Source organism: Pecten maximus, chromosome 14, assembly GCF_902652985.1.
Source record: "Pecten maximus chromosome 14, xPecMax1.1, whole genome shotgun sequence".
NCBI classification, from domain to species: Eukaryota; Metazoa; Mollusca; class Bivalvia; order Pectinida; family Pectinidae; genus Pecten; species Pecten maximus.
Genome location: NC_047028.1, coordinates 20,901,513 through 21,035,144, shown reverse-complemented (window position 1 = coordinate 21,035,144; position 133,632 = coordinate 20,901,513). Strand labels below are relative to the sequence as shown.

General features: G+C 36.7%; 1 protein-coding gene and 1 non-coding gene across 3 annotated transcripts; one reads left to right on the top strand and one right to left on the bottom strand.

The window, feature by feature from the left end:
• Nucleotides 1–6,700: 6,700 nt before the first annotated feature.
• On the bottom strand, nt 6,701–6,772 carry Trnaa-ugc. Its single transcript has one exon. It is a non-coding gene; the product is annotated as a tRNA-Ala (tRNA).
• A 47,173-nt stretch (nt 6,773–53,945) lies between these two features.
• On the top strand, nt 53,946–114,008 carry LOC117342339 (protein Wnt-11b-2-like). Of its 2 annotated transcripts, XM_033904480.1 has the most exons (8): nt 53,946–54,182; nt 57,103–57,180; nt 61,708–61,873; nt 70,088–70,369; nt 106,402–106,634; nt 108,742–109,022; nt 112,090–112,382; nt 112,868–114,008. In XM_033904480.1, exons 4-8 carry the CDS (start codon nt 70,287–70,289, stop codon nt 113,040–113,042), a joined length of 1,065 nt encoding a protein of 354 aa, XP_033760371.1. In that variant the 5' UTR covers nt 53,946–54,182; nt 57,103–57,180; nt 61,708–61,873; nt 70,088–70,286; the 3' UTR covers nt 113,043–114,008. The 2 variants fall into 2 exon arrangements, with proteins under 2 accessions (XP_033760371.1, XP_033760370.1); XM_033904479.1 differs by lacking the exons at nt 53,946–54,182; nt 57,103–57,180; nt 61,708–61,873 and adding an exon at nt 100,644–100,767 and having other exon boundaries at nt 70,281–70,369.
• The last annotated feature ends 19,624 nt before the right edge of the window (nt 114,009–133,632 follow it).

The window sequence follows — 133,632 nt, the reverse complement described above, 5'->3', positions numbered from 1 at the left end:
TACAGTAGGCCTTATCGATCACTTGTATGTATCGTGATAGACTGTTTGTTTAAAGGTAAATTTTAACACATTTGACCCACGTGACATTGAAGGAAGGTCAAGGGCGTTCACTTGAACACACCGTCTAGTCCATCATCCCAACATGCTACTGGCTCAATATCACGACCTTTGACACTTGTTATTGTTAAACTTTGTAGTCCTTCAATCCTAACATGCTTTTGGCCCAATATCATGACCCTGGGCCTGTTGAGAAGGATTCGTTTAAAGATCTTAACACATTTGACCCCTGCGACCTTCAAAATAGGTCAAGGTCATTTATTTGAATAAACTTTGTAAATCTTAACTGTAACTCAAGCAGTTAATTACTGACCCAATATCACGAGCATATGCAAATATGATTAAGCATTGAACTGCTTTCAGTTTGAAGTTATTGGCTGATGAATGCCAACTGGACAAAGGCAAATTGAATGAAGCGCGCTAGCAATATGTTATTTGAGATTCCGGGCTTTACTACTGAAACCCCAGGCCTAGCCATGAAAGTAATCATCAATTCCGGGTCTGACCATTTGAGGTAAGGTTACCAATGGAACCCGAGCCCAGCTGTGACAGTTATCTATTGGGCGGGATGATTACCAGTGACACTTTGGGCCCAGCAATAACAGTAATTTATTTGATGAGATGGTTACCACCGATCTATTGGAGGTGATGTTTACCACTGACCTCAGCCAAGCCATGGAAGTGAGCTGAACGACGTGATGGTTACCAAGGAAACCTCTGGCCCAGCCATGACAGAGGTTATTTGGCGACGATGTTTACCACTGAAACCCCAGGCCCAGCCATGGCAGTAATTTATTGGAGTTGTTGAATAGCAATGAAACCCCGGGCCCAGCCATTATTGAAGATGATGGTGACCACGGAAATCCTTGCTTCAGACTTGACGGTGATGTATCGAGCGAGACGTGTTTGACATTATTGTTATCACAGAAACCTGGCCCCAGACTTGATAGTGATATCTCGGGTGTTATGGTCACCACTGAAACCCTGCGCCAAGCCATGACATGGACGGCAATGAAATCTCGGGCTCAATTATTACTAGTGGTGATGGTTACCACTGAGACCCAGGCTCAAGCCATGAAAGTAATCAATTCAGGCCTAAGCCATGAAAGTGATAAATTCTGGTTTCCAGTGAAATTCCAAGTCCAGCCACAACAGTGATGAACTCGATGAGATGGTAAAACTGATCTATTGGACTTGATGGTTACCACTGAAACCCTGGGACCAGCCATGACAGTAATCTATTAGAGGTGTGGGATGCCAATGAAACCGTGAGTCCAGTCATTATTTGAGGTGATGGTTACCATAGAAACCCAGACCAAGCATTGATGGTGATATCTCGAGTGTTATGGTCACCATTAAAACCCCCTGGCCAGCCATGACAATAATCTGTTGGAGGTGACGGTTACCACTGAAACCCAGGACCAAATCATGATGGTGATTTATCGAAGATGAAAGTAACCATTGACGACGGTTCTAGCCATGATATTGGTTTATTTTACGTGATGGTTACCATAGAAACCCCTGACCCAGTCATGACAGTGATTTATTGGAGGTGAGGGTTACCACTGAAACCAAGGGGTCAGTCACTATTGGAGGTGATGGTTATGCCACTGTTACACCGGGCCAAGCCTTAACACTGATATATCGGACGAGGTTTATTAGACATGATGGTTACCACTGAAACCCGGGCCCAGTCTTGACGACAGTGATATCGCGGGTGTCATGGTCACTATTGAAACCCCTTGGCCAACCAGTGATCTGTTGGAGACGAAAGTTACCACTGACCACGGGCCCCGTGATACCAAGGATCTATTGGACGTAATGGTCACCACGCAAACCTCTGACCCAGTGATGACAGGTATCTATTGGATGTAATGGTTACCACGGAAACCCTTGGTTCAACCATCACAAGGATATATCGGACATGGTTGGTACCACGGAAACCCCTGGCCCAGTCATGACAGGGATCTATTGGACACGATGGTTACCACGGAAACCTCTGAACCAGACATGACAGGGATCTATTGGAGGTAATGGTTACCGCGGAAATCCTTGGTTCAACCATCACAAGGATATATCGGATATGGTTGTTACCACGGAAACCCCTGACCCAGACACGATTTTGATCTGTTGGAGATTATGATTACCACGGTAACCCCTGATATGAGTGCATTGGACATAGCGGTTACCAATGAAACATCTGACCCAGCCATGAAAGCAATTTATCGGAAGTGAGAGTTACCACTGAAATTCCGGGCCCAGCCATGACTGTGATTTATTGAAGGCGATGAACTGATCGCCACGGAAACCTCTTTCTCAGTCATGACTGCAATCTATTGAAGGTGATGTTTACCACCTAATCCGCTGGACCACCCATGACAGAGATATGTTGAAGGTGATCGTTACCACGGAAACCTCTTTCTGAGCCATGACACTAATTTATTATAAGGACGTGATGGTTACCACGAAAACCCTGACCCAACCATGACATTTATCTATTGGACATAATGCTTACCACGGAAACCTCTGACCCATCCATCACAGTGATATATTGAAGGTGACGGTTACCACGGAAACCTCTTTCCCGGTCATTTCATTGATCTTTTGAACGTGATAGTTATTACGGAAAACCTGAACCAGTAATGACTGTGACCTGTCGGATGTGATTGTTTCCATGGAAACCCTGATGCTGCCATTACATCAATCTGCTGGACCTGATGGTTACCCAGAAACCCCTGACTCAGTCATTACTGTGATCTATTGGACGTGGTTGTTACGACTTAAATTCCGGCCCAAGTCAGAACATTGATATTTTCCATTGAAACTCTGATCCCAGCTCTGCTCTACTATAAATGCTAACTAGATACAGACGTCTGTGCCAGACGTTATAGAATATGACAATTTTGATAAGGATACTAACTTTAGACTGATATAACTATACTTTCCACCGTTTGACGGGTAGGAATTAGGGTGAAATGATTTTTTTCCCATTTTATGCAGCGCCAATAGGTGGCGTGATGATCTATGATTTGCACGTGCAAATCCGAACCGCGTGTTACGTGTACGCGTCATTCGACGACACGAGTAGCAGCAGGCAGACGTGACATTTTAATTTTACAATTACATTAATAAAATTGTGAGTGAGATTTGGCGAAAGTAGAGTTTAAATGACTAGATTAATTTCATATTTTGATAAACATATATTGGTAATCAGTTTTATGGGGAGTAGTCTGGAAGTGTATTCGCACGCTTATGATAAATCTATAATCATATGCAATATTTTGTTTGTAGGTGTGTTTTTATGTCAATGACACATATTGTTGTTAATAAAAATTATTTGTTTGAAATAATCAGTGGAAGTGAAATACATTTGTGTATTTTTTGTTGTTAATCCTAATGTATAATTGAATAGAGACCGTAAACCATTGATATACAATTGATTATTTTTATTTTTGTGATTAAAACATTTTATTAGTACTCTACAACCATAAATTCACCAAAATACAACAACTAGAGCTCCGTACGTATTCATTAGTCGAAACATATATAACCTTCTAGACCCCAATACCTATATCATTATCTTTACCATTGTTGTAATGTATTGTACAGATATGTACATTCACAGGGATTTGGCACGAATTCACAACCAACAGTCCATATTTATGACAGTCCATAAGTGGGCTGAAAATTCGTGTCAAGTCCCTGTGTGTAAACTTAGTGTGTTTAGTGACCTTACCTACTAAATCAGTGTTCGTGTGTAGATCATATCCATACTATAAAATGATATATTTACTGTTTGTAAAATGCTGGGTATGTTAACACACAGGCTCAGCATTTAATAACTCCACAATTCGCCTAATCTCGCATCTATATTATTGTATATATGAATACAATCTAACAGAAGTGGGAAGGGTTCATATAGTCGACCCCTGCTGCCCAGTCCTTATTAAGCATCATTCAAATTTGTTGAATGAGTGTTTGTAAACTGTAACATTAAACTGATTTGGTATGAACAAACATATTAGCCAATGGAGGAGGTCTCGTCATGCTCGTCCCAACGCCAACCGCGTACACACTCCTTGTGCTGAAGGTAAAAGGACCCCCACATGCCCCACATTGCTACATAGACAAAATTCAAGTCCTAATCACGAAACTATTTCTTTGAGGTCATACTTGGATATTAGGAGTAAAAAATAGGATTCTTTTATATAAGTTATAAACTCTTAGCATACAAAAGATCTCCATCATCTACACGTTTCTCAGATGCTTTTGGTTGCCGTTAGGTTCAAACATTTATCAAGTGCAGATCTAAGTATGTGATGGACGACTGGTGCGCCACCTGTGTTTACGACATGTGGACCATTGATCCGTTCCCCTCAAAGGACTGGGGTGTTACACACTGATGTCGATGGCTTTGTGTTGCCCACTACCCTCCCAGGATCTGAGGGCCGCTAAGAGCTGAGCAGAAAGGCGGGTAATGAGATGCAGAGCTTGCGCCATTGCCGAAACCTTTGTGGTACTGCATAAGCCGCTAATCTCCAAATAACCTGATGAAATTAGATTGCAGTAATGATAAATGCTTCAAATTTGTACTTCTTTTGTAATTATTTATTACCCACAGACGGTACGAGTTCGCCTCTCAAAGCCAGCAGAGGCAATCCCGGTAACGATAGCGCAAGATTGACGTCACGACAGACGAACGCAGCTGATGCATGCTGGGATAGCCACGTGCTCCTCGCGCACTGGCAGGTGATGGTAGCTAGCCTTTAGCACCCGTTATAATTATTTAGAAGAGTTGTCATTTTGAACTTGAAATCCGGTTACATTCGATTATGAAATCTTGACATTGCATGTTTCAAAGGGGCATGGAGACCCAGAAGGCAGAGGAATGGTCCGATATGATGCAATACCACGGGAGAGATTTATGACGAAAGATGCAATACATGGCTTTCATGCACAAGAGAAATTAGACAAGTTAATTCTGTAAAGTTTTAACATTAATACCCAGACACGCTGTTTGATGAATCCCACAAAAAAACACGGACACTGAAAAGACATCGGTCAAACCATGAGAACGGATGAAAGCATTCCAGACACAATTATTAACGGTATCGCGAAACATTCTTCTGTTCTTTTATGTAACGTGTTATACAATAATCAGTCACGTGCATTCACTGTGTTATGTAATAACCAGCCACGTGTTATCGTACTGTATTATGTAATAATCAGTTACGTGTTTCGTTCTATGTGATGTAATAAATCAGTTACATGTATATATAATGATCAGTCACGTGCTATCTTTCTGTAGTATATGATTATTAGTCACGTGTTTCATTCTATACAATGTAATAATCAGTCACGTGTTATCGTTCTGCATTATGTTATAATCAGTCACGTGTAATCGTTCTATGTTATTTTATAATAAAACCACGCACAATCGTCGGTGTTATGTAATAATAAGTCACATGTAATCGTTAGGTGTAGTGTTATGATTAGTCACGTGCAATCATTTTTGTCTTTCTGTATTGTGCAATGTTAAACCACGTGTAATCGTTATGTGTTAACTGTACTGATCAGTCATGTGTAATCGATTTATGTTACGTAACAATCGGTCACGTGTTATCGTTCTATGTTGTTTTATTATAATTTTTCACGCGCAATCATTTTTGCTTTGTTATAATAAGTCACATGCAATTATAGTGCTGTGTTATACAAAATGCGAAATCTTTATAGGGGTGAACGCAATGCGCTCTGCAGGGCACTGAAATGTACATTGGTTGCTCCGATGACAGAGACCGGTGTCCAATTTGTGAACCTACATTTTTTTTTATCCAAATCGGACAATATCTAAATTTCGACTAATCAGACGTCATCACAATGGCAGCCATCTTATTTTAATTTCAACTTAAAAAAAACCCAACTACATATTGTAAATTCAAGTACATCTTGTAACCATCATTTCCACGAAGTTTTATTGAATCCCATTTGATAGTAAAAGAGTAATTGCGAATTAGATTTTTACCCAATCAGAGGCTGTAGCGGCCATCTTGGTTGACCGATCAGAAAAAAAGGGTCACACGCCCCTGACCATGATGAGCACTTGTGTGAAGTTTGATAAATTTCCATCGATTGATTTGTATGAGATTGCTTCTTGATGTCGCATACATTGTGATGTCACCAAAGAAAGAGGAATGGAATGAGAACATTGCCATCAGAATGCATAGCCACTCTGATAAATATCTGTTTAACGAATGTTTGTAAAAATATCTTAATTATAAGAAAAATACACGAAAACCCGAATCTTATATTCGTTTTAATTTCCTGTTAGCTTTATAAAACAACTACGAGAATTTTACACCGAGCCTGTGTTAAAATAAAAAAAAAAAGTGATCTTTGATTATTTTCGTATGAAGACGAAAATCGTGTGAGATTATCCGTCCAACCAAACACTTATCTTATCTAGACTATTCATAAAAGAATCAACAGTTGGTAATTAAATTATCTCTTTTTCTTCTGTGGACTGGATCATGTTCAAGAAAATTATCAAGATCACAATCTTCATGAAAACAAATTTGCTGTGATTTCTTTTTTTCTTTGTTTCAAAAATCAAGGCTGCCATAAAAAAGTAGACAGTATAGAATTGTGGAGATGCAGGGGATCGAACCCCGGGCCTTTCACATGCAAAGCGAACACTCTACCACTGAGCTACATCCCCTACACAACACCTCTCAAAATATAAATATTTGTATAGCTAATATATCGTAACCTCAGTTTTACATTTTAACAAAATGGCGGCCATTTTCTAAGCTATGATTGGTCGAAATTTAGATATCATTCGAATTCTATGAAAATTGTTTTATAAGGATATTAGAGGACTGCGAATTAAACTGCATTGGTTTCGTTGTCAAAGCAACCACACAGAGGCTTCTGATTGGTCCAAATATTGTCCGATTTTGATGTGCATAGAGGGGTTTTACGGGACTGCGAATTCAACACTAATTGTTCAATATGTGTTCCTAAAAATAGGTAATGGCGTTATAAAAAATATATAAATCTACATGTACATGTAAGAAATTCTTTGAAATTCAAAACAAAATATTTCCATAACCTTTTATTTTTGTCTTAAAAGGGATTTAATGAAACGAATCTAAGAAGTTGCTCTTTTGGTCGCAGACTCGCAAAAATAGAATTTCGAGTACGTCCCTGATATATCATATAAAATGACAACAGAAAACTAGAATACTCTATCATTTTGTTCAAGTTTAAAGTCAAATTGTGGAGGACAACATCAAACGGAGGGAGACATTTTGTTGCGCCATTTTCAATTCATGACGGAACGTCATTGTCCATAAAATTTACATGACCGATTAATTTGGATCTGATGCCCCTAATGCAATGGATGGGCTATTTATTCTCTGTTTTCTCTGTCTGTATATTTTATATCGTGGTTTGTTCTGTTGATGTTTACGTAGAAACCCGGCCTCATATTACCCCGTCTATTTAATATCTTAATATATTTAATGTCTCCTTAATGATTCTTCTTCTCATATGTGAGGACCATTATACCAAGTCGCCATATATCCCTCTTACGGAGGATTTGTATTACCAGTATCTTCACTAGCTAATTATATATAAGGGTTCATTTCACGAAACGAACCCTTGGCTAGCGGATATTATTTTTTTTTTTTTTTTTTTTTCACTTTCTTTATTTTTCCAAGTTCACATATATAAACACATTGCTACAAGAAACAAAACATGGCTATTTGATTAATTCTTGCTTCTGCTTACATATATACTTTTATTGTCTAGTACAAAATATATTTTCAATCTTACTTAATATTATTAGTTATTAACTAGATCCAGTGCTGTGCTGATAGAAATCCATCTTTCTCTTATTCGGTTTGCCTTTGTTCGGGGATAAAATATCACACTTTGTTTTTCAATTTGTTTATAGTACATAAAAATTGACCGTTTTACTGTTAACGTTGTTGATGGTGGTGGTAGAGGACAGTTAACAAAAACGTGTAGATCATTCGCTATGGAAATATGTTTTTCTCTGGCGTTTCCCCGGTGTTATGAGGAAAGTATGATGTTAATTAACGATGATAAGGCAATGGTCAGACACATAGCACGTGGCGTCATAAACTATCAATGACGGTTTTACAGTTCAAGAGCACTTGTATCTTTTTTAATGTCTCTGTCAACAAGTTTTGTTCATAGAAAGGTACATTTGTTGTTGATATTTGAGAGGAAAAGCGAAACGTTTCACGGGTCTAAATGTACACAAAATATATTAACTAGCGGCCGAATTTATTTGACATGAAACATCGCTTCAAAGAAAGGATAGCTAAAGCGAATTTCCTTGTGAGATGTCCTGGCAGGATACAGTACAGGGGCTACTTGTCTCGAATGATCAAACTGGATAGAATATGAAAAAAATATAAAATACCTCGAGATGCCAAAACATTTAAGATATTTTTTACCAACTATATAAGTTTCGTTTAACAAAATTTGGCGCCTTATACCGGTAACCCTGGCAAATCTATACCTCACAAATTTTGTGCCAAATTTTATGTGATCTAAGATTAAATACATTACTTTCTCAATGTAGAGAAAACGAACGTTGTTATAATTTAAAGCAAATGCACGACACATATTTTATATTGTAAAAATGAATGATATTTTAATCAATTTCACTGTTAAATGTTTTTGCAGGTGTTAAATTAACTAAACGGCACTATTCTATTCAATGATAAATGTGTTCATGAAAATGCTTTAAATGCTGAAAATGATATATATATATATATATGTGTGTGTGTATATTATGACCACAGGGTTGGATTTTAAATTGTTGGTGTATGTTGCGAAATGTGAAATGCCGTTTTGTAATAACATCGTTCCATCATATTTCGATACATGGCCTAATGGCTGAGTCTATACCATACTTACTGTGATATATACCTTTTAAATCATACGATGAAAAAAGTATTCAATGACATATTGGAAAAAATGTTATCATAATTGAATTGACAGTTTATTTCGATAAAATATGTATATTACCTATCTGGCGGCTGATCTACATTATATATTATTTCCTTTAAAAGAAGTCCTATTTTATTACCACCACAAACATAACCACACGGAAAGTCTATTAGATTTATGTACATCGCCGATATGAAATATATTTCTATATTGCACGGCCATTACCCACGCTGATTGGTTGAATGTCGAGGTCATGGGTCATCAGATTGTGACCCGAGATTTCCGCTTTTTGAAACTGAGACTGTTATGAAAAGGTCACGCGCCATTTAAACTGACAAGAAAGAAATCAAGCGACATTCTACAAATAACTGGGTAAAAAGTGGATTGACGTATAAACTGCTTTAATTTGTATCATGCACTTTATTTTATTGTGCAAGATGTGGTAGATCACAATTATAACACATTACAGGGCCACGCCATATACTTTATACATTTCGCAACCACAAGACGTCAGAGTTATTAGTTTTAAATGAAATGAAATGCGGCGTACCTAACTATTAGATGTGGTTATAAATTACACGATCGTTATATAGCAATGTATATATAAAACTCGATAAAACCTGATTTAATTGAAGACGTGGCAATAGTTCATATTTCATAATTTCCCACGTAACAGGTCGTTTACTTGAAAAAGAATTTTGAAGAAAACGATCGTGTCAATTTCACAAATGTGAATATATTTGAAATTGAAATGTAATGCATTTATAGGATAATATACGAGGTGTGTGAAAGGTACGTAAAACACTATATCGTTGGCTAACCAGAACACACAAGTTTAGATATGTGCCATGTACCAGAAAGGTACGTTTTCACATCCTTCGTGTGACGTCAAATGATGCCCCAAACAAACACCAGACGTCAGAAAGACAAATAAAACAAATATAGCGGACGAATAAATGCGTTTAATAGCTTTGTTTGGGGAAGCGGTAAATGGCCGTAACAGATTGGTTAACATGAGAATATCCTAAAGAGGTGTTCTGTAGGAAAGCTGTTGTACAACTGTAACACATTTGGAATTTGAAGTTGGTGTAATGTCAGCGATACAAATTTATCTTTCAGGGCAACCTCTTTGTATGCTAAGCGTCAAATAGTGACACTGCTGGTGGAGACGTCCTCAAACAGTCTCCTTGATAGGTGTAAGCTTAGCGTCAAATGGTGACACTACTGGTGCAGACGTCCTCAAACAGTCTCCTTGATAGGTGTAAGCTTAGCGACAAATAGTGACACTGCTGGAAGAGACGTCCTCAGAAAGTCTTTTTGATAAGTGTATGCCAAGCGTCAAATGGTGACACTACTGGTGCAGACGTCCTCAGACAGTCTCCTTGATAGGTGTATGCGAAGCGTCAAATTGTGACACTACGGGTACATACTTTTTCAGAAAATCTCTGTTATAGGTGTAGGCTAAGCGTCAAATTGTGACACCATCGGTACAGACGTTCTCAGAAAGTCTATTTGGTAAACGGTGAAGATGACCCACCAACCTGTTTTTATAGAGTAGGTCAAACGTCACATGCAGGTGACAAGACCGATGTGAACCTTTTTTATAGACGTAGGATGAGCGTCACAAGCTGGCAACCCCGGTGATACGTTAAAACACTACACAAGATACGTCCCCTGTTGGTCGATTATTGTATGGAGTACTTTATTCACGCACTTTTGTTACAAGCGTCGGAAGTGTCCAGCACTTTTCCTCCATAGGTATAAGCGTCCGATAAGACAGATTTAAGTGTCATCGCAGGATATTTCTGATCTACGTAGTCGCCCACGTTGTCATCCCGGGGTCTCTACTTACGACTAATTTATTGATAAAGGCAGCTCATAAAACAGGAAGCGGTCGCCATTGTGTAGCGAGTCCTCGATAGCCCGCCAAAGAGCCACCGGCGGCCGAACGGGACTAAATTAAATTCAACAGACCGGAACCATCCGCTTTTATATGGATTTATGTTGCAAAAATACCGTATCACTGTTTTTTTGTTTGATACAATTGCCATGTTATGTAGAATAGGTAATAGTATTATCTGTCACTTAAACGGTTAACGTATCAGGTAGAATGATCCTACTTTCGGCAACAAGAGTCCCTACACGCTGACATCTTAACTCGGCCTTATACGTACGTAACACCTAACTCATTAGCCATTGTTACACGGAGAACGACACCAACTTGCCACATTCCGTAGGTAATTGGTAGATCTGACGTTCACATTCAGTTCAAGTTTTCCTACGCGACACAAGTAATACCGATATCCAAGCTGGGTATGATGACCAGACCCGTTTAACCACCGGAAGCCAAATCAACAGTTCGTCAAGCTTCTACAATCGCTATTTGTTTTTAGTAATTTGAATACATATATCCCAACAGGGACTCTGTGACGTAATCATACTGATTACTGGTTGGGGGGTGGGGGCATTGAACTAGTACGTTTTGACTATCAATCGAAATATATCGTGTCCATTTATGTACTTTCCCCCCAAAATCAGCTATCATGATGCTTACCGAGCAAATTGAAAAGGATACGTAATGGTAAAGACTCAGCCGGAAAACCACTCGGGCATTTCCGTCATATCTTCGGAAATATGACGGAATGGCCCGAGTGGTTTTTTGCGGTTGGGTACAGACCATTTTGGCTGCACAAGTCACTTTGATTTTTATATACATTGTATATGTGTGTACCACTGTAAAGGTACCCTGTCAACATAAACAACATACTCACGTAATAAGGACCCCGCTGTTACCATATCAAAATTCCGCCATTTTTTTCTCGCAATAAATTTGTTACATTAAATCTTCACGGGTATCAATTTTTCAATTATATCTTAATACAAAATGTACATGTTGGAATTTTCTGTTTCATTGCACTTTCCGGCCGTAAATTACGGGTGCCGCCTGGGTTTTATATACATTTATATATTCAAAGTTCGTCTGAAGCCTGTACCAGGCCGTCACAGAGCCGTCACGTCCTATAGCAATTAAGGTTCATGGCAGTTTTACGACAGTTTCACGATTTACGACAATTGTACAGGGGCGGGAGTCAAATGCTGAATCATGCATAATCGGAGATAAACAAGGAAATAATCGGATAAGTATACAAAGGGTGAACATGGCGACAAATTCAGTTTGGAAAGGCAGAAAATAGTTTGATACGTAAGCCAACTTCCGGCAAGTATGATTTCTTTAATTGGGACAGATGTCAAGATTCCCCGTTTTTCAATGTCATCCCTTCACGGGAAATCACAATATTGTAAAGTTTAACAGGAGCGTTGATGGAAACACTGATACGGAATGACATTAACGGTGTCGTAAATTGAGTTAATATGATTTTATTTGATTCTGCAGACAATCTACAACTTACCAGAGGATGAAGAAAAGCTCGTCCGATTTCATGAAACTATTTTCATGTTCAGATACTAGTCGGAGCCAGCTCAAAGACAAACCATTACCTCTATATGTAGTAACAGTTTCAGAGTCCTGACACCAGAGCAAGATGTTCCTTGTACAAAGACATTATTCTATGTTTGTCTATTTGTAAACTCGCCTGTCTGTTTGTCCATTTTTTCGTTTAAGTAACCATATGCCTTCTTTGGTGATGGGACCATGAAACAAATCGGAACATGTAACGACGATGTTCATTGGCTATGGGCTATTCAATAGATAGGGATATATAACGGCAATTTTCATTGGTGATGGGACCATTTAGCATATAGGGATATATAACGGCAATTTTTATTGGTTAGGGGGCCATTCAACAGATAGATATATACTGTAACGGCAATTTCCATTGGTGGTCAGGTCATTCAACAGATAGAGATATATAACGCAAGGCCGTAATGGCGGACGTAATCACCGTTAAATAAAGAGATAGATAAATGAATAAATATACAAATAAACAAATAAATAAATGAATATATACATACAAATAAGATAGATAAGTAAATAAATAGATAAGCATATAGGTAAATCAATCAATCTATCAATCAAAATACAAATAAAAACATACATTGTAAATGAAAAAATAAGATAAATTGATAAATCTTTCAATTAAAATATAAGTGAATAGATAAAAAGATGACCGAATTTGTAAATAACTAAGCATATAAAAGCTGTAGACGATCGGATACAATATCCTAATGGCGGAGGTGTGGTACAGGCTGCACCTGGTGATGATATATTAGTACATCAACTCTATGTATAACTTATATTAAGGAATGTGTCGTTAATGTCGAGTGACATCTTTGATCATTATTATTGTAATATTTCAATTCGAGGTGACTTACGTTACGTTCGGTGTTGAATGAGGCCTATCTACAACAATTAGCGTCGTGTCGCCATCAAAGGGGGCCACCATCCCACACATCACACTGCAGTGCATGCCCTCACATCGACGCCTTTTGTTGGCTAGGTCATGAATTATTACGAGTTTTATTTTTTTCTAAGATGCTGTCACATATCAAAAAGTTGTTTATTGATACGGGTTAAAGGTTTCACGAAGAAATAAACACGAGAAAATAAATATCGTTTATGCTGGTATATATATGGTAATTAAGAGAAATGTGCATCGTCATCACTGTGACTGACATGAATTATGGGTAATGCCTCCGGTCCCGTGAATTATGTGGTACGATCCGGCTGTTGCTATCCATCCAAACTCAATTTTAAAATACTTTTAAAGAAATAAAAACATAAAACAAAATATTTCTCTTAACGCCAGCACAATATTTTGGTAGTTCCGTTGCTTTGAATTTTAAGCACGTGCTGTATGGTCATTGTATGTTTTACTCTTTTAAGAAAGAGCACGTGCACTTCCATATTGACGTGTCACTGCGTGTATATGTTAATAAATATCACATAACTTCCTAAATACTCTATTATATTCACGTCTGAGGTGCAAACTTTGTCACCCGGATACCAATCCTTATCATAGGATGAAGGTCTTGATCAAAGAAGAGTGTGACCATAGTTTCCCATTTATAATGGCGTAAATATGTTATAGACAATGGTACAAGGGTGTGTATCACGTGGGTGTAGATCCCGAGATGTACCTACATCATCACTTAATTTTAATAAATGCAAGAAAAATGATGTACATGAAGATATCTAGTGAGTGAAATGATGCAATCTTTCTAAAAGAAAAAAAACCTATGACATATATAAACCGATTCCGTAGAACAGGGGTCTCAATCTGGCGGCCGAAACAGAACCAGTGAATGTCGGACTAATATACAGAGTTTGTATATCGCAATTTTAATTCCTAATTTCGTTCTTATTGTTACAAGTGATGTCATCTAGTTCCTGTTTTCTTTTCTTTTTAAGTGTCATCTCATTTTTTTGCGTTTTAGATGTCTACTCCGATCCCGATGCTGTTTTCCAAATCCTTGTTGTTTCTAGTCCTTTCTTTTGTTGTTTCATTTCAATTCTGTTGTTTTTCCTGTTGTCTCCTCTGTTCATGTTGTTGCTGCTATACGTTTTGGCAGCTCCTGAAGTTCCTGGTGTTACCTCTGTACCTGTTGTCGTTTCTCCTCATTTATTGTCTCCTCATTTTCTGTTGTCTTTTCACTCTGTTTGATGTCTCCTCCTTTTCGATTATTTTCTCTTCGGGCGGGGTCTCCTCATTTTCTGTTGTCTTTTCTTTTCGGTTGGGGTCTCCTCATTTTCTGTTGTCTTTTCTCTTCGGGTTGGGTCTCCTCATTTTCTGTTGTCTTTTCTCTTTTTTCGATGTCTTCTACTTTTCAATTATTTTCGCTATTGTTGGGGTCTCCCAATGTTCTGTTGTCTTCCTTTGGTTGGCGTCTTCTCATTTTCTGTTGTCTTTTCTTTCCGGTTGGGGTATCCTCATTTTCTGTTGTCTTTTCTCATCGGTTGGGGTCTTCTCATTTTCTGTTGTCTTTTCTCTTTGCTTGATGTCTCCTCATTTTCAATCTATTTCTCTTTGTGCGAGTTCTGCTCATAGCTGTTGTATTTTTTCTTTAGTTGATGTCTCCTAACTTTCTATGATGTTTTCTGTTTGGCTAATGTCTCCTCATTTTCTGTTGTATTTTTCTTAAGCTGAAGACTCCTCATGTTCTGTTGTCTTTTCTCATTGATTGATGACAGTTCACTACTGATTTTTAGGTTGATGTCTCCTCACTTTCTGCTGAATTTTCTCTTAGGCTGATATGTCTCCTCATTTTAAGGAGTCTTTCCTCTTTAAGTTGGTGTCTCCTTCTTTTCTCCTCGGTCATTCTTGTTACATTTTCCCATCTAGTACCTCCTTGATTTCTGTTGTCTTCCAAATCGTGCAATCCCATTGGCTTACGGAAGTCACTTTTGAGTTTAAGAATACACAGACAGTAATGCCTAAATATCTCCCCTTCAAGCAAAACCATTTTATTGCTTATAGCAATAACTATTTGAGAGATCCTCTCGTCTGCCTTTGCTTACATTGGACGGATTCTGGTCATTTTAAAGAAAAGTTATGATTTCATTCTTCGGTAAAATCCTAACCTCTAACCCATAACTGAGACCAGTATATTCAAAACAAAGGTTTCGTGTTCGTAAACGTAAAACCTCGATATTCTTTAATTTTGAACGTTACTGTTAACTTTACGTAAGTAAGTATCCTTACAACTACAGATAGAGTTAACATAGATCTGACAAGGTGTTTTGTTACTATAAATACGTAACCTAGACGTTGACTTCAGACGGTGTGTGTTCTGAAAACTACAAATTTGGTTACTGAATAAGTATGCTTTTTACTTTACATAAATTACAGGTGATGCGATTTACATAAATTACAGGTGATGCGATTTGCATTTTTTCACAGATAGCGTCATGCCACCTAGCTTTACACACAAACCTGTACACGACACCGCTAATTGCAGGGTGGTGTGCCGAGACATGGTTTGACCCAGATAACATTAAAAACTCTCCAGTTACATGCTACGGTGCTGATGCCAATCAAAGCTCCACGGTAGCAACATCATAATTAACATATTGATAAAAATCTCACAGAATTAATAAATCAAATAAAACTTTATAATCTGTAACCTATTACAAATGTGAACTGATTTATTGATGAGCGTACGTGTTGGGTGTCACCTACCGCATGTGCGACTCTGGTGATGACGACAGCGCCTTTGTGAAGGTATCGTCGGGTACCTACGGTAATATATATATGTAGTAGGTATATACGTATACGTAAGTATGTTTTATGTACTTTAGCCTCACACAAGGAATGTACACGATATGTATTTCTATCCCCAGTAAATCCCGGGATACACACCGAAAACAGAAACAGGATTATTTCATAAGATAGCTGATCTTGTCTATCTCAATAAGACATAAAGTTATATAAGAATATCCGATACTAATACAAGATTGTACAGTGTACAAAAGTAGCCCTAAAATTCTGTGATAGCAGAGCCGACAGTGGTATTACATGAGAAATTAGCGGACACTACAAAACAGTACACAATTCGGTCGTCCGCTGATCAGTAACTCCGAAATCAAATTTACTTTAAATGTGTTTCGGTAATAAAATCAAGGCAGAAATAGAAATACAGTATATCGTTTAATTCAATCAATTATATCAAACATAGCGTTTAATATAGTACGATTTAAAAACCACAGGTCCTTAGATCAGTTTCTACATCTAAATTAAAGTCCAAAAGTAAGTACATTGTAACTTGATTCATTCTCTTCGAAGGAGTGATACAGTGTACAGAAAAATATGAAGCATGCGCAACGACTTCCCATACAACAGTGGGTGCCGAACAACGCCAGCCTGTTGTCCGTGCCTTTAATTGGTTGCGGATCTGTGCAATCTCGTATTATCGCGTTCACGTGGACGTCAGCGCAACTACGCAACAAAATCGACGCGACAACGCGACATAAAAGTTGTGTCGTGTTGTCACATTGATTTCTGTCGTGTTTTCTCATTGCAGCGCGGCCCTGACACCCCTTGCTTAAACAGAAATCCAAACACCTTCAACTTCGTCGTCTCTTTCGTTAGTAAGCCGAAAATAAAAATTATCTAAATAGTTTATCCTTTCAGTACAGAATATTCCACGCTACCTGGTACTGGTACAATAAGGCTACACGCTAGTGAGTAATATCGATATACCCTGTCATACTAGTGAAATGTAGTATCCAGTATAGACACCATTAATTATGCTTTAAACCCCCTCTCTATAATTACCATACTGTGTAATAATTTCACATACTTAATGTACACATACTTATATACTTAATGACATTGAAAAATCGAAACAGAAAAGTATGCAGAAAGATTGGTTAATATGTGGCTTCTCGGTGTCGGGTTGTTCTAGACATGCGACGGAAGGCAACATATTGGTGTTTCATTCAGTAAACGAATATAGGACTAATTCTTTACTTCAAATAGGCACAAGTATGTTAATGACTGTAGCAAGGCCGACCTTCTACAAAGGAAGTGTTGGCCCTATAACATTACCTGTTAATTCTACACCCTAGAAGTATGATAACAAGCGAGGCCTTCCGCACGACTGCCTGATGAGAAGGGACATTCGGGTGTTGGGTGTTGGTAAAGGGCGTGGCCTGAGGTATGACTTGACATTTTTGACATGCTATAGCATTATAGAAGCACGACACTTCTTTGTTTACAAAAACTCGTTCTTTTTTGTTCCAGTTTTGTTCTACTTGATTGTGGGTATTCTAAAAGTACAGAGCTATGGCCTGCATCAGGATCCGGGTAGCATGGTCAACTTGATATAAGTAAAAGGAGTTCTTTTATTAGAAATTTCTTATCCATGAATTTAAAATCTCATTTTGATTATCTGTATTTTGATGAGAACAGTTAAGTCATTAAACATGTATGCTTTGATAAATCTACATTTTTAGAACATGTTATATATATGACAAATTATGCTAAGGTGCTGTATTGTAGCTTACTTTTGAAGAAAGTTCGTAAGAGTAACACAGTATTTACGAGTTCTATACTTAGCCGTGTGTGTCAACTGAATGTAGACAATATGTATTGTTGTAGACGTGTTAGGTACAGGTAGCCATGAGGTACATGTAGATGGTTCAGGGTCTATAGTCTGTCGTGATTCAAAGGTAGTAACGAATGTACTACATAACTTAACAGGCCAGAAACAGCGTATTTTCGTCATGTGTAGGGATCTTAAATAGACGACATCGTAAAGGTCATAAAAAATAATACCACATAGGTAGCATCTTACTGTTCACCAAACGTGACTCTACATATGTTGCCTCTTTTTCTCACCTACAAGGATTCAATCTAAGTCGTTTCTTACGGTTCATCTACAGGGATTCCACATAGGTTGCCTCTTACGGTTCGTCCAGTGAAATTCCATATAGGTCGCCTCTTACGGTTCATATACAGAGCCTCCACATAGGTCGCCTCTTACGATTCATATACAGGGCCTCCACATAGGTCGCCTCTTATGGTTTCACGTAGGTGGCCTCGTACTGATCATTAAGAAGGATTTCACGTAAGTCGCGTCCTATGATTCGGGATAAAACTTTCACATAGGTCGCCTCTTACGATTCGACATTAACGGTATGAATCATGCTACATTTTCTGTCCCCTTCCCTGAGCCTCAACAACACCTCATGACAATTATACTGATACAAGGTAATATTATTTACAACATAATTATGCAGGTGTTTGTGGTATAAAATTTTACAATACTAATTTCAAAGTAGACCATGGTTATACCATAATGCACTGTGTTTTAACCTTGTACATAGAACAATGATATAGCAGGTGTTTAATTGGCATATAATTATGTGAAATTCAAATCTGTTAGTGACATAGGTGGACTTGGCGTTCTCTGTCCGCGTAGCTAGAGACATTGTTTCAGATGACTAACATTTGTATCATTGATCGGAATGAGTTTGAGGGATAATGATGTTTCGACCACATTTACACATTTACACCATAAACATACTACTTCGTGCTAAAGTTACGTGACCTTTGAACTTTCTAGAACATTTCACGTAGCTTTGTTTAGTTATCTAAATTTTACAACCTCGCACATCAACTATTTCCTTAGTACGTGCAAATCTTGTTAAGCGTGTATGTGTGATTGACCATCATAATGGGCTGGACACTGGTCAACATTTTTCACCCTGGTTCCATATGCAGGGGAAATGATGTATAATGCTATTATCATATAGAGTCCCGTTGCATATATTTGATACAATAAAATTATCAATTGAATTAGACGATATACTATATTTCTATTTCTGCTTTGATTTCATTACCGAAACACCTTTAAAGTAAAGTTACTGATCAGCGGACGACTTTATTTGAGCGAATTTTGTACTGTTTTGTAGTGTCCGCTAATTTCTCATGTAATACCGCTGTCGGTTCTGCTATCACAGAATGTTAGCACACAGGGATGAGGTCACACCAGGAGCCCCAGTGATATAAGCCGGAAACGCCTTGTGGGATTTATATAAATTTGTATATCATTCAAACTCAACTTTTAAAATTACAAACCAAAACACGTGCAATTTAAAGTAAGATCGAATATTAATACGTGTGTATAAAGAATTTTGTCGCGGAAAGATTATCAACAAAACCTCGTGAGGTACAAAATTAAGATTTCAATTTTCTAGATGTTTTCAATTTCCGTTTAAATGGTATTTTGTCGTGTTTTTATTTATATCGCGAAAACAGGTTACATTAACCTCCAGCGGAGTGACACGGATATGCATAATACACTTGAAGATGTCCCCTGGGTAGTTTAGGTCCGTCACTGTGACAGCGCACCAGACGGTACTATCGTTCGCCTATCACGTCACACTCTGCTTTTTTGTTGTGTTTTTCTTTTTACAATCAGAAAGGTACAAATGTAAAGTTACAAGCCTCATGTCGAATAGATTTCTAAATTACGGAAGGTAATCGTTCACTGCATCTTTAAGTGAATATTGCTGATGTAAATTTGCTAAGCTTTATCAATTTCCTGCATCACGAGCTTTTTATTTCATAAAGCTATTGGTGAAATCCATTTTCGCTTCCCAAATGTACTTCTGAGGAGCAGTAATGCTTCAAAGTATTCAAAATATTAGGAATTTGTTCCTCGCTGTTTTAAAACATTTTTGGAAAATGACGTTCTGATTAAATCATTATTACACCAAATTAATCAATTTGACAGCCTACATTTCATGTTTGATCCGAACAGATACTTCCTCTATACCATAACAGAGTTATGAAGTTGTTATACAATACACAATAAATAGTTCTGCGGATCCGGCTAATCCTCAATTCATGTGAAGAGTACACGATATAGAGCAATGCGTGTAGGAAACAATATGGAGCAATGTGGCGGCCACACACTCATACAGCGGTTAGTCTATCTTCTACATACTCATCTAATCGTTAGTTTACTATTTAAAAATAAAACACTGATTTATGAGGATCTGAAGGCATTTTATCAAAGCCACATAATTGTTGCTGTTAAGAAAATTGATATTGCGCGTCCCACAGAGAAAGTGAGCACGTGAGCTTATGACGTGGTTAGCGCCTTAGGGGGCCACTTCACTCAGAGTGACGGAGTGCGCCAAAGCTTCCGGCTAATCACATATCGCGGAGGGGTTTGAAGGCAGGACTGAGTAAATCAGGGGCTTGTTTTCCATCATCTTCGTTAATGAAAACCTCTCCACATTATCAGCGATTTCGGTAATAAAACATTATCTCCAATGATCTCGAAAAAAACCGAGACTTGTAACCTATACTTTTGAGTCACGCCAGAGAAATTAATTTCTAATCCTGCACCACCCGACAGACCTTGTATCCGCTGGACCTGTAGGCTGTTTCAGGTCAGTAAAGTGTTTCTAAGGGTCTTCCTGTGCGTTCAAGGTCGCAACACATCTGTTAAACGGTTATTTTTAAACAATGATTTTTTTGTGTTCTATCTTTAATCTTCCCTCGAATAAAGCATTTAAGATGGCACGGTAGTAAAGTGCTTGATATAGGAGTTTGTCATATACAGAGCCGACACCAAGGAGTTCGATACCGCCCTCTAAAAGATAAAACATGGCCTATCTTAATTGCTGAGATTTCCTTAAATTGGAAAAGAGTCGAGCACTCTATTTATCTTTTTTTTTAAGAAGTCGCCAATAAAATTGTGGTATCAAGTTTAAGGAAAAAAGTAAAACTTACGAAGACTCTGGATGTAAACAGTTTAAAATCTCATCAACAGGGTGTTTCACTCGATCTAATGAAATTTATATAAAAAAAATGAACAATTTCTAATATGTTAACATATTCAATTCATATAATTGAATTCAAATAGATCATTTATGTACAAAAATATATTTCTTAGACACCCGTTTAGGTGAACTATGAGTGATCAAAGCGACCGCCATTCATCACCTGTAATTAACGGGGATGGGAGCACAGGTAGGTCGGGACCTATCACGCCTCTATTACACAGGAAACTCAAATACATTTCTTTCATGTTCGTTTTAACTCACTCTCTTCAGATGTATGCACGCATAGTTCGGTAATTTAGTCTACTTCCAAGTTTTAAATTAAATTTATAAATTTTTAAATCAGACTTCCGCAGTAATGAGTCTGTATTAAAGCGACGTAAATCAGCAAAAAAAAATGTGCAAGTTTTGTGATAGTTAGCCTTTCACTCCATATATCACTCACTATATTTAAGTAATATTGACAAAACTTAAATGTTTATTGCTTTGCTTCGTTAACTATGGAATGACTCGTTTTGAACATTTGCGCCCTGTTACTTCATGCTTGGTCTTTCGGATATTCTTCCGCGATACAATAAGAGTATAGTTCCTCATTGGCCGAAGGCGTAAGAGCGATGCTCATTACCGATAACATGCTTGAATAATTGTTGTCATTGTAATGTCATATCCAAGACCTTAAATTTCCTTCGTCATGGAAGTGGCGAGAAAAGTTGCTGTAAACCAGAAATTAAACCAACTACCAAACCAGATTGAAATCCATCTTGTCGTGATAGATATGTGAAATCTAATATCAAGAATCAACTTGATTTTTGATACATTGTACTATAGTTTTATTTTCATTTGATACAGTAAACAAAAACAAAACAAAAAACCATGGAGTTCCTTTGCTGGACCACAGACAGGGGGAATTCAACGACCAAAAGAATAAGTATCTCTCCTATGTTTTATTGTTTTGAAATAGTGATTGCTTTATAAATTTTGTACTTTGTAAAATGAATGATATAGAAAATGTTTTAAATAATGTTATTTAGAAAATTAAATAAAATCCTCTGCTCGTTTCAGGCGTTGCCTGTTTTCATATTATACATACACATGTTGTATACGGATTTGCCCGAGTAAGTCTGCACTGTTCGTTTTGCTGGTTAAAAGATGGACAACTGTCCGAAGCGTTCGCAAAACGCGAACAATGAATTTGGTTCCTTGTAGTTCGATGGCTTGCAGTTGTCTCTGCCAGATGGAAGTCGCTTTGTATTTTCTAGAAGAAGAACCAGTATCGGGAATGATTCTGCACGACATGTTAGCGGAAATGAGATGATAAATCCTAACAAAACCGAGTTTTCCGGAAGTGTAGGCATCTAGGCATCTTCTTCATCGACGACATCCGCTATGTAAAATCTAGATAAAATTCACGTAACGTTCTCAAAAGGCTAACTGAGATGGTTATGATGGAACTACCAGTCATATCGACGAACCACAGCCATGTCAAACTGCATGTTATACAGACAATAGAATGCCTAGACAATAGGACTGGGTAAACCAACATCAAAATAAGAATCGTCGCAAGAAGCGGGTCGGGGATGTATTCTCCTATGTATTCCGAGAGTTTGGAGGAGCTCGCAAATAATGTCCCGCTTCATCCCACTGCATTTTGATCGTGGAAGGTGATTTAAATTGCACCCCTACTCGGAATCAGAGATTATCTTCTTTCATGTTCAGCGGATATTGATAAAAGGAGATTTTCATCTGCTGCTCCAATTGCCTCACATGGAGTATTTCCTCACTACTCATTATTTTGTGGTTTCTTTTACTTTTGTATCCATCTTAATATGAATGACCCTGGTTGTTGGCGTCTCCTTGACAACGTCCACTTATTACCCTGGTTGTTGGTGTCTCATTGACACCATGCAGTCCTCTTATTTCCCTGGTTGTTGGTGTCCCCTTGACACCGTCCACTTATGACCCTGGTTGTTGGTGTCTCATTGACACCCGTCCTCTTATGACCCTGGTTGTTGGTGTCTCCTCGACACCCGTCCTCTTATGACCCTGGTTGTTGGTGTCTCCTCGACACCCGTCCTCTTATGACCCTGGTTGTTGGTGTCTCCTCGACATCCCCTGGTTGTTGGTGTCTCCTCGACACCCGTCCTCACATGACCCTGGTTGTTGGCGTCTCCTTGACAACGTCCACTTATTTCCCTGGTTGTTGGTGTCTCCTTGACACCGTCCACTTATGACCCTGGTTATTGGTGTCTCCACGACACCCGTCCTCTTATGACCCTGGTTGTTGGTGTCTCCTCGACACCCGTCCTCTTATGACCCTGGTTGTTGGTGTCTCTCGTACAATCGTCCTCTTATGACCCCTGGCTGTTGGTGTCGCCTTAACACCCATCCTCTTATGACCATGGTTGTTGGTGTCTCCTCGACACCCGTCTCTTATGACCCTGGTCGTTGGTGTCTCCTCGACACCCGTCCTCTTATTTCCCTGGTTGTTGGTGTCTCCTTGACACCCGTCCTCTTATTACCCTGGTTATTGGTGTCTCCTTGACACCCGTCCTCTTATTTCCCTGGTTGTTGATGTCTCCACGACACCCGTCCTCTTATGACCCTGGTTGTTGGTGTCTCATTGACACCTGTCCTCTTATGACCCTGGCTGTTGATGTCTCCTCGACACCCGTCCTCTTATGACCCTGGCTGTTGGTGTCTCCTCGACACCCGTCCTCTTATGACACAGGATGTTGGTATTGAATTTAGTAATACTGAATTGAGTCAAAGTAGTATTGACTTGAGTTAAAGAAGTATTTAATTGAGCCAAGGTAGTATGAAATTGAGTCAAAATATTATTGAATCGAGTCTTAGTAGTATAGAATATCGAGTCAAAGTTGTATTGAATTGTTTGTTTTTAAAAGCATGTTTAATCACCAAGACAACGCTTCTGAAACTCTATCCATAACAAACAACACACATGTTTTGAATACCGGCCAATCATAATACCAGTTAAGGATTATGATAAGGGTACACACTGTTTATATTGTAATCCTTGGCTTTACAATATTGTTTTTTGAAAAGCGATTTATTGCTGTATGACTCTGTGTGGATTTATTTGCTCTTAAAACCACACCCTGTGGCAGTCTACATTATCGTTGTGATAAACTTCATTCCAGAATGCACTTCAATTAAAATCAAGTCCATAAAATTCTCCGTATTCACTGGTGTTCCATCGAGATTATAAAACATTGGTTGATAATAGACCAAATTGTGTTCCAGGAATTGGCGCTCGCGTTTCTTACAATTTGGAAAATACCCAAATTAATGTCGACACAATTCAATCCTTTGGAAAAATTGAAATTCCTCCCATAGCTTTTAAGTTTAACTCAGACTGGTCTTTTGTTTCATGTACATCTCTCGTTTATAATCCTCCAAACTACAGTGAAAAACTAAGATTTTCAATCTTTCTACACTGATTGCTCTCACGATGAGCACAAGGTAGCTGCAATCACAGGCTGTAAAAGATGCAGCGTTGGAATACCAGGTTCTGAAATTATACTTAAGGTTCTTTACACGGTCCGACTGTACGATGTATTTACCCAACCACTGAACACATACAAACTAAGAATTATAAAATCTCGACCATTTTTCGATTTGTAAATTATCTATATCACTATATTACTTTACACTGTCATATTGTATTTTGCTTGGTTGATGGACTTCGGGCCGAGATGTCTTATTTAGGATATAATTAACATTTCAATGGCATACCCACGAAAATAGACCTTTCGGTCGAATTATTTCAGCTGTATCGAAGATTTTTCTTGTTATATTGCACTAGTTTATTTATCAGGTCGTTCGTAGGACGGTATCTGCCTCTATCTTTATTTACAGCGTGACCATCAGTTGGTTTGGTTTACCATTGTTTAACGTCCTATTAACAGCCAGGGTCATTTAAGGACGTGCCAGGTTTTGGAGGTGGAGGAAAGCCGGAGTACCCGGAGAAAAACTACCGGCCTACGGTCAGTACCTGGCAACTGGCCCACGTATGTTTCGAACTCGCAACCCAGAGGTGGAGGGCTAGTGATAAAGTGTCGGGACACCTTAACCAATCGGCCACCGCGGCCCCAAAATGACCATCAGACACAGTTTACTACTAAGCATTGTGTCAAGTGTGATGACCTCAAATCCATCATTGTGATTTTGCCATTTCTTAATTTCGTATCCCCTCAGTCTGACTCATGCTATTTACATATTATAATTAAAAGCATTTGCTTCTTACAGCACAGTTTCCTTGAGAGATAATGACTGCTGACGGGAAAACACTTTCTAGAGATGTTGGCTGAGGAAAACCTTTGGGAAGGTGCGTGCTCGTCATCATGAACTTATTGTTAACGAAATATATTCTACAAGATGAAGTTCCTTATGTGATGTTGACTGTTATGATTTTCCACAGGTCGGTATTCACCAGTTGTTTCTACTTTGAGTCACCGAATCCCTACAGACAAATGATCTCCTGCAGTCCACGCCAGTTCTTGCAATCTTCGTATTCCCATTGTATTCTAGCCCGTACCTTTTCGTCGACATTCCTACTGGCTTAAAGTAGTTATTAGAGGCGCATCTTGACACTGAAGTACCCTATAACATCAATGTTGACGAACGAAAGTGGTACGTAGGTACAATAATGTGTGTCATATTCATTTCCCAAAGTCGTAAAAAAATAAAAACAAACAAACAAAGAAACAAAAGAGGAAATCTTATTTGGATGGGGATTTGAGTTTGGGATGGGGGACTGGGGTTTGTGATGGGGACTGGAGTTTTAGATGGGGATTTGAGTTTGGAATGGGGGACTGGAGTTTGTGATGGGGACTGGAGTTTGGGATAGGGACTGGGGTTTGGGATGGGGACTGGAGTTTGGGATGGGGATTGGGGTTTGGGATGGGGACTGGGGTTTGGGATGTGGTTGGAGTTTGAGATGTGGACTGGGGTTTGAGATGGGGACTGGGGTTTGGGATGGGGACTGGGGTTTGAGATGGGGATTTGAGTTTGGGATGGGGGACTGGGGTTTGGGATGGGGACTGGGGTTTGGGATGGGAACCTGGGTTTAGGATGGGGATTGGAGTTTGGGATGGGAACCTGGGTTTGGGATGGGGATTGGGGTTTGGGATGGGGACTGGGGTTTGGGATGTGGACTGGGGTTTGGGATGGGAACCTGGGTTTAGGATGGGGATTGGGGTTTGGAATTGGGACTGGAGTTTGGGATGGGAACCTGGGTTTAAGATGGGGATTCTGTGTTTGCAGGGTTGTTAACAGGTTATGTTTAAAAGTGCTAAGACATAAGAGCGTACTATTGAGTAGGACCACCTACATATTTAGGTGAAGGGTACTTTACGCCTGGTAATGATACTAGTATCAGTGGTATCAATATTCACGTGGCGTCCCCGTAAATAAATAAAACTACACGTGCGATCTTTGTTGTACGTAAAGTACGTGTGATTCTAGGTGTTAATGGTAAATGTAATTTGATCAAATTTACTGCAAATTCGGACGGAAAGTTTACACCAGAATGTATTATGAGTCAGTATTAAGTTACATATTAAAAGTAAATCCATCATCCTTGTTGACTATGCTAAGAATGATTTAAATAACCCGACAGTTTACTGTCCTGCAATGTTTGACTCAATCTGAAATTCACAGAAGTAACCGTAGAGTTATATTCATGTTAAAGGTGTTTAGGGACCACAGAACCAAATAAAAAATAGATTGTGGGTTTCCCCGTTTGGGCAGAAGATTTAATAGGAAGGTGATCATGAGTGCATTGGGGCCTACCGATTGGATAGTTAGGTGAGAGAAGTTTCCAAAGTTTTATGTGTGGGCTGGGCAATACATGTAGGTGTAAAATATATAAAAAAAGTTAACTTTTTTCTAGCCTGTTTTTGTCAGGTGGAGTTAATTAAGTGTGTATTTTGTTGTAAATTTAAAGAATTTTTGGTGCTGAATTCAATACAAGATGGTGCCCCCATATAAAAAAAGTTCAAATTGGTAGAATTTTTTATCACTCTATTTAGAGGTTTCCGAGATGACATACTTCAAATGTATGGCTACTGGACCAGTGTTGAAAACTCCATTTAAGCAGTACAGTGGTAAATCATTTGGTTCCGTGGTCCCTTTAGCGCCGGCAATGAGTAATCATGATCGATTTCAAACAGTATATACTTAACGGTAGGTTGATACCCCTCAGAGTTTAAGCTTCTTTTATCTATTTTTTCAAATTTTAAAATGAATGAATAATGCACCCGGAAGACATTCTACCGTACTCCACTACTTTACGTGTTGTGTAACTTTCGTCATATAAGCGATAAGTTTACCAAGTATGTTGTCATTTTTGTTTTCGTAAGATATATTTCTATACCTAGTCTGTCATTTTAAGCATATGTGTCATGTCGGTGAGGTTGCTTGCATCTTTAAGAAATATACATCAGGTGTATGTTCCACGACGTCATTGGTTTAAGTGCCCCTATGATCCTGCCATTTAATGTATAGTTCATGCATTTAATGTTCTGTGAACACATTCCCTTGTTTATCCAGGATATCGCCCTCACGTGGACACTGAGATAGTCCGCTACAAGCCGTACTAACATAGAGGTGTTTAATGATCGAAACGATTCCGGTTAACGCATTAAATCCGGAATATAAAAAGTTGGAGTCTTTGTTCGAAGTAAATACAATCATTGCTTCTCAGCCTGTGAATGGTCAGTTTGACCCCTATCGAGATGGTAATATCATTGGCAGAAGATATGATAGCTTTATAGCACGTGTTCCGTGTCGTAAATAAGACTTTTGTGGCGAGTTTTATAGGGACGTTTCGGAGTTTATGTCCGGATAGAGCCGCCATCCGGGAACTACGGGATAGCTTATCTGACCACCGGGCCGACGATAGACGGCAACCTGTCGGCGTGACGAACTCTACCCAGGCACTGACCAGTCCGTACCTATTGACCCCTTATCACAAAAAACAATCAGCAGAATAATTTGTTTTAATACCATGAATCATACAGAACAGCGATTTAAATCAGTGCCTTATGCCGCAGGAGTCATTCCGATGACTGCTTTATTCGACACTAACACCGAGCCTCTATGTGTTTGCCAGGATACGTCATAAAAAAACTTACAGAAAGCATCAGGGTGTCGGTCAGTCAGTAGCCTTGCAGAGAAATACTAGTAATTTATCGGCGATTTCTACAAAATATGCTTTAAACAGTATGTTAAACTCTTCTTAAATGTTTCTTTAAATCAATTATGATGATTTATTTGGACAAGGAACCCATGTAGGAGCGCGGAAAGAACATGCCTGCTGTATCTCACTTAATTGTCATTATTTGCAGCTCATCGTGGGGTCCCTACAGTATCGTGGAAGGTTTCTGATATCTTCATCTCAAGGGATTACCTGAGAATAACGCTCTATGTATCTCACTGCATGTTAATCAAATTTGGGGATTTTCCTCTGTCTTCTACTTACGGGACATTTATGGACCAGAATTGCTATCTGACGTCACTATAGCGTGAGATATTTGTACTTTGCTTTCTTTCATGCCTGCTCCAAATCCCCGTACTTTGTTTTCTCTTGGTGTTGACACCTCCATGCAAACAAATGATTTCCTTTGTTGCAGTTGCCATGCGATCTTTGCTTGGTTACCAGTGTCCATTGTTCTATGACTTTTTCTTTATGACCGTTATGATAAGCCAGTAGCCAGATCGCCTCTGCTTTATAACCTCCATTTTATCCCTTTAGTGTACGACCTTTGGTGTCGTTCATATATGTTAGGACAAATAACATTGCCGTATGTCCTTTGCCGTTTTAGGAGAATCTCCGATGCTGCATGTCCTTTATTAATTTATGAGAATCACCATTGCAGTATGTCCTTTGTTATTTTAGGAGAATCCCCGTTGCCGTATGTCCTTTGCTATTTTAGGAGAATCACATTTACTATTTACCTTTTGCCATTTCATCTTTGCCTTGTAGCATAAAGTTCCAGTACAAACAAGCGAAGAATGAAGGGAATTGACACGAAAACTAACACGTGTTTTAAGGAATGATGACTTAAAAAACACAATGATTACGGAAAAACGAGGTGTTAAAATGACAACATAGCTCGAAGAGTGGGTTGAAATTAAGAATAAGTTTTTGATTTAAGTAGGTCAAAGATCATTATACTTTATCAGAGGGAAAATTAGGTAAAATATTGCGGTCAAGGTCATCAGGTCTTCAAATGTATAATTCCAATGGAAAGTTCTTGTGACAAGGAACACAGACTCAAATATGAAAGCCCTGCAACACGTGGTTAAGATACTGTGGCCATGGCTACAGTATTTGACAAGTAAGTCAAAGATCAAGGCCAAGGTCATCAAGTGTAAATGTAGTACCAATGGTAAAGTCTTGTCACATGGAACACACGTGTTAAATAATAAGCTGTATCCTCATTAGCATTGACACAACACTATTACATGTATATATATATATATATATATAAACACAACTTTAAACTAGCTGTCTATGGATGCTGACGCCAACGCCGACGCCGACACCGACAGCGACGCCGTCGATGGCGGAGGTATAGGAATAGTTCACTGGGACTTCGTCCCGACGAGCTTAAATGAATAGATAACCGAAATCACGCAGTTTAATTATGTGGTTTCCACATTTAGACAAAGCTGATCTTGGGTGAAAACTTAGGTGTGGTGACACGGAAATCGTAGTATAAGACTTTAGCTTATCATAGAAAAAGAAAAAAAAAACAATTTTTCGATGCCATCATCTGGATCTTCATTCAGAAGTGTCCTACGAATGTGAAGAGTTTTTATTCTGTACGAGAGCGAGAGATGACGACTCGACGTCATCTAATATATTCTTGTGCTTCACAATTCGCATAGACTATTGATATATATTGTATTAATATTGTGATATATAAATTATTCAGGAAAACCAATAAACTATAATTATACAATTTCATTATATATACACTTGTATGTCCTTTTATAAGGAACTTTAAAACGAAGGGAAATACCAATATGCATGCAGTATTTTGTCTGTCTCGTCTTTATGCTTTTAAAGCAGATCTTGTTTACATGCATATTGTTTAAACACAGAGATCGATGGCGGGTCACCTCGGGTGGTGGCCTAGTGGCCGACTGATAAAACCCTTTAATCTGTTGTAGAAAATCTCATCCTGTCACAGCCAAGTCGTCAGTCCTAATATTTCTACCGTGTATTGACAGCTCGATAAAATTGAGTATATGTCATAAAGCTTTAATACTGACGAGGGTGACTCGAGAAGTTGTCAGGGCGCCAGGGCAGGAATGTTAAACCCACTCTGATTGGCCGATTTAATTGCAGGTCAAATCGTGAGGGAGACATAGGAGATAAATGAGAAAATAGTTGTTGGCGGTAGCAACATTACATATGCTGCACTTTGTATGTTTTACAAAGTAAACACGGTCCTGATCTGTACGTAGCCCCGCGAGTACAGCCTAGACTAGTATCGTCCCGACAACGCCTATGTCAATGTTGTGTTTTTAAATGACGACAAGACATTTATCAGGACGTCATCCTCTTCTGCTAAAGTGCTGCCAGACATCTCTCAAATGGTGCTTTCTTTATAGTCCAGTTCCAACTTACAATTGGCATGCACTTCCGGTTTCTTTTAAGTCGACTTCCGGTGGGATGTTACTGTTCATGTTTATTTTTTAGCAATGTACAACAAGCGCACAAGACAGTTATAGTAGACAACTGATGGACATTCCTCAAACAATGTCAAGTATCACGTGCGATATGTGAGTTATGCAAGCTGGGGTGAAACAGTGCTTCGTTGGAGGTAGGTCAAATAGTATATTAGTCAATAGTGTACATTGTGTAAGTTGTTTGTTTTCACATGTACACTTAAAGATTATTTGATTATTTCGGTCAATATAATTACATTGTATTAGGGTTTCATTAAAACAGAAGCCAAGCTCTCAAGAAAAAAATATCTAAGTTCCTTATAGTACATCTAATTAAACTTGAGACCTGTTTCTGCCTTAAACATTTTTACTTAAATAGGACGGGTATATTGATGGTACGATGACGGAATAATTTACCTTATCGCTAATGGAATTTGGTCGTTTCGGAGTTGTTTCCATATTGACAGAGGGTGACCGATATTTGTGTATATTTAGAAGTAATTCGGCTGTGAATGTTATAGATTCTGAGTACATGTACATCTATACGTATCAGTCAATTCCGGTCTTCATTTGCATACTAACAATACTCGGTGTAATGCTAATTTTACGTTAATAATTCAATAAGTTACGGATATTTCCCAAATACGTTACTAGATTTTTAAAAAGATCACATATATCACTTTTGATTGGATGTTATTTCCGGATGTTGGTATTCCTGTTTTACGGTCTGTCAGCAGGCCACCAAATTTGGTGCAGTACAGTCAGAAAAGTTTGGACGATGTGTGAATAATTAATCGTCGCTTGTCCTGCTTAATTTTGATTGATCGGTGCTTGCCAGACGAATCAATATGTTCCCGATAACTAATTAATTATTTACTATATTTTTTAACATTGTGTTATGAAGATGATGTTCAGTGAGTGTCCATGTCCTTAAACACTTATTAACGTCCAGTATATTCAATACGATATGGGCACCCGTGGACAATCGTATTTATCACTTGTAAGAAAATAAATGGAAATTTCATGTTTCGTCATATGAGTCTTTAAACTTTAACAGTATTTCTGCCATAATTGGGACAATCATATGATGTCGTTTGTTTACGATGACACGATCGAGTTTCACGCACGTGCGACAAAAACATATATATTATTGATTTTATGGATGTATTGTATGATATAACAGGACAGTAACGATATCAATACAGGTATGTATTACCTGGAATATTTATCATGTGAATCGTGTCGAACATGTAAATCTGATCAAATTTGTCTCCTAATATTGGTATGTTTGTCAGTTTAACTTCTAATATTGGTATGTTTGTCAGTTTAACCCTAATATTGGTGTGTTTGTCAGTTTAACCCTAATATTGGTATGTTTGTCAGTTTAACCCTAATATTGGTATGTTTGTCAGTTTAACCCTAATATTGGTATGTTTGTCAGTTTAACCCTAATATTGGTGTGTTTGTCAGTTTAACCCCTAATATTGGTATGTTTGTCAGTTTAACCCTAATATTGGTATGTTTGTCAGTTTAACCCTAATATTGGTGTGTTTGTCAGTTTAACACCTAATATTGGTATGTTTGTCAGTTTAACCCTAATATTGGTATGTTTGTCAGTTTAACCCTAATATTGGTGTGTTTGTCAGTTTAACCCTAATATTGGTATGTTTGTCAGTTTAACCCCTAATATTGGTATGTTTGTCAGTTTAACCCCTAATATTGGTATGTTTGTCAGTTTAACCCTAATATTGGTATGTCTGTCAGTTTAACCCTAATATAGGTATGTTTGTCAGTTTAACCCCTAATATTGGTATGTCTGTCAGTTTAACCCTAATATAGGTATGTTTGTCAGTTTAACCCCTAATATTGGTATGTTTGTCAGTTTAACCCCTAATATTGGTATGTTTGTCAGTTTAACCCTAATATTGGTATGTTTGTCAGTTTAACCCCTAATATTGGTATGTTTGTCAGTTTAACCCTAATATTGGTATGTTTGTCAGTTTAACCCTAATATAGGTATGTTTGTCAGTTTAACCCCTAATATTGGTATGTTTGTCAGTTTAACCCTAATATAGGTATGTTTGTCAGTTTAACCCTAATATTGGTATGTTTGTCAGTTTAACCCTAATATTGGTATGTTTGTCAGTTTAACCCCTAATATTGGTATGTTTGTCAGTTTAACCCTAATATTGGTATGTTTGTCAGTTTAACCCTAATATTGGTATGTTTGTCAGTTTAACCCCTAATATTGGTATGTTTGTCAGTTTAACCCTAATATTGGTATGTTTGTCAGTTTAACCCTAATATTGGTGTGTTTGTCAGTTTAACCCCTAATATTGGTATGTTTGTCAGTTTAACCCTAATATTGGTATGTTTGTCAGTTTAACCCTAATATTGGTATGTTTGTCAGCTTAACCCCTAATATTGGTATGTTTGTCAGTTTAACCCTAATATTGGTATGTTTGTCAGCTTAACCCCTAATATTGGTATGTTTGTCAGTTTAACCCTAATATTGGTATGTTTGTCAGTTTAACCCTAATATTGGTATGTTTGTCAGCTTAACCCCTAATATTGGTGTGTTTGTCAGTTTAACCCCTAATATTGGTATGTTTGTCAGTTTAACCCTAATATTGGTGTGTTTGTCAGTTTAACCCTAATATTGGTATGTTTGTCAGTTTAACCCTAATATTGGTATGTTTGTCAGTTTAACCCCTAATATTGGTATGTTTGTCAGTTTAACCCTAATATTGGTATGTTTGTCAGTTTAACCCTAATATTGGTGTGTTTGTCAGTTTAACCCCTAATATTGGTATGTTTGTCAGTTTAACCCTAATATTGGTATGTTTGTCAGTTTAACCCTAATATTGGTATGTTTGTCAGCTTAACCCCTAATATTGGTATGTTTGTCAGCTTAACCCCTAATATTGGTATGTTTGTCAGTTTAACCCCTAATATTGGTATGTTTGTCAGTTTAACCCTAATATTGGTATGTTTGTCAGCTTAACCCCTAATATTGGTATGTTTGTCAGTTTAACCCTAATATTGGTATGTTTGTCAGTTTAACCCTAATATTGGTATGTTTGTCAGTTTAACGCTAATATTAGTATGTTTGTCAGTTTAACTCTAATATCGGGATGTTTGTTAGTTCAACCCAACAATTGTAATATTGCATTGTCAACCCTCTTACATTGACTGTATATATGTCACATCCCGAATGTATTTATCCCGTGAATTCGTTGTCCCCCTGTCCCTGTTCACCGGAAGGTGCTGACGTTTCAGTCCGGTCCCCGTCGATCAGCTCAGACAGATAAATACCCCTGGATCATTAAGTTTGTGTACATAGTAACCCGATTGCTCTTCTCTTGTCGGAGGTCGCGCTCCAACATAGCATTTTCACCGGAGTGTCTCTCTGTTTTTAGCTGGTCACATGACCGTTAGCACGTTCCTCCAGCTATCCGAAGTGACGTCATATCCGCTATATTACGACAACTGTGGCAGGCGCATTCTACATCATTACCACGTAGGGAGCGTGATTAATTGAAAATGTGCCATGCTGGGTCCCACATCCAGGGCGGATCGACACAAATGCCTCTTAGATGATTAATATTTAAAAAGTTATTAAACATTACACTGCAGCCTCGTGATAATCGGTGTTTGTGATAAAGTCATTCAAAGAGTCGGCATAACTGTGCTATCCGTAGGCTCGATTATCAACCACACATGTAATGTCTGTTCGGCACTTCTTCAAAGTTAACTCACAGCTCGCATTTGTTTTACAGGCTCACTTTATTTCCTTAAGAGATTTATAGAATCTTAAACATTTCTATGACTTTTTCCTCTAGAAAAGCATACATTGTAACGGGCGCGTTTGCTATTCAACATATTAAGTACATACTGGATAACTTCTACCACACAAGTCCAGCACTATAACGTAAAATACACAATGTTATTTACGAGCGCATTTAAAAGTGTTTCAACAGAAACTTCATTCATTTTACAAGTGTAAATTGTAATTTCTACAACTTCAAAAACATTCTCGTGCGATCAAGTCGTAAAGTTGACAGCATAACTTCGGCATTACTTTGGAGGGACTCCCTTGTAAACGATAGCCTACCGACTCCGGATTTAAACTGCGCAATAAAGTTTGATAGTTTCAGATTATTTGACCACGCTTGAGGTATCCTATGTAAATTGACCTTCACCAGTCTAAGATACCAACACTGAAAGTACAAAGGTAAACCCAGTCAATGGCGCCTTAATAAGCATTCCTATTCAAACTATTTAACGCTATTGTAATTCATATAACTGAAACCTTGGAATGAACATACATTATATTGCAATAGGCATGCGTGGAAACGTGGAGAACGTGAATCATATTTTTGCACCAGTCATGATACAATTATTATTTTGAGCTGGTATCAATAACACTGAATCAGCCTACGTGAAAGTCTGCAGGAGTCTTTTGGTAGACGAAATTAGCAACTCTGGCGTCGTAATAAACACCGACGGACTCTGGCGTCGTAATGGACACCGACGAACTCTGGCGTCGTAATGGACACCGACGAATTCTGGCGTCGTAATAAACACCGACGAACTCTGGCGTCGTAATAAACACCGACGGACTCTCGCGTCGTAATAAACACCGACGGACTCTGGCGTCGTAATAAACACCGACGGACTCTGGCGTCGTAATAAACACCGACGAACTCTGGCGTCGTAATAAACACCGACGAACTCTCGCGTCGTAATAAACACCGACGGACTCTGGCGTCGTAATAAACACCGACGAACTCTGGCGTCGTAATAAACACCGACGAACTCTGGCGTCGTAATAAACGAAGACGAACTCTGGCGTCGTAATAAACACCGACGAATTCTGGCGTCGTAATAAACACCGACCAACACTGGCGTCGTAATAAACGCAGACGAAATCTAGCGTCGTAACGAAAGGCTTTGGACTCTGGCGTCGTAATTAAAATACCGGAGATTTATTAATTTCTACGCCAACCATTTCTTTCTCTTTGAGATTATTTTGTTTTGATTGTTTTACATGTTAACATAACTGTATAAGGGATATGGTTCTGTTGAGTAGTTTAACACGTGGTTCTGACTGATTTTGTTGTTTGAAATAATGATTGGTATCTAAAAAATGATTAGTATTGTTATTTAGTAAAACATGATTGGTATTGTTATTTAATAAAACAAGATTAGTATTGTTATATAAAAAACGATTGGTATTGTTATCTAAAAAATGATTGGTATTGTTATTTGATAAAAATGATTAGTATTGTTATTTAATACAAATTATTTGTATTGTTATTCAAAAAGATGATTGGTATCATTGTTTAAATAATTATTGGTATTTTTGTATTTTTGTTGTTTAAAATCAGAAAAACAACTGATATTTCTTTTGATAAATCTATTAATATTGCTTGTTTAATAAATGGTATTTTTATTTTATTGATTATTGGAATTTTTGATATGGAATATTGCTGTTGCTCACTGACAAATTATTGGTATTATCTTTTATATTTTATTTGTATTGATTTAAGTAAATTATTTGTATCATTTTCGAAAAAAATATGTGTATTTGTTTTTGATATATTTTTGTAGTTGTTTGATTAAAAGTAGTATTGTTGTTCTACGAATAATTGGTATTTTTGTTTGAAAATTATTTGTATTGTTAAAAGAATAATTATGTTTGTTGTTTGAAAACTATTTTGCATTTTTGAGGAAAAAATTGGTATTGTTGTTTGATAAATTAGTATAAGTATAGTTTTTATATCGCTTTCATTTGGGTTTTACAAATCATCGATATTAATGCTTGACAGAAATGAACACATTGATGCTTAAACTATAACTGAACACGGGACTGACTTTGGAGTCATTTGAAGATATTCTCTCCTTTTCAGAATGATTCAGGATAATTGTTTATGTACTAACTGTCTTCACTTATATCAAACACAATTAAATAGCATAAATAAACTACAAAAAAAAATAAAAAAAAATTTACAAACAAAATTTTATTTTGGTACGTTTGACAGGTAATTACATTCTGTCCTAGATGAAATGGAACCACTGGTTGCCATGCTGCACGGCAGATTGTGTTTTAGGCCAGACCTAATTAGCCATACCGAACACACCTGTTGTCCTATTGTCATCACCACGGCACTTTAAAGTAGTCGACAGGTGTTCGTTTAACATCCCACTGATTTATCATATTTGTCTGTTTTTTTTTCGGCTAGTAAATTCAGCTTTAAAGACATTTTTGAGGGTATGAAATATACGACTGATATCATTGCGTAATGTAATGAACTCTTTTATGCAGATTTATGACAGACTGGGTTTGGGGTTCTCTTTAATGTGGAGTCGGAGTGCACTATATATCACAACACTTAAAGTTTTTGTCTTCACTAATATCAAACACTTGCTAGGAACAACACGAACTTAATATTTGTGAGAACTTGAGAAAATAATTGCACATAAAAACAGAAAAATTACATTAATATGAAATTGCGTAAAGCCGTTTGTCAAGGCATTTGTTATAGTGCATACACAGACATATAACAGACATAATTATATACATGGGTGTGATTTCTTTTAATTTATGATTTACATACATTATAAAATTACGGTCTTTTTAAAATGTCAAGCCATCAAGGTTATCATGAAAAGCAGAAACAAATAGAAACGAAATAATTAAACGAAATCAAACGGAAAGGAGGTCACTTTATTTCTTTTTGAATTGTACATTTAACAATACCCTGCGCACTTATGTAGTTTTATAGGTGTTGTGTGCAGTAGTGGCCAGAACAATGCTACACGCACTTGTGTGGTTCAAATCAAATTTAATTGAGAATTGTGTCCCTAAACGAGATTGACTCGGCTAAACCGGAAGTCCTCTGTCGCCATATTTGTTTAGTTACAACAGTCTCCAGTGTGCGAGGAGCTCATTTCTAACATCAACCAAACCTACCTCAGGTACATATAATAATTCTAATTACTGAATTCTTTAGCTGATAACTCGAGTACCTTGTTTATTTCGAGGTCTTTTCTGTTCAATATCAATGTATGTCTATATATTTTGAACTAGGGTAAATGGAATGCCTCGTTTGTTTGTGTAGCCCTGACAATGATGACATAACGAGGCATGACTGGGCTATATTGTATCATAATTAAGAGTATACAGTTGCGAACATACGTAACGCTGTATCCCGAGATAGTTTGGCTTGGCTTGTAAATCCAGTCTTTGTAACAAGATCCGCGGGTCTGACGGGCCGTCATAATACCGATGTCTTTATTATTACTGGAAAATTATCAAACTATTGGGAGTTTACTGGGATACAGGTGCCCGTAGAAACGTTAGCCCAGGGGAGGGGGGAGCTGACGGGAGAGACGGGAGCTTTGACGGCGTGTTAACAGCTGGGGGGTGTCGGGTAACTAGAACAGCTCCTAAATCATAACAATAAACAAGTAGCTACACGGTACGTCCGCTTTGATCTGCCGTCCGTCCATAAGTAAACACCGAGCATTAATAAAATCTCCCTGTCAAATGATAAATATACGTCAATGTTGTGTTTTTGTGAGTTTTAAATGTGAGGAATAGTGTACATACAGTATCGTATGAGGACGATAGCGTTCTATCGTACCTGTTCGGCAGGTGAGGCCATAAACACATCCGGGTATTGGGTTTACGTAGTTAACACCTTTATCCGTTCCTTTCCGATAATTCGGATACAACTTTATAATAAAACACGACCCGGTGAATCAGGTTCCATGCTTGCCATCGATTACAGCGGACAAACGACACCTCTATGGGATATAGACGTTACGAAGGAAGGAGAAGGGGACGTTTGAGGGGGGCTCTATATGGCGTCTCTCGTAAAACAGACGACGATAAATGAGTCATTTGTAAACTCGTCAGTTCCTCATGTCAATTTACGACATACTAAATAAATATTATTGCATTTGCGTTGATATTTTTCCCGAATTTTTTCTTCTTTCTAAAATATGTAAAGGGAAATAAATTAGGATCAAACACTTGCGCTTGCGATATTTCGAAACGGATTCTTTCTTATCAGCTCGAAGTCTGTACATTTACATTGCATGAGCCTTAGCTTCTTGTATCTGGTGATTAGGATAAAAACACAACAAAAAACAACACCCTCCAGTGGTATAACAGGAAGTAGGAAGGTAAAAGGCGGGAAACATATATACCAAAATATAAAGATTATACAGATAGGAAAGTATACACGTGACTACTGACACCCTAGGGTGCAGGTATAGTATGTATACATGTGACTACTGACACCCTAGGGTAAGGGTATAGGGTATATACACGTGACTACTGACACCCTAGGGTACAGGTATAGTGTGTATACACGTGACTACTGACACCCTAGGGTACAGGTATAGGGTGTATACACGTGACTACTGACACCCTAGGGTACAGGTAAAGGGTATATACACGTGACTACTGACACCCTAGGGTACAGGTATAGTGTGTATACACGTGACTACTGACACCCTAGGGTACAGGTATAGTGTGTATACACGTGACTACTGACACCCTAGGGTACAGGTACCGGGTGTTTACACGTGACTACTGACACCCTAGGGTACAGGTATCGGGTATATACACGTGACTACTGACACCCTAGGGTACAGGTACCGGGTATATACACGTGACTACTGACACCCTAGGGTACAGGTATCGGGTGTATACACGTGACTACTGACACCCTAGGGTACATGTATAGTGTGTATACACGTGAATACTGACACCCTAGGGTACATGCATAGTGTGTATACACGTGACTACTGACACCCTAGGGTACAGGTATAGTGTGTATACACGTGAATACTGACACCCTAATGTACAGGTATAGTATGTATACACGTGACTACTGACACCCTAGGGTACATATATAGTGCGTATACACGTGACTACTGACACCCTAGGTTACAGGTATCGCGTGTATACACGTGACTACTGACACCCTAGGGTACAGGTATAGTGTGTATACACGTGACTACTGACACCCTAGGGTACAGGTAAAGGGTATATACACGTGACTACTGACACCCTAGGTTACAGGTATAGTGTGTATACACGTGACTAGTGACAGCCTAGGGTACAGGTATAGTGTGTATACAAGTGACTACTGACACCCTAGGGTACAGGTATCCGGTGTAAACACGTGACTACTGATACCCTAGGGTACAGGTATAGTGTGTATACAAGTGACTACTGACACCCTAGGGTACAGGTATCGGGTGTATACATGTGACCACTGACAGCCTAGGGTACAGGTATAGTGTGTATACACGTGACTACTGACACCCTAGGGTACAGGTATAGTGTGTATATACGTGACTACTGACACCCTAGGGTACAGGTATCGGGTGTATACACGTGACTAATGACAGCCTAGGGTACAGGTACCGGGTATATACACGTGACTACTGACACCCTAGGGTACAGGTATAGTGTGTATACACGTGACTACTGATACCCTAGGGTACAGGTATCGGGTGTATACACGTGACTACTGACACCCTAGGGTACAGGTATAGTGTGTATACATGTGACCACTGACAGCCTAGGGTACAGGTATAGTGTGTATACACGTGACTACTGACACCCTAGGGTACAGGTATAGTGTGTATACACGTGACTACTGACACCCTAGGGTACAGGTATCGTGTGTATACACGTGACTACTGACACCCTAAGGTACATGTATAGTGTGTATACACGTGACTACTGACACCCTAGGGTACAGGTACCGGGTGTATACATGTGACCACTGACACCCTAGGGTACAGGTAAAGGGTATATACACGTGACTACTGACACCCTAGGGTACAGGTATAGTGTGTATATACGTGACTACTGACACCCTAGGGTACAGGTAAAGGGTATATACACGTGACTACTGACACCCTAGGGTACAGGTATAGTGTGTATACACGTGACTACTGACACCCTAGGGTACAGGTATAGTGTGTATACACGTGACTACTGACACCCTAGGGTACAGGTATAGTGTGTATACACGTGACTACTGACACCCTAGGGTACAGGTATCGAGTGTATACACGTGACTAGTGACACTCTAGGGTACATGTATAGTGTGTATACACGTGACTACTGACATTCTAGTGTACAGGTATCGGGTGTATGCACGTGACTACTGACACGTAAGGATACCGGTATCTGATGTGTGCACGTGACTAATAACATATTATGGTACAGATATTTTTTCAGAATGTAAAAGCGGTACGTCTAAACAAGAGTGACACATCGTTACTAACGCCGTTTTATAGACAAAAAGATATCCACAGCAATCTTGTTCTAACAAAAAGCGTTAATTTGTTTCTCGCTATTTCTGTTTATTTGTGGTCGGAAGAAAAGCCCTGATGATATAGGTGTCAGAGCTAAGTGCGCCGTGTGAACATCAGATATACTTACAAGGACAAGACCTTCAGCTTTATCCATCTCGCCATCAAACGTTTTCTAGACCTCTGTCATCATTCATACACGTTTTTCACCTTTTTAGATAAATTATTCAAATGGCACCTGTAAGATAGACGCTTTAATCAATCGAACATTTGCTTGAATTTCAAAGATTACAAGCGTCTCTATGTCCTTGAGTAAAGTTGACGTTGTGTTCACCAGTCGGCCTCAATCTCGTTAAATTTCGTAGGCCAAAAGTCAGTAAGACTAGTACACAACTCCACTGTCGGATTTAAGCACTCATAAAACACGGATCAAAGATGGCGTGCAAATTACTTAGGTCACGTGACGATATAAATGACACAAGTGTCAGTGAAAATCTCGCGCGATCAGAAGACAGTACTGGCGCGTTCGCTCACGCTCCAGTGTTTCCGGAATGTACGTTGGCTCTCCTAAACAGAATCGACGAGTGTAGTCATTTCAGTCCGTTCTTTTCTGGTGCCAAAAGTGTTAAATGTTGTCTGATAGACGAGAAGAGAGTAGCTTCAATGTTTTTGTTTTTGTTTTTAATTAAAATGACATGATATATCTACAACCGAGACTGACCTCCGTCGGTAGCTGTATGTATCTATAGCAGGAGTCCTCCCCCAACCCCTACTAGACATTCACATTCATACCTGTACCCGCTGACTGTCTGTAGATATCTAGATTTGTGGGGCGAACTCCACTGCTATTTACTTCTCTCTCGATTATATAATGAACAATTCCGCGCCGTTATGTCGCCCCGTACATCTCTCTCCGTCACACAAACTTTATCATTTTGCCGTAATGTTGCCCAAACCTCTCTCTCCGTCACACAAACTTCCTCGACGCCCCGTTATATCGCCCCATACCTCTCTCTCCGTCACACAAACTTCCTCGACGCCCCGTTATATCGCCCCATACCTCTCTCTCCGTCACACAAACTTCCTCGCCGCCCGTAATGTCGCCCCATACCTCTCTCTCCGTCACACAAACTTCCTCGCCGCGCCGTAATGTCGCCCCATACCTCTATCTCCGTCACACAAACTTCCTCGCCCCGCCGTTATATCTTCCCATACCTTTCTCTCCGTCACACAAATTTCCTCGCCGCTCCGTAATGTCGCCCCATACCTCTCTCTCCGTCACACAAACTTCCTCGCCGCCCGTAATGTCGCCCCATACCTCTATCTCCGTCACACAAACTTCCTCGCCGCGCCGTTATATCTTCCCATACCTCTCTCTCCGTCACACAAACTTCCTCGCCGCCCGTAATGTCGCCCCATACCTCTATCTCCGTCACACAAACTTCCTCGCCGCGCCGTTATATCTTCCCATACCTCTCTCTCCGTCACACAAACTTCCTCGCCGCGCCGTAATGTCGCCCCATACCCCTCTCTCCATTACACAAACTTCCTCGCCGCACCGTAATGTCGCCCCGTACATCTCTCTCCGTCACACAAACTTTATCATTTTGCCGTAATGTTGCCCAAACCTCTCTCTCCGTCACACAAACTTCCTCGACGCCCCGTTATATCGCCCCATACCTCTCTCTCCGTCACACAAACTTCCTCGACGCCCCGTTATATCGCCCCATACCTCTCTCTCCGTCACACAAACTTCCTCGCCGCCCGTAATGTCGCCCCATACCTCTCTCTCCGTCACACAAACTTCCTCGCCGCGCCGTAATGTCGCCCCATACCTCTATCTCCGTCACACAAACTTCCTCGCCCCGCCGTTATATCTTCCCATACCTTTCTCTCCGTCACACAAATTTCCTCGCCGCGCCGTAATGTCGCCCCATACCTCTCTCTCCGTCACACAAACTTCCTCGCCGCCCGTAATGTCGCCCCATACCTCTATCTCCGTCACACAAACTTCCTCGCCGCGCCGTTATATCTTCCCATACCTCTCTCTCCGTCACACAAACTTCCTCGCCGCCCGTAATGTCGCCCCATACCTCTCTCTCCGTCACACAAACTTCCTCGCCGCGCCGTTATATCTTCCCATACCTCTCTCTCCGTCACACAAACTTCCTCGCCGCGCCGTAATGTCGCCCCATACCCCTCTCTCCATTACACAAACTTCCTCGCCGCACCGTAATGTCGCCCCATACCTCTCTCTCCGTCACACAAACTTCCTCGCCGCGCCGTAATGTCGCCCCATACCCCTCTCTCCGTCACACAAAGTTTCTCGCCGCGCCGTAATGTCGCCCCATACCCCTCTCTCCGTCACACAAACTTCCTCGCCGCCCGTAATGTCGCCCCATACCCCTCTCTCCGTCACACAGACTTCCTCGCCGCGCCGTAATGTCGCCCCATACCTCTATCTCCGTCACACAAACTTCCTCGCCGCGCCGTTATATCTTCCCATACCTTTCTCTCCGTCACACAAATTTCCTCGCCGCGCCGTAATGTCGCCCCATACCTCTCTCTCCGTCACACAAACTTCCTCGCCGCCCGTAATGTCGCCCCATACCTCTATCTCCGTAACACAAACTTCCTTGCCGCGCCGTTATATCTTCCCATACCTCTCTCTCCGTCACACAAACTTCCTCGCCGCCCGTAATGTCGCCCCATACCTCTATCTCCGTCACACAAACTTCCTCGCCGCGCCGTTATATCTTCCCATACCTCTCTCTCCGTCACACAAACTTCCTCGCCGCGCCGTAATGTCGTCCCATACCTCTCTCTCCGTCACACAAACTTCCTCGCCGCCCGTAATGTCGCCCCATACCTCTATCTCCGTCACACGAACTTCCTCGCCGCGCCGTAATATCTTCCCATACCTCTATCTCCGTCACACAAACTTCCTCGCCGCGCCGTAATGTCGCCCCATACCCCTCTCTCCATTACACAAACTTCCTCGCCGCACCGTAATGTCGCCCCATACCTCTCTCTCTGTCACACAAACTTCCCCGCCGCGCCGTTATATCTTCCCATACCCCTATCTCCGTCACACAAACTTCCTCGCCGCGCCGTAATGTCGCCCCATACCCCTCTCTCCGTCACACAAAGTTTCTCTCCGCCCGTAATGTCGCCCCATACCCCTCTCTCCGTCACACAAACTTCCTCGCCGCGCCGTAATGTCGCCCCATACCTCTCTCTCCGTCACACAAACTTCCTCGCCGCGCCGTAATGTCGCCCCATACCCCTCTCTCCGTCACACAAACTTCCTCGCCGCCCGTTATGTCGCCCCATACCTCTCTCTCCGTCACACAAACTTCAACGCCGCGCCGTGATGTCGCCCCATACCTCTCTCTCCGTCACACAAACTTCCTCGTCGCCCCGCAATGTCGCCCCATATCTCTCTCTCCGTCACACAAACTTCCACGCCGCGCCGTAATGTCGCCCCATACCTCCCTCTCGGTCACACAAACTTCCTCGCCGCGCCATAATGTCGCCCATACCTCTCTCTCTGTCACACAAACTTCCACGCCGCCCGTAATGTCGCCCCATACCTCTCGTCCATGTACGTCATACATTTTTCCGTGCGGTAATATGTCGCCCCACTCTCTGTCACACATACTACACCCCTAGGCCGTAATATGTGTCGCCCCAAACATCTCACCATTTCACAAACACCCTGGGCCGTGATGTCGCCCTGTACCCCTCTTCCGTGTACGTTATACGATTTTTTTCAGCAAGCTGTAATTAATCCTAATAGCCTCCTCCCCCCCCCCCCCCCGCCCTTTGTTCATCATACAACATTGTATTTTTTCGCTGCTAAATGTCATAAAGACGGCCATTGTGGTCCGTGTCGTTGTACCAAACGCCAAAGTAAGCTTGCAGGATAACCAGTAGGTTTGTAATGTATGTGTCTAGTCCTGGAGATGTTAAAGAGTTTAACGGACGCCGACTACCGACAATAAAATGCTGACAATCGGCGCTCTATATGATCCATGAAATGAAAGATGCCGAGTGTGAGTGCAGTGCTCGTTTTTATAGTTCACGTGCAAGTACGGGCGCGCGGTTGACATGGCGAAGTAATGCTATATTGTCCAATGTGTATTCCAAGTATTCAGAAATACTGTTATGCTTTAGTGCAAAGAGATAAGTAATTTCAAAATGACGTCATATCACTTGTCACTGGACAATAAGAGATAATTGTGGCGAGTTCTAACAAAACATATAGTGAATGGCAATCCTTATTTCATATACAGGCTTTCAACCTAAATCGTATGACACGGGCTGGAACATCGTGTACCACAACACAAATGGCGGAAAATGCCATGAGACTCACTGGCGCGTAAACTGTCGCTAATAATCAGCAAACTGAATGTTTTTTATGGGCTAAATAATATTACGATTCGGATCTAGAATAATTTCGGTATTTTTTATGGGTACTCCATAAAAAATATGTTACAGGCAGAAAACAACAGCTAAAAAACGAAAAAACCTGAGTGTTTGGACGTTGAAAACCTACCGGGTTAGGTAGTTTGGTTTTGTTTTGATAGAGGTTGCTATTTCCTGCTAATATAGGTCTCACGAATAAACCTTACGCCCACTACAAACCAAATTTACCGGGACATTTTCGGATTGTAAGTTTATGATTATTTACAAGACATTTTTATGCAAGTTTAGGTGCAGCCCGGTTTAAGACACTTATTCATGGCAGCCCAATTAATGGTGAACAGACTCTAGCGGAGCGGATGAATGAAAAACGTAACAATTATCATAAAAGCGTCGAATTTGTCACATATATACTCATAACTTTCACATTTAGATATGGAGGCATCGTCAAAAACGCTACTTACATTATTTTTAAGATAAGACCGTTTTGACGGGAGAATAAGGCAGGGGTAACATGAAAATGGTATAAACATTTTATTTTTCACTAAGCCTATTGATAGTACACATAGATATATGAATGGGCGCTGACCCTCCTTGCTCTACTTTCATACTTCTGAGTCGTAAAGCTAACTCCATTGCCGTTTACGGACAATTTGCAAATCTTCTTACTTTTGAGGATAAAAGGTAGTCATATTGCTGTTGGCATAAGAATGTATTTTTATACCTTACAAATAAAAACACGTCCGTTCGATAATGGCAATGAAGTTTGTCAGAGCTTTGTCATATGATAAGAAAATAAGAAAAAAAGCCTTGAGCTACATTTCGTATCGAGTTTATGGGGGAAAAATTACACGGCGTTGTGAAAAAATAGACATTAACACTGTCTTTTGTGTGTCTTAATAATAAGCCGTATATATATATATATATATACAATGTACATATACATATGCGTAAGTAATTCATTTAATGTTAGATTAATGGATATAGCATCATACTGCAATGTTTGCCAAGAAAATGAAAAATCTCAAGTCGAACGAATTGCAAAATGTTGAACAGATGCAACCACTCCCTTGATCCACGTTTGATATTGTGTGTAAATTTCTGTCTCCTCCACCGCCTTACCATCAGAGTGGTAAACTCGACTAAAGACTTCACACGTTTGAAAACCTGTCGGCAATCTGTCTCAGTCCGAGGCTGATCTTGTATACATTATTGTAATGATCCCCAGATATGCTGGTCTTTGTAGATTGAAAAAATCAAGTTTTCGAGAAAATCAGCTTCAGTCGGCGAAATCTTGTTGGTTCGTTTAGACTTTGGTGAAGAGTTGCCATCTGGTCAGATTTTCCAAGAGTGGGTATCAATCGTAATAGGAAATGGCCATGTTGAATAATTTTTTTATGTTCTATGAGGATCTGAGCATGCCCATCCCAACTGTTTCAGCCAGGCAATGGTAGAATATTAATATCCCTCATGCTCATTATAACTGTTTCAGCCAGGTAATGGTAGAATATTAATATCACTCATGCTCATTATAACTGTTTCAGCCAGGCAATGGTAGAATATTAATATCACTCATGCTCATTATAACTGTTTCAGCCAGGTAATGGTAGAATATTAATACCACTCATGCTCATTATAACTGTTTCAGCCAGGCAATGGTAGAATATTAATACCACTCATGCTCATTATAACTGTTTCAGCCAGGTAATGGTAGAATAGTAATATCACTCATGTTCATTATAACTGTTTCAGCCAGGTAATGGTAGAATATTAATATCACTCATGCTCATTATAACTGTTTCAGCCAGGTAATGGCAGAATATTAATATCACTCATGCTCATTATAACTGTTTCAGCCAGGCAATGGTAGAATAGTAATATGCTCATGCTCATTATAACTGTTTCAGCCAGGCAATGGTAGAATAGTAATATGCTCATGTCATATTTATTTTACCCAATGATGCAGAGCCAGTGTCACAGCCAGCGAAACGTGCAATTTTTCTTTACCACAATGGACGTGACTCTGTATCTGAATTCTGCAAGTGTAAAGACGGAATGGGCAACTTAATACATGATCTCATCCTGGCTGAGGGAAGGATTAAACAAAATCTCCAGGAGGAGGAGATTGTTGTCTTTGCCAAATGTTAAGTAGTCGTGTATCGTATTCTAGGTTGGAGGTTCCTCTGTCCTACATTGTAGTAAGGGATGGAGTCTTTTTTCTGCTTTTTATCCTCAATAATTACATGAATACAGAAACAAGTAGACATACACATTGTACTGCCAATACGATATATAGACAATATATCTAAACCACGTAATAAGTTCGGAGAACACGAAATTCTGTGGCGAAACCTGGATGGTACACAAAAGTTGCGCCTAAACTTGCATAAAAATCATTAATTGACAATCAGCAATCTTAAAGTAAATTTGGTTTGAAATTGACAACCGAAAGTAACAGGATATACTAGTAACTATATTTTGCGTTATTGTTTTTGTGTAATTATGTTTTTGCGTATTTTCTTGTAAGAAATCGTGTTTTACGTAATTATGCTTTTTTGCATTTTGCATAATTCTGCTTTTTGCGTAATCATTTTTTTAGCGCAATTATGTTTTTGCGTAACCATGTTTTTGCGAAATTATGTTTTAGCGGAATTGTGTATTTTGCGTAGCTATGTTTTTGTGTAATTGTGCTTTTGTGTAATTATGTTTTTGTGCAACTATATTTGTGTGTAAATAAGCTTTAGCGTAATTATGTTGTTGCATAGTTATTATTTTTTTCGCGTAACTATGTTTTTGTGTAATTACGTTTTTTTGTTTGTAATTATGGTTTGGTGTAACTATTTTTTGCATAATTGTGTCTTTTTTGTTCGGTTTTTACTTTGTAACGCCCAATTCTTTTTCATTCGTCCTTTTTTATTTGGAAATTGTTGTGTGCAAGCAGATTTCAACATCAGAGATCTTGTCAAAATCAAGGAAAATGTAGATTAAAAAACTTTTTATTTGTACATTTATATGACATCTGCATTATCTGGAGAAACAATGAGTCGTTTTGTGTATTGAAGATATTCCAAAGATATCTCAATACTCAGGATAAGATTTTTAAATATCCAACCCTCGGCTTTAGGTAAAGCCTCGTTTTTTTCGAGACTTAAGATTATGACCTTATACATTATGGTGTTCATGTTCCAAATTATATTTTAAGCAAACTTTGGAGAGATGCCAGGGTTGGGACCAGGGTTCACCTTTTCCAGCATGGTACCTCTCGCAGGAGGTCTCTTACACTTAAATTTCTTTTACTACTTCATTTTCATGTCGTCTCATTTGCTGTTCTATCTTCCGCCTTTCATTCTTCAATCACAACCATACAATATAGGTTCGGATTATCTGTTGTACTCAAAGGTAGGGGACGTATTTCTATTAATTAAACTAACCTTACAGCCGGAATAGTACAAAACAAGCAACGGCACAATAAAATACATCAAAGTATATATAAAATAAAGAGGAACAATTGTACTGAAAATAAAGACTAATATGATGAGTTGTAATATACATGTACTTACCAGGCTGATTACACAATACACCATTGTTATCATTGTCTGGGGGGACTATCAGGTCTGTGATAGTACGTGTCTTATTAAAAATGTAGACTTTTCTCCCTGAGAAAAACACACATTGGTTCGAAAATTAGATCAGATATTTAATTGACTAGCAAGTACTGGTGTCCATTCATAGCCGGTTTTCCTAAACTCACCAAGCTGACAAACGTATTTGTGAAGAATTATTTGAGGGTTAAGGAACTCCGCAACAACGTGTATATGTTTTGTCGGTAAAATGATTTATCTAACTGATGTTTGACAAATTGTGATATAGCTCATGATTTTAATCAGATATGATATAGACAGTCGTAGATTATGTATGTGAGGAGGAACTCAACAGAGTGAAACGTTTATTGTGTCGTAAATAAAGATTATCTCGCTTTCTCTTTAAATATACGAGTTCATAAGAATCTTGCGTACTTATATAGAATTATCTACATTATACGTATATCATAGAAGTATCCACTGCTAATATATCTACAATCATATCTGGTTTAGAAATGTCAAGTTTAAACTTAAATTGTGTTTTATAGAAATGTCAGATTATGTATAATTATTGTATTATTGTTTTATTGTTTCCAAAATGCTTAAATAAATAAATAAATAAATAAATAAAATTATTAAGAAATTAAAAAATGATTTAAAACTGTTATCATCTCAAGCATAGCTATATATTTGTAAATATTCAATAATTGATGAATTGTATTTTATTGAAATATTCATTAAATATAATTTTGATAAACATACCTTGGTCATCTAATTAATTACGGACGTTTTACAGTATCTATGTTTTACATACATGTATGTTAATACTCTCCATGTCTACTGTACCAGAAATTAAACAGAAATAGCTACGTGTGTCACTGTAGGTATCTGGTGTTACGGCACTCCAACCACACACGATGTTACGTCTATTATAGCTATTTACCTCTGTCAGGTGAGAATACAAAAGGTGTTATCACCTGTAGAGGTGTCTTGTCGTCAACGAACAGGAACTATGTCATTATCCCATTAATCTCAAAAGGATTTTTACATCATCGGATTGCTAAAAAAATCAACATTAAATGGGGTAAATTGACTCTATGAAGATTTAAGTCCAATTACTTGTTGAAATGTGTCTTAAATAATAATAAATGATCAAGTGTGAAAATACTCCAAGATTAAAAGTAAAAAAATGATGTATATTGTATGATGGCTGATTTCGGAAGTCTCGAGTCGTCGCGTTGGTGGAGGCGACCACGTGACAACAAGATAATGTTTAAATTCGTCAGAGCGAAAAAAACATCCCTCCAACGCGAAATGAAAGAGTACTAATCAACGCAACATGAAAAAGTGGGTTGTGTTTCCGAGTTCCAGTGTACGTTTGTCGCGTTATGGCGTAAATCTTACCTCGTTGTCGCGAGATGGCCGAAATAACTCGCAAAAAATTGTAATATCATAGTAAAATATAAGAATAAAACAGAAATATTGTACGTTAATCTTGAGCGCACCTTGGCGGATTATATAGATCCTATCTCCCCTCACGAGGATTACTTCCTGTAGGATTAGTTGAGATTTTACGAATTAGGCCGGTGTGCCTCTGTAGGATTATCTTGGATATCTTTTAGAGCTAGCCCTCAGTATTTACATCGAAACAGGAATTATTTTCAGATTATTTCAACAGCGTTCTATATATCTACAACTATGACACAAATGAAACGTTAAGTTACTATAACTGTATAAATTACATTAAAAATAACTGGTAAGACAACATAATTCGTGGGATTAAACAGATTCGCGCATGGTTTGTCAGTATTCGTACAAATCGTGGCAGTGGTAAGATAGTAAACAATACGTTCTGAGACCAAACGATATTTTTTAGGAAATATTTTATGTAAAAAGATCGCTAGAAATGTAGAAAAAAAAAAAAAAAAAAAAAAAAGAAAGAAAAGAAAATTATACAAAATTTAGTATATCTGACATTTAAACACTTTTAAGATACACACAGAGTTAAATACTAAAAGGGATAATCCGCGTTGTAACGCCCATTACTGTAACCTCACTTACCATATCATAACCCGGTTACACTTATGCGTGTAGTTGTCATCACAACATGGGTTGGTGGGGTTGAGACAGTGCTAATAGATAGCTGCATTTCATTAATTGATACAGAGAAAATAATTTGGATTTTAGTGTAGTTGTCATCACAACATGGGTTGGTGGGGTTGAGACAGTGCTAATAGATAGCTGCATTTCATTAATTGATACAGAGAAAATAATTTGGATTTTATGCCCACTGCTCAGGTGTGGTTTAATCTTGTTAACACCCTTTAACACAATGCAATTTAATGAAAAATTCCACTGATCGTGGAGTCACAAATGGCCGCTTTTATAGTGTAACCTCTCTGAAATACCAATTAGCAATTCATAAGTAATGTATGTAATAAACATATGATAGCGAACCAACCCTGCGCGCGACAAGTAACATTCCCGGATGATACACACAAAAACATAGGTTTGTTTATCAATTGCCGAGAAGTTTCGTGGTGGCTTTTCACACTTAGTCTATCTTTAATTTTCATCTAACAGACTGACGTTGACTCTGTAAGTCGTAGATGATGTTGAGATTTTGCCCACTTCTTTTCTTTGCCTTCGCGACAGGAGCCAGTTCGTCTGATTGGACTTCAGATGCATGGCTTTGATCTTCAGTCCGCCACCATTCAAGACAAAGCAAGTTTGCGCATGCGTGAATGACATTTTTCCCACGGCTCATTTACATATAGAGAGTGGAGCACTGCTTTAGAAATTCCCCTTAATCAGTGGAAAGTTTCCCGGTTTTAATTGCATTCATCTAAAACAACGGTATTGATTCTCACATTATATAATCATTACGGAGTATTCTATCATTCAAAATATTTTGCAATTTTGTCATAATTTATATGTTACGAAAACAACGAGGTTTAAACGTTAAAATTCAAGGAGAGAGCAGCAGCAAGTATCACATTTATAGATTTGTTATTTTGGTATGTCATGGTCTAGGGACAGAACCTTAGGTCTTAAAGGTGAAACGTGGTAATGTCAAGCCAAAGATGAGAAAATAAGAGAATTCAGTAGTCTCGTCCGAAATGAAATGGGTGACCGTAGGTTAAAGTATGTTTGCGCGCTTTCTGTTGGCCATTATTTCATTTCAAAATACGAAAAGGGTAAAATACACATTTCTTCATAAATAAGAACAATGTATTATGATTCAGTTTGCTCGGCTTTAAGGTAACCGCGATAGCTCAATTGGTTAGAGTGCCGGCCACGTAACCTCAGGTGAGGGGGCCGCGATAGCTCAGTTGGTTAGAACGCGGGCCATGTATCCTCAGGTGAGGGGGCCGCGATAGCTCAGTTGGTAAGAGTGCCGGCCACGTAACCTCAGGTGAGGGGGCCGCGATAGCTCAGTTGGTTAGAGTGCCGGCCACGTAACCTCAGGTGAGGGGGCCGCGATAGCTCAGTTGGTTAGAGTGCCGGCCACGTATCCTCAGGTGAGGGGGCCGCGATAGCTCAGTTGGTAAGAGTGCCGGCCACGTAACCTCAGGTGAGGGGGACACGATAGCTCAGTTGGTTAGAGTGCCGGCCACGTAACCTCAGGTGAGGGGGCCGCGATAGCTCAGTCGGTTAGAACGCCGGCCACGTAACCTCAGGTGAGGGGGTCACGATAGCTCAGTTGGTTAGAGTGCCGGCCACGTAACCTCAGGTGAGGGGGCCGCGATAGCTCAGTTGGTTAGAGTGCCGGTCATGTAACATCAGGTGACGGTCCGAGGTGCGTAGTTCGACGCTTCCGACCCGTGTCGGTTAGTGTTTCTCGCGAAGTTGAGAAACGGGTAATTCAGTGCTGTCGTGGTTGTGTCCTTGGACAAGATATTTGACCCTAATTGCTCTAGGTGGCAAGTGACGGGCCTCACGTATGTTGTTCAGTGAGGTGGTCACCAACTACTACAAGAATACCGGATTCAAAATGACCATGTCCGTTCATGGAGTGATAAACCCAGTAAACAAAAAAACACTGCTGATCTCTTTCGGCCGACTACAAGAAGAACGTTAATTGAAACGCGCAAAAATCATCTTAAGGTGATTTACCAAGAAGATAAATTATTTACTATAATTTCCACGGCAATTGAAAACTGTCTTTAAATAAATGGAAATAATATTATCAGAATGAACATAGTACATCATTAATATGCTTGGCCTCCTAAAGTGGTTAATTAATGTCGACACCATTTATAAAAACTTTCAGACGAATAAAGTTATCCGTGCAGCGCAACAACAACTCGAAGTGTTAAACAGATCATGACTGTCGAGGTTTCCAAACAAAATAAAAAAAACATTTTAAATCCATGATCTTTATCTTCTAGTCCCCTGTCGGCCCAGTTGATTATTGACAGACTTTTAAACTTATCAGATATACAAGCCGAAGTCACATCTGCCGAGGGCAAAATTTAACTTTAATTTACGTGTAAAACTAATAATTCTGAAAGATTTTAACATTTCGTCGCGTAGAGGTATACGAGGTCTACTGCATTGGGAATGTGTGCTGTTTTATGATTTTTGATTTCAGAAAACGTGTGTTGCTTGGTGGAAGATGGATAGAGACGCACACATTGTCTTTACCTTAATCAGAAATGGATATACACCTGTCGGCCAGTATATGACTTAATTCGTTAATGAGATGGAAGCTCAGAATGCCGTACAGTTTAAAGTGTAGAAGAAACGTCATCAGTGTGTGAACGATGAGTGTGGTTTTTGGAGAGAAGACTGGGCCTCATTGTGCCAAACTTTACGGGATGAATGATGTTCGAGTTTCCGTAAGTATCCGATTCAGACGACTATTTCTCGTTAGTTCTGATCTATTTTGCGTATTGATTTACAGAAAGATGTCGATTTATAGCCTCCCCGGGGTAACCCCGTGTATAGGTTCACCTCGTGTCTGTAGATCTATATATAGCCTCCCCGGGGTAACCCCGTGTATAGGTTCACCTCATGTCTGTAGATCTATATATAGCCTCCCCGGGTAACCCCGTGTATAGGTTCACCTCATGTCTGTAGATCTATATATAGCCTCCCCGGGGTAACCCCGTGTATAGGTTCACCTCATGTCTGTAGATCTATATATAGCCTCCCCGGGGTAACCCCGTGTATAGGTTCACCTCATGTCTGTAGATCTATATATAGCCTCCCCGGGGTAACGCCGTGTATAGGTTCACCTCATGTCTGTAGATCTATATATAGCCTCCCCGGGGTAACCCCGTGTATAGGTTCACCTCATGTCTGTAGATCTATATATAGCCTCCCCGGGGTAACCCCGTGTATAGGTTCACCTCATGTCTGTAGATCTATATATAGCCTCCCCGGGGTAACCCCGTGTATAGGTTCACCTCATGTCTGTAGATCTATATATAGCCTCCCCGGGGTAACCCCGTGTATAGGTTCACCTCATGTCTATATATCTATATATAGCATTCCTCTCGGTCACACCACGTGTAAACGATCAACGTCTCGTAAGTTGTTATATTCCATTACTTCCGTTCTTATTTTGGTAATCTGACTATAAATATTCACCAAATTCTTTCATCCCTGCTCAAATCGTTTCTTACGCACTACATAGTCTCTCAGTGAAAGACGCCATTTTGTTCTCGCAAGTGAAGAGAGCAAGCACCGGAAGTGACTTCACGACCACGAGAAAGCTATCCTTCCGCGTTTAGAATTCATGAGATATCTCTATTACTTGTAATTACACCAGATACATTACACCTGCTACACTGTTCTCGGTGTAATATGGAAGTTGTTCTTTATAGAGGTATCTGAAGTCAATAACCAATAGAAATGTGCTCAGGCGGCAATTAATAACATGCGGAACATCAAGGAGAATCAGAAATCAAAGAACATTACAACTACTTCACGAAACATTCTTGACATCCCGTTTATTCCACTCCCTCCTCTATTTATCCTGGTCCGTTCTCAGAACACCTCTGTACTTGTATATGAACCTTTCGCTCAGCGACCTCGAATTATATCAGTACCTTTAAACTGAACTGCTCTCGTGCTTAAATATTAAAACTTAGGCTGGGTAGGCTGGTAAGTGTAATGTCATCCCCCACATAGTGACGAGGTGTAGTACTGAGTGTCTTCTCAATGTGTGTTTTCGGTACCTGTATATACATGTGCTGTAAAATATGTCTTGTTTATATCACATTATATCGGTCACTCCTGTTAACTGTTCTTGAGTGACCATTTCTACATACTGTATACGGAATAACCTGTCTTGAGCGACCATTTCTACATACTGTATTCAGAAGAACCTGTCTTGAGCGACCATTTATATATACTATATACAGAAGAACCTGTCTTGAGTGACCATTTCTACATACTGTATACAGAAGAACCTGTCTTGAGTGACCATTTCTACATACTGTATTCAGAAGAACCTGTCTTGAGTGACCATTTCTACATACTGCATACAGAAGAACCTGTCTTGAGTGACCATTTCTACATACTGTATACAGAAGAACCTTTCTTGAGTGACCATTTCTACATACTGTATACGGAATAACATGTCTTGAGTGACCATTTCTACATACTGTATACGGAAGAACCTGTCTTGAGTGACCATTTCTACATACTGTATACAGAAGAACCTGTTTTCAGCGACCATTTCTACATACTGTATTCAGAAGAACCTGTCTTGAGCGACCATTTCTATATACTATATACAGAAGAACCTGTCTTGAGCGATCATTTCTACATACTGCATACAGAAAAACCTGTCTTGAGCGATCATTTCTACATACTACATACAGAAGAACCCCTTCTTGTGTTCTTGAGCGACAATTCCTGTATACTTTGTACAGAAGAACCTGTCTTGTGTTCTTGAATGAACCTTTTTATAAACTGTATACAGAAGAACCTGTCTTGAGCGATCATTTCTACATACTACATACAGAAGAACCCCTTCTTGTGTTCTTGAGCGACAATTCCTGTATACTTTGTACAGAAGAACCTGTCTTGTGTTCTTGAATGAACCTTTTTATAAACTGTATACAGAAGAACCTGTCTTGAGCGACAACTTTCTCTACATACTGCATGGATACAATAGAACCTGTTTTGAGCGATCATTTCTACACACTTTATACAGCAGAACCTGTTTTGAAGGTCACACATATACATTTAGACCCAGTATGCCCTTGAAGAGCGGTCATTCCTATTCCTATACCATACACAGCAGGACGTGCCAAGACAGACAACAGTTCAGATCAGTATATGTCATTACAATAGTTAACTGAGAAATGTCGAGAAGTAAAGGATGGGGAAACATATTTTTAGTCAGATATTGTCTTCAAAAGTACATGTACAGCCATAAACTCAATGAATGGGAAACTTTTAGTAGATATACAGTTCCAGTAATACACAAACCGTCATAGAACAAGAAATACCAACGAGATTTAAACTGTAGTTAATTTATGTTTATTGAGTCACTTTGACTTATACTCAGAAGAGAGAGTAAGTTACGGCTTTGTATTATGGGGGTACGGTTACAGCGCTACTACCAAATGAATTAAAACAGAAAATATAAAACTGTTTAAATGTACCATAATGCATGGTAAACTGTATAATACACACGGCGTGTTAAAACAGCGTGTTAGAACACTGGTACATGTTCAAGTAGATACATATCGATGTTTCCAGATTTAATTCGAATGTGTGTAAATGGGGATTTTTTTTCCGCAGTGACCCCCACAAACCGACTGGATACTAAGACAGGGTTTACCTGGGGGTAAAGGTCATTCAATCTACACAAAGGATTTGGTGAGTACAGATTCCATTTCTATAACATGTATATGATATACAGTGTAAAATGTACATTTGGGACTTATTTTATACATCGGACACTTGTTTAACCGGACATACAAATTGTCCTCGTACATTGATACAACATATAGACAACCTTAACCAATTTGATATAAATCGTGTAATGTACGTGTATATTGTCACAAAGTACGATATAGATTTTCATTAAGAGTAAATATACACCAGTTAACTTGTATTTTAATGAGTTTTCTTCTCCTAAAGTATGCACCTGTTTTAACACGCATAAAACTGACCTGTACACGCACGCACATGTACACGTGGGCGTTTATGAGTTGATATACATCAGTAAATGTGTAATTAAGATTGTTGTCAGGTACACGTGTGCAGGGTCAGACGAGTACAATTTTACTTATGTATACATACAGAAAGACGTACTCCTTATATGAACATCTGTGTAAAGGAGGAACGTGCCATGCACGTGTAGCCTTACATATCATAATGAAAATAATATTATGTAAATATACTTACCTGAGAGTGAGATTGATAAATGCATTGTGTGTGCCCTTAACGAGAAAATCTTAAAACATGATACTATAATTATATAAGATCACACACACAAGATTGAAATAGTTGAATCAAAATAGATCAAAATTTTACTTTAAGACACTTCACGTTGACAGGTAAGGGCTTCCTAATTAAGTTTACATTTTATATGTAATTAATGGTGATATGATTCGATAATGGTTCCATATATAGTGAAGTGTAACGGTGAATTTATAGTCTATCAAAATGTTAATGCAAATATTTTACCTCATAGGTACAGGTGTATCATGTCATTGCATTTGGATCTTAAAAAGATATCAAGATTTTCGAATAATAAAAAAGTAAAAAAAAAAAAAAAATAAAAAAAAACCTTTTTCTCAAAGTAAAATATAACATTTACAAACATTGTGCTTGGAGAAGTAATAATTAAAGTTTGTGCATATCAAAATATAAAGATTGACAGTTCGAATCAGTCACGCGATTAAAATGTCCTGGAGTCGATAATTACTAATCTACTAATCGGTGTCAATCATTTATTGTATTAAAGCAGTCATTTTCACGTACAGGGTCTGACAGACATCCTCATGTAACAAGTTCCGCTAGCTACACACCTCGCCATCGGCATATTCGCCTACAGCCAGAGCTGACCAACTTCCGGTGGTTGCCTCGCTTTCGTTGATATTGGTTTGATTGTTAATTATATTAAAAAGAATTCGTAATTAAGATCTAGCTTAATGAAGTGCACATGCTTACTCGATTATTAATTATGTTAATTATTCAACATGATAAATAAAGAAATGTAATCTCAGAACTAGTTATGAATGTTTACGGCACCAACGACTTGAGCTAGAAGGTTGCTTAGTGTCGGATACGTCTTATCTAACATCTCGTCTGTTAGTATGTTGAGGAGATTTCGCGAACCGACAACAAAACTTGATTAGTTGTGACGATAAAACACCCGAAATCAAGTGAAGGGTTCTAATCTATTTGTGGAGTTGTAATTCAGGGTCGGTAGGGATATGTTTCCGTGTTTTCAGAAAAGCTCGTTAGTTTTTTTGACAATGTATGTCATGTTTACGAACGCCTTAAGACAGAGTCCGGGAATGCTTATCGGTTCCTGCGGTGAGGTACCGCCACCCTAGCTGTCGTGGAGGTACTAAGTCACGTCAGAGTCAGTCTAAAGTGCACCATCCACAGCCTTGGGCCAGATAAAGTACATTCTGCAACATTAGTACACCAAAAAGGATGCTTCGCATAACCTTTGACCCTGATTCGACTAACCAGTACTTCCAAAACAGTGACAGAAAATGATACAGTCTGGTGCACGAAATCAAACGGTACATTCCTAGCTATAAATACTGTGTTAACGCCGGGTTTGTCGGCCCTTGATGGACTACAGACGGCCCGCGCGCAGTTACGGATCACATACAGGTTGTGACGTCACTCGCCAAATTTCTACTGAAGTATTGATTCAATTCGTGCACAAATCGTTTTATAATAGTGGCGAGTTAAAGAACTATTCGTTTCTATATCAACACTAAGGTTGTGCCTTTGAATCTATAAATAGGTCACGTTTAGATGTCGGTTACCGTGACGAAAAGTACCTAAACATCTACTTAAATCAATGTTTACTAAAGACAGAAGTTGTTATGTTACCAGTACAGTTAGTCTGAAAATAGAAACAGATATTGTAACTTCGCCTAAACAGCGCCTGGCGTAAAAAAATTAGGTGAAATATTATCATACGATAACTGAAAATAAAAAAAGAAAAGAAAAATATAGTTTAGGTATTAAAACAAGATATCAACAGTTAAATATCATATTAGCTGTATAACTGAAGTCAGGGGTTTGAATCTGTTGTCCGTTCTATAGACAGGAAAGTTGAATCTGTTGTCCGTTCTATAGACAGAAAGGTTGAATCTGTTCTCCGTTCTATAGACAGGAAAGTTGAATCTGTTCTCCGTTCTACAGACAGGAAGGTTGAATCTGTTCTCCGTTCTATAGACAGGAAGGTTGAATCTGTTCTCCGTTCTATAGACAGAAAGGTTGAATCTGTTCTCCGTTCTATAGACAGGAAGGTTGAATCTGTTCTCCGTTCTATAGACAGAAAGGTTGAATCTGTTCTCCGTTCTATAGACAGGAAGGTTGAATCTGTTCTCCGTTCTATAGACAGGAAGGTTGAATCTGTTCTCCGTTCTATAGACAGAAAGGTTGAATCTGTTCTCCGTTCTGTAGACGGGAAAGTTGAATCTGTTCTCCGTTCTATAGACGGGAAGGTTGAATCTGTTCTCCGTTCTATAGACAGGAAGGTTGAATCTGTTCTCCGTTCTATAGACAGGAAAGTTGAATCTGTTCTCCGTTCTATACACAGGAAAGTTGAATCTGTTCTCCGTTCTATAGACAGGAAGGTTGAATCTGTTCTCCGTTCTATAGACAGGAAGGTTGAATCTGTTCCCCGTTCTGTACACAGGAAAGTTGAATCTGTTCTCCGTTCTATAGACAGGAAAGTTAAATATGTTCTCCGTTCTATACACAGGAAAGTTGAATCTGTTCTCCGTTCTATACACAGGAAAGTTGAATCTGTTCTCCGTTCTATAGACAGGAAAGTTGAATCTGTTCTCCGTTCTATAGACAGGAAAGTTGAATCTGTTGTCCGTTCTATAGACAGGAAGGTTGAATCTGTTGTCCGTTCTATAGACAGGAAAGTTGAATCTGTTTTCCGTTCTATAGACAGGAAAGTTGAATCTGTTCTCCGTTCTGTAGACAGGAAGGTTGAATCTGTTCTCTGTTCTGTAGACAAGAAGAAGGAAGGTCGAATTGTTTCTGTTTTGATAAACAACTAATAAAAACAAACATATTTCCTTCTTCATAATGCTTGACATATCGTTTTTCGTTTTGTGTTTTTCTAAAATAAAGCATAAATCTAGAAACAGAGACTTTTTTTTGCGTCTCTTCAAACGTGTAATAAAACGTTATCTTCACAAAAATCCACTCAAACCCCAATACGGAAGATTGTGCACAAACAGTACACAGGCGACTAACACATTTAGGTGGTAGTGTATAGCACAAAACATTTGCGTTTGTGACGTTAGGAAATTTTATATACCGTAACTATCTAGATATTTTAGAAATGGTCCATTAGTGTCTGGTAATAATTTTACTGTGGGTTTCCCTACATTTAGATATTGACAAAGTTGTTATATTAACGTTAAAGGTTTAAGGGCATACACTTAATGATGACGCATTTTATTATGTTAATTGTTTCAAAATCATTCACAAGTTCTTATTCAAATTCCAGCTTCGGGTTGATGCGATTTGATAAATATTTAGAGAAATTATGGAATGCTCGAGTTTTCGTGAGTATGTGAAGAATTTAAGGCCCCTCCTACCCTACCCAAACCTCGCCACACACGACAGCGTCTTTATATAGCACGATTATAGTTTTATATAATAATCTTACATTTGTGTGATTTGCGTGAAACATACTACAGCCTCGCGTTAGTTAGCATGACGAAGATGTGTATCTACCCTGCTTGTGTGTTAATACGAAGAAGCATTTTCACTTTCATGAAGGTGTGGTGTGATTTGTATATCATTTAGGGACCGGAACAAGCGGTATATATTACAGTCCAAGAGTTGTTACATCGGGGTAGATCTGACGAGACAATTACATCACCCCATACTGTCCGACTCAACTACAGATTGGGACAATCGGAACAGCTACAGACATTTGTAATCATAATTTGCCAAACAAAAGTTATGTGTGATAATTGAATTGAATTAAAGGAATGTGTGGAGTAATGGTGCTTGGATTTGTGTGGTCAATGCTATCATTAACACGTGCCCCGGGGACTACACAGTTATGGCGTTTTAAAGTGACGGGAACTTTTACGACTCCGCGACCCGGGGCTACAGCTATTATTAAGTTGTAAAAAAGCCGTCGCCTTTGTTCCTTATTCCGATCCAAATTGTCCATTTCAGAACTATAACTTCTAAGGCGAAAATGCTGCTCTTGTCATAACCGTTGGACCTCGGACACCGCCGTTAGGGAACTAGACGTGCTATTGGCCAAAGATTTCCTTAGCTGACCAGTTCTTCTGTCCGTCGAATTGACCATCTTAACCATCGGTTACGTAGCTTTCAAGTGGTAAGTGTTAACTTATTTATTTGTATATTTGTCACAAATTTAATTCGTCATTTCATTTCTTCCATGTTTCTGTCTGACTGTCTGTCTGTCCGTCTGGTTTTCCGCCCTTCCTTATCTTAAATACGTTCTATGTGTATCATAAAAATAAATAATATTTACTTTATTTGTAGAAGGAGCAATGTTCTATATTTCTTTATAAAGAAAGAGGTCTACCTCAGATTTAATGAAGACTTTTAAGATTTGAAGGCTGACGGATTATGCCGTCGGTTTTTATAAGATAATCTTCCATAATGTGAACTAAAGATAAATTTGTAATTTTTGTGCAGTATCATGTTTCCTCTTTACTCTCTTATATTGAAGTTGTTTGCGAGTAACTATGTAGTATTAGTTTCTAAACGCAGTACAATTATTTTATACAATGTAAGCTGTTTAAAATTATTTTTCTTGTCTGTCCCTCTGTTTGTTTCCTTCCGCCTGTCTGATTGCCAAATTCAATGTCCTCTTTCCGCTGACAGATCCCGAGAAAACTTCACAGGTGTTTTCCATGTTTGCATTAAACAATTAAAGGTCAATGTCACTTACCAAAAGTATGATTTTGACGTTACAATGTACATTCTTTCTAACCATTTAGCGGTCGTAATGACAAACGGGTTTTGAGAATGTCCCGTAGTTCAGACATTTGGTTTGGACATGTCTTTAACAAGTTCGAAATGTTTCCATTATCGACGAAAGGTCAAGGACATTTGACATTGTTACTAAAATATAACTTCGTCATTAAACTCATTTTTGCTAAAACTTTTGTATTTAGCTATAGAATTGTATGAAACTTGTCGCAGGTACTTTTGCAATGATTCAGAATATCCTGTAACATATTTGAATAGTGGTGTGATGTGACGAAAGGTTAAGACCTCTGTTACTAAAAATACATTTCTCAATCACAAACATCACAAACTGTAGCGAGACTTATTGACAGATTTTGATGAAACTTAGCAAGCAAGTTCGTATTTTTGTAAAGAATCCTTCTGTGGTTGCTTTTCTAGCTATATATATAAATATACATGCATATGTAATTGTAGGGTTTTCTTTTTGTCCAGTATCGAGTTGCGACGAGGTTATCTTAAGTCACAAATTATTTCACCTGTTATTTCCAGATTTCTTGTTGCTATAACTTCACGTAGATACTGTTTTGTTTCGTTGTGATGTAAAGAGGCTTATTTAACTAGACCAAAATAAATATTGAGAAAACTTATTCCATCTTCAAATGAAATTTCGTGCTATTTTGCTTACACATTATGAATATAATGGATTTTTGTTGCTGTTAAATGAAAGAACAATTTAGAACACAAGGTCGACCAGTTCTTTGATATGCCATTTTACGATTCTAGGTGTTTCCGAAATATGACGGCTAACTTCGTGACGTCATCGCGGTGGTTAATCAATAAAAGACTATCACCAACCCTCATAGATACTTTCGTATAAATGTTCAGTTTTTGTACGTTTAATCGTCTCCTAGACCGTTATTAGTTACAATAAAACAGTTTTTAATCGCTTCGTTCTACTGGTATGTTCGTTTTAAATGTGGGCATGTCAAGGTATCCCGCTTAATACAATTTTATAATTGTTGATAGGAGTTCGGAACTGAAATGCGAAATTGACACTGTGAAGAATTTTATATTAGCTTAGAATTTGAAAATGAATTCTTTAAATGAAACAGGCGTTAAGGATACGGGCTAGACGTGTATCAGCGAGTACAGTGACCATATGTACACACAAACGGAACTATCAATATCGCGGATCTTCACAAATCCGCCATTTTTAATTTCCGTCTGCTTCTTGCATTAAATGTCGCGACAATGGTGTTTATTTGATATTTCACAGAATCCCATCGACACGTTCTATTTTATAGGAATATAGATTTTTATATAACTGTAACATTCCATGTACATTTCAGTATTTATCGATACAACACTATTTACATAGGATTTCCCATAGGAGCAAATTCACGTAGACATTAAGATAACAGTTATATCTTACGAATGGGGGCTACTTTTGGTGTTCTTTCCATCAGATGAAATATAACTATTGTTTACTCACAATAAACCGATAGTATGCCGTACAGTGTTCCATATAACTCTTGGTTTCTCTATTAAGTAAAAATGGTAATTTGTTAAAGAGGTTTATATCATTTATAACTGAAAAATTATAGTTTTAAAATATCTTTTGGAAAACATACGTTCTGCTTACGAGAGATATAATGCATTTATATACTTGCTACTGAATTGTCTTAGATTTATGGCATACTTTTGAAAATATTGCGCTCGATGATAAGTTTAAAACTGATTTTCTCATCCTATTATAATCGTGTTGTACATAATTATCATATTCAGCCATCATGTGATGTATGCATACGTTTACTTATTAGGAAATGGCCTCAATAATGATAATATAACTTGTGCCCAATCCTTTTTTTTCTGTATATTGGCAATAAAACATGTTTAAACTAAAACTAACTGATTTATACAATGTAGTGAGAATGATCGGTTTGTAAAGTTAACAGGTTTTACTAAACTACCAACAGCAGACATTTTTACATAAATCCCGTTTGTATTATTGTGCATGCCTATGAAATTTAGGAGTGCAGTTAAGAGCATTATTATTGTCATTATCTTAAGCACAATTATTGTAACATGAATATGTTATGTATGGGGGAGAATTTAACGCGTAAAAAGAATCATCACGATAATAGGACAAAGAATTTACAGAAATGCATTCTTTTTAAATCAAATTTGTATCTTCTGGCACTAGGATTGTATCGTAATTATTTAATTGTACCACCTGTGTAAAAGACAACTTTGATTTGAGGATTGGTGTTAATTAAGAACAGTTTTCAGGAGTTCGGCTGGCGATAAGTGGATTAGTCGCATTTTTCACGTGTTTATTACAACACGAACGTACAGTGATCCTGTGCCGGTCCCTCATATGTCTGTGAGAACAGTGTGAATTGGTTTGTGGGTTTGACGGGGTGTTGAGAGGGAGAAACTGGAACAGTGCAGCCGCCGTAACTCAGTTTTTGATTATTTGTCCCGGATTGATTATTATTATTATTATTTTGAATTTTGAATGCTCATCTTCGAAATAACGGACTGAGGAAAAGAGGCATCAATGTAATAATTCACTCACTCACCAAAACCAAAACAACCACCCACTCATAAATGGACATCTGGATGTTGTCTTGAGAATATCACTATTTTTGTGCCGAGTATTCGAGGACGCGATCGCAATCACGAGCCCCACCCCTTATCTCTTCACACGTACTACCGAACAATTGAAGATTATTTATCCCACAAAAAATTCAGTTTTAAGAACAAATTTTTAAAATAACGTTAGAATACGATCAGTTGAATTAATATGCATATTTCTAGCAATGAATTATAGAATAATGAAATCGATTTGATATATCTCGTTAAGGAATCAGAAGTGGAGTTCAGTTATACACGTCAATCATATATATCTATGTCGTTATTACTGTAAATGTACATTGCGGTCACATTATGTAAACATATATATATAAACGGTAATGGACAGTGCCATTCTGTAACCGCACGGGAAAGATAGGCATATCCTATATCACACATCTCTAACGACAAAGACAACGACGACGACAGCGACGATACAATGACTCTTTGTAACCTGTCAATCATTTGTAGTTGGTAATTCTAGACATGTACGTTTTATAGAAACACAAACAAAGCGCATATGACTACTGGTGAATGTCCACATCACATATATCTTGGTGGGCAAGTTGAAAAAAACAAAATCAAGCTATATGTAACATGTATATAGGTGTAAAGTCACCCAGGACGACCCTAGCAAATTATATCAGCGTTTTGACTCCTTTACCGTCGGGCCGTTTTTGACAACTGTAGTTCTCCTCTGATCACGGAACGGGCTCTAGTTACAGTCTTGGCACACGCTTGAATCACGTTCTGACCTGTAGTCAACTTCATCTAGGCTCTTGAAAGAACTAATTTTGATTTGAGCTATAAATTGTCTAACGTTGCAGATACAATACCGACTTAAAAAGGTATATGTTGAAAATTGAATGAAGGAAATTCAGACAGCATGCCGTCTCTTCACTGATTAATATATTAGGTTATCCGCCGAAACCGGGATATCCGCCGAGACCGACTCCTAAATTAGTCTGCAGTAAGTGCTACATAATTCAACCAATGGACATTAAGTGTGGCATTCTTATCATTTAATGTCCCTATTCATTCATTCATAGATGTCGTTTTCAATTTAGAAACTGTGAAAATTCTCGATTACAGGTGACTAAAAAGTCGTGTATGTTATATGCCCTAGATATAAAACGTAGGTGTGTTCATGATAAGTCGTACACAAGGTTATATATCATATATATTGACTTTTACAAGACAGCAATGATGAACAACAAAATCAACAGAAAATAAAATTAAACCGAGACAGATGATCCTAATCCCGATCTCGTACTCCATATAAATAGTGTGGCATGACTTTTCATTATTTAGGATTTAGAAAACGACTTAAGACATTTGCCGAACCTTAAGCTGACAATGTAAACAATGAAAATATATACGAAAATAGCCAATAAATCGATTGTGAATTGTTTATGGTAAATCATACAAAAAAAAGTTATTAGAGGAGCTTGATGCGCGTCCTTCTAAATGTTTTTTTTAAAGTTTATATATATAATTGTTTTTCAGATTCGATAGTTTTTTTCTCCATCAAAAGTATAAATAAATTGACATCACACAGGAGGTTTTTCATCCAATACAACGCGTTTGAAACAAATTATAATTAATTACAAGACATTGGCCGTTAAATCGAGATTTCATTGGGAGGGGCGAGCATAACGCGCGTGCACTAAGACTGGTATTACATAACGCTATATATGTTTCGTGATTAATGTTAACGCACGTGCAGTCATGTGTATTCGCGCGTACATTAATCAACACCACGATAATGAGGGTAAAATAACCGATAACCGTAATCTTTTAGACCCTTACCTGTCATCATTCTAGGTACGTTCATCTCACGACTGATACGTAAACAAATGAGATTTTATTGTCTGTAACGTGTAGACATATGTGTCTTATTGTCTGAAACATGTAGACACATACGTCTTATTGTCTAAAACATGTAGACACATGCGTCTTATTGTCTGAAACGTGTAGAGACACACGTGTTATTGTCTAAAATATGTATACACATGCGTCTTATTGTCTGAAACATGCAGACGTATACGTCTTATTGTCTGAAACGTGTAGACACATACATCTTATTGTGAGCCCTACTGTCCGTAACGTGTAAAATTGTATGTCTGTCCGTAACGTGTAAAATTGTATGTCTTACTTTCCGTAACGTGTAAAATTGTATGTCTTATTGTCCTTAACGTGAAAAATTGTGTGTCTTATTGTCCTTAACTTGAAAAATTGTATGTCTTACTGTCCGTAACGTGTAAAATTGTAAGTCCCACTGTCCGTAACGTGTAAAATTGTATATCTTATTGTCCGTAACGTGTAAAATTGTATGTCTTACTGTCCATAACGTGTAAAATTGTATGTCTTACTGTCCATAACGTGTAAAATTGTATGTCTTACTGTCCGTAACGTGTACAATTGTATGTCTTATCGTCCATAACGTGTACAATTGTATGTCTTACTTTCCGTAACGTGTAAAATTGTATGTCTTATCGTCCATAACGTGTACAATTGTATATCTTATCGTCCGTAACGTGTACAATTGTATGTCTTATCGTCCGTAACGTGTAAAATTGTTATCTTAATGTTCGTAACGTGTAAAATTGTATATTTTATTGTCCGTAACGTGTACAATTGTATGTCTTATCGTCCGTAACGTGTAAAATTGTATATTTTATTGTCCGTAACGTGTACAATTGTATGTCTTATCGTCCGTAACGTGTAAAATTGTTATCTTAATGTTCGTAACGTGTAAAATTGTATATTTTATTGTCCGTAACGTGTACAATTGTATGTCCTATTTTCCGTAACCTATCTTTGCTAATGAATTCTAGGTTTATTGTCAGACGAGACATAACGTTTTATCAGTCGAGCACAATACTTCAACGATCTATGTTATGACTTCTCTTCACAGGTCATGCTAAACCCCAATGATCCGTCACATGCCCACACTCATCTCCAATGATTCGTAACATGTCAATACCTAACTCCAATGATCCGTGAGATGTCCACTCTTCATCTCCAATGATTCGTAACATGTCCAAACTCAAACTAAATGATACGTAACCTACCTGTCCATATTTATCTGCAATGATACGTAACATGTCCAAACTCATCTTCAATGATCCATGACACGTCCACACTCATTTCCAATGATCCATAACATATCCACACTCAAATTCAATGAACCGAAACATGTCCACACTAAATTCAATGAACCGAAACATGTCCACATTCAAATTCAATGAACCGAAACATATCTGCACTCAAATTCAATGAACCGAAACATGTCCACACTCAAATTCAATGAACCGAAACATGTCCACATTCAAATTCAATGAACCGAAACATGTCCGCACTGGTTGTGTTCCATTGTTTGACATGAGAGGCATACAAACAAGCTCTCTCTGATCGCATACATGTGTGTCCTATATGTTCTGTTGAAGTAGAAGATGAATTTCATTTCATTATTTTGAATCAAGAATATATTTTTCATAGACAAAAATGTTGAAATCATGTTATCGTCGAAATTCATCTATATACAGAAAATGTTACTGAATTGTGTAACCCCGGGGAATACATATACATATGTCATTAGCTCATTTCCCCTGTCATTAAACTGATGTCTTAGAATAGGTAATCGTGTGACATCGCCTTGACTTAAGTATTGTATACATCTATAGTTTATGATTATATAATAAACTGTAGCTGCTTACGATAATAAGAAATTTGAAATTCCAATGATCCATATCATGTCCAAACTCATCTTCAGTGATCCATAACATGTTCATACTCAACTCCAGTGATCCATAACATGTTCATACTCAACTCCAGTGATCCATAACCTGCCCACACTCATCTTCAACGATGCGTATCATGTACACACAGTCATCTTCAGTCATCTGTAACATGTCCACACTCAACTCAAATGAGCAGTAACGTGTCAATAGTCATCTCAAATGATCCGTAACATGTCCATATACTCATCTCCAATGATCCGTAACATGTCCATATACTCATTTTCAATGATCCGTAACTTATCCTTACACAACTCTAGCAGCTCCACACTCATCTCAAATGATCCGTAACATGTCCTTACATAACTCCAATTAACCCGTAGCAGCTTCACACTCATCTTCAGTGATCCGTAACAAGTCCACACTCATCTCCAATGATCCGCAACATGTCCACACACTCATCTCCAATGATCCGTAACATGTCATACGCTCATCTCCAATGATCCGTAACATGTCCATCCTCAACTCCAGTTATCCGTAACATATCCATACTCAACTCCAATGATCCGTAACATGTCCATACCAAACTCCAATCATCCGTAACATATCCATACTCAACTCCAATGATCCATAACATCCATACCAAACTCCAATCATCTGTAACATGTCCACACTAAACTGCAATGATCTTTATGATATGCACTTAACTGTTATTGTCAAGAGCAAATTCACACTCAACGATAATGTTCCGTTAGGTATAAAAAAAAACCTTTATTATGTGGTCCGTAATCCAGGAATCAACTGGAATGATCCTTAGTATGTTCACATTACACGCCTTTAACATAATCCAATCCGATGTTCCCTAACGTGTGAACATGCACATGCAGTGATCCGTGACTTGTAAACACATACCCGTCAGTACCCCGGTGTAGTGTATAGACTGTGTCATTGCTCTCTCACTCCCGCTAGTGTCTACACCTGTCCCCACGCACCCTCGCCTCAGTCTCGCGCAGTCTCACGGACAGACACGATATTCGATGGTGGCCCAACTTTGGTCTCTTTGAACAAGACTTCTTCACAAAATGTGTAGGGATTCCTCAATAAGCTACACAAACAAATTGTATCGGAATGTTCTCGGGAGGCGATAAGTTACTAGGGGTGCAGTGTGTTCGGTGTTAAAGCTCCGGCAGATATGTTACCAGTAGGAGGCTTCACTTCTATTCTACTTTTATTTTCAGTATTTTCCAACAACAAGGAAAGTAGAGAAACGCCCTCTGGAGGAATCCATATACTGCCGGGAGATTTTGGGATTTAACCGGACACCGATTTTTCTGAATTGTGAAGATGTGTTTTTTGTGTTTTGCAATGGTGTCTGTCTGATCGGACGTTACATTTCCCTGTGTCCGTCCTGATGTCCGCGCTGTGACACGTGACAGGATGATGATACTGGGGCAGTGGATCAACTGCATAGTACTGCTGTTACTGGTCTGGGCTGACTGTGGCCTCTCGGTCAAGTGGCTGTGAGTATATCGATCTATTGATCTTTTATCGATCTGCTAATCAATGATGATATATTGAAAAAAAAACCCGATTTAAATCATTATCAGGAGAATTAGTAAATGTAAACTTATTGTAAAAATAAAATAAATATTGATACACACACATGTATATATAAAGAAATGAGATTAGAAAATCAATCTCATATATAAAGATATAATATTTTAATATATGAGAACAACACTTTTTACATAGCATTTAATATGAAAAACAAAATATATTGGTGTAAAAAGATTCGCATATACCAGTGAAGATAGACAGGCATACTATTTGTAGTTATTATTCCTCAATATGGATAATTTCAAAACACTGCAGCTTTCCTGTCCAGCTTAATTACAAGAGTAGTTTTTTCTGTAGTGCGATATGATCAGCGGACTGACAATTCAGATTTAATATTGATAGATATTAATCATAAATCGTATAAATCAGAGAATTTATCTGCATAACACTCGCTGCCTGTTTTTGTTGAACCAATACTACAAAATAAATTCAATTTCTTTTATTGAAAAGTTCGACAGTTCTCTCAAATCACTCGCTGCATGTTTAATGATAATTGTTACCGAATTAGCTTACTACTACATATCTATTAATATGACATTCTGGTATGTAACATCATTACCTGTGTTCTCATGCGTCATAGAATCACTGGACTTTATCACTGCATTTTACCACATATTACAATTTCAAATGTGAAATAATTTACCATCCCATTGAATATATGAATAGACTGAATTTAAATCATTCCGATTGAAAATCGAACACGTAACATTGTTTAAAATAACTTAATACATTCACAGTTGTACGTGCATACATGCAATTTTTGCTGTTGCTTCCGTCCCAACCGGACAAACTAGCGGAAACTATGATTTAATTACAGTCAATATACAAATGTCAGTCATAAACCTGTACGGGTCATGTACTGAAATGATTATTATATTTTATCTCTGACAAGTCGACCTTTGATTAAAATCAATTAACACTCACTCAGCTGAAGCATTTTGTACATACATTTTGTTTTTTCACAATTAAATAATTACATGAAGAAATATTTATCATAATTACCTGTATCATTACGCGATATGATAACGTCATTTCTCGTTAGACTCTGTGTTATTGTAAACACACGTTTGACATCTTCACTGGTTATTTAAGTCTTAATCAACCTGTAGTCATTTGATTTATCAGTCTGACAAATTCCACAGGTGTAAACACAATATACAATGTATTGCATTGAATGTATTACACTACAGCAAAATCTGCACACATTTCTGACTAACAAAATAATAAATTTTATAACATTCACACATTATTTGTTTCATTAGTTCATTTCATAGGCAACCTGCATTAAAAGTGCTGAATAAATTTGTCTGTAAAATTCTGTTTCAAACAAATTAGATATATTGGTTATAAATCACTGGAATTTGAATAACTAGCTGGTAAAAGTCTATTGCTTGTTCTCCAGATGTCTTTGTCAAGTTTTAGCTTAAAAGTATTCTGTTTTGATATAAAACATGTGTACGCCGATTTGTCATAATCCATACAGTATAACAAGTTTATAATGGCGAACTATGTATTATATTACATCTGATCCTAACATTTTGATGTAGACAATTCCTCAGCTCTGAACATATATAAAATGATATATATACATGCAGCGTATATAAATCTAGTCTGTATGGACTGTTGTTAATAGCATTCAGCGAAATATACTTTGTTCTCCACTCTTTTCATCTGAAGTTTTAACATATACTCCAACACAGAGAAGGCAATGCCTTTGATCACGGGCATTCAGCTGTTTGTTATTAAAACCAAGGTTTGCAATATACATGATACATGTGCAGAGAGGTTAGTTTTAATTCAAACATTCTTATGAAATATCGGCTAAGGTTGGGATATAACACTTTATACAGCCATACACTTACCGACCGGTATTCATTTCGCTTTCTGAAAAATCAAAGTGCACTCCTGTGAGAACCGTTAAATAAAATTAACACTTATTAACGGTATTTGATATATATCTTCTTAAGATATGATTCATATCAAATGTTATTCCTCCGTTAATGATGATGGATATGGGGCTGTCTTCTTCTGTTTATTAGGGCTCGATTACAGACCCTCTAAACTAAACGATGACGTAAGATAGTTTACAGCTAGGTTGCAGAACATTTAAGGTAGTAATTGTCCAAATCTCGATATGGTAGAAATACTGCTACCGGCCTTACACAGCTCCACGGCTACCGATGATAGTACCACACAGGCCTATGTAAGAAGTTGAACTATGCTCTATATGATTCGGCTATTGCGATTTATGAGCAGTGATATGAACAGTCGTTGGAAACACTGACACAGGCAGAGCAAACACAAGGCATAATGTATCATTGCTTCTCTTACTAAATCGAGATTCTGTACTTAAAACTATCGAATTGTTCAGAATTGCTCTTTAAATGTAACTGATTTTGACTATATCTTATAAAGGTATTTGGTATTATATTGTAAAATAACGGTCCGGTATCTGACAGATAATTTTACCTTTTCTTGGTATACTAATTTCGCTAAGTCTGTTGTTAATTAAGGTATTTTAGGATGCTTTGTTTTATCCAAATATTATGCAGGATGTCAGAATTTGTTTGCTCTCACACTTGAACAGGATATAGGGAAGGAATTTTGGCTATGTTCAAGCATCTAGAATCGTTTTAGCCAGCTCTTGGTCAGGGCGTTTGAAAAGTGTGAGAATTCGTCTATCTCCAAAAGTCTCAGTTTGTTATATTCCAGAACGAATGTATTTGATCTATCAGTTTGAGAAGTGTATATATGTTTGTTAAAACTGTGTTTGATGTGTCTGATCCGGAGTTTATTTACTCTGTACCTGTTTTGTGTATTTGAGGGATTATTGGGTATATTCTAAGTTTTTTGTATGTGTATTCGGGTACTTGTCATGTAAAACAGATGAGAACAGGTTATTGAAAGCTCGAGATTGTCCCTGTCTTAGCCGCTAGATAAGTGTGTAATAGTATCTACTCTTTTAAACGCCTGTATCGGTGCTAGTGTGGTATAGCTGTTTATTACGTGGAAATGTTGTTTCGATGTCTCGCCACAGACGTGACGGTATCACCGTGACAGACTTAGGTGTTAATCAGCGGTATCAGGGGATTTCTCACGAATATTCTCAACACTTACCCCTAAAAGGGAGGTCGGATATCACGATCAGGGATTTATACAATACCTCATAGACACTGTCACAAAGTATGTACAATGTAGTATACGGTATCAATATGTAACGTATCTACACCCCGTAATACATTTTGTACATGTATAAGATTTGAGTATATTATGATTAATGTATGTTACTGTAACATGTAGTGCTTGTAATACAACATATACATACGTTTTATATAAAATCTACCTGTTATATTTTACAATTTTTTTTTATATATTTAGATAAATTGTAATACGAAATCTTGATAAATTAATACATTGTATAATTTAATATAGAAACAGATTGTAATAAAAAATCTACTAAATAGTGATATGTCCCTTTATTGTTTTATAATAGACATGTAGATATGGAAGTTTCACCGAATAAATGACGATATCATGTACACATATAAAAACCAAATTGATATAATGTTACTAATTTGTCTATGTCTGGGTACCCAACGATAAAATTTGTATTAATTCAATTATTGGACAATATGCATTTTCGGCTTATCATTAGACACTGTACGTGAAGTTCTGGTTCGGAAACCTCGTGAGAAATTCAAATGTAAAAGCATAATTAAGGTATTATTTGCTTCAGGTAACTTTGATTTGCTAAGTATGGGAAAACGTCTGTGTATGGATATCCTCTCCTTTCCACATTATCTAATCTAAAAGGGGGAAGATTAAAAGAAATGAATGAGTCTTTTAAAGTTGTGCATGGTGTTTTGGAGAACAGTTTAGTAAACAGAAGCGAATACACATTCCATGTAGTTTTGACTCATTATAACCAACATACATTATTTTGTTCGATGTATATTTTTTATCTGCTATTATAAATTACATATTGTTTTTAAACACTTTGATGGAATATTAATCATATATATGAGATTATTTGAAAACAAATTAATATAGACATTAATAATGCAGTTTATCTAGGTATACCTACACTTAACTCCAGATGGAAAAAGTGAATTCGGTATGAAGTACTTATATTGAGATTAAAACAATGAATAGACGATATTTTAATATATCATATATACATGTATATATTATACATTTGCCTGATAAAGTATTGTTTACATCACTGTATCTTACCACTATAAAACAGATAATTTAACATGTTTTTTTCTGATTAATCTTCGACACATATTAAATAATTCATTGTGATATTTTTCCCGTTTAATCACCAAAAACATAAAGACAAATATGAATTTCCAGTTTTTCTTATATGGAAACTAGACACACCTGTTTCACTACGCTGATGATATCAACAACATCAATCATATTTTCAAATTATACTAGGAATTTATAATACATACTTCATTTTCTATTTGTGGAATTATGAAACTGATTTAAGTTTGTAATTATCAACGCATACAATAACAAACCAAACAACATCAATATTTTATGAATAACATTTTAATTGAACTATAAATAAAATTCCACTGGTTGTAATATCCTGATCCTGAATATGAAACAAAAAACTATGCTGTAAGATATTGTCAATTACATACTTAACGTAAGTTATATTAATTATTGTTATTAAGTGTACTCTTTATATTGTTATCAAACAATTGGTGTGATGTATAGAAACCCACTATTGTAGATCCGTCATAGTTAATACACGACGACAAATAGGTCATTAGCTACAGGGGAGAATAATTCGTGAAAAACAAACGATAATGAAAAAGAAATAGGTAATGTACATATTAATTTATAAGACCTGGAATGTCTCGGTATACAGGATAAGTTTGGCAGTAAAGTCTGCTGGGATATAAGCCGGTCTCACCAACAGCACTCAGCATTAACTATAATGGTTTGAACTAGGCTTGTTGTATAATACTTGTTAACGAGCATATCTCCCCGAGAATAAAACTATCGTGCATTATATAACTTAATTCATAATATACTCTCAGCACGACGATGCACATGCACCAATTGTAATTGATAGTGTATAAGGCAGGTTCGAGACAATTAGCTTTACCTGGCATGGAAACAGTTTTACACCGTCAATGAGTCCACAGTCTTTGATCATTAACGTATAGACGGTCCGTATCGTTAGGCATTAGGAGATTCTTTAGTGCCAATATATTTAGCTATATTCATCCTTGTAATACCTTTTTGCTTTTCACGTTTACACACTTCCAGATTTTAAATATTGTTTTGAAGCTCGACATGTTTTTATTGTCGCAGGGCCGTTTGCCAAGGGAAAACTGATTCTACGTTTCAGATTATCTAGAAAGTTGGTATATTATAATTAAGTTGTAACATGACACATATATGCATTCTGTCCATAAACGATACTTTGTTATATTAGAATGAGAAGATTATAGTTTATCTTGTTGTAAGGTAACAGTACGAGGTAGATAGAGTTAGAGACTTGATTTTAATGACATAGGGCATGATGACAGTGTTTTGAATGAACATGTTCGGTATACATTGGATTTGATGTTTATTTATCGTTTTAAGATTTTGTGAATGAAGTTTTTTGTGAATGGTGTTTTTTTGTGAATGGTTTTATTTTGTGAATGGTTTTCTTTTGCTCTGGACATAGTATTGATGACAAGAACTACGGCTGGGTGTCGTCCTACTGTCTACAACTGTTACAGATCCTACACTGATCAGGTAGATATCGATCTTGGAGATCACACAACTAGTTACTGAGGTGTAGTGAGGGGGTTAGTAGGGGTCGTATTTGGATAAGAGGAGGTTTTTGATTTTTTTGTTGCTACGACAGAACCGAGCTTAATAGTAAACATGAAATAGTGGAATTGATTGGGAGGGGGTGGGGGTATGGGTTGGGGGTGTTGTAGATGATGTATACTGTTGTTTGAGAATATGAAGTTTAAGGCTATATTGACAGCGAATGTAAGGGGATTTGGCTGTTGGTAATTTGCTGTTCTAGGGACGAGGTTTGTTTTAAAGTTTGGATAAAAGTAAATAAGCATACTATGGATTGCTCGAGAATAGCGCGTTATCATGGGAGGGACAGTGACTATTGAAAATGGAATGTATTTGGGTTATTGACAAGGATGAGGATAAGTGGGGAGGAGATAGCCCCCCCTCCCCCTCCCCATCACGTTTTTTTCGGTGGTGCAAGATCATGCCGACATAGCAAGAGACGAGCTTATAAAAGGGACAAGCGTCCAGATATTTGGTTTGAATACGGTGAGACTTAAGAATCAAAACAGTAAAAATCTTTGTACATCTTCAAACAATATTGCATCTCTTCAAAAACTAAACTAAAAAAATCTCTGAAGCTTTCTTTTGCAATTATACAGCAAATTGAAGTATTAAAACGATTACAGACCTACTTCCAGTTGCTGACGTCATTGCTAGATAACCTGACTCAATCACACATCATCAGATAACGAAAAACATATGTTAGAATCAGTTACCGTCCACTGAGTGAACAATTTTCACACTACTAATTCAATTATTTTCTCACCACAAGACACATCTATAACCTCATTAAATTTTATGAAATCACAAACTATCTAATTTAATATACGCAAGCTGAATAAGTTCAATAGGTATAGAAATATTTTTCATCACTGTATGACCGGTCTTTGTTAGTATGTAGTGAATGGAGTGTTTGTCCCTCTCCACGACCTCCCTTTCCGCCCCTTGGTTCCGCCCTAAAGATCAAGAGCCGCCTTATTCACGTTATTTAGTCCCGGTGAGTGCGCACGCCATTTGCACGTGTACGATAATGCCACAGAATATAGTTACAAATTGATCAATTAATCTACTAAATTGTTTAGATAAACCAAATTAGAGAGTAGAGGTCCGCCGAAGGGGAGGTGCGATGTCTGTCTGTTGTGATTCGGGTAATCGGATCTGTGATCTGTTGAACCCGTGGCTATCCGCTCGACCCGGTGGCCTTTTCTACAGGTGCGTGGTCTCTTAGCGCTAGTGCAATTTTCACCTTGACGATAAATGATATTTAATTAAATCTGTACCTGCCGTACACACCTTGGGGCAGCAGAATTAGTGTCACATCAATCGATAAAGACAGCATATTGTTATCGTAAGGCACACATCAGCACGAATCTCGGTTATTATCTAATTGAATTGTTAGAAGGACGGCAGGATATGTTACTTTTTAACGTATGTCAAAAACATCTAACGAACCCTACATCGAGACATTGTAATCGTTACTTCTTAACAAAAGACAGCTATAGCTGTCACGCTGGTGGTATCACAGAGTGTCTTTAATAATGTACTAAACGTCTGTTTGCATTGTCACTTTTCCTATTATAGTTTAAACCACTTGACGTCTGATTGATCTGCAGAATTATTTGATGTAAGTAATTTGTAAAACTTTACCTTATCTACTTGTGTCTATATGTTACGAGTTATTAGAGGCGGACGAATGTAGATTCGCAAGTCAATGTCGGAAACAATGGTGAATTTAAAATTTACGAAACTTTAAATTCATATATAACAAGATAATGACAAATTTACTTACTATTCACGAAATGTGAATTAACAAGTTACGAAACGATGTCAAATTAACAATTTTTGAAACAGTAAATTTATAATAATCGAAACAGTGATAAATTGGTAATTGCTGCAACGGTCAATTTTGTAATTAACAAATCAATTGCAAAACAATCGACGAAACGATGAATTTATGCCTAACGTTAATGGCAAATTGCAATAGTAAATTAACAATTTACGAAACGGCTAATTATATAATTAACAAAACAATGGCAAATCTACAATTGACGGAACGGTACAATTATAATTAGCTTAACAATAGTAAACTTATAAATAATGATGAATGAATTAATGATGATACAATGGTAATTTTACAAATATCGAAACAATAGTAAGTTTATAATTAATGACAGATAAGTAACAATGGTTGATTTACAACTGACGAAACAATGACAGAGTATATAAAATATGCGAAGTTGATATCAGTAAACCATTTGGAGCGATCATGTTCAATGTATTGTAACGCATATACTACACAAAAACAATAATGATAATATATTTTATATAAGAGTACGAACGAACTTTTCGTTATATCACTACTGGTCAAAATGCAAAAGTAAATATCAAAGAAATGTACCAAACATAGATAAGATATTCAATTATTGAAAGTTCATTAGGTATACATCAGCTTAAATCGTATTATCTATATATACATCACTTTTTAATTTGTCGAGGTCATAAGGGAAGGAAGTAATAGCGATGTTGTGTTGGAAGGTCATGAGAAAAGTAGTGCGTTGTGACAAAGAATGTTAATATATATGACTTTGTAGACACGACAATCCTCGAAGAACCACTCCGAGGCTTTGGTATTCTGAGACAAGAATTTATAGCAAGAATTGGAGCCAGTCAGATGTTTAAACTGGAACTAGTCTGAGTTTTACAGGAAATTTACTACCCGGAGAATATTAACTTTACTCAAGGAAGACGATTGGCAAATAATTGGTGTGTTGGTAATTATAAAAGTGTAATAAAGTCTACAGAGACAATATTGTGTGAGTAGTTTTAATTCGTCCATAATGTACAGGTATTGTACAGTTTACGCGGGTTTACAGTTGGGAGATATCAGAAGGCCGGGCCAACAATTTATAACCCTTGTCGGTATTGACGCATATGCCCCTGCCTCTATCTCGACAACCGCCGAATCTTCTTTTGATTAACACTATCTCAACGCGAACGGAAAAGTACTCCGGCAAATTAGGTAACCATAAACCGACAATTTATCTTATGAACAGTGACAAATATCTAAATTAATTTTACTGAATCGTTTAATTAATTTCAGATGTTGAAATAAGTTCGCCAGTGCTTATCCAGGAATAAGTATAGCAAGCAATGCTTTTAGAGTAGTGTAAAAGGAAGTACCATAGACATTTTACAGTCGATTAAAAGGAGGAATTGTTAGAAAGCTGAGTTAAAAGGTCTTATGGGATTATAAAGGTAGCATAAAACAAGTTTTTTTTTCAAAAATTTTCAAATTCGAGTAAAGGGAGATTCTATTCAGCCGAGTTGAAACAGGTTCTATGAGTATATTAAGGGTGAGTCAAACGATGCTTTATGAGGATGTTTAAGTTCGAAATAAAGTAGGTTCCATGAACATATTTAAAGTTAAATAAAATGAGATACCATGGAGATTTCAAGATATCAAACAAACAACACATAATAGTAGTTTAATCGATCATTTCCCTGCTTTACCACACAGTATTTATTTCATTATTTCATCATCTATTGTAATCCGAAATTACTTAATTGCATTTTGATTTTCCAAATAATATAATATTTACCACTTAAATATTATCTTGTACCTTGAATATTCATTTATAATTTAACTTCATCGTACCCTTCTGAATATTACTGATGTAATATATTCTGATATCTTTGTCTACTTAGAATCCCTAATATTACCCCACAATTATTCATTTAATCCCTATGATGTCGTAAAATAGGTATTAATAACTATTTATTTACTAATAAACTACTATTACTAATGCACTAAACAGGTGTTACAATGCCAATACCTAACATGCTTTTATTCTTTTCTTGATTGGCAGTTGAAAGTGTTTCATACTCATATCCACTAAATCATTTCCAATCCCTATGTAGTCCTTTTAAATCAATGTTAAGTATTTCTGGAATTCATGATTTAGATGCGTTTCCTTTTTATATCAATATTCTTTATATACTTGTCAAGTTATAAATCATTTTTATACGCCCCCACCTGCAACTGTGTATTACTGTCAGTAAATAGAGCTAAGATATTAACTCATTATTTCAGAATACGTAGCAAAATACGGTTTTTTTTTACAAATAAATGTCGGTTATATAAATCTAAACGATCAAAATATAAATATCTATCAATCAATCAATCAATCAATTAATCAATCAAAATTAATAAGTTAGGAATGGTTGAAAACTGGACTTCCAATCTAAATTATAAATTTTATTTAGTGATATTCCTACCTTCTGAAATAGAGTGAAAAACTGTGTAGTATCATATGTATATAACATTACTGTAAATATGTAAACAGGAAAACATGCATTCCCTTGCCATTAACACTTGATTATTCGACGTCATATATAATTTCCTGGTGACGTCACAATTAGAGAGACTGCACGTGTTACCTATCAATAAAAATAATGTTAAACATTGCATAACAGCGCGCGGATTTGATAGATTATCTATCTCATTGTCACACTCATTTAATACAGATTTGGTGAGTCTTACATCTAAAAATATAGTAATTGAATGAGAAGGGATCACAGCAAAGGAACAGACGCTTAACTTCACCTAAGATCAATTAATCAAACATCCCATCAGTGTACGAGGTAATGCATTAATAAATAAGTATATGTCATATAAAGCTACCTTTTTATCTACTCTGCCATTGGCTTCATTAGATTTAATGTAGCTGTATGTCATAAAATAAAACATCACACTGCTGACTTTGATCGTTGTAACATTCAAATATTATCTCATTAAACTCATTACAAGGCCTTTATCATGGACGTAACTGATGGAAGACTTCAATATCAATACACTACGTTTATTTTCAAACGAGGTTGGCTTTTTATTGATAAAACACCTGTTTGCATATTTTATTGAATCGTTTCATCCCTTTTCTAGATCATATGACAAAATAACTGATCTGTTTGCACGTACCTAGCTCCACTCTCACCCTAATACATAATCAATTTGGTTAATGAAATCATTAGGATGAACACGAACATCCTTGGTACCAAGGGGGACGTGGATTGCTTCCATATTCATATTTAAGTATATTAACATTACTCGTTATAGCATGAACTAATTATGAATCTACATGATATTTAAAAAGACACTTTCTTAACCAAACACCATTCTTTTAAAGGTCTTCCACTATCCCTTCATGGTTTTAATTTTGTTTTCTTTTGTTATTCTGCAATGAAAGTATATTTGGCCATGAATAAATCTTATTATCATTATAATAGGATGGACCTTTTTGCTTAATCCAATCAGCAAAAACGTCTTTTCAGCTGTTAACGCAGACCCTATTGTTAAGAATGAGGACATGTTAATCCGCGTTAATATCATTATTTGTTCCAGATTTTTTCATCATACCAGTATGTTTAAAGCTTCAGCTTTAGGTCTTAGTATCACCGACGAATCATTGAAGGACAAAACGGCAGAAGGATGCAGTTTTATTCATGACTTGTCTCCACTATACCAAACTCTCAATTTATTTTTAAAAGTGCCAATATCTTGTGTTTTTGTACAAATCATTTAAGAACGAATAAACACCAATGAAGAATCATATACTTTTCATTTTCCCTGGCGATGAAATATTGTTTAATAAGCTATGATTAACTACACTTATTGAGTAACAGCGCGGATTCCGGCGGTGCTAACGACTACATCTTGTACGTAGCCTATTGTAGATTACACTCTCTCTCTTCTTCCTTACGATGAACTATATTGACAGTCGACATTCAGTACCACATAACTCTCTGTTTCCTCCCTCACAATGACGAACCATAAAACTAGTCGACATCGACGACTTTATATCATTTGTATGATAAACATATTGTACTCGTCGGGAGTATTAGTAGGGGACAGATGTATTTGATATCGGGATTATTTAGTACCTGAGTGGGATGAAGGTGGTGAATCACAACAAGGGATAGATACACAAGGTATTTTCTCACGTCCCGTTTATAGCATGAAGAAATTCAAAGCATAGATAGCTTGGCGATATATTTTTATAACTACTATCAGTTTGGTCACAGAAACTGTTTTACTATTGTGAGAAAAAACAAGAACGAACGAGACGCAAAATTTGAATTTAAACATAAATATATTAAGAGAACGAGATACATGACTGATTTTCATTTATTTTATTCAAATAATTAAACAAATAAATTGTGTTAATTTACTACATTCAATTAGAGTGATCTTAAATATGTTATTAGATGTAAATAAGTGGATATGATGAATTAACAGGGGCATTAAGTAAGCAATGATTTGAAGAATTTAAGAATAAATATGGTATTGTTAAGTTGATGGTACATTCCCTGTTGTCCACCAGGTGTAACGGGTTGATGATAAGTCAGGTACTCGCCTCGACAGCCATCCTAATTGTCGCCAGTGTAAACCAATTCATTGAAGTTTCCTCCTTGTACACAGAAAAAAAGATTTTCCCATGCCTAAGTACAGTCATATAGTAGCGATGCTATCTTAGTGTCGTGGTATTAAAGGTGAATCGACTTGGCTGTATTTTCATGGAAATGATTTTATAGCCTTAGTGATAATCGCTGGATAGCGCGCTTGATTGCTGTATGAACGAAGATTTTTGGATAAATTCTAAACTTAATCTAATATTCCTATAGGTCGCGACGATGTGATGTTGATCAAGAGCGTTCAGGAAGACTTGTTTACATATTAAAGTAAGAGATAAACGGACGATTTGGGTATGACTCAATTTAAATTTCTTTTTAGATAATCAGATATGACAAAACGCGTGGTATGCAGATTTTGAAATGATTTATTTGTGTAAGTAGGTTAGAGTTAGTAGGTTACTAAATGCCATTTGTCACAGCAAGATGTAGTTTCATACTTCTTTTTGAGGGGCTGAAAAATTATATTATCTTACTATCGGATATAAATATAGCATCAATTCGGCTCAGTTAACATACATTTCGGTGATACGATCACGTTTGTTTATTAAAGCATGCAAAACATATACATTATACTAATAATTATAGTTTGATATTGAAGATTGTGACGATACCTTTTGTGTAGAGGAACTATTTTCGGGGTGCTGAGGGGTCCTTATTCCTTTCGCCTTTCACAGGCTCAGTCTTGGTATCGTCGTGAGCTTGGTTTGGTGACACTTTATCGTCATTTCTTTAAGGAGACTTTGCTTGAGTTTCCGCCGTGCAATATGTTTCCTTCTGTCATTTTGTCATTATTAACATCTAAATATTTATATATATCGCGTAAACAATGAAATATAATAATTACTTATAGACATGTTTACAACGAAATTTAACAACATTCCCCTATTGTCGAAAGATATATAAAATACATGATAGAACTCGTTCCCCGATATATTGTCCTCCTTTGTAATTTGACAAAAACATGACACATGACGAAAATATGTTTATTGTAAAAGTGACCTCAAATCGGATAATTCAAGAGTTCGTAGTCATAAATTTACTAATTCAAGTCCGTAGTGTGAGGATGTCAAACATCAACTTATAGTAACAATGACCTTTATTTTGAGCCCAGGTGGTTGAAATGCAAACTCGAGTTTAAAATGTTAGCTATAAGAAAGTACATGAAGTTTCAGGACAGTTGGACCATTAATGGAAGTGGATAGAGTGAGGACGTGGCGAATCTATTCATAGTATCAGTGACCTCATTTCTGACACAACGCTAACTCGTGCAGGAGGTAATGATTGTAAGTGAATGAAATTTAGGAAAATTGGTCGTTAATGAAGTGGGTAGAACACAATCGTAACCACGCCCAAGCCTATCCCTATATCCCTTCGCTCACAGAACACCGACTGTAGTCGCTGAGATGAAACCTGGCAATGGGCAGAGTCATGTAGGCGATAATCCAGTGACTAACTAACTAACTAACTAACTAACTAACTAACTAACGAACAAACTACTAGACAACACAGAGATTTCGCAAATAGTTAATTTTGCAAATTTACCCCTTCAGATATTCGCGCATACATTATTTCGCGAGCATTGATTTAGATGTGACTTTAAATTCAAGATCATACGTTTTAGAGTCATGGACCCCGCAAGGCTAATATATATATATATCGGTAATCAAAAGCTTAGCAGCCATTCAAAGGTGTTATTTATTACAAATAATCGCGATTGACCCTTCCAGCGTATTAACGCGAAAATAAATCCCACACGAAATATACATGAACTACTTCTAATCCTCGCCGACTCGTCGCGAGGGGATAACAATAAACGATAGATACTTTCTTCATTTATCAGAATATTTCATTCATTCGTATAAGGAAATGTCGATCGTCTTTTCTGTCGAATATATGAATATCACAAAATGAATTAGACTTTAAAACACATTCTTGGATCAAGGGTCGTGATACGATGAACAAACCAATTCTTTGTGCGTTCTTCCTCCATTGTCTCCTCTTTTTTTTCATTTCTCATTTAATAATTATATCTACTTCCCTTATAACAAATCATTGACTTTTCATACATCTAAATATACGTATCTAGTTGATAAATAAGTCTTCACACAGGACAGTCATGAGGATATACTGTAAGACTTAACTACATTGTTAATTGTAACAGCACAGGTGGCAAGGTAAATTAAAGCGATATTAACATAATAGTATGCATTTAAAAATACCTGACATGCCTTCGGAGGACTTGTATTAATAATCTTACTAGGCACGCATTTGTTGTAATGGACTGCAATATATGCATTAATCAATACCCGAGGGAGTGTTTCACTTTAATTACATACTTTATTATATATTTATTTATATATTGTAAAGTCTATTTGATATTGTCTTCTGTAGTTGATGGAGGCACAGAAGAAAACGGTAGGAATTACGCATTAAAAGAAAATGATAAAAATAGAAAGGCTTATTATGATAAGAATTACCTGTCAAAGGCACCTGATTTTCAAAAGATAAGTAAATTAATTTCTTGATATTTTTAAATAACTAGTAATTAAATGCTTAAAATATTTTAATAGGTTTGCACTAAAAATATTTTTTTGTGTGAAATATTTTCCTTTGTAGTTAACATCTAATGATGTAATTCATAATCAGAATTAATATTTAATATATTTAATATAACCTCCATCAGAACTTGAATAATATAGTTCTACGGTACAAAGCATTATACAATAAAAATTGATATACACTATACAATATCGAAATCTTGTTAAATGTAATGAAATGATTTGTCAAATGTAATTACGATATGAAGAAAAAACAATTCAAATAATTTGTTCGACATAAATAACATTATCCTCGTGTGAATAAAGTGGAGGAAGTAATGTGATGGAAAAGTCTCGTTTTTGTTATCACAAAATTTTATAAACGACATAAGTCTCTGAACAAGACGAATATTCACTTAACAACACTATTATCAACACAAAAAGTCATTATGCAGTCTTTGTAAGACCTTCTTTCCGGTGTCAATAATGATTTTACCTTTTGCATAGGAAAATACTGACAATACACAGTATAAGTTTTCCTCAATTTAGGCACTGTACCGGGGCCTAATACAAGGCTGGGGTTAAACGCTACCATATCACATGCTTTCTGTTTGTATATTTGTTATTGAGTTCATTTAACAAGAAATCAGTTGAATGCCAAATAATAAAATCATGTGATGAATTCATTAAGTAACATATGCACAACAATTGTTACAAGGTGTCAATTTGGTTTGTCCTCATCAAAATGATTCATGACCTGGTGAGATTTGACTTTTTATTGCGCATTTAATTTTAGTGATTGAGTTATTTATTTCATAATGCGGGTCGTTAATGTGACAAATAGTTTTGATTTTTCCTTAACATTTTGATTTTGTTATTATGATTTCCTATGACAAGTCATTCACGAGAAGGTATTTTAATTCATGAAACTAGTCATTAAGTTCAAATTCCTCCTGACAGGTTGTTTTAAGTTTACCTTTGTTTTAACATATTATCATAGTGTTATGATATGTAACGAATCATTGCATTTTACTTGAATAAATTAAAATAAGCTTTGGGTGTTCTTTATTAGTGTAGTGCAAGAAGTGTCGTATGTAAGTCATTAGCGCCAAAATGGCAGCTCCGGCTTCATGCTTTCCAAGGAGTTTGAAAGGATATTGGCTGGCTGCTTAAGGCACTATAAATCAAGAAAATGAGTTTGTTAACCGCCTTGAGACGGCCATATTGTTATGATTTGATGATATGTAATTACTTTTAATGCATAATTATTATCATCATTATATTTTAACTCGACACTAGCTCTAATCTTTACTTATATGGACAGCTTACCACTTAGTTTGACTATTACTATTTTAATGTTGTATGATACATATGATCTTTTCGGAAAAAATATGCGCCTACCTTTTAAGATATGATATATGTTTGTGTCCGGTGTTCTTGGGTTCCTCTAATAGTTCCATTGTCACCACCCTAATTCTTATCTTGAGAATGTGACATAATCGGCATCCGGCACAGGGTGTCGTCAATGAAGCAGAAGGCGCTTAATTTTCTGGAACACTTTGTCTTATTTTCTTTTCCTTGATTTTTTTCAGAGATCTCCAAAAAAAACAACTTTTTTGTCCTCGTTCGATCTGTTTTCAGTTTTGATTATGGTTTCGTTATTATGTCGGTATTCTTTGTTGCGTTTGACTTGGATTTAAAGGCATGGCGGTGCTAGTCGACGAAGCAGATGACATCTATCCTTCTAGAAAACACAGCTTTGTATTTTATTGAATGCATGTATATATGTTTGTTTGCGAATTTTGTCCTCGTTTTATGTATATGTATAGGAATAAGGGTTTGTTAACATGTGAATATTTCAGCTTGGCTTTTTTCTTATTGGGTCTAATTTGTATTACAACCCTGTGAATTATATATTGAATTGCAGCAATTGCGAGAGTAATTCGATCCGATCTTGTTTTTATTTCCATATATTAAGGTTATTAAGATACGACATTCAAACCTACATGTAGAGGCAGAGGTGATGCACTTCTCTATCTGATCTGTCGTGTTTGTTGCGGACTTGTTCCAGTTCTGTGATATGTAATTGTAGGGCTGTATTCAGAAGAAGATGAGAACTTCTCCGACACATGTTCGTGTCGTGCATAGTACACGTCTCTGGCTACACGGCCTCAAAATCTCACACCGAACATAAAACAGAATAAAAACATATAACCTTAGGCACACATCATGCAAATAAAAATCATACTTTACGTCTTCAAAAAGAAACGAAAAGTTGGCGCGCAACAGCTGCACAGTCTAGGCCCGTACATCATTCCCGCGCCTTTATATCGCGCCACGCGAGCGTCTGTCCATGCAGCTTATCTTTCCTGCTCAAACGTACCAACTATGTAATGTGTCGGTATTAAACACATCTTCATGTTGTAGGATCGGGCTAGCCACCAGATCGTCAGTCGTTATAAATCGCTTGCTCCTGATGTGGTTAATGTTTCTCGAGTACGTAGGGGTCCGGGAAAGCACTGCCGTGTTTGCATGGTGTCTACGTCACGTTATGTCAGTATGTGTATTCATTAACACCATGCCTTGTGAAACATAGGATATTGATAACAGGCCATGTTTCCTTGTCACTGTATCTATTCGTATTTCGACATGACTTGTACTTAAAACATATCACTAAGAAAAAACCCAGAAAACAAACGTCTCTGTAGTGTAGTCAGTTTCAGTATAACAAGTAGGCTCTTCTTATTAAGAAAACGTAAAAAAAGAGCTGTTATTATTGACTTAATTAATCTACGCTGAAATAGAATTAGGTTGTGTGTGTGAAAATGCGGGACCAATCTCTCAGAGTGCGAGGGAACAACAGTTATAACTCTACACCAGCTCTTTTATAAATCAAACTGACTTCAGAAAACCAGCGTTTCTGTAATTAGCGGTGAACATAGAATGAGATGCGGGGAAAGCTCTAAGATAATATTACTAGCAGAATAACGTTTATTTTATCTTGTATGTGCTTTATCTTTGCCATGTTCAGGGAACATCACATCCTTCCTGCTGTTGTTGTATACATTCGTTTTAATCCCCAATGTTGAATTCCCTATTACGGTGTTTCTTCAGCTGCTGCTGTTTCCCCTCTTGTTTTCGGTATTACCTATAGATTTCTATTGGTTGTGTTTCCGTCTGTTTTGGTGTCTCCTCAGTTCCTTTCGTCGTGTTTCCGTCTGTTTTGGTGTCTCCTCAATTCCTATTGTTGCTTTCCGTCTGTTTTGGTGTCTCCTCAGTTCCTATTGTTGCTTTTCCCGTCTGTTTTGGTGTCTCCTCAGTTCCTATCGTCGTGCTTTTCCGTCTGTGTTGGTGTCTCCTCAGTTCCTATCGTCGTGTTTCCGTCTGGTTTGGTGTCTCCTCAATTCCTATTGTTGTATTTCCATCTGTTTTGATGTCTCCTCAGTTCCTATTGTTGCTTTTCCGTCTGTTTTGGTGTCTCTTCAATTCCTATTGTTGTATTTCCATCTGTTTTGTTGTCTCCTCAGTTCCTATTGTTGCTTTTCCGTCAGTTTTGTTGTCTCTTCAGTTCCTATTGTTGCTTTCCCGTCTGTTTTGGTGTCTCCTCAGTTCCTATCGTCGTGTTTCCGTCTGTTTTGGTGTCTCCTCAGTTCACATTGTTATGTTTCCGTCTGTGTTGGTGTCTCCTCAGTTTCTATTGTTATGTTTCCGTCTGTTTTGTCTCCTCAGTTTGTATTGTTATGTTTCCTTCTGTTTTGGTGTCTCCTCAGTTTGTATTATCATGTTTCCGTCTGTGTTGGTGTCTCCTCAGTTTGTATTATTATGTTTCCGTCTGTGTTGGTGTTTCCTCAGTTTGTATTATTATGTTTCCGTCTGTTTTGGTGTCTCATCAGTTCCTATTGTTATGTTTCCGTCTGTGTTGGTGTCTCCTCAGTTCCTATTGTTATGTTTCCGTCTGTGTTGGTGTCTCATCAGTTCCTATCGTCGTGTTTCCGTCTGTGTTGGTGTCTCCTCAATTCCTATCGTCGTGTTTCCGTCTGTTTTGGTGTCTCCTCAGTTCCTATCGTCGTGTTTCCGTCTATTTTGTTGTCTCCTCAGTTCCTATCGTCGTGTTTCCGTCTGTTTTGTTGTCTCCTCAGTTCCTATCGTCGTGTTTCCGTCTGTTTTGGTGTCTCCTCAGTTCCTATCGTCGTGTTTCCGTCTGTTTTGGTGTCTCCTCAGTTCCTATTGTCGTGTTTCCGTCTGTTTTGGTGTCTCCTCAGTTCCTATTGTCGTGTTTCCGTCTGTTTTGGTGTCTCCTCAGTTCCTATTGTGTTTCCGTCTGTGTTGGTGTCTCCTCAGTTCCTATTGTTAGTTTTCCGTCTGTGTTGGTGTCTCCTCAGTTTGTATTATTATGTTTCCGTCTGTTTTGTCTCCTCAGTTTGTATTGTTATGTTTCCTTCTGTTTTGGTGTCTCCTCAGTTTGTATTATTATGTTTCCGTCTGTTTTGGTGTCTCCTCAGTTTGTATTATTATGTTTCCGTCTGTGTTGGTGTCTTCTCAGTTTGTATTGTTATGTTTCCGTCTGTGTTGGTGTCTCCTCAGTTTGTATTATTATGTTTCCGTCTGTTTTGGTGTCTCATCAGTTCCTATTGTTATGTTTCCGTCTGTGTTGGTGTCTCCTCAGTTCCTATTGTTATGTTTCCGTCTGTGTTGGTGTCTCCTCAGTTCCTATTGTTATGTTTCCGTCTGTTTTGTCTCCTCAGTTTGTATTGTTATGTTTCCTTCTGTTTTGGTGTCTCCTCAGTTTGTATTATCATGTTTCCGTCTGTGTTGGTGTCTCCTCAGTTCCTATTGATATGTTTCCGTCTGTGTTGGTGTCTCCTCAGTTTGTATTATTATGTTTCCGTCTGTTTTGGTGTCTCCTCAGTTTGTATTATTATGTTTCCTTCTGTTTTGGTGTTTCCTCAGTTTGTATTATTATGTTTCCGTCTGTTTTGGTGTCTCCTCAGTTTGTATTATTATGTTTCCTTCTGTTTTGGTGTTTCCTCAGTTCCTATTGTTATGTTTCCGTCTGTTTTGGTGTCTCCTCAGTTTGTATTGTTATGTTTCCTTCTGTTTTGGTGTCTCCTCAGTTTGTATTATCATGTTTCCGTCTGTTTCGGTGTCTCCTCAGTTCCTATTGTTATGTTTCCGTCTGTGTTGGTGTCTCCTCATTTCCTGTCTATGGATATGTTTTCCCCAAATTTGTCCATGGAATTTGACGTTACGGTATGTTAATCACTTGCTGTTATGTATTATTTTAAAATGTTTCCTTATCTTCTATAAAAATAAGACCACACTTGGTCAGTAGATCTGAATGGTCCGGGGTAATTTGCGTGATATGTTTGTAAGAGGCGATATATATCGCGACCAATTTAGAATCATTTTTTGCCTACATACAAGGGAGGCGAAATCTTTAATTTGGCTGATAATGTATACATATTTTATCTGTTGCAACCATACTCCTTTACACTTATCATGTGACCTGTATATTATGACGGCACCAAACGAACCAAATCAGCAAAAACAAACAAACACTACATCATTTGATTAAACGCATTTTGCCGTTCAAAAGGTTTTCTCCTTTGATGATGTGGTGTATGTGTGATAATTTAGTTGAGGCAAATATTTAGGAGGGTAGCCTTTTTTTCACTTTTCTTGATAAAAACGGAATATTACGTCAAAATATTACGAAAAAAATAGTTTTTTTGCAATTTTCTGAGGATTGTTTGACCATAGCAATGTTTTCCGGTAATATAAGAAATTGTAAGATTTGTATTAGAAGTATACCAGCCGTGGTGTAATTGTATACCACATACTATGTAAGTGAGGTCTGTTAAAGCGCAAACAATTTCATTTAAATTAAAGATGGTAGCAACCGTGACGAACAGAAAGATAACCGAATGCGCAAATAGCAGAATTCAGCAATATTTTCAGTGGGTCAATCAAATTGAGTTCCGTTGCCAAGAAAACACAAGCTAGAAAAAAAAAAACCCCCAAAAAAAAACCCAAAAAAAACCCACCAAACAAACCGTTAACTCACTATTTCCTGTTCCTGTTCCGGCGTATGTTTTCATGGTTGCTCCATCGGTACCCAGAAATACATTGTTCATTGCAGTTCATTTGTGCTTGAAACATAAATATTCGCGGTTATGTGTACTTTATGCAAAATGTTTTTGTTTATTTTAAAGATACATTCTACAGCCTAAAATACTGCTGTTTAACTAAGCTTTGATGTATGTTCACAATAAATCAAATATAGGATATAAAACGCTCTGCGTTAAACCCCCAAATATTTCTTTAGACAAAGAAAAACGATCGGATTACCCATCAATGTCAGTACAAACCCATGTGGTTTATAGTGGAAACATGACTTCAAACCGATTCCATTTAACTGCACCTACTTAGCAATATCATAAATTACCAAGATGTTTCTCCTTTTTTGTTCCCGTGCGTCAGTATTCAATTGGTAACGGCAGAACATTTTGATATAAAAATGACCATAGACTATTTTGATGTATTCAATTCGCAAATTGAGCAACAGGTAGAAACTTGCTATCGAGGACGATATAGTGATGATGCCAATTAATGATTATTTATGACGGAGTTTCATCAGTTCCACCATTAGTTACATTTACAAGGAATCCTATGATATCGAGAAAAGCAATATACTGAATATATAAATAAGGGAGGAACGAATAGTTTAGATTAAAGCGTAACAAAAGTTGAAATGCCTTGCCCAATGTTTCGAGGACGTGTTCAATGAAGTCACTAATTTTCTTTGTTTTGCATCATCATTGTCGGTATTCATCGTAGCGTAAGAATATTTAAGTTTTACCTGTCCAAAAAAAATTATTTTGTAATATCATTATCAATGACCACATCCAGTATCCACTGGACACATCTGGTAGACGTATTGCGTCTTCATTTTACCGTGTGATGAATCAGCCTATTACTACTATACAAAAGCCCTGTATTAACCTCATCGACAATGGGCATCACCGCCGTACGACCATAGTTGTGATGTTAGACCAGAAAGTTACTACTGTAATAAGTCTAATAGTTTTCAATGTGTAAACTCGCATGTCTTTTGCGTGACCTTGAAGTGGTGCCAAGGTGAGATTGTGTCGTTATAATTGATGTTGAGTCGGAGGGATATTTTGGTGTATTTGAGTCTATTGTTGGAGAAAACGTGTCCTACATCCGTTCAGAGGGAGTAGGGTGCCGCTAACAGGTGTTAGGAGAAACCTGTTTACTCGAACGCTACCAATACTTAGGCTAACACCTAATCTATTTAGAAATTTGCTCGGCACTAAAAATGTCATTTACGCTAGAGTTATCGTGCAAAGTTCTATCTTCTTACAGAACTCTCGTAAACCTCAAACATTCCTCGCATACATCATGCAATTGTTTCTTTTGACCTCTAACAAGGAGGAACACAGTTGACTTTTGTGTCGAGACTATTTATTTTTTCACAATATCATTACTAGTCATTGTTCTTGCTTTGATCCGATACGTGTATCTAACGTTCAATTCACGACACCCATCCAACGACGCGAAAACCTAGCTTAAAATAAGGTTGATTTTGTCTACCAGCAGGACCCCCAGCCCATAATAACTTTATCGGTGTATCAAATATGTGATACCATCTTAGACGTTACCTATGTAACCGTTAGCATAAAAAACATATCCGGCTCGATCAGATGAAGCGTTACGTAATTCCACTTGTGTGTTACCTGTAAAACAGTGTAACGTTTGTGGTTGTCTTCTGCATGCTTCGCGTGCTATATGTATCCTATACATACAATTCTAGGACAACTGCCATATAACTTTTTGCAAAAAATATGGAATGTATACTTTTTAAATGTCTTATCGAAAACATATTCATAACATATTCCTGAAATCGTTAACCGTAGTTCTAGTTTTGAGATAGTTAACTCGAACTTGACCTACATGTGCATGGCGAGTGTCGTCCATGAAGCAGAGAACGCTTATTCTTTCAGAACACCCGGTCTTATTCACCTTGCACTGTTTTAAGGGTCTGGCAATCTATATTTATTAGTATTTACCCCCCCCCCCCCCCTCCCCCCCGCTTTTTTTGTCGGGTTTGAGATAGTTACGGTTTGATATATCTTGTCTCCGTTATCATAAAAAGAAAAAGAAAAAATACATTTTTTGGTATATATTTTCAGGATATATATTCACATATTTAATTCGTCTTTTGACAGAAATCTCTTTCAAAGACTTTCTTCAATTGATGGATTTTGTGATATTATTATAAATGGAGGATATCTACTGTATTCAGTAATTTTGGTATTACTGAAGATACTATTAGATAATCTGTTTATTACATGTTATAGCAAAGTATGTCGGGTCAGCTTTTATTTTCCCATTGTCGTTTGTAAGCAGCGTTGCGATTGGTCAAATCAGTAAAAAAATGAGAAAGACGACATTTTTCACTAGTGAAAATATAACATTTATAGAATAAATATTTTTCGATATTTCACTGGTAACAATGTAATAAAAAGGCTTCTATAACGGTATGGGCCTGGTGATTGTTCATAACGGTATAGGTCTGGTGAATGCCTATCTGGCGACCCGTGAGGTGGTTGCTGGTAACCCGTGAATGAAACCTGCTATCGAAACCTGTAGACGGGGTAAGGAATTATAGTAGGGTGCTACCTCATGTACGCCACGCACCTGATACAGGGCTGTCATCGTCCATGGATAACACGAAAAGATGTGAATAGCATAACAAGTATGAAAGGTCAGATGAGGATGTTTGGAATCTGGAGACACCCGTTACATAATGGTTAAACCGACTGCGGTAGCAGATAAGTTCTGTACATATCACTATACAACGCAATACTGGCAGACATGATTGAGTAGCACAAGGGTTAAGGTTGGACGACCCAACTCTCGTCAAGGTCTCGCACGGTACGAGCTTATATTGCTATCTCGATTTTTGTCATCTGATCCCCGTGAGGTCTCGTTATGAGCTGTAGTCGGAGGGCATGCATGAGTTGCGCCACTATCAGCAGCTCTCTGATCTTACTTAATTCGAGGATTATAAAATAATCGCCCCTTGCGTCAGGTAGTCTTGTGTATTAAGAGAAGAGAAACTGCAGCTATTGTAAAGTCATCACATGACTTAACTCACCAATTACATGGTATCAAAGAGTGGCCAATTACGCCGTCTGATGCAGTGGGAGATTGATGGCTACTAGACTAGACCTGTCAAAGCAGTTACACCAAGCCAAGCGGCCAACATATCTGCAATGTTTTAGTGTTAAAGACTAGCTATAGATACTTAGGTCTTTAGTCAGTAAAACAGGCAAAAATCGGCATCATGCGTTATTCAATTTCTAATATTTCTTATCACAATTCCCATGTTTTGAGAAAATGTTTTTTTATTCTGCAATGTATTGCTGAAAAATATCGGACACCGATACCGCTATTTTCGTTTGCATTTAATTAATGATTCCACTCCGAATGAACAAAGTTAGACTAATAATTTCAGGTAATATATGTCAATGTTACTGACAATCAAAGATATGAGAACCGTTTTAGAAACCAAAATGATATCATTTTACAATCTACGAATGATTCTAACCCAATGTAACCAAAATTGCAACGTTTGAAAATTTTTAGCAAATAACACTTTAGTCATTATAGACAAAGACGGCATGCATTTGTGAGAAATTTTTCAAAATGTAAGGAAGATGTATCAGTTTTTTTTTCTTGTTTTGTATTGGTCATTCTTATTCCATGGTACGATTTTATGTGATGGGTACTCTTCCCAAACCCATGTTAATTTTTGAGTAAAATTCGTAGATGACGTTTTTTTGGACACAAAATGTTTCTAATTTGTCTGACGAATGCTTTGAGCTTGGCGTTGTTGGTATATTGGATGAAATATTTTACTTTCCAACCGGAAATGAATGGACGGTACCGTGAGTAATTTACATATGGCGTTTGATAGGAATTCCGTGTGATGAAGACGTTTTGATGTTCGACAGTTTGGAACTCCAGTCGTTAGTTTCCCATTATGTAACTATAAACGTGTACCTACTATCGCTGACAGCAATCGTTTAATGTGGCAATAACCAAACGTTGCTTCAAAACCTAATTACAGCCAAGCCATAGAAAACCGACACAGACAGACGTTGTTCATCCTACTCTTTTTATTCTTACGCATAAACCTTAATCCTAAAAATAAAATGTTAATTGTATATAAAAAGACAACCTGCTTTTAATGTATTTACTTAATGATTATATACAGTGAAGAAACACTGCATTGAAGTTGAAATATTTTATATCTAAACTGTTAAATTCTATTGTGTGGGATAGCGCCAACTTACATACCGTGGATAACACGCCTTCTCCGAGGGCGAACGGTCATTTCTAAATCAAACATACATGAGATAACAAAAAGTAAATTATTTGATGCCTTGACAGGAATATTCATTTTGTGTTTGAAAAATGGAAACAATATCATTTCAGCGCTGCAATATAAATGCAACGTGAACTAATCAAATCCTAGCGTTGGTGCGGATCTATTGTTGACGTCACGTGACACTGATCTCTTCCCGTGACCTTGGTTCTGACCTTTTCCGTTTTTGAGTGTTAACAGTGGAATTTCACCTTACAAAGGCGATATTGAATAAGCTGTTATGATCGGTCATCACCGTTAATGATCTAATAACTAGCAATATGACACCAGGTGTAGTGATATCGGAAACGTATGACAGCGAACATTGCAATAAGAGATGTGTGTAGTATAGGAGAAGACGTGAGTTTGGTTATACATATTTATTTAACGAGGATTGAGAAACAACTTATACTAATCTCTCTGTAGGCCGTCTCGGAGAGTGTGTCACTTATCTGGAAGTTTGTCACAGAAGAAATATTTAGCATGCACGAATCACTCAACATGTCTAACACCGGATCAGCGATCCAACTGAAAAAGGCAACAAACTTTGTTACTAAAGTAACATAACCGTCTTACTATTGAGATAATGTTACTAATGAATTTGTTTGTCATTGAAATTTACCTACAATTTCCGGTTTTCGAACTATTCAAATAATGTTTTTAACCAGAGAATCTTCAATCTACGTGAGCGTGAAAAATCCCACGTTTGTTATCACGGCTAAAAGTCCACCCAAGATATTTCAATGTGTCATACTTAAGACCTATGTTTTTTTTTAGATCTTCGGCAATATATGTACTTTTGATATTATGACAGTTTTGCGTGCCGAGCAGGAAACCTGCACTGTTTGTGAACTCATAGTTATTGGAGACTGGTTTTTTTATTGGAGGTCTTGCTGTCTTCCTGTTTAATGTCTTTGTGTTTCCTTTTGTCACATTTTGGTATTGTCTACAAGTTTCAGTTTTACTCGAACATTTTTATAATGTTTTGCAATGCCTTTATGTATCCTTAAAAAATTCTAATGAATCAAGGAATGTATTTTTCGTAAGTGTTTCTTTTGAGAATCATAGCGACATTTTCTTGAGCATTAAAAGAATATTTTCTAGTTTTGAAAAGGACATATACATCCTCAATATCATAAATACCAATATATATTCGCTCTCATAACGAACATTGACTCATTAAAAGTATATTTATATAACAGAAACATAATGTTTAAGAACTAATCTATATTTAAAATTCGTTGGTGAACATTTAAAAGGGATAGCCCTGAAGTTATCAGTCTGCATGCAACATTGGATTTAATGGACTAGACACTGTTGTAACATGGGTTATCTTAACATTGTTAGAACATTAACCCGCAGACAAGAAACAAATCACAGTGCATATAAAACACGTTTAATATGCATCTCTATCGAAGGCACGTGGATGGGCGGGTATCACAAAAGTTTACGGTATCTCAACAACTGATAAGTAGTGTACAGTTACTCTCAGCCAACAACGATTTCTTTAAATTAATATCGATAGAGAGGTCTTCAAATTCGTGTAGTTCTATGCGCCAATGCTATCGTTCGTGGAAGAATGTTCCGGCGTCCCCTATCTGATAGGGATCCCTTTGGCACTCGGCGTGATGTGACGCTGATGTGTAATACACTACCTCTTGAGATGTTAGCATCCCATTGAACATTTCTTACCACGACAATCGTATATTGTTTTACAAACTTATATACAAATATGCTGATCGTGTTTAATAAGTTAGGTTTATACTTATTCAACTAAGCAAGGCCTACTTTATCAAAGACATTTGATAACAAATATCTTCAGCAATGAAATGTATCTACCAGTATGTAAAAATACTTGTACTGTTCCATGTTCAATTAATATAATGAATATAGCTATATAATTTGGTATTGCCCTTAACAAGCATTCTCATTGGCTTAAATATTTATGTTATCAGACCATAACATAAAAAATGACGTCGCCGTTCGTAACGTCCTGTTTGATTGGCTGATACAGCAGCGTGATTATTTCTAAGAGAAAAGAGTTCGTCAATGAAAGGGATCGTGTATATTAATTACATTACAAGGATTCATTCGAATACATTTCATGTTATGGAGTTATAACGCAAAAAAAAACTGGAGTATACTCTCATCAGAAACCGCTCCGTTTGTGTTATACCTCATTTAAATAAAAAATAAATTTATTTAATCCTTAAATATAACGTCAACATGAGAGATCACTATTATCAGCTGACAATATGTATAGTTATATTATCTGAACACCAAGTAATGATAAAAACATGTTTACCCTCGGATCGTATCAATTCATGCTATTGTTGGTTTGATGATTTCGGTACTACATAGTCAGGATGGAATTTCCAAATCAATTTTATTTGAAGTATATACGAAATCCATAGCATTTCCTATTTTTGTACAAAGGCTAAGTAGAACATTTGAACATATTTTACAGCTCAAAATTGCTTGTAGGGGATGCCCATAGGATTTTCCGTATAATCGTCACACATTCATTTTTTTGCATAGATAGTCTTTAGATAATATTTTTAAAATAAAAAGATAATGGAAGTTATCTTAGGATGTGGTAGAGCGTTGAAATTCACGAAGTATATCAAAAATACATAAAAATTTAAAAACAGAAGACTCCAGTCAAGTATGCTGGTCTTAATGTAGATATCAAACCTATTATGGATAAGTGTTGATGTATATTTAATTTAGTAATGGAGTCTTATGGCGTCGTAACACAACAGCTTCAGATCAGAAAATATCGTTAACGATCAACGGATCTAGTGAGGACGGCTTTATATCCAAATGCTTTTTTAAAAAATAAGAAATAAATTTTAAGTATTTACTTTGAAATCGAACGTAAACAATATCATTTAAAGAATATGATAAATTATTCATTTCCAGATCTAGATACATAAATCGTCCTAATATGGCTGAAATATATCCGTTTTAAGTCTCTAAGTCTCTAAATGAGTCGTCAATGATTTAATAACATTATATTGGGACTTAATATATTTACCATTAAATGATGGTATGTTAGACAACATAGTAGCTCGAACCTGTTTGATATGTAGCATTACTGGGCGCTGTTTTCACGCGCGTGCCTTATGTCTGGACAGCCCTAGCACAGTCTTTGTGGTTAACAGCTCACATCTGGTTAACATTGTAAATGAATGAAGCATATTTGATTTGATTTATATATTAGTTTTATAAATATCCCATATAGTTTGATGATGGAATACTTAACTCCAAGCAGGCGACTAGTGGCGGTATTTTGATCGGGCTACATATGTTATGTTCTACAAATCCTTTTCTCTCGAATTAACTCCGCGGTTCTCGGTCGGGAATTGGTCCTGTTAAGATGTGTCTCGCCTGTGAAGTATAACCTGTAGTAACACACACGGCCCAATTTTTTTTTACATTAAACTATTCAAGATGTTGCTGTGTAGTTGTACTTTGACTTAATTTGAAATGATTTATTTTTAATCGTCATCACAAGTGTATCTTGCGATTTTATTGCAAAACGCTCGGAGATGTTTTAGTTAATCAGCTACGCTGTGGAGAAGCAATGCGCTATCGCCCTTATATTGATAGAGGGGACGGATAGCATGGCCAAATGTCTCGATCTATAGAAGTATTTCTGGAACCTTGTGTCTGATAATGTGCCCGAGAACTAGGAAGTTAGGATAACATCACTGATAGGTTACTGCCCTGCAGGTGATTCTTACCTAAGCATCTTCCTGCGCTAATCAGGTTCGGGTTGTTTATGTTTGAATTAAAAAAAATAATTTCATAAAACTTCATGTACTTATTTATCATAATCAACGTCAATGAGTTTTAAAAGTAATACATATTGAAAAATATTACTGTTTTATTTATGTTAAAGGTTATTTTCATTATATAAATAAACTGATAACTATTTGACGTAGTCTCGACAGCTCGTCAATATAACAGGCTCATTGAGGGCAACCCAGTAGAAAACAGGTAAACGCCTACAAAAGGGCAACAAGTAAGGAAGTTGTAGAAAAATATGTAGGAACGCAACAGATAAATATGCCAACTGTTTCATTATTTACCAGGGTGCAATATGTGTCAGAGTACAATTGGTGGCAAAGTGCTATCGATACCAGGGTACAAGTCCAATCAGGATGTAATTGGTGTCAGGGTGCAATAATTGCCAGATTGCATTATGTGCCAGGGTGAGATTGGTGTCAGGGTGCAATAGGTGCTAGAAGTATCATTAAGTCTCTCCAATGATATGGAGATCCTCATTCCGTAGTAAGATATATAAACTTTATTTTATATTATGATATATTTTGTAGGTTTAAATTCTGCAGATGAACACCAATACTGTGATAATGATAATATTCGTGAGTTCGGTTTTGATTTCAGTTAATATAACGTGTTAGATTTACATAAAGACCTTCAATGATTTCCTTACGAAATTGTTAAATATGATTCCCTACGGACGAAGTAATACATACGCCTTTAACGCTTTTGTCGCATCTTGGCGATTCTTCAGACCGAAGTATAGCGAAGATGCGACTAAAGCGCTAAGAACGTTTGACGAGTTGTATATATATAAGAATACACGATGTATTCAGGAGCTCTACGTTATAAGAAATCAAATATTCGGAGTTTAAAAATCTGAACAAATATTCAAATTTTTTTACCCTGAACAAATTTTCAAGCAATTTCACGAAAAAACAAAAGTAAATAAAAACAAACCACAACAGTGTATACTGAGTGATTAAGCTTTGCATCTTATTGGGAGAAATAAACAGCTAGCTATGGAAGATAGGGTTTGTAAAGTATAGAAGAAGTAAACCCCTGTTGGATATGGAGAGAATAAACTACCAGCAAATATAAAACATTTTTCAGGTATGGAAATAAGAAATCGTTGTCTGGAGAAGATAGAAACTGTCGCGGACGAGAGAAAAAATATCAACATATTGGGCATGAGCAGGTGTAACTCCCTCGATGAGGATATGAACAGCCAACAAGTGTAAACACTTTGATTTGTAATGAGAATATTTGCTGTCATGAATAATCCCCTAGACTCTTTGTGTGATACAAGTGTAGTGCTCAAGACTTGGAAGTTATAAACATTGATTTCTGATAACAGGCTATATAAATTAAACAAGAGGGTCACAGGGGGTGATGGATCGACACACGTAAGATACCAGGGTTAAAAATAAGTATTATTTGAGAATGATAAGTCTTGTGAAGATTACATTAATGCAAGCTAGCTTCAAATTAAGCACAAAGGCAAGGATAACAATACATTTAGTTTCATGTAATTTGCACGAGTTGTATGTGGTTCTCTGAAATCTAAGCAATATATTTCTCGCGCTAAACATACTATTTAAGATGTTGAATTCATCAATCATTTGTGGCAACAATCTATGACAACATAGCCACTTAACTCTGTTTATGTTTTTTATATCATCTAAGGAAAATTTAGATATATATATATATTGGGCAAAGAAGTAATTCTAACAGTATCGACAATGAAAAATGTCAAATTTTCGAGACAATCCTCCCCTTTATGTAAAACACAGATAATACAAATGCAATCACAAGATATGTAAACAGTACTAGAAAATACAGTAATATAAATATATGTTATACTACATTATAATGATATACTGCTGTGATTGGCCTGTAATGTATCTTCGGAAACATATATGTATACAAGCTTACTATTAGCAGTATATAGTGGGTACATGCTTCCACGTTACCAGTTAAGAAGGTAGAGCAGATATTTGTATCAAAAGTTTTGACAACATAATTATATATATTTATTTTGTATCAAACATTACTTTTGAGAAAACATAAAATATTTGTATTCATGGTAACTTTTGACAATTGCTACATTTTATCACAATTGATTTTGACAGAATATGGAGGGTATCAATTTTATAAATTTGGCTTACATGCATATGGAAGATTTAGAAGATATTACAGGCGATCAAATCGGAAGATCAATCCTTTTACCTGCCATTAGGCTCTGAGTGGCCACCCCACTACTTTCCATTGAGCGATAAATCGACAATAGCTGTTCTCAATGGTTTTGTGTTATGACTTTGATGTCGCTCGTCTGTGTACATAGGATCGCCGTGAAAGGCGGACCACTCAGACTAACATCTCAAGTGCCTTATTTATGACGAGCTGAAGCGATGATCTACTCCAGCTCAACAACATACCGTTTGATAATTCGTTTTGATAAATTTTCAAGTATCACTTATACTTTCATTGATGTCTAAAATAACGAAACGAGCGTTTTCAAAAGTGTTATCAATGAAAAGAAGTAGAATTTCAAATTACCATGTCAAGAGCCCCTGATACCAGATTGAGGGTAACGCGATATAGGGGCTATTCTACGGAGGGGTCAAAGGTCAATCCATTAGAACATGAAACATCGCAATGCATTCAAAAACTAGGTAGACTTATTATATAATTGGTGGTGGCCTCTGTTGTGAGGATAATAGTGATTGGTACACGGGGCATCCACGTTACACATCCAGTGTGTGTTATTTTACAGACTGTACAAACATCATCTGCAATGTCGCCAACAGAACTTGTTTCAAAATGGCAATACATTGTACTACAGTTCTACCTTATGATAACACGTGACAGCGAGCCGTCTGCAGTTTTCATTATCTTAATTAGTAGTTAATGCATCTCAGTGTTGGAGCTTTAGGCCGATGACGAGAGGTCGTGTGGTATTCCATGCTCTCCCATGCTGTTTATTGTTTCGATTCAAGGCCGGAGTTTCCACCATTGATAATTCGTGTGTGGTATCGTCATATCTCCAGGGATTCGTATTTAAATGTGTGATAAAAAGGATCAAGTGTTAAAGTTTGATCTTGTGACAAATCGTTTAGATCAACAGAGACAGGTCTTTTGTTTCATTTTTATGAATCTCACGAAAGAGACATTTATGTCTTACTTGATGAGGAACAGACTACAGTCTGGTTAAGTTACTCATGCTGGATGTGTGATGTAGCTTGCTAATGCACGCTCGAGTCGGGAAACCCTTTAAATCACATATCCCCTGGTGTGTCGTTAACTCGAATACTTGGTGGATTAGGATATTTAGCGAAATAATTCGGTTTTAACGTCTCTTCTAGTTAAATATATCGATATACACTTTCTTCAAACATATCTTACATAATACGGACTGTACAAACAAAAACGCACACGTGTACGTTTTTATTTTTATATATATACAATATATGCCGTATAATAAACATATAACGGAGTCGTACAGCTGCTCCTTCTCGTCAGTGATTAATTAATTGAATTGAAAGCGACGTATTATTTAACTATATATTAATGAATGTAGAAAGCCTTCATGATGGGTAGACATACACATGCTTATTGAATTTAGAAATACGATTACTCTTTTCTCTTTTATTGAACAATCGATATAACAATCGGTATCAGATTTATTTTCTTCGTGTTTTTCTTTTTCATTTGATTCAACAAGGTTAAACATCATAGACTTGAAACTATTCAAATATGTACGTATGGGTGGTAATTTCAATAAATACTGTATATACATTAATAAGACGGCCTTGTTATTCACGTACATAATGTTAAAAATTTTGGTAATATTCCATATTTTTTGTCCTGAAAATTCCTTTTAAAACAGGTTGTAATAACATCACGCTCTACCAGAATAGTTATGTCATATAATATCACACTAAATCAACAGTTTATTTACACACTGACAAATTCATTCATAACATTGCTGGCGTGGCTGAAGGACGAGTTGGCGACCTATTCTACAAATGACACATAGAGGGAACAAATTAAAGAAATTTACGGTGTGGGCAGGCAGCTCATATTGTAACAGAGCGCGAATTACCGGATAGTTTATACCATAACATGACGGGTATTATTGGGTAGTTTATGTCCCCCCTTCCCAGAGTGTACGCGCGTGTGCAGTGGTTTATCGCGGCCCCACCAGCGAAGCTTGGCGAATCCTAGGTGTTCCCGCTTGTGATAGCGACGGCACGAGCTTCCTCTCTGACACTGCATCACCTACATGTAACATTTCATATAATTGTATATTTGTTATACAATGCGGCGTGTTCAACATTAAACTAACCTAATTGACACTAACGGTAAAACATCCCAGAAAGTTCTGTTCCTTGAACAAATGCCATGGTATAATATTTATAGGACGTGTCTTTTCCCTATACGTGCGTAAATCTGAAATGTCTACATTTGATACTTTTACTAAGATCAGTTTTATCGGTTTGTCTTTCCCCCTTTTTAGTTGTCTTCATTCTAGTATTCAGCATTGGATTTCGGGTCTATTCTTTCGACTTTTCGCCGTACACCTCACGATTTGATAGACATTTGTTCTATTGCCGACTTATAGTTTTCTTATATTCGCATATGGTAATGCGTTCTATTGCCGACAAGTATTTTGTAGACGTTTACCTCACGTGGTTAGACATTTATTCTACTACGGACATATATTTTGTAGATTTTAACCTCAAATGTTTACAGACCTGTTTACCTCACATGTTAAGACATCCGTTCCATTGCCGACATATATTTTGTAGACGTCTACCTCACGTGTTCACAGACATTTGTTCTATTGCCGAAATGAGTTTTGTAGATGTTTACCTCACATGTTTACAAAATGAATGGCAATAAAAAACGATACATGTATTACAGACAGTTTATGATGATGAATGCCAACATCGGGCTGTTACAAGTAAACTTTTGTCTACAGCATATTTCTGTGTGTCCACAGCAACAGGACAGGACTGTTTCTATAGCAGTACAGTTGATACTAGGTGTACTGTTAGCGGTGATGAGTGGTTTGTGTCTCTCGTTAGTAGCAGTATGTTAATTGCGAAGAACAATTCGCACCTTTTCCACTTGAGATTCCACGTAAGACACATGCTTTCACAGCTCCATACTGAAGCGCCTCACACCAAACCCCATTTCACGTGCAAATCTGTTAACAACGTCATCGAAACAATAAGGAGCTAGCACCTCGTGACACGGACGCATTCCATTGCCCACGTGACCGACTCAATATACCCTCCCCTTCTCGAGCATCGTTATACAGCTATCAACACACGCGCACTCCTCTACCTGCCAATTGGAGAACTATCCCTGCTTTACAGACAAATTACCCAACCTTCAGAAACCCTACACGTTCTGTGTTATTGCTGCTAGTTTTTTTCTCCGTTTCATTGTAAACTACAATCTAGTATATAGCTTTGATATGTGTAGATGTTTATATAAATTAGGGCATGCTCACAAATAATAGACACTAAGTGTATACAATAAAAACCAGGGAAACGTTTGTCTGCATTAAAGATTACATTCCTAACTCATTCATAAAATTATTGTTTGATAGGAACAGGTTTTATTATATAACGATGTACTCCTTTCCCTAGTTCTATTCAGGCATTCTCGCAAACATAATTACTTTCGTTTATATGTATAAACCGTATGTTGAACATACAGCAAGGTTAGATGGACGGACAATATATTGTACAATAGACACAAGGTATCCGCATCTTTTTCAATGCATGTGAGACTAAGATATCCAAAGCATTAATCAAACTGAATAATGCATATGTTTTGGTTGTCTGGGCCTCGGCAGTGATTTTGAGGGCCTTAACATAACATTTCTCGGTAAAAATATAACATGGAAATAAAAAAAGGTAAAATATATTGACAACATTTCACTGAAATGTATATTTTATATTTTTAATGATGACAATTATTAATGAATATCTAACATGTGAAAAAAAAACCAGAGGCAAAATCGATGGATTCGTGCCTCCATTGGCTTGTGTATGCCTTAAAAAGGATTTTGTGAAATTCGACAAGATCGATGTTTTCGCTGTAAAGCAGGTGAAACACAACAAGGCGTTTGTTTCTCGTCAATATAATTATAGTAGAATGGTTAAAAATAGTGCTCATTTTAACAAGAAACCTAATCAAAGGCTAATGCTTAAGACTGTTCCTCACCCATGGTATACTGTGTTTAACGGTATTGTCTGCAGGCAAGTCTCATCACGACAAATTAGGCCAAAGATGTCGATCTGTAGATGTAGGGGAGATGAAAGGCGCCTGTCTGTTGAGCAGGATAATATGCTGACGTGAAGAAGTAGATACAGTTGTTTATGGGAGTCCTCCATTTGTCACATCATATGGACAAAACACCACTTAGGAATGGTACATAGCGTATGGACAGTGTGGCCAATCGACCACGAAACCGCTATAGCGTCTGATGGTCCATATTTCACGTAAATAGTATTTAGCCCGAGTTTGTACCCCACATTATGTACCTCCAGGTAAAAAAAATCTAGATAATTAAATTTTCTGTCCATGCTGTGTTCCTGACACTAACATGTGGTCTTGACACTTCGAAATTAATTGATCAAATTTCGCCATAAGTAATGACAATAAACATAGAAGCGTTGGTTACCATAGGGAGCAATACCGTATACCTGTTCTTATTAAACCTCGTTACAACCATTATCGTGCTGATGTTTGTCTAGTATATATATGTGATATTAAAGACGGTACAGTATCAAAAGTGTTATATGAAAAGTGTGTAAGCCATTATCCTACGGTTCGGTTTCTTTATGTCTTTCAGAGCTTTGTATCAGAGTAAACAGAAACCTTGGCAAGGCAACCAGAACTGTTCTAAAGCTTTCGGTATGGTGAAGCGACAGATTAAGATATGTAAACAAAACCTTGACTTAATGGGGACTGTGTCACATGCTGCTGTACTAACGAAAGACACGTGCGAATCACAGTTTAGTGACAGGAGGTGGAACTGTTCATCAATCCGGAAGTCTCCTCGTCTTACACGTGACCTTGTAAGAGGTGAGTGCTTTGGACATTTCTCTTATTCGATTGAGGTTTATAACTGTTTAATATATAATTTTATATAAAATAAGATAGAGTGTAATAATAATCCATAAAATACGCAATATGAAATGTATTCAAGCATAATCCAACCTAATGAATAAATTAATAAAAAAATGTGTCTGAATTCTTTTCCCTGTACCGACATTAATTGTCTATTCTTAGACCAAGTTTCGTGATAGTGTAGTATTTGTATTATAAACTAAGACTTCCTTTAACAAAATACAACTTCATTTCATCGTGTGTGATAAGAGTTGATCATCAATATGCAATATGATGTGAAAGCAGAAATCATTATGTTTAAACAAACTTTTACTGTAACAGTGAATAACTTTCAAAAGTAGGAAATACCCTGACGGCCAAGCATTTGTTTTGAACCTCTTTAGTCAACTTAAAGTGAGTAAGAACTCTTGTGAAAAAATATCCAATTGCGAACCCCTGTAACCAGTTACAAAAATCAAGATAACCAACCATTTGTTTATGAACCATTTTAATTAGCTTCAGTAAAAAATGCTTGCCAAACGTTGATTTGTAAACGTTGATTCTGTAGCTAACGAGAGCAATAAAAAAGAAAATAAAACATCGTTATTGGGGAACCACAAAGAATAAGACTAACTGGTAAACTAGGACGCTAAAAAAAAATACTAGACGGGAATAATATCGCCATTGGAAGGTAGTTTAGCTAGCTTAAGAGGAGGAAGTTGCAGATATAAAATATCCCAAACGTGTATATAAGATACTTGGAGGGTACAAAGGGTAAGTGTGTTGCCTGGTTACCGGTGTTTGGTGGGTCTGTGAGATGGGGGTGATAGTAGTGTGAAAAAGGTGTGAAGTGCCGGAGCTTATCGCCATAAACTCATTGGTTACAATGGACCTCCCTGAAAGTTTCCAGATCCAGCAATGTTTTGTCGTCGTTGACATTCAATGCGTCCAACTTTATGTGGGCAGCAGACAAAGACCTGCCTAGAGGGGCAAACTCCATACACTTTACCAGGAATTAATCCAACACACCCTATTGTCGTTTTACTGTGGGTCCACTCTATCAATGGGATATTCATGCACAATAAAACTATATTGTACAAATTGACAAGATTTTGTTAACAAAGATATCGACAATAAATTGCACCGACTTGGTGTTGAGTTAGATTTTATGACGTGTCAACTTAAAGATGGCTTTTCAGTCCAGCATCGTTTTACAAAGCCGACTACACGGTGGTGCCTTGGGATATCAGGTCGGGCTATATTACCTCGGTATACCCCGCACGTCGTAACTAGTATTTTATGGGCTTACATGGGTCATGTACATATAAGTTAGACCCGTTTACACAATGAGTATCGCATTGATGTGTCAGTAACACTAGGACATGTGAAAACATCCTTTTTGCATATTGAATTAAGAGATGTATTAAAGATTCTCGTGTCAGGCTGTTTAAAGGAGAAGCCTTGCAATGTATATATACCACTAAAAATAGGCCGTAAATGTGTTAAAGACGCCTGTGTCGTCTTATTTGAATTAAAATAGATTATTCAATGATTCATAGTTAACCTGTACTTATTTACCAGAAAATATTTTTTGTTTAAATGGAATTGATTCACTTAAGTAATTGTTTGACAAGAAATCAGTTTATTTTTTAATCCCAATAAAACAACTCACTTTCATTAACGATTCTTTAGTGATTTGTAAACTAATTGCCTCAAAAATATGTATTCAATAACATTCAAACTTTATTTGAGCTGTGAGGGACTAAGACAATAAGTTTGTTTTCAATCAATGAACTTATTGATGATTTCATTATTATTATTTAATATCATTTTATATTAATCATTATATTATTGTTCATTTTTTTTTTTTATCAAATTATGCTTTATTGTTAGTTATTTTCGATATACTCATATTTAAATTATAAGGAGCAAATCTGAATATTAAATAACAAAATCATTTCGAGCTTTGAGAATCTAAGCCGAACATCTTTGTCAAACCATATTTGAGCTTACATAAACTGTTAACATAACGTTCAAGTTATTATGTTTGAAGTACCTTAAGCTGTTTATTATCTTTTAACAGGTACAAGGGAGCAGGCATATTTATATGCTATATCGTCAGCCTCGCTCGTGCATTCTGTTGCACGTGCATGCAGTATAGGTGTGACGACTAAGTGCAGTTGTGGAGCGCTCCCAAATAGTCCCCCCGATGGCGAGTTTAAATGGGGAGGATGTGGGGATGATGTGAAGTTTGGACTTTATCTAAGTGAAAGTTTTACAGACGCTTCTTTGTCAAAACGAGGCAAAATTAGAACGTCTAAAAAGGCACAGATGAATCGTCATAATAATGCTGCAGGTCGGAAGGTAGGTGTGCTGAATTTTACTGACTTAATTAATTCCAGGAAAATAATCAGAAATTTCAAAAGAAATCAAATAATTTATTCGCAGTCAATCAATTGTACCAGTCCATTTGATAAAACCCCATTATGAAATTCCCAAGTAAAATTATGGAATACATTACCTGTAGATATTCATGAAATTTTTTGTTTCTTTTACAAAAAGACAATGTTAAAATCTCTCAATATTTTAACATTTAAAGTAGACATCTTCAAATGTGTCATACACGATTAAGGTTTAAAATCGGAGAAAGCCCATTACGTAATTGCAAATTAGTTTTTTTACTATCATTTTTCTATCATGTACCATTAATATCAAATCAGATCTAAAAAAATGTAATTTCAGTTAAATTTTTCTTTTACTGAAAAAAAATTCCATGGAGAAATGATATTTACCCAAAAAATGATAAACAAGGACATATTTTTCATTGCCAAAAATTACATCAAATTAAGAAAACTTGTTTTGCTAAAATTTGCGTATCAATTGTTTTGAATTTGATAATGATTGTGTGATAGTAAATGTCTGTACTTTGTATTATAAGGTACAATACTTGTACTTACAGACTAAAAAATTAAGGCGTCCCGAATCATGCTACAATCAGTTATATTCACCACGTGTGCATGTATGTTAATTGTTAAACTTTAATGTTATTCATTCCATATTGTAATAAGTCGTTTCCAGTTCCGAAGATTTATTGGCCTTTCTATGAACTTGGGCTTGTTTGCCAATCCCATGTGGATATATATGGTTGAAAATGAATAAAATATTGTTTGGACTAAATCTTACCAAAAGATTGGAAGGTAGGTGTTAGAAAAAAACTTTCCAAACTACTATGGTCGGAAGGCAGATGTTCTAAAACATAACAAGCTACTATGGTCGAAAGGCAGATATTATAAAGCCTATCAAGCTACTATGGTCGGAAGGCAGATATTCTAAAACCTACCAAACTACTATGGTCGGAAGGCAGATATTCTAAAACCTACCAAACTACTATGGTCGGAAGGCAGATATTCTAAAACCTACCAAACTACTATGGTCGGAAGGCAGATATTCTAAAACCTACCAAACTACTATGGTCGGAAGGCAGATATTCTAAAACCTACCAAACTACTATGGTCGGAAGGCAGATATTCTAAAACCTACCAAGCTACTATGGTCGGAAGGCAGATATTCTAAAACCTACCAAACTACTATGGTCGGAAGGCAGATATTCTAAAACCTACCAAACTACTATGGTCGGAAGGCAGATATTCTAAAACCTACCAAACTACTATGGCCGGAAGGCAGATATTCTAAAACCTACCAAACTACTATGGTCGGAAGGCAGATATTCTAAAACCTACCAAACTACTATGGTCGGAAGGCAGATATTCCAAAACCTACCAAACTACTATGGTCGGAAGGCAGATATTCTAAAACCTACCAAACTACTATGGTCGGAAGGCAGATATTCTAAAACCTACCAAACTACAATGGTCGGAAGGCAGATATTCTAAAACCTACCAAACTACTATGGTCGGAAGGCAGATATTCTAAAACCTACCAAACTACAATGGTCGGAAGGCAGATATTCTAAAACCTACCAAACTACTATGGTGGGAAGGCAGATATTCTAAAACCTACCAAACTACTATGGTCGGAAGGCAGATATTCTAAAGCCTATAAAACTGAGATAAGGCAATAGTCTTATACATAATTCATATTTTCAGTTTTAGTTTAACCTGCGAACATGATATGCTATGTTAAGATGTTAGTTTATGTTTGTAATAAAAAAATATATTGTCAAGTATATTGTATCCCCATTGTATATAGCGGCACAATGCTCATTATGTAGAGGCACACACGTTTTTAATATATATACAGTCAAACCTGCTCTAACGACCCCCTGTATATAACGACTGCCTGTCTATAACGACCGGTTTTAAGATTCCCCGTGATATTTTACTATATAACGACCCTCTGTATAGCGACTACCTGTCTAATGTGGCTAACGACCGGTGATTTCGGAACGGCGGTCGCTGATTTGTTTTCTATAGCGACCGATTTCTGTCAGCCATCTTCTGCTCTCGGCAGTCATCCCTCATAAAATCCCCGGAAAATTCATACCTTGGGCGGTCGCTATTGACAGGTTTGACTGTATTACTACGCATAACATACGGTATATTGTATCTTTAGTGCAGTTATTGAATATTGTGTTATTATGTTCTAACAAACACCAGTTCTTGACAATTATTTTCATTCGCCTCTAATTTGTAAAACATAAACCTATGTACCATGTCATATTAAGAGCGAATGACTCAAATCGCATTAGGAGTCATGAACATTGTTATTGACAAATGTAGGACGTTGCTTGTCATAAGACTTCAACAGAAAAACGATCGATGTCTTCTATTGCATTTGCATGGAATCATCAATGCCGATTGTATTCTAATAAGCGAATTATATTTGGCACATTATTCCAGTCAGAGCTAAATATAGATCTAACATCTAATATACGGGAACAAATTTCAATGCTTAATGAAAATATTATAACCTATAACCGTCAGAGACTAACGATAATTTTGTAACAAAAAACAAAAATGTCAAAATCTAACATATTAATTTCCTTACAATTGATTACCATTATATTCAATTCTTTCATATGGGGCCGCGGTGGCCGAGTGGTTAAGGTGTACCGACACTTTATCACTAGCCCTCCACCACTGGGTTGCGAGTTCGAAACCTACGTGGGGCAGTTGCCAGGTACTGACCGTAGGCCGGTGGTTTTTCTCCGGGTACTCCGGCTTTCCTCCACCTCCAAAACCTGGCACGTCCTTAAATGACCCTGGCTGTTAATAGGACGTTAAACAAAAACAAACCAAAATCTTTCAATAGGTCAACTTACAATCATATTTTGTGTTTTTGGAATTTTACCATTTTTTGTTCTTCATATTTAATAAAATCATTACGCGCGGACTCAGAAACAAACAGCGTTGAAATAATCTATCTGTACTTAAAAAATAAAGCTATATTTATTATATTCTCTGTTTTGCAGATCGTTTCTGACAGCCTCACGAAAGCTTGTAAATGTCATGGTGTGTCGGGGTCCTGCTCAATAAAGACGTGCTGGAAAGCTCTTCCTGATTTCACATCCATTGGAACCATCCTTAAACGTCGCTATACAACAGCTGTGGAGGTTAAAAGGAAAAGACGAAAAGGAGTAAAAATATTCCTCCCGCTGAATCCGAAAATTTCATCGATAACTAAGGATTCCCTGATATATTATACAAAATCTCCAGATTATTGTAGCCCTGATCCAAAAACAGGGTCAGTTGGTACAGCAGGCAGGTACGTATCCAATGTATATTGAATCTGTCCATCACTGTTATAATGGAACTCTAGCAGCCACACTCTCCTCTGTCTCTTGAGTACATACTAAATTTGTAGCCGACATATTAAATATATAGATCTATAAAGGTATTCAATCGTCAATTATAAATCAATAATGACCATTCTCTTGCAGATAAAATCATGAATGTTTTAATATGACTCATTCACATGTAAAATCCCAACAGGTATTAGAATGTTATATTGAATAACTTGCAATGAAAAATTATTGCAATCTATGTCAAATAACTGAACTTGTGCCAAGGTCGCGGAATATTAAGAGCAATAATGTTTATACCTATTGCAACAGTCCTACAATATATTTATTATATATACCTTTTTTGGTTACTGAGTATGCTAGCTATGATAACACAAACCGCCATATACGATTCACACTAATTATATACAGCTTATTATCAATAATGTTGTGTTTTATTTGATTACAGGGTATGTGAGAAGAACGGAGACGGGTGGGGAGGGTGTGATACCATGTGCTGTGGAAGAGGATTCAAAAGTTTTTCTATAGAAATCACTGAACGTTGTGAATGTAAATACTACTGGTGTTGTTATGTTAAGTGTAAGACGTGCAGAAAGACACTGCATTTAAACACGTGCCGATAAGACGGTCCTATCAGCGTGCTCAAGAGTGATAGACACTTGTGCTATTTACCATATAGACACCCGAGGATTGCTGCAAGGCAGTTCTGTGTTGTGATTTCTTGGAATCAGGTATTCTTAGTTCTGACTATGCCCTGTATAAGGAATGGTCTGATGATAATGATTTGGTTCCCAAGGAATTATGTTCAGCAATATATTATACGTGCTGCCATTTTTATCCTTTCTTTGAACTTCCAGTTAGTAGAAGAAACGATATATGAAAGAATATGATTGCGATGTTTTTATTGGATAATGCTGAGTATGCATTAAAACTAAGTATGCATAGCATGTTTCTAATTGAATATGAACGATAATGTTTAAACAACAGCAATGAACTCTAAATCTTAGATATTGGTGATATGTTGATATCATAGCCCCTAGTTATAATCAAAATTAAAATAGAACCTTCATCTTGTTATCGAAACAAGTTGAGGACCCAGACAATAATGAAAACTCAGTGCTGTGTTGGTATACACCTGTGGGATAAGGCGAGGTAGCGATGTGGTATATGTTTTTTTTAGCCAAGAGACTAAAATCAAAAGATAGCAGATATCAACATGACGTCGGAGTGGTTTCCTTTTGTCACGTGATGGCAACACCACGTGGTGATTACAACCAATAGGCGACTTCCCTGTGTTCCCATGGTGACATCTTGTTTCTTTGTGGATGTTTCCCGTGATGTTGGATGAAGAGATGTGTATTTGGGATGATACTGACATTCTACTCCCAGTTTGAATCTGTTTTCACCTGTTTTGTAATATATTCGTAGGCGATACTTAATTTATACTATTTGTAAAATGCTGCAGATCATGTTGTTATATTTTTGTATATATGATGTCATCAGCACAACTGTTGAGTATGATTGTAAATTATGACACCCTATGTATATACGTGTACCAAATGAAATAAATTAATTAACTACTTGGTAACTTCTGGTGTCACATCTAGTACACGGCTGATATTGTCTCTACGTTCTACATCAGCAAAACCTGTCTACACATATGAGTGCATTCAATATTCTTTAAACTGTTTCAAGTTTGAATAATTTACATTTTTTACAAACTGTTTCTTTTTTGATAACAAAACATTTGATTAACTGGATTTGTAGCGGATACTACAACACTGAATCGCCAATACATCTCAGTGACTTGGACGTTTGAAAGGGTCGGACAAAATTCCAAAACGTCACAGGTGTTCAATAGATAGCACAAATTAGCCATTTTAGCCGTGCATTAGTTCAAAATATAGCTTATGTGTATAGTTTAGGAAAATCAAACGCATTTCGTAATAAACACTTACAAAGGACGGCTTATCACTAGCTGTAGTGTTTGAATCTGTTTTCACCTGTTTTGTAATATATTCGTAGGCGATACTTAATTTATACTATTTGTAAAATGCTGCAGATCATGTTGTTATATTTTTGTATATATGATGTCATCAGCACAACTGTTGAGTATGATTGTAAATTATGACACCCTATGTATATACGTGTACCAAATGAAATAAATTAATTAACTACTTGGTAACTTCTGGTGTCACATCTAGTACACGGCTGATATTGTCTCTACGTTCTACATCAGCAAAACCTGTCTACACATATGAGTGCATTCAATATTCTTTAAACTGTTTCAAGTTTGAATAATTTACATTTTTTACAAACTGTTTCTTTTTTGATAACAAAACATTTGATTAACTGGATTTGTAGCGGATACTACAACACTGAATCGCCAATACGACAGGGACATTACCCTGGGGTTTAGCGGGTTCTGATCGTTCGTGCTAGGCTAATTGATATCATAGACTGAGAGTTCGAGCCCAGTCAGGGCACGAGTAAAAATTGTCTTCGATCGTGATTTTTTTCTGTGTTGTATAGTATAATAAATATATCATGGGTGTCTGCAATAGTCAAGAATATTTGTCCCGAGATATTGGTAATCGACCGATGTTCTAAGAACATAAGTCCATTACCAGTACCGATGGTCAAATATTCTTTACTCTTGCACAGACATCCATGATATAATTGTTTTATTACATAATCACCAAAACACAGTAAGAATCACTGATATCTCGACTTTCCTGTAGGCCTAAAAGTCACCATGACTGTCGTCGGCAGTGTTGACATCTCAGTGACTTGGACGTTTGAAAGGGTCGGACAAAATTCCAAAACGTCACAGGTGTTCAATAGATAGCACAAATTAGCCATTTTAGCCGTGCATTAGTTCAAAATATAGCTTATGTGTATAGTTTAGGAAAATCAAACGCATTTCGTAATAAACACTTACAAAGGACGGCTTATCACTAGCGATATAATATCTGTAGGTTATAGCTGTGAACTATCTCAGTAACTGTATTGTATCTAGAAATGTTAGGATTTATGATTATATCTATATACGATCTGGACATTCTTTTGTGGTTTAATTTCAGAGTAGTGATAAAATACACTTCAGGACTACTACCATCAACTGTGAGGATTGTACAAACGACACACAAGTAACTCGCACCTTTCTTTACAAGTTGATAATAAGATACAGTACTGACAACATCTCAACTGCATCATACAGCTAACATTAGTGACACAACCTGTTGTGAATAATCCAGTTTCCTTTACATTTTCAGTAAAATCACATTTGTTGATAATGATATCCAATTATCATTACGTACACGTGTAAGGACCGTCTTTAATGTAGCAGAAATTAGCACATCTGCTGATCTACTGATGAAGAAGCGAGCGATTCTTGTTTATTTATAATATAAATAATATATAGATGATAGATCGATAACCGATATAAAGAAAAGAAAAATAAACAATAAAACTGGGAAAGTGGTTACCCGTACTTAGAAAGACTCACCAGGAGCATTCTAGGTCAATATTATGCAAACTTTAACACACAAGACATGCGTTACTAAAATAACATATTCTCACCTTGATAAAACCTAAATGGTCAATCAGGACCATGGTTTCTCCTGTATTATTTCATTTACGTCCCAATAAAACACCTACATACTGGATTGAAGCTGTTTGAAACACGTCCCAATCACAAAACACCTACAGACTGGATTGAAGCTGTTTGAAACACGTCCCTATCACAAAACATCTACATACTGGATTGAAGCTGTTTGAAACACGTCCCAATCACAAAACACCTACTAATACTGGATTGAAGCTGTTTGAAACACGTCCCAATCACAAAACACCTACATACTGGATTGAAGTTGTTTGAAACACGTCCCAATCACAAAACACCTAAAGACTTGATTGAAGCTGTTTGAAACATGTCCCAATCACAAAACACCTACATACTGGATTGAAGCTCTCTGAAACACGTCCCAATCGCAAAACACCTACATACCGGATTGAAGCTATCTGAAACACGTCCCTATCACAAAACACCTAAAGACTGGATTGGAGATGTCATTAAGATCACAGAACACCGTTTTACTTTCGTCTTGTCCTTTGTAATGTTATGTCATGGAAATATTTATGGCGAAGAGGTCAATGTAATTATGGAGACTGGTATGTGGATAGATGCATTGTGTTGACAAATATTACACTCAGGAAGATTAAACAAGTAGATATTAGATTTAACATTACATGTTACAAATGTAGTAGAAATCCAAACTCCAAAGTGGCTTCAAACTACGTCTTCCTACTTGTTTCTAAGCAAAACACACTTTAAAGTAATTAATAAAGTGTAAAAACCTTGTCAATAAAGACACCATTGTTATATGACAAAGCGTTAGTCGATCAACGATACCTGATACATTGATAACAGCAGATAATACCGACATCAAAACGAACCCATAAAAACTGATAAATTTATAGCAGAATATTAGCAATATATATATAGATTTACACGAAGATCTTTAAAAAGTATAAGGGAATAAGACCAGGTGTTTCAGAGGTTAAGCGTCTTATGGTCCATCGACAACACCTGTCAGATAAATCTAGGTAAAGTCCGAGTTAAGTCACAATTTTATATTGGAACTTAGGGTGGTGACAACGGAACCGTTAGGCACTCGACACGCATCAAACACGTGTGACCTCATATCGCTCAAGGAAATATACTTCTTCAAAATGATGTCCATCGGAAATGTTATATTTCGACAGACATTCTATTTTAAACAGGGAGTTACTATTCAACCCTGTTTTTCTTTCTGCGGTGATTGCTCACACAATGTGTATTGGAAGGTGACCCAATATTTCTATCGAGAATGTTAAATAAATGACATCATAGATTTTGTCAACAAGAAACCCGGACATTATAACATTAACATCATTAAAGACGCATTATCTCGGTATTAAAATAAAGTAATGTGTACCGAATAACTTTACTTTATTATTATATCAACATCAAACACTGAACTACCTGGTACTTTATCAAGGGTTTCCCTGTAAATCTATATTTTGTTTATATTTTCTTTTCATTTTATCGATTTAAAGTTACAGACAGACAGTTTCGGTACAGGTCATTATTCGTGTGATTTGTAAATTTAATGCTGGACTATGGCAGACAGAAATGCTTCAGAAATGTTTTTACAACAATAAATGACGAGCACAAGTACTAAAATTTACTCACGATCATATTTTGAGCTCTAAATCGAAGCAATGATGACAGAAAGGAGAATTATGGAAACAAAGGTAAAATGTACAAGAAGAACAAAATAGAACCATGGGTACAGGACAGGTAAGTGTCTTCCTCTACATCAGTCATCAGTCTTTAGGGTGGTCGGGTGGCACAGTGGTAACTTGCCTTTCACCTCGGTGGCCGGGGTTCCATTGCCCGATCGGACTTGGAAAGGTAAGAGGTGACCTGCCCGACCCACCCTGATTTCCTCCTACACCAAGACCCCTCCCGCAAGAGTGATTAATATCCGTTTGAGTAACTAGTCTCGCATTTGTTGTAAAATAAATAAAGTTTACAGTGGTTGTCATCAGCCTTTCAACTACATATCAGATCCATTCAGGGAATGTCAAATTCTGAATATAAGAATCAAAGGAGTAGCTACGAAGCTGCAAAGAAAAAATAATTAACATCAACACAAACAAAAGTGCGATGTTTATTAATAAATGTCCATCACACTACAATTTCTAGTTCTAGGTAACAGGATAATAAAAACTAAAATCGGAAGGAACATAAGTGTCATATTAGAAGATAATTACTCACCGGAAAACAATCTGGCTAATGCCTTGCAAATTTCTAAAAATACTGTTTGTTTGTTTATAAAAGGACTGGTAGTAATTCCCATTTCTGATTGGAGGAGCGACGTCATGTGATAATTCTGTAAATCTGTAATAAACCTCGTTCTATAATTAGAAAAGTGTTTTCTCGATTAATCAACACTTTTGACATCACAATGACTATGACGTAATAAATGCAATATTGACGCGGTGTTCTAAAAGTTGTATATATACGTATGATTTTTTTTACTTCTTTTAGTAAATCAAAGAAGTTGATCTTGTAATGTAAAATAGATAAATCTCATTGTGAAATGTCGCTTAAATAAAACAACTGTTGTCTAATGAGTTACACGCTTAGATTTACTGTTGAGTTACACGATCAGATTTACTATTGAGTTACACGCTTAGATTTACTATTGAGTTACACGATCAGATTTACTATTGAGTTACACGCTTAGATTTACTATTGAGTTACACGATCAGATTTACTATTGAGTTACACGATCAGATTTACTATTGAGTTACACGATCAGATTTACTATTGAGTTACACGATCAGATTTACTATTGAGTTACACGATCAGATTTACTATTGAGTTACACGATCAGATTTACTATTGAGTTACACGATCAGATTTACTATTGAGTTACACGATCAGATTTACTATTGAGTTACACGATCAGATTATGAGTTACACGATCAGATTTACTATTGAGTTACACGATCAGATTTACTATTGAGTTACACGATCAGATTTACCATTGAGTTACACGATCAGATTTACTATTGAGTTACACGATCAGATTTACTATTGAGTTACATGATCAGATTTACTATTGAGTTACACGATCAGATTTACTATTGAGTTACACGATCAGATTTACTATTGAGTTACACGATCAGATTTACTATTGAGTTACACGATCAGATTTACTTTTGAGTTACACGATCAGATTTACTATTGAGTTACACGATCAGATTTACTATTTAGTTACACTATCAGATTTACTATTGAGTTACACGATCAGATTTACTATTGAGTTACACGATCAGATTTACCATTGAGTTACATGATCAGATTTACTATTGAGTTAGACGATCAGATTTACTATTGAGTTACACGATCAGATTTACCATTGAGTTACATGATCAGATCATTTTTGAGTTACACGATCAGATTGACTATTGAGTTACATGATCAGATCATTTTTGAGTTACAAGATAAGATTTTCCATATGCTTACACGTTTGAGTTACACGATCACATTAACAAAGTTACCCTTTGTAAAATAAAAGTTAATACCAATTGTTTTGGAAGGCTAAGTGTCTTCTCTACTTCATTTACGACAAGCGCCATGCTGATCTTTGCTAAATTCTGAAAATACCACAACATTGAAATTAAAACTCGGATGACGACAACTGGACAACTAAGGATCTCGAACTAAGAGCTCGTGACGACAGCGTTATATCTACAATGTCCGTTGTCAGTTCTATCTAAATCGTACATGCACTTTTAATAACAACCTCTTGAATAATGAATCCACATCATGATGTAAATATAGCATGTTATGAAAGCACGGATTTAACTATCTATAAATCGAAAGTTATAATAGGGGAATTGAAAACCGTTACGCTCATCATAAAGCTTATCTGACAGGTGTGAGGAAAACGTTACGCCTAGTGTTTCTGAATATCCTCGAAATCTAGATTTACGTCACTGTAAAGTATGTGTGTAAAATGTCTAAATATCTTTTTAATCATGAAAATAAATCGTACATTAACAAGATACACTAGTGATGGATTGTGTATTAAACAATTTGATTTTTGAACAACATTTCATCGTTTAAATCATTTTTTTAACAATAAAATTTGCAGTAGAATTGGTGGTAGATCGGAGCGATCCATGATTGAAGGGAGATAACTCCTAGACGTATTAAGCTTAAACAACGAGAGCAGTCACGACAACACGTGGCTTTTCGTGAATGGTCAAGTGAAAATGGGGTGATGTCAGAGAACTCACGATGTCCCTAGTTTCTGCTATTTTGTTTTTGAAGATTAGGTCACATTCTTGTGATAATATCATATTTCCATTCGGGTTTTAATGTACAAAACACGGAAGAGATTACCGACGAAATATCAATATTTGATGGGATAAAGAATAAAACGATAATAAAAAAAAAATTAAAATATGATTATTAGCATGACTATCCGAATGTGTCCATAATTTCATTAATAAGCATAAAAAACCCTTTGCGTTTGTCATTGATCTGTTCACGACATCAGGAAGACACTATGCCTGTCTCTTTGCAAGCCTACTTCATAAGTATTGTATTTCATTAAAGAGCTGATCGGTACATATTTATTTTGTGATGTTTTTAATTTTTTTTTCTTCAAAATTTTGATCGAATACAAAAGGGGGAAAAACTTGAATAGCTGAAGTCATTACCTCCTCCACATCAGCCACTTACTTCGACCTTTACCAATGTACAATGTACATGTAACTGATAAGGGCAGGAATCTGTACGATAATCGTGAGGTTTACAATCGCCCCATTGTATATTTTCTATTGATGGATAATAGCATCCTTGCTTCCCAAGCCATTGGCGTGACTGATCGAAAGCTACAGGTGTTGTCCTTATATGATGATTCGCGTGAAAGATGTCGACAGTTGAAAACTTAAAAAAAAAATGTATAAAAATCAAGGACATTTTTAGAGTCGATACAATATTGCAATTAGAAAAAAAATCTACATATATTTTGTATTTTATTTTATGATTTACTTCTTGTTTCCACCTCGGTTCTCATTATAGAACGCAACATTTCCTGTGTTTGACAAGGTATCTATTGCGGTGATCGTCAATAAAACAGAAGAGTTTAAACCTATTGTTCAGATTCTACCCTCGTTCGTCGATTTACTGTTTCGTTTGAATGTCCGAATTCTCTGATTGCTTTTCCAAAAACCACCAGAATATGTCATACACATATTTCATAAGCACAAGTAAGTGTGTTCTTGTTATCAAGATGTGTTAATTAGTCTCCTTCGCTGCGTACAACAAGAGAAGATTTTAATCATATTATCCAATCGACAATGTATTTTCAAACAAGAAAATGGGATTCACAATGATTTGATTTCAACCCTTTTCGGCCCAATTGTTCAACACAATTTGAAAATCCTGATAAAATCATTTCTGGTAAAACTACATTTTATGAAACTTTAACACTGGTCAATCTCTTTCTACAGCGGCCTATATTCAGAAAAATACACACACTGAGGTTTAAGGTTTCTAGAGTTATCTACCTTCCACTGTTGTTTGGGTGTTTATCAATTTATCTCCCTTCCACTGTACATGAATTGACCTCCCTTCTGCCTCAGAGAGAGCGTGCGGCTTTTGAATTTGAGAAATAAAAACTGGATATATACCATGTGAAAGGCACATGCTATCTCTGTGTGACAATACAAGGGGACACTTCACACTAAGTGTCAAACTTTAACTTCCACTTCTCATTATTTCCAACTTTTAGGCGTTGAATGTTGTTTGTCTTTGTTTTAAAATACGGTTATGATTGTGTTAAGTGTTGGTTGTGTTTGTTCAGTTTTTGTAGCGTTTTCCTTGAAGTTTAGTGTGTGTGTGTGTGTGTGTTTGAATTTGGTTGCGTTTTTTTGAAGGTTTTGTTTTGTTGTGTGTGTGTGTGTGTGTGTTCTGTTTTGGTTGCGTTTTTTGTAGTTTCGTTGTTTGTGTTTGGTTTTGGTTGCGTTTTCCTTGAAGTTTTGTTGCGTGTGTATTGGGCTATGAACCGTTTTCAATACTATTGTTGCTATTGTTTCATTTATAGTCAGAATTTCGTGGCTTAGCATTGGTTACTCCAATTCATATCTGTTTCTAATATTATCTAGCTATCACGGGATTTTTCGCAAATGTTTTAACGTGACTTTTTTTAAACATGAAGTTCTTGTCTGGGGAGATATCATACTCTCTCTCATGTTCAATGACCAAACTAAGTCTGTGGGTATAGCTTACTGAATTATAGTCTCAGTTCTCCAAACACTGTTCCTTCCGTCACACTGTCTATCTTTATCTCCAACATTCTATCATCAACAACTGTCGGTGTTTTATACGAGGTTATATCTCATGAAAGAGTTTCGCTTACTCAGCTCACGTCTGGTATCGCTCAATAAACAGCTGTGAATAATAGTGTTTTTGTTATTTTGATTTGATACAAGCGACAATCCAGACACATGGGACAATATATTATTAAATGCTATTATTGAATCAGTATTGAATGTTTTGATATTCACGCTGTAGGGTATTGGGGTCATGCTAGGTCAGAGAAACTTGTCTGGTAAGGATTTTATACAGGAATTTTATCGATCATTCTTAAATCATTCTTGGTAGTAGCTTTAGAGCTAGTTATGAAACAAAAGATGTCCTTAGTCACCAAAAATTCGGAATGTGAACAATTCCGACGCCATTTTCATCAATATTTCATAACTAAAGGAAATTTTGCATTGAGTTCAGTTTCAGATTTTAAGTTCAGGAAAGTTGATGAAATTGGAGTCAGGACGCAAAGCCGTGACATTAAGGTAACTACAACGAAACACACGAACAGAAAAAAACATATAGGGTAAGGTAAGGGTAACGACAACGAACACTCAGGTAAGAAGGGTTCCCACAAATAACAGTCAGGTAAGGGTTCCCACAAATAACAGTCAGGTAAGGGTTCCGACAACAAACACTCAGGTAAAAAGGGTTCCCACAAATAACAGTCAGGTAAGGGTTCCCACAAACAACAGTCAGGTAAGGGTTCCCACAAACAACAGTCAGGTAAGGGTTCCCACAAAGAACCGTCAGGTAAGGGTTCCCACAAATAACAGTCAGGTAAGGGTTCCTACAAATAACAGTCAGGTAAGGGTTCCCACAAATAACAGTCAGGTAAGGGTTCCCACAAACAACAGTCAGGTAAGGATTCCTACAAACAACAGTCAGGTAAGGGTTCCCACAAATAACAGTCAGGTAAGGGTTCCCACAGACAACAGTCAGGTAAGGGTTCCTACAAACAACAGTCAGGTAAGGGTTCCCACAAATAACAGTCAGGTAAGGGTTCCTACAAACAACAGTCAGGTAAGGGTTCCTACAAACAACAGTCAGGTAAGGGTTCCTACAAATAACAGTCAGGTAAGGGTTCCCACAAATAACAGTCAGGTAAGGGTTCCCACAAATAACAGTGAAGTAAGGGTTCTCACAAATAACAGTCAGGTAAGGGTTCCCACAAATAACAGTGAAGTAAGGGTTCCCACAAATAACAGTCAGGTAAGGGTTCCCACAGACAACAGTCAGGTAAGGGTTCCTACAAACAACAGTCAGGTAAGGGTTCCCATAAATAACAGTCAGGTAAGGGTTCCTACAAACAACAGTCAGGTAAGGGTTCCTACAAACAACAGTCAGGTAAGGGTTCCTACAAATAACAGTCAGGTAAGGGTTCCCACAAATAACAGTCAGGTAAGGGTTCCCACAAATAACAGTGAAGTAAGGGTTCTCACAAATAACAGTCAGGTAAGGGTTCTCACTAATAACAGTCAGGTAAGGGTTCCCACAAATAACAGTGAAGTAAGGGTTCTCACAAATAACAGTCAGGTAAGGGTTCTCACTAATAACAGTCAGGTAAGGGTTCCCACAAATAACAGTCAGGTAAGGGTTCCCACAAACAACAGTCAGGTAAGAGTTCCCACAAATAACAGTCAGGTAAGAGTTCCCACAAATAACAGTCAGGTAAGGGTTCCCACAAATAACAGTCAGGTAAGGGTTCCCACAAAGAACAGTCAGGTAAGGGTTCCTACAAATACCAGTCAGGTAATGGTTCTTCAGAAATAAACAAATAATAGTATATATATATATTTCCCTTGTTGACGATACCATACCCACACTATCTTCTCTCGTGTAATATATTTGTTTTAACAAAGACGTTATTAAAACCATTTATATTTTTCAACAAGAAAAAGGAAATCAGCAGGGGTTATTTATATGCGAGTTATTAACATTATTTGACGTCATCGATTAGTATATTAAGGCTTTGCAAATGCACTTAATCACTAGCTCTCCACCTCTAGGTTGCGAGTTCGAAACCTACGTGGGGCAATTGCCAGGTACTGACCGTAGGCCGGTGGTTTTTCTCCGGGTACTCCGGCTTTCCTCCACCTCCAAAACCTCGCACGTCCTTAAATGACCCTGGCTGTTAATAGGACGTTAAACAAAAACAAACCAAACAAAACTTTGCAAATATCAAAACACAATACGCTTTTCATAGAAGGACATTTGTGTTGGCATTTAAGCTTTTTAATGAACTTGACGATTGCTATGTGATAATATGTCAAGTTGTCTTGACGACTGCGAAATCCTACTCACTGAATCCTGATTCATGGTTCTCACGTGAGCAAACAACGTGACTGATCTTAGAAATGAAAATATCTTTTTGCGATAGAGACTAAATTCACGTAATGTTCCAAAGTCAAGTTAGTATTGATATTTCATTGAGTAATGTGTCTTTAAAACATGTGTTTATAAATCAGGTAGAGATACAGATAACCTCATAGTTCGTTTGAATTTTTACATGTGCACCAAGGTCGCTTATACCCGACTGGTCGGATGGCACAGTGGTATTACTCTTGTCTTTCACTGAGTAGGCTTGGCTTTTAATCCCCGATCAAACACGAAAAGGTATGGGGTCATCTGCCGACCACGTGACTTTCTCCGGGTACTCCGGTTTCCTCCAACGGAAGGACCTCTCCCACGCTTTAATCCAGGCCAACAAGACTGATTAAAATGGTGGTATTAAACCTCATGTTGGTTACAATAGCCATGATTATTTGAAATGCATCACGTGCCAGGGATTTGAAACATCGTTTATCCTCATCGTGAGGGATAAGACTTCTTATATCACTAGTGCGCATGCTCAATGGTGATCCACATATTCCATACGGAGAAAGAAGGACAACTAAACATAGAGATGGATACGGAGTGAGTTAATCCGGAAGGAGAAAACAGGAGAGGCACAAAGTTCATTATGACTGACAGGCATAATCAAGTCTATTTGTATTGTTTTTACTATGCACACGCAACTTCAAATGAAGAATCAGTTAAATGGTCATATTTAAATCAAATAACTGAAAATCAATAAGTTTAGATGCCAAAATTTGCCAGGATGGATGACATAATATGGTAAAAAATAAAAAGGTCAACATACGAAGGAAAATACTATAATATCTAATGTATGATTTTCAGTGCTTGTTATAAAAATAATATTTATATCAATACTTTATTTTTGAGAATGATCATTTCATATTAGTTTCCGTATAATAAGCAATTTATGACCCTGGCTGCAGGGTGACATGAAGGTGTATTTACCTTCAGGTGTCATATCCCTCGACCAAGTCATCGGGAAATACACCTTTTGGTAAATAAACCTTCTTATGATATAACTACTAAAGTAACAACCCTTTTGTATGTGTAATCAGTCTAAAAATTTTGGCATCCCTTAAAAATGATGTCATACCCAAAATAAAAGTGATATCATGCCCCCTTGAAAAGATTTCACACACCTTTGAAAGTGATACCATACCCCTTACAAAAGTGATGTCACATCAAGATGGCGCCCAACAGGGCAGACACGGGTAGAGTGCTCCGTGAATTTACGTCGATTGTGAACGTGCAGGTATCGTCGAATGAGTCGTAACTTTGCAATCAGGTTCCGAAAGTATCATGTGACAGAGGTATTTTGTGAAATTTGAATTGCATGAAGATTTTGAATGACTTTTATCAGTTTTCTTCATCGCATGTATCGTACAGTGCGCGTATATTGTTTTGTGAACTTTGAACTCGAGTGGATTTTTATGGTATGGTGTTGACCGATTTTTCTCGTCACGCTCTATTGATTTTTCTCACCTGTGTGATACCTGTTATTCTTGACCAGGGAATGATGGCTAGCACAACGTCAAGTATTTTAGAAAGCGTGCGAGAGGTTCTACACGGGGGTAGCGACACAGACATGGCAAATTCTATGAAACATATGATAGAAATGATGAATAACATAAACGAGAGACTTGGACGTATAGAGACACATGTGAATAAAATAGACAAAATAGACGCGGCACTATCTACACTCAACGCAAAAGTGGTAATTATGGAAAATCAGGTTAAAGAAATTGTTCAGAAAAACATGGAAATAGAAAAAAGTGCAGAAGCAATTGGTGAATTTTATGAACAAATGAAGAGAAAGGTTGAAAAAAACGAGACTGTATTATCGACAACGCAGGGTGAAATGCAAGGAGTGAAAATAGAAAATAGAAACATTGCTAACAACCAATCAAAACTACAGGAAGAAATGGTGAACCTAAGAAAGGAATGTCACGACATCACAGCAGAGGTTGAAGACCAAAAGTGCAGGAACATGAAATATAATTTGGTGATAACAGGTCTAATGGAACAACGATATGAGGTTATAGGGGACAAAGTGAGGGAATTCTTTCATCGCCAGCTTGGTATATCACGACATCTGGAATTCGCGAACGTTCATCGTTTCCAGAAATTCGTACGTGGTAAAGTCCGCCCGGTAGTTGTACGATTCCTATACTACGAGGACAAACAAGAAGTGAAAGGTCACGGATATATGCTCCGTGGTACGCGGTTCGGCATAAACGAGCAGTTCCCTGATGCAGTCGAGGAGCGACGGAGACAGTTATATCCTGTCATGAGACATTATAAGCGCGAAGGTCGCCATGCCAAACTCGTCAGAGACCGTCTCTATATTGACGGGGAGCTTTACGTGCCAGAGAGTGACCCTATACGTCGATCTGATCAACAGCGGCCACATAGCGACGTTGTCCGTAACGCGGGCGCGCAGCAACGGGAGCCCTCGCGATCGGTGGAAAATAATCTTGGTACTCCAGCTATTGGTCGTCGCGAGGATCAAAAACGTAATCGCGTGCCGTCTACTCCAGATGGAGAGGAGCGTTTTGAGCCGCCTCCGACTCGAGCTCGTACCAGTTCACCGCGGCTGGTACAGCATAGTGACAGTTTCATTGGTAATGAGTCGGGGATCGCAGAATCAGGATGGAATAACGCAACGACAAGTCAAGGACGTAATGATTTTCGTTCATTGCATACACGATATCAACACGCGGCACGAGGTCGGTGGAGAAACCCATCTTCGCGACAAGAGCCACCCAGTAGGGACCACGACATTTCCTATTAGGATTGTGTGGAAGGACTGTCCATTATTTCATGGAATGTATGTAGGTCCATCACGGACAAATTAGACATAGAAGACTTTGTAAATATTATAAATAAGTTTGATATTATATGTTTGTATGAAACATGGGTTGAAAAAGAGGATGAAGTGGAATTGGAAGGGTACGTCAGTTGTGTGTTTCCTAGAACGCATGGTAAGGGTGGTGGAATTGTAATTTTTATTAAATCGTCTCTTTGTGGTATTTGTAAGGTAATAAATAACATTAATGATAATATTGTTTTACTAAAGTTATGTAATAATTCCAGAACCAAAGGTAGTGATGTGTACATTTTTGCTTGTTATTTCCCACCAGTAAATAGCACTTTCTATCACAAATGTGAAATCGATGTCTTTGCCAGTCTAGAAGAAATGATATATGAATATAAAGCACTAGGTGAAGTGATTGTAGTTGGAGATTTTAATAGTAGAACTGGTGTTTGTGATGACTATATTACTGATGATGTTGTTAGACAAGGTCCTGAGCATGTTGTTTCAAATATTGTTAATTATTCGAGTGATCCTGTACCTCCAAAACGAGCCAACTCTGACACCTGTGTTAATCAATTTGGTAGACACCTATTGACATTATGTAAAAGCACGTCCTTAAGAATCGTAAATGGGCGTCATAAAGATGATATTAATGGCAATATAACATTTTTAAATAGTAGAGGGTCCAGTCTAATAGATTATGTATTGTCGTCCGATGATTTTTTAAAGAAATTTTTTTATTTTGAAAGTGGCATTTTTAATGTGTTTTCAGACCACTCTCCAGTTAGCTTTACAGTGGATTTGTATGAGGTAAAAACTAGTATTATACCTGTTGTTGAAAATGCAAAAAGTCCATATACTAAGGCAAAATGGATTGAGGACCATGCAGATAGGTCGCTTTATTGTTTAGAGGAACATAGTATAGAACTGTTACAATTTTGTAACATAAGGGGAGATAACCAAGAATGTATAGATGAAAATGTCAATAAGTTTACAAATATGTTAAATGAATTGTTATTGCCTTTAAATACTATTACAGGTACACCAAGACGGACTAGAAAAACTCGAGTAGAGGACAAGCCATGGTTTAATGAACTTTGTAAGAAAAGATATACTGATTTCAAAAACGCTTTATTTATTTTCAATTCTGATAAGTCAGAAGAAAATAGAAACATTTTTACATCTAAAAAGCGTATTTATAAAAAACTCGAAGCTAAATTAAAACGTGAATATGTAGCTCAACAGGGAAATATGATGGCTTTTCTGAGAAAAAGTAATCCTAAAGCTTTTTACAGTAAATTCAGGAAAAAGAAAAATATTGTTCATGGTAATCTTAACGAACAAGATTTTTACAATTATTTTAGTGAATTATCAACAACAGAACCTGTGGATAATCTAATGGTCAATGATTTTTTAAATGATTATGACATAAATGTACCAAATAATATGTTTCATGAATTAGATAATCAGATATCTGATAGTGAAGTTCTTAAAGCTATCAGAAACTTGAATAATTCTAAGGCTTGTGGGCCAGACTTACTATTAAATGAGTATTTTATTAAAGGAAAAGAGGTACTTTTGCCTTGCTTAGTCCAATTGTTCAATAATATCTTTAAATCTGGTTTTTATCCTTCATCATGGTCATTAGGCAATATTATACCTATCTTCAAGAAAGGTGATAAAAATGATACCAATAATTACAGGGGCATCACACTAGTTAGTTGTTTAGGTAAAATTTTTACATCAATTTTAAATGAGCGCCTAATGAAATTTGATAGTGATTATTCTAAATTAAGTGACGCTCAGTTTGGCTTTAAGAAAAACTTATCTACTGTAGACGCCATTTTTGTTTTACAAACCTTAATAAGTAAAATTTTAAAAAATAGGAAAAGACTATATTGCTGTTTTATTGATTACAAGAAAGCTTTTGATTTTATAAACAGACAAAATTTGTGGTACAAACTTATTAAAGAAGGTGTTGAAGGGGAAATGTTGAATATTATAAGAGCACTTTATAAAAATGTGAAATGTTGTGTCAAATATAATAATAATATGTCCGATTTTTTTAAATGTCAAAATGGGTTATTCCAAGGTGAAATAATGTCACCATTATTGTTCTCCATATATGTCAACGACTGTGAAATGAATTTCCTAACAGAAGGATGTCCATCTATTGAGTTATATACTATTAACTTGTTTTTAATTATGTATGCTGATGATATGGTTTTAATGGCAGAAACTCCCGAGGGACTGCAAAAAATGTTAGATACTTTATTACTTTACACAAAGAAATGGAACCTTACTGTAAACACTACCAAAACTAAAGTAATGGTTTTCCGAAACGGTGGTAAATTAAGAAAAGAAGAAAAGTGGTTATATGACGGATGTGTATTAGAAACCGTAGATGAATTTAATTATCTGGGGATACAAATGAATTTTAATGGTAAATTTAAGAAAACTCAACAAAAAATTGCTGAACAAGGAAGAAAAGCATTATTTTCAATTTCGGGAGTATCAAAGAAAATTTTTTTAACGTTGAAACCCAACTACATGTTTTTGATACATACGTCGGTAGTATATTTAACTATGGGGCTGAAATTTGGGGTTTTCATAAAGCACCGGATATAGAGAAAATCCACTTACAGTTTTTAAAAAGATTATTGGGGGTTAAGAAAAGTACTTCTAATTGTATGATTTACCAAGAATTAGGGAGATTACCTTTTGTAATAGATAGGAAATTTAGAATTTTTAAATATTGGTTGAAATTAAAACAAACCAATAACTGTGTGTTAAATGCTTGTTATCAAGATATGTTAGAAAACGGGAATGAATGGTTGAATGAAGTAAAAGAAGAACTGTATAGAATGGGTGTTGGGTATATATGGCAAAATGGGGATATTTATACAGCTGATTATATTATGAATATTGTTAAATGCAGACTATGTGATATATTTATACAAGAATGTAAAGAAAAAATCAATTCATCTTCCAAGTGTTCACTGTACAAGTTTATTAGTGAAAAGTTCTACTTACAGCCATATTTATCAAAACCAATAGGTACTTCTAATTTAAAAGAAATAACTAGAATTAGATTGTCATCACATAAATTAAATATTGAAATTGGTAGATTTAATAACTTAGAAAGAAATCAAAGAATTTGTTCCTATTGTAACAGTGGAGACATTGAAGATGAATTTCATTTTATTATTAAATGTGTATTTCATTTAGACCTAAGAAAACGTTTTATTAAGAAATATTATTATAATAAACCTAGTATGTACAAATTTATTCAACTTCTAGAAACAGTAAACAAAAAAGATCTTTCAAATTTAGCAAAATATATTAAATACAGTAATAAACAAAGAACAGATTTTTTATTAGTATAAAAAAAAATGTCCTTCTACACTCTACCTGTTGTACAATGTATGTGTTAGTCCGGTTGTGTGTGAGTGTGTGTATGCGAGTGTGTGGTTTTTGTATTGTATCATTCGGTACATGTATATATTGTTGAACCGATGAGCCGTAAGGCTCAAGGAAATAAGAATTGTAACTTGAACTTGGAGTCATTTGTTTATTTTTATGGTTTTAAGCAGAATTTTTAAAAAGAATCAGCTTAAGGGTGAGGTAAAAATTTAGTTTTAATTTTTAAAATTTTGAAATGAAAAAAAAAAGAAATCATTCAAGTCAATATCAGTTTAAGGAACAAATAGATGTTACAATTTGTAATAATAACAAGAATGTATATTTGCTTTCAATTGTTAAATAAATTTCTTTAATACTATACAGGTACACCAAGACGGACTAGAAAAACTCGAGTAGAGGACAAGCCATGGTTAATAAACTTTGTAAGAAAAGATATACTGATTTCAAAAACGCTTTATTTATTTTCAATTCTGATAAGTCAGAAGAAAATAGAAACATTTTTACATCTAAAAAGCGTATTTATAAAAAACTCGAAGCTAAATTAAAACGTGAATATGTAGCTCAACAGGGAAATATGATGGCTTTTCTGAGAAAAAGTAATCCTAAAGCTTTTTACAGTAAATTCAGGAAAAAGAAAAATATTGTTCATGGTAATCTTAACGAACAAGATTTTTACAATTATTTTAGTGAATTATCAACAACAGAACCTGTGGATAATCTAATGGTCAATGATTTTTTAAATGATTATGACATAAATGTACCAAATAATATGTTTCATGAATTAGATAATCAGATATCTGATAGTGAAGTTCTTAAAGCTATCAGAAACTTGAATAATTCTAAGGCTTGTGGGCCAGACTTACTATTAAATGAGTATTTTATTAAAGGAAAAGAGGTACTTTTGCCTTGCTTAGTCCAATTGTTCAATAATATCTTTAAATCTGGTTTTTATCCTTCATCATGGTCATTAGGCAATATTATACCTATCTTCAAGAAAGGTGATAAAAATGATACCAATAATTACAGGGGCATCACACTAGTTAGTTGTTTAGGTAAAATTTTTACATCAATTTTAAATGAGCGCCTAATGAAATTTGATAGTGATTATTCTAAATTAAGTGACGCTCAGTTTGGCTTTAAGAAAAACTTATCTACTGTAGACGCCATTTTTGTTTTACAAACCTTAATAAGTAAAATTTTAAAAAATAGGAAAAGACTATATTGCTGTTTTATTGATTACAAGAAAGCTTTTGATTTTATAAACAGACAAAATTTGTGGTACAAACTTATTAAAGAAGGTGTTGAAGGGGAAATGTTGAATATTATAAGAGCACTTTATAAAAATGTGAAATGTTGTGTCAAATATAATAATAATATGTCCGATTTTTTTAAATGTCAAAATGGGTTATTCCAAGGTGAAATAATGTCACCATTATTGTTCTCCATATATGTCAACGACTGTGAAATGAATTTCCTAACAGAAGGATGTCCATCTATTGAGTTATATACTATTAACTTGTTTTTAATTATGTATGCTGATGATATGGTTTTAATGGCAGAAACTCCCGAGGGACTGCAAAAAATGTTAGATACTTTATTACTTTACACAAAGAAATGGAACCTTACTGTAAACACTACCAAAACTAAAGTAATGGTTTTCCGAAACGGTGGTAAATTAAGAAAAGAAGAAAAGTGGTTATATGACGGATGTGTATTAGAAACCGTAGATGAATTTAATTATCTGGGGATACAAATGAATTTTAATGGTAAATTTAAGAAAACTCAACAAAAAATTGCTGAACAAGGAAGAAAAGCATTATTTTCAATTTCGGGAGTATCAAAGAAAATTTTTTTAACGTTGAAACCCAACTACATGTTTTTGATACATACGTCGGTAGTATATTTAACTATGGGGCTGAAATTTGGGGTTTTCATAAAGCACCGGATATAGAGAAAATCCACTTACAGTTTTTAAAAAGATTATTGGGGGTTAAGAAAAGTACTTCTAATTGTATGATTTACCAAGAATTAGGGAGATTACCTTTTGTAATAGATAGGAAATTTAGAATTTTTAAATATTGGTTGAAATTAAAACAAACCAATAACTGTGTGTTAAATGCTTGTTATCAAGATATGTTAGAAAACGGGAATGAATGGTTGAATGAAGTAAAAGAAGAACTGTATAGAATGGGTGTTGGGTATATATGGCAAAATGGGGATATTTATACAGCTGATTATATTATGAATATTGTTAAATGCAGACTATGTGATATATTTATACAAGAATGTAAAGAAAAAATCAATTCATCTTCCAAGTGTTCACTGTACAAGTTTATTAGTGAAAAGTTCTACTTACAGCCATATTTATCAAAACCAATAGGTACTTCTAATTTAAAAGAAATAACTAGAATTAGATTGTCATCACATAAATTAAATATTGAAATTGGTAGATTTAATAACTTAGAAAGAAATCAAAGAATTTGTTCCTATTGTAACAGTGGAGACATTGAAGATGAATTTCATTTTATTATTAAATGTGTATTTCATTTAGACCTAAGAAAACGTTTTATTAAGAAATATTATTATAATAAACCTAGTATGTACAAATTTATTCAACTTCTAGAAACAGTAAACAAAAAAGATCTTTCAAATTTAGCAAAATATATTAAATACAGTAATAAAC

Bases quoted from the DNA above. Each gene is read 5' to 3' on its own strand.
- LOC117342339 (XM_033904479.1), top strand. From the start codon at position 100,646: ATGGAAATAAGAAATCGTTGTCTGGAGAAGATAGAAACTGTCGCGGAC. The intron at 100,768-106,401 runs GTAAACACTTTG...TATGTCTTTCAG, and splicing joins GATATGAACAGCCAACAAGT to AGCTTTGTATCAGAGTAAAC. The intron at 106,635-108,741 runs GTGAGTGCTTTG...ATCTTTTAACAG, and splicing joins TACACGTGACCTTGTAAGAG to GTACAAGGGAGCAGGCATAT.